Source organism: Elgaria multicarinata, chromosome 2 (assembly GCF_023053635.1).
Source record: "Elgaria multicarinata webbii isolate HBS135686 ecotype San Diego chromosome 2, rElgMul1.1.pri, whole genome shotgun sequence".
Lineage (NCBI taxonomy): Eukaryota > Metazoa > Chordata > Lepidosauria > Squamata > Anguidae > Elgaria > Elgaria multicarinata.
Window position 1 is genome coordinate 50,324,138 of NC_086172.1, and position 136,896 is coordinate 50,461,033.

Genomic DNA, 136,896 nt, shown 5'->3' on the forward strand with positions numbered 1-136,896 from the left:
AATTTGACCATCAAAGGGCTGTTTACCTGGTAAAGCTCACACCCCCAAAGCTAAGGCAAGCATTTACAGCCCTCCGTTTTCAAACCATGCCTACAGTTGTGACTGATGGCAGATATTATCGTACCCCTCTATGTATTTGTGGGGCCCCAGAAATTGAGGATTTGCCTCATTATTTGTTCTTCTGTTCTTTATATTCTGAACCAAGAACTAAATTTCTGGAATCTATCTTGCATCAATTACATTCCAATACCATTTCAGAGAAGATCTTCTATCTCATGTCTGACACTGACAGGTAACCCACAAGGTATCTCTTTTCACCCTGGCAGCAATGAAAATTCAGGCAAGATTTATTACTGAGATCGCAGTTGACTGTTCTGGAGATGCTCTTATCTAACTACATTATTATTATTATTTTATATAATCTATGTTTTTAATTGTATTGAATTTTATCCTTTCATTATGTAAGATTTATATGTGATTATATGTGGTATTTTTATATTGTTGTCCCTTCATACTGTATTTATTTTGAATGTGAATGGCCTAAGACCTAAGCATTAATAAATTACTATTACTACTATTGGCTGAAATCACAAATAGGTGTGCTACTCAGTCTTCCTCACTAAAATCACTACTAGTCTGAGAAATTTTGAGTTACACTGGCAGCTTGGATCTGGCTTTGCCATTCCTGTTGTTTCAGAGCTGCAGAAACCAAAAGAAGATACAGGAGCCCTTCCCTTGCTGCCTGCTTGTTGGAGTATATATTTTAATGCACCCAATTTACTGCTGCTCCTTGCTGGAGCAGATATATTGCAACACTCAAATTTCTACAGATCTGAGGACCATGAAGGACCCCCTATCTATTGACTATGTCCTTCAATTAACAGTGAGATAAGCCAAAGGGCATCTGCTTCCATAGGCATATCTAGCCGTCGGGAAGAGGTGGGACATTTTGGACTTGGATGAAACTACTAAGACATCCCTATGTTGCTAATTTCTCACTGATGGTTTGTTGATTTGAATAATTTTGCTATGCTGAATATTCATGGGTAAACATTCTCATGGTGAACACTTGTGCTTTTGAGAAGACTACAAACTCCACACACCAGCTTGCCATTTTGGTGCATGGATGTGTGAGTGCATGCACTGTTGGCATGCAACCATTGTTTCCCTGGGTTTCTGCTGCCGCTGTTGCTTTGGTGCCATTTTTCTTCATGGAGTGATTCAAATATAAATGTAGTCAATCAAATATAATGTAGTCATCAGAGTTGGCTGCATGATAATGTCAATGACAGTAAATGAAGGCAATTCATAATGAGGGTAACATTTTCTGTATTGGTATGAAAGGGGTGTCAGGGGACAGTTGTCTATTTAAAGGCATGTTCTATTTGAAGGGCTTTCCAGTTCTAGTCCAGTTTAAAGACAAAGAAGCATAAAAAGGGGTCTTGAAGTTGCCCATCAAGCGTTGGCAAGTTGGGTAGGGTGACCATATGAAAAGGAGGACAGGGCTCCTGTATCTTTAACAGTTGTATTGAAAAGGGAATTTCAGAAGATGTCATTTGTATATATGGGGAACCTGGTGAAATTTCCTCTTCATCACAACAGTTAAAGCTGCAGGTGCCCTGCCCTCTTTTAAATCTGGTCACTCTAGTATAGCTCCTGTAGCTTTAACTGTTGTGATGAAGAGGAAATTTCACCAGGTTCCCCTTATATATACAAATGACACCTGTTGAAATTCCCTTTTCTATGCAACTGTTAAAGATACAGGAGCCCTGTCCTCCTTTTCATATGGTCACCCTAAAGTTGGGGTCGTACTCGGTCTTTTGTTGCTGATGCATTTCCTCCTTTTGGGCAATGCGTAAGTGGCCACCCTATGGAGGGGAAGCATGGATGGAGCAGCCACTGCCTGAATGTGTCCGTGCTTCCCCACTTGCAGTCAGAGCCACTGAGAGCAGCTTTGGGCCCCGGTGAAAAAACTTTTTTGCCCCACCCCAGCAAGGGCGGATTGGCTAAAAATCTTTAGCCGTCATGGCCTGTGGGCAGGAAGCTGCCATCCCAAGCAGAAGGGCCCAGGCGTCCCACCCCCAGCACTGTCGGAAGGCCTGCCAATGCCACTCATTCCCCTTGCTTTGGGCAAGCCTGCTTGGCTGCCCACTCCCCAACCCCGGCCCTCGATGAAGCCCGGAGAGCAGGACTGGCAGACCCCCAGGGCCCGGTGAAAGCAGCCAGCTATGTGGCAGCCTCCACCGGGCCACACAGCTGGCTGGCTGGCAAGGAACATCCTCTGTGATGAGAGATGTGCTGCGTGTCCTGTGGCACTTGGGTGGGGCGGGGCAGGGCCCTTGGCCACCTCTTCCCCCCTCATTCCCATTCCTGACCCCCAAGCGCTTCGAGGGCCCCCCAAGCTATACAACATTGCCATGTGCTCTATATTCAACTATTTAACAAGGCAATACTTTTGTCAACTTTCGAGCTGCCCCCCACCGCCCATCACCAACACTGGACCCCACATCTACCCTAGAGGGACCCTGGAGATTTGAGGACTGCTGGAGGGAGAGGGAAATCTGTTCTGCTAACAGTTCCCTCCTTCTAACAGAACAACACCGTTGGATACAACGCCATGTCTACTCAGAAGTAAGACCCACTGAGTCCAATGGGACTTATTCCCAAGTAAGTGTGTGTCAGTAAATGTGGCTTGGTTAAGGATTTTTGTTTGAAAGTTGACATGTTTCCAAGCAGTGGGAACCTAGGTGGGGATGTCTACAGAGACTTCATCCTTTACAGGAGACATGGAGCCAGCCCCCGATCTCAAGATCTGAATAAAAGAGGCCTGGGCATTTGCCCTCCTTAGATGGAAACCAGTGGAAGTCCACAGAGATGGGATAAAGAGCTGCTTCTGTGTCACGAACTCTAGCATCGAAGATGAATTCTCCCGATGAATTGTTCCACCCTCCTCTCCTGCACGTCAGCAACCACAGAGGACATTCTTGGAAGGATGTACAATGCAAAGGCATAAAGGAAGGCGATGGGTGAGAGAACTGAATGGTGACACATACTTTAATCCTGCTAGCCTTGCGCTTCTTCTCCTTTTCAGGGCACACAGATGAAATCTACACAGGGGACATGTTCTAAAAACTCGAGGTAAGGGTGAAGCTTAACTTCAACATCAGCAAAAACAAGCCAGAAAAATTGAACTCTGAGAATATTTCCCCCGCATGAAAATGGGTTCGATCCCCAATGTTTCTAGTAAGGAGAATCTCCAAAGTCAGGACTAGGAAATTGTACTTTTTTAGGGTGACCACATGAAAAGGAGGACAGGGCTCCTGTATCTTTAACTATTGTATTGAAAAGAGAATTTCAGCAGTTGTCATTTTTATATATGGAGAACCTGTTGAAATTTCCTCTTCATCACAACAGTTAAAGCTGCAGGTGCCCTGCCCTCTTTTAAACCTGGTCATTCTAGTATAGCAACCGCAGCTTTAACTGTTGTGATGAAGAGGGAATTTCACAGGTTCCCCATATATACAAATGACACCTGTTGAAATTCCCATTTCTATGCAACTGTTGAAGAAACAGGAGCCCTGTCCTCCTTTTCATATGGTCACCCTAACTCTTTGAGATACTGTAGGGCTACTGCAAGTCAGAATAGAGACAATGGGAAGCATCATATATTAGCAGAATCCTTCACCAACCTTGTGCCCCATGGTGCAGCAGGTGCCTGCTGACTGAAGATATTGGGGCTTGTAGTCCATCTGGAGAGCAGCAGGTTGACGAACACTACTTTATCATATCCGTCTGCAGCAATCCACAAAGCATTTTTGTTTATTTGCTTGATTTTAAACTTCCCCCAAACCCAAATTCTCTGGGTGGTGTGCAATGCATTCAAACATGAAATATAACTAGGTGTGTCAGTGCAGAGCCCTGGCTCTTGGTTGGAACAACGAAAGCCAACAACTAATTCAGCAAACTCCAGCCAACAGGCTGTTTCAAGGTTTTTCTTCATGCATAGTGGTTGCTTCATATCTTCTGCTACCCAAGTAGCTCCTGTATCTTTAACAGTTGTATTGAAAAGGAAATTTCAGCAGGTGTCATTTGTATATATGGGGAACCTGGTGAAATTAAAGCTGCAGGTGCCCTGCCCTCTTTAAAATCTGGTCCCTCTAGTATAGCTCCTGCAGCTTTAACTGTTGTGATGAAGAGGGAATTTCACCAGGTTTTCCATATATACAAATGATACCTGCTGAAATTCCCTTTTCTATGCAACTGTTAAAGATACAGGGGCCCTGTCCTCCTTTTCATATGGTCACCCTACCCAACGTACCTTTAGTATCCTGTATTGGAAGAATGGTGAGGAGTCAGGTGTGCATTTATACAGAGCCACATGCTGTGTTTAGTGGCCTGTGTAGACTAATTTGTTAAAGCAGTTGGCAATTTTTGTGAAATTAGAGCTGGTTCTCATAGCTGTATTCTACTTTCAGAAGTAAAACCATGCACAGTAGCTGTTCTGCACATTGTGTGCCTTCTAGCTGATAAGGATGCTCTTTCTTTTCTATGACAAAACGGTTTTCCTGCCAAGAAGGAAGCCCCCCTTTCTCCTTCTGGACAGAGGTGTGTTTTGTGACAGTTTTCAACTCAGTGAGACAAGCTCTATAAAATCCTGAGCAGATTGGCCTGTTACCTGTTCTTGTCTGAGAGGAGGAAAGTGCACCATCTGCTCAGATAACATAACAAGCTTGGTGATACGGTGCCCGTCACTTCTTGGAAATGATTGAACCAAGAGTTAAGGGTGCATGTGAGCTTTCTACCTTTTTATTATGTATATCCATTTCCCATCAATAAACTATCATTTTTTCACACAAGTAGACTTGAATCATATTGGTTTCTTTGAATCTAGTTAGTATTGGTCCTAGCTGGATTGGGCTCCAGATTTTAGACATATCCCAATTTGGATTTCTGGGTTCAACTCTCAAGTGGAAAGAGGTCAGTCTAGTTTCCTTAGTAAGATTCTGGGTTTACTTCCTTGTATAGGGTTAGCAGCTATTTCCTTGGAAGTGAATATTCAATCAGTTAAATGCTGGGCTTGGATAAGTGCCTTCAAATGGTGACTATGTGTTCATTTTTCTGCAAAATGCAAACAACAAAGCAATGAATAAAACAGCGCAGAATAAAACCAAGATAAAATCAGCATCAAATAATAAAAGCACGACACCACATAAAAGCAAAACACAACTAGCAACAATTAAAGTGCAGTGATTTAAGCAGGAAAAACAGGTCTTAATATGCTTAGAGGAATAAAAAGGTCTTTACCTGGTGCCCCAAAGACCACAACATAGGCATCAGGTGAGCTTCTCTGGGGAAGGCATTCCACAGATGGGATGCCACCACTGAAAAGGCCCTTTCCTACCTCACCTTGTTTGGTCTTCCTGGAGGAAGACCTTAGTGTCAAGGTAGGTAAATACGGCAAGAGAAATATTGTCATGTCTCTCCCCCCCACCATTTAGCTGTATTCACAACTTCCTCATTTTTTAATGTCCTTCATCTTTTCATAATTCTGTCAACTCTAACGAAGTTGTATTAAGTGGTGGTAGCTCCCAAAGTAAAACCATATGGGATTGTGCCAATGTGCCAGTTACATGGATACACTTGAAAGTAGTGGGGAAAGTAAATATAATTCACAATGTCAACCTGTGCTCCATTTCTGTTTCAGTAGTTACAGCTGAAAGGCAAACTGACTAGCAATCAGGTGAGAGAAGTCAGTTACATGCTACCAATCTGGTTACCTGGGAAATAGGAGCCCTTGAAACTGATTGCTTTGATAGTAAGCAGCTCAGTTTATATATGTTCAACAAATGTCAATGAATGCCTTATTTTTTCTGATTTACAAGTGTAGGAGGTTTTAAGTTGTAGAAAGCAAGGTAAATAGGTGTGTGAACTCCAAAATTGCAGTTTGGTTCAGGATGGTTTTAAAACCGCCAGATACCTGAAGAGCAGAGATGTACCCAATCAGAGCTTTGTTCTGTTTTTGGATAACTGCACCATTATAGTCTATGGGAATTAACAAAAATGCTTACATCTCTGTCATTTTTAAAGATAAAGAGATGAAACTTGGCACTATGTTCGCTTTTATGTAGGTTTAGCTTTAGCTAAGTTTGAAGAAGATGCATTTATCCTTTGATTTTTATGATATATATATATATATATTTTAAAAATCTCCCCTTAAACCTTTCCCACCCATACATACACGCACGCTCATGTACACACACACACACACACCATCCTATCCCCATAACTTCCTAAAACAAAGAAAAGACAGAAGTGAAAAGAAAAAAGAGAGAGAAAAATTAGACATCAGTGGCATCTTTTTTGGGGGGTTAAAAAATAAGAAGAGCATTTAAAAACAATCTGATTCGAAAGCAATAGAGGTGATGAGCAGTGCAACCCTAGTATGTATGTCTACTCAGAAGTAAGTCATAGTGACTTCAACAGGTCTTACTCCCAGGTAAGTGTGAACAAAACTGCAGCAGATCTCTATTTTTTTTTATATAAGCTAGAGATGTACAGCTGTGCATCAGCAAAGAAAAAGATAAGAACTGCCTCCATAAATGCACAGGGGTGAATTAACACAATCAGAGAAGTTAGAAGTGTGTGTGTGTGTGTATATGTATGTATGAGGGGGAATGGTTTAAGGGGATTTTTTTTTTAAAAAAATGGATAAACAGATGTGCTTCAAACTTGGCATGGCTAAAGCCCTACATAAGAGCTATCATGGTGCCAACTTTCAACTCTTTATCTTTAAAAATGACAGCAGTTTTTTTAAAAATAATAATTTTAAAAACTCAATTTTTTAAAAAATCTAAAAATCAAAAGATAAACAGATCTGTTTAAAACTTTTCATGGCTAAAGCCCTACTTATGAGCTACCTTCATGCCAAGTTTCATGTCTTTATCTTTAAAAGTGACAGAGCTGTAAGCATTTTTGTTAATTCCCATAGACTATAATGGAGTGGTTATCCGAAAATGGAACAGAGCTCTGAAAAAGCTTCAACGGTGCAGAGAGTCAGAGCTGCTTCAAAAATCAGAACAGAGAAGCACCTCATTGGAGCTCGGCTCCAAATTTTGGAGCGGAACAGAGCCGCTCTGCACAGCCTTATGTGATAGTACTGTAACAGACCTCAGGTTTCTAGATATGAAATTAGATCCAAACAACAGGGTGAGATTAACACAAATTTATAAAAGAAAGGCAAGTGCAGAATTCAAGTAATTAAGAAAGGGGAATCAAAAACCTATATCACTGATGCGAGAATTTTTAAAATGGCGATAAAAAAAATAAATATGAGGTGAAGTATCTGGAGATGTTACATAGTTACACACTTTCATTTATTTTCTCCTCTATTTTTCAGCTTTTATATTCCAACTCCAGATAAATATTCTTGGCCTGATCCAGATACGGTCCATGCACAGAAGCAGCTTCAACATAAGTATCCCTTGCTGGATCAGGAACCCTGGGCATAAATTGGGTGCCTATTCAGTTGTAATATATTTTCAACAGATTACGTTTCATGGGATTTGAACTGAACTATGCATCCGCCCAAGTTCTGGATCCACAAATACTATTTTTATGCACAACTACAGCAAGATTGAGCTGAATAAACTAAAAAACAAAACCCAGATGCCACATTACAGTAATAAACCATATTAAATCACAATTGCTTGGATTCTAGGATAAGTTAAGGAAGTTAATGGAAGGAAAATTTACTGTTTCTTTCCTCACCCCCAGACAGTTGTACCTCCACTTGCCACCCACCCACACAGAAGCCTCTCTAGAGGGTTGGTAGAGTTTGTGGACAATATGAAATGCAGCACAAAGAGCTACTAGGGGGAAGGGGAGAATTGCCCGCATTTTAAAAACTTTGCAGATGCTTCACTTGATGCAAAAAAAACCCTGCAGTTAGCTTACTGAACGCAGCCATGGATTTGGATTATATCTTGCCAGTTTTGAAACAGCTGCCCTGTAGCTAGACTTTCTCTGGGCAAGACTCAAACTGCTTAGATTTTTTTTAATGTTATCATTTGTTTTGGTTTTACTTGGATGCTTTTAATTGTTGATGGATGATAGCTGCTCTAGGAATCCCTTGAGGCTGAAAATCAGGATTGGACTCTATCAATCAAATAACAGACATATCTTCTTGCACTTTGTGGAATTTCCACATGGGGGCTCTAACACTGGTCTTAACACTGTGTTGTAATAAACAGACAGCAAACTTGTCAAAAGTGTATCTTGAGTGCTGTCCTTTTTATCCTTATGTTGAACTGCTGTAATTTTTGTTTTTTATACTTTGCGAATCAGACCCAAGGAGTTCAGGATGTCGCTCACATGGTTCTCTCCTGTCCACTTGAATTCACACAACAGCCCTGTGGTGTACAATAGGCTGAGTGACAGTGACTGGCCCAAGATACCTAGACTGTTACTTGGCCGAGTGGAAATTCAAATATTGGTGAACCTTTTGTTTGTGAAACATTGCTGTGCCAATGCAGTTGCACTCTAGTGCAATTGCTGCTCTGTGAACACACATTAATGAAGACAGTATCACACAGTATCTGCTGTATCTGCTGTGTTTATGATGTGATCAAGTACCATACACCAATGCATAGTGCTGCAATTGCACAATAGGTAGAAGGAATTTGAAAGGTAATGTGTGTTTTATTACTTGTGTTTAGTACAAACACTATATAGTCGCAAGCTATCATATAGTCCTGCAATTGTGGGAAAAGCAGGAAGCCATTGTTGCCGTTTCAGCTTTTTTTCCTTTCCTTTTTTTTTTTAAAGTCTGATAACTGCATATGCAACCTTGCAACTCTACAGGAATGCAGGCTTAAAAAGAAAATGTGCAATTATTTACAGCTGTGCAGCTCTGTAGGTGCAAAGTAAGGGGGGGAAGCCTTTTTAAAAAAAACACAACCTGCCTGCAAATCCCATCAAAAACCCATGCAAGGAAAGAACAGAGGAGAAGGAAGTGGAGAGACATGTTGCAGAAAAGGTTTTACAGCTTTAAAGCAGACTCCAACCAGTAAGTGGTATAATACTGTTAGATTGAAGCACTCCTGATTTGGTAGCCAGAGAAACTGCAATAACATCTACATCATCGGGGGGGGGGGGGGAAACAATATTGTGACTGAAAAAGTATCTGGACAACAGGTTGGGGAATGTATTGTGTGCCACCTGAGTGAGCCATATGGCACATTTCTGGGATAAAATGCTAGTGTATATTGACCCCAGGTCCAACACTCTAACTACTGCCTCAGGGTGGACAACATGTAGCCATCAGCCCTAGCCAACACAGGTAATGGTGAGGATGATGGGAATTGTAGGCAAAAATATCTGTTGGGCCACAAGTGGACCATCCTTGCACAGCATCAGGCTTGCTGGTTTTCACGTGGGCAGAGCTGAATAAGGTACTGTTATATTAAGTAACTCTTACTGTTATAATGGGCTAAGCATTTACATTTACCAGGCGGTAAGCGGTGCTCCAGCTTTTTCTGCCTCAGTGCTACAACTGGACAAGCCAATAGTGGTTTCTTACCAGATCTCAAAGCAGTAAAGCAAAAAGAGATTAAATGACATGTGTCACTGATTTGAAAGAGAACTTAATTTCTAGAATTGCGTGTTCTGCTTTTCCTCTGAGGGCCAATTTTAATGCAATTAAATGGTGGTGGGAGCTCACAGTAACCTTTCTGAGTGATGAACTTGCCTCAGTTGACACACAACACATTGCACAATGCTCTACCTTTGATAATGAATCTGATGCCATGGTTACCTATGGATAGTTGCAACATGGATATTCATTTGGACCAACAGCCTTTGGCTTGAGATTGTTAGAAACTAATTAATAGTGGGAACAGCTATTGAATCCGTCATTTGAGTGCCACCAAAAATGATATTCCCAAGATGATTTTTCCATCCAAGTGAACACTCAGTTGTGGCTGCCCTTCATGAGGGAAAAGCTACTAAATGCTAATGTGATTTATGAAGGTAGCAGGAGGAGGAGAATGGAGAGATTTACCATGGGCATTTAGGGTGGAATCCTTAGGACCAACATAGGCTTTGCTCGCTAAAAAATGGAATGAGGGCTAACCATGAGCTGGATGGCAACAACAGTTGAGGTGTTACCATCCAACACACCACCCTCGTTGTTGTTGATGATGATTTTAACTACTATACTTCATTATTATGTTGGAGAGAGGAGTAAGAAACTTTGGCTTCTTAGTTATGTGGCTACTGTATAAAGGAAATCATTTTGATTCTCAGGGGCTATTTCTTCCATGTACTTGTGGTGCCATCATGTCTAAGAGCAGCTGAAACCTACCTCTTGCTGAGGTCACAAGTGTGGCAATTCAGTATGCCTGTACATCAGTATGTACATAGAACCCCTTCATTCGCTGGATGAATGTGTGGACATTGGGATGTGTGCCCATTTGCACTCAGCAGGGGTTGGGGCTAGCCTGCAGGCCCCCACAGCTCACCCTTATGTGTTCTTTCAATATAGTGGTGGGAAGGTCTCAACTCCCTTTTATATTAAGTGAGCACAGAGAAGTCTTGTCAATGGCTTCTCTTTGGAACTCCCTTCCGCAGTATGCTGAAGCAATTTTTACAACAGGGGATCCAACCTTTTTGGGTCAGTGGATACATTTGGGATTTTGAGAGGATGTCATGGGTACTCTCACAAAATGGCTGCCATGGGGTCTGCCCATTCAAAAAATGGCTGTCATGGTGGATGTAGCTGTTAAAAAAATAGTCACTTTCCAGAAAGCAAACTGGTGAGACTAAAAAAAAAAGTAACTGGCCCATGAACAAGTACATTAACAAGTACTCTTCCTGTTCCCTGTGGGAACTGGGCAATGCAATAAGACTATGTGTTACTTATGGTGACTATAAAACCATGTAAACCTTGCTTATTTACTCACAAAGAATCGCCAACACAGCCTACAAAAACAGCATAAAATTACATTACATGACAATAATAAAAGAACCACAAGCTGGAAAACAGAGCCAGGTAAAACAAATAATCTAGCAGAAAAGATCAAATCAAATCATTATGCATGGCAAAATGAAAAGATATAGCTCATCTAAAAGCCACTAAAGACTAGAATGAGCTAGCTGATGTCCCTTCCACAGCTGGTGTGCCACAATCAAGAAGGCCCTGCCCTGTGTCCCATCCAGCTATACCTCTGGTGTTAATGGGATGAGTGCGAGGCTTCAGATGAAAAGCATAGTGGACAGGCAAGTTCATGTGGGAGGGGTGGCATAGTGGTCAGTTTTGAAGTGCAGGCACTCAGCATGATGTTCCCCATGGCCACGCTCTCAAGGAGACTCCCCCAAATGCAGGCAGCTGTGTTGATCCATATCAACAAACCTGTTCTAGTAGTTTTCATTTCCACTAGGAGCAGGTCTTTTGTATGGCTAATGGTTCTTCATTTCCCATTCAAGACAAACCACCCCAAAATTCTTTGCATTACAGCAAGGATAGCTCACAACAACGATATTGTTGCTTGGAAAATCCATCTCCACCCCACCTCCTTCATGTCCATCCCAATCTATCCCAGTTATGGTGAGCTGAGCTTAGGCAGAAGCCTGAATGGGTGGCAGATCAGGTCATCATCCCAAAATGTTCTGGTACTTCGCCCCTGAAAGCCCAGGCTCCACTACAACACTGTGTGTGTGTGTGGGGGGGGGAGAGATGGTCCTTCAGATATCCTAGTCCCAAGCCATTTAGGGCATAGAAGATGCAAAGGCAGCAGATGGCCTGGGGCTATTCATAAAGAGCACCAGCATGGAGAAGGAATAATTCATGTAATTCCTAGAAATGACTAATGAACTGGGAATGTAGAGGGTTTAGCTAGTAAAGTAAAATAAAAGTTGAGGAGAGGAGTTTTATACTTTAGTTTTATACTTTAAAATTGTACTTTGTGGTTTTAATTCTTGTGAACCGCCCAGAGAGCTTTGGCTATTGGGTGGTATATAAATACAATACAATAAAATGAATCAATCAATAAATGTTCAATGTCATGTTGCCTTGTTCTGATGATATTGTCCATTTTATTTGTGCTGGGTGGTCAAGTTTTTTTAAAACTGAATTTGATAGTATGGAAATTTGTCACTAGATTTTACTAATGGCAAATAGTCAGAATGTGAGATGTTAACCAGTATATATATACCTAATATTGCTGCTTAGTGTAGAGAAACTAGGCCATAGCAAAATCAGTAGATGTCTTCTCCTTCCCCACCCCAGCATTGTGCTGAATTTTGTACAGATATCACAGTTCATTTTGTGGTGGACATGAAGCACGGTGATTAATTTTATCCTGGCATTCTGGGCAGGCATAAATTACACTTAACATTTTAGGTATTTTGATGGGGCTGGGCAGAGGATAGATTGGGATCTACTTGTACATCTTTAGGTGATTTGCAGTAGATGTGCAAGTGGTTCTGACTCCTAGGGGCTTAACAATAGCAAGAACAAAAAAGCTTGTTTATCTAAGGCTGCTGAAACAAAGAAAGTTTACATAGATTTGAATATGTCAATCTCAATATGCAGTGTTTTGTGTACATACATATATACATAGATGAAAATACAGGTTTCTAAGAACTGTACATAAACTTCAAAAGCAGACCAATGTGTTTACATCTTTCTTTCTTTCTTTCTTTCTTTCTTTCTTTCTTTCTTTCTTTCTTTCTTTCTTTCTTTCGTTCCTCAGTATTTTAACACCTAATTTAACTCAAATTTAAACTTTGCTATTTTAATTCCATATTTTAATCTATATCAATCTCTAATGTGTGGTTTTATCCTGGTTGTGCTTTTTATATTGTATTTTGTATTTGTGCTTTTAGACTGTTGTTTGTTTTATTATGCTTTTCATGGTTTTTAATTTTTGTGAACCGCCTAGAGAGCTTCAGCTATTGGGCGGTATAAAAATGCAATCAATCAATCAATCAATCAATCAATCAATCCAGTAAGCTTGTAATGGTACAGATGTTTCCCCCCAACTGTGGTATCAAAAGCAGTCTTCTGCAGCAGTCTGATTATAAACGGCATATAGTGGTCGTAACTTAAAGACATCTGATATATGATGGGAAGAGCAGCCAGCACTATTTTGGGACATGGCTGCAATCATGGCTGCTGAGACAGAGGAGTTCTCATTAGTGGGTTGCTAGGGAGGCTATGTAGCAGATGGAATTACGGGCACTTGGCTAGTAAACAGATATAGGAAAAAACTTGATGTGGAATGTTAGGAAGTAGAGAATTAAATACAATTAATATCAAGTGATAATATATAGTTTAAGTGGAGTCTGTAATAAAACTGTTTTTAGCAACATGATATTTGAAAGTGAGATGGGAACAACTTTTCAGAGATCGTTTGGGACTCCTGTTACAGTGACAAGATACAACATTATAAAACAGCATAAAATAACTTTGCTGTTGATACATTAGTAAAATCTCATGAAATTATCAATGGACTTAGTGCCTTAAACTTTGAATCCAGAACAGATCTATGCAATGCCAATCTACATCTGTGTGTAATTTCTCAAGACTGCATGCAGTACTGAGTCCAATATTAAAAGGAGAGTTCATAAATTTATTTTATTTATTTATTTGTTACATTTATATACCGCCCCATAGCTGAAGCTCTCTGGGCGGTTTACAAAAGTTAAAACAGTAAACGTTAAAAGTATACAAAATTTAAAAAACATAAAAACAACAGTATAAAAACAACAGTATCCATTTAAACACAACAGTTCTGGTGATCCGTTAAAAAACAAACTTAGCGTTGTTAAATGGTGTTAAATACCTGGGAGAAGAGAAAAGTCTTGATCTGGTGCCTGAAAGATAACAGGGTTGGCTGGTCAATGTGGACTCGTGGAGAAATCATGTTAAATACATGTGCCATACATGTAGTGTTACCATATGACCGGATTTACCCGGATTTGTCCGGGTTTCTGATGGCAAATCTGGGAGGGGGAGGGGAAATCCGGATTTTTTCCAAAGAGCAGCTCTAATGGGAATTAACAAAAATGCTTATAACTCCGTCATTTTTAAGGATAAAGACATGAAGCTTGGCACAATGGTAGCTCTTAGGAAGGGCTTTAGTCATACCAAATTTGAAACAGATCTGTTCATCCATTGATTTTTTAAGGATTTTTTTTAAAAATTGAGGTTTTAAAATTATTTTTAAAATTGTCATTTTTAAAGATAAAGAGATGAAACTTTGCACTATGAAAGGATTTAGGTAGAGCTTTAGCCTCACCAAATTTGAAACAGATCCGTTCATCCATTGATTTTTTAGGAATTTTTTTAAAAATGAAGTTTTAAAATTATTATTTTTTAAACTGTCATTTTTAAAGATAAAGAGCTGAAAGTTGGCACCATGATAGCTTTTAGGTAGAGCTTTAGCCATACCAAATTTGAAACAGATCTGGGGCCAGTAGCAAACCCTGTTAACAACAACAGCAGCTTGCAATGAGTGAAGGTACAGTCAGAAAAGATATTTGAGGGAAGGGGAGAATGTAACACACAGAGTTTAGCAAAAGCTTCAAAGTACAGCAAAACCTACAAAAGTAGGAGTGAATGAAGTTAATTTCAGATACATTGAATCTCTCACTTGTTCTTTATTTCAGTGATTTTAACATTAAGATGTTATGTAGAACAGATTTGTCTTAAATGTGTGCTGTAAAATCAGACATGTGACCAAGGCTATGTTCGGGTGGGTACTGGACACGCCCCCTTGGGGGCGACCATGTTGTCATCCTTTTTGGTTTCCAAAATATGGTCACCCTACATACATGTGCCAAACCAATCAATCAATCATGGATATACATATATACATTTGGAATTGCTGAGTGCTCTAATTCTACATTTGCATTTAAGGGATCATAAAAATCAAGATTTGGAGTAGTGAGTGATCTTGGTAGTGATCTTTGCCCACATTACTCAGAAGTAAACAGGTTTACTTCTGAGTAATGTGTAAATGATCCTCAGTTTCTTCTGCTTGCTGGGTTTTACTTCAATGTGCAACATTCCTTATATAAACAGCTCCTTTTCTGTGGCAAGTAAGAGTGCTTCCAACTTACCTGACAGAGAAATTCTAGCAAAGCTTCTTTTCTTTTAAGCCATAAATAACCAAGAAATTAATAAATAACAGCACTGAAAGAGTTGCACTGGCTGCCAGTTTGCTACCGGGCAGGGTTCAAGGTATTGTTAAGGACCTGTAAAGCCCTAAACAAGTTAGGACAAGGTTCCCCAAAAGATTGTCTCCCCTACATAAACCCATTAGACTGCTACGATTTTCAGTGGAGGCCTTGCTGGGTCCTATCTGGTAGCAACATGGCAACGGGCCTTCCCTGGGTCAGTGCCCTCCCTCTGGAATGATTTCCTGACTACAATATGTCAGGCACTGACAATCATGTGCTTTCAACAATTATTGAACATTTATTTGTTTGTTTATTGATCTGATTTATGTATCCACATTTCAACCCACAACAATGGGGTGCTCAAGGTGAATAACTGTAACAAAACCAAGATTAAAATAAACTCAGTTAATACAATCATAAAAACCCAATTAAACAGAAATAAGACCAGCACCCAGCTCAATAAGCCCACTTCAGCCATGGGCCTGCTTAAATAAAACACTTCACCTGCCAGTGGAAGGATAGCAGAGAGGGAGCCAACCTCTAGGCCAGATCTACACCCAGCAGGATATGACACTTTGATAACTGTATATGGAGTGTGTCCTGAGCAGGATCTATACTGCTTTAAAGTGGTTTATAACAGCAGTGACAACTGTTGGGGCCCAGGACACACTCCAGATACAGTTTTCAAACTGTTTCAAAGTGTCATATTCTGCTTGGTGTAGATCTGGCTCTGGGCCCCAACAGTTATCACTACTGTTATAAACCATTTTATAACAGTAGTATAAAAGTAGTAGTGTAGATCCTGCCCTCGTCTTCCTCATCAAGGAGTTCCAGTGTCAGGGAGCAGCCCCTGAGAAGGCCCTCTCTTGTGTCCCCTCTAAACGTGCTTCTGATGGTGGCGGGAACAAGAAAAGGGCTTCCCTCAAAGATATTAAAATCAAGGAGCTGTATTCACTTTTGAGAAAACCCCACTCTTTCACTAGTGTGGGGTGGCAGGGCTAATCCTGATGCAGAAGGCAGCACGGGCTTTCTGGTGGCCATTCAGCTTGCAGCACCCGCCCCCTGCCTGGGCTTCTGATGACCAATCAGGGGTCACCTTCTGCCCGGAAACACCTCTGCCTTGATGTCAGAGTGAGGTCAGATTGCTCCAGCATTAAAAGTTGGTGTAAGTCCCCATGTTTTAAATCTTCAGCTTCATAGGAAAGCCCTACGGTACTGTGTCGTATAACTGACGCAGCATCACCGTGCGGCTTCCAAAGTGTATAGGCAGCCCCCTAGGCAGGCTCCAGGCAGGCTGGAGAAAGCAAGTTTACCCTGGCTTTCTCCAACCATTAACTTGTCTTCATGTTGTTGTGCTTTAATACTGATGTACTGTTTTATAATTTGTTATAAAACTTCTTGGAATTTTAGAAATGGGAATTGGTATATAAATTTTATAAAATTAAATACGTAAGCCAAGGTCTGTATGGACAAGTGGACTTGTCATTGGTTGGTATGTTCTGATGGGCATTTGGCTAGTTCACTAATTTCAATACATCTAACAGCATTTTATTTTGTATTATTTTGTATTGGGATTGAACTTTCTGTGTCAATGCTGGAAGCATGCTTCAATTATATTATTTAAGCCATTGTGTGATGTTCCTAAATGTGTCTTTTCAGTAGCACGAACGCTAGGTCTACATATAACAAGAGAGAGACCGGGTTCCCATGACACAAGAGTGGTTAACAATCTGTACCCAGCGAGGGTAATTAGGTAATTGGGTGGTATGCAACCAGCATGCGTGGGGATGGTTTACAAGTCATTGTGGTTTATTAACGATCCTCCTGTCATGCAAACTGGCTCAGAGAGAGAGAGGCCTGGTTCTCACGTAATGAGAATTTACTATGGGGGAATTTTCCTATGGTTTTTTTTTTGTTGCAGCAGCTGCCATTTTGAATTTTGCAGCCGCAGTGGAGATGCACCATAGCGTGTTGTTATATACAAACTTGTCTAGGGTAGGCTGTTGGGGTGCTTGAAAGCCACCCAGAAACTATGGGGTACTTTAGTGTTGTGGATGGCTGCTTCTTCAACGAGAAGCCCTGTGGATAAATTCTTGTTAGGTGCAAACCAGGTCAGGGAGAGCATGTACACGCAAGTGCTGTACTATTGACTGTTCTACTTTAAGGGGGGGGGGGGAACCATTAGCTGTTTTGGATGTATGTCTCATATAGGATAGAGCACAGATTAAAAAATAATAACGTCATAAGATGATGATGCTAAAAGTTTCACAAAGAGTAATTGGGGCAGGAGTGGGTGGGAATTGTCAACTCTCACCATAACCAGTCATGCCCTAAACATTAAGTACCTGTGATACTCATCTAAGTACACATTTCTGATACAATAGCAATTAATGCATTATCTGTTGGAAGTATTTTCGAGGTATGAAACTATTGTGCTTCTGAGTTCTTGGAAATGTAATCTCCTGGGCAACAAAAGCAAAGATGTGTGAAGTATATGCAAAAATTTGGAGGAAACCACTGCATATTACAGCTTAAAGAGTTTATGTGGCACAGTGCATAATAGTCCTTCTGAAGCTGGAGTAGCATGGTGCAGACACATTTCTAAATTGTTATTTGGCAAGAAGTTTGGATGGGTTTTTATCTTAAAAGAATGACAAAGAATATCTAATGTTCTTTTACTTGTTCTAATCTTTGTATGGAAATGGAGAAACTAAGATCATCCTATGCATGATGGGATTGTAGGACTTGTTCCTGTCTAAACATGCATAGGATTGCACCCTTATTTAGCTTATCTTAATTAAAGTACTGAGCTTATCTTAAATTACTGAGATTTTATTTAATACTTCATTCCCCCTCCCCCGTGTGTTCTTTCTTTCATTCCTCCTAAATTTGTTTAAAATGAGCAGTGGCTTGGTTTTGCATAGCTTTTGTAAAGTTCAACTTAAATATCTGTATTTTGGGACACATCTGAAGAAGAAATAAGGGGGAAATACTTTTCTCCATTAAAGGTCTCTTGTCTCAGGGAGATCTTGTCTCAGTTCATCCCTTGATACGTGTTTGCAAACATGTCATTCCAGATAGAAAAAGCCATACGCTACAGAAAGAATTCTCATATTGCCTCCAAAGCAATGCTTTCTCCTGGTGCTTTTTCTGTTACCTAAAGAAGGTGTGTGTGTGCTCGTGTCTAGCAATATAACCCCTTCTTGCCTGTGCTGCTACCTGGTTCATATGCCCTCCTCTCTGGGCTTTTTCTTTTGAATACAGAATCCCTATTTTCACGTCGTTTGACCCAAAATAGAATTCACCTGCCAGTATTCAAGTGTAGAGAACTCATGGCTTATATGTAATGTATTTGTAAAGTGCATAATGATGCACATTTATACTCATGGACGAGTAAGTTTGTGTGCATATTGTATTTTATTAAAAACACACACAGTACCAACATGTAAAGAAAGCAAACAAGCCAGAAACATCTCCCGCTAGTTTTCTTGCATTTACTCTGAGTCTGTGTATGTATGCATTTGGGTGTGCATGCATACACGGACATGCAGGGTGCAGTCCTAAACACTCTTACTAGAGGGGTATGTGTCCAAGTAAACATGCTTAGGATGGGTCTGGCACAAAAGACAGTATATTTATTTTTGTATGTGGTTTATCTAGAAGCCAAGTTCAGAAAAGAGCTGTGTGTGTGGTGTGTAACAGTAGAGCACCAAACGGTGATCCTGACCTGCTAGTTGTGTCTTAAAGAGCTACCTGAGGGCAGCACTGGGGACCCTTCCCTGCACCTACCGGCTACCTCTCAAGGGAACGGCCACAGCTCTGTGGTAGAGCAAGCGCTTGCCACGTGGTTCAATCCAGGGCTGGTGCCAAACCTCCGGTCTGGAACCCCAGGGCCTGTTCACCAGCCTGATGGCTGAGGTTGATGGGAGTTGTAGTTCAAAACATCTGGAGGGCACTGGGTTGGGGAAGGCTGCTGAGCTCTCTGGCCCCGAGGAGGGGAGAAGGCCGTTCGCCTCCCCCCTTTTTCGCAACCCTGCTGAAGCCCTTTCGCAGGCGGCTCCTTCACCCCAGGCAAACCCTCTGCTGCCCCGTAAACAGTTGTCAGGGCAAGGGGGTGTGTTCGGGCAGGGCGGAGCTGGAGGCGAAGCTGCCTGTCCGCCCGCCTCTTTCTTCCAGCCCGGAGAGTGGCTGCCGCCGAGAGCACCGCGCAGCTGAAGGGACGCTGGGGAGGGGGCGGCCCCTGCCGAGCACGCCCTGCCCCAGCTGCGCGAGTCCGGGCGCCCCTTGGCTTGCTCCCGCCGAGGCTGCCGCGCGCCTTCCACCTGCGAGAGCTTCTCTCATGTGCTGTCATGCGGCGGGCGCTCCGCTCCGGGCTGTGCGCAGTGGCGCTTGTCCTGGCAGCCTGCGCCCCTCTCTGCACAGGTAACAGGGCTGCCAGGAGGCAGGTTGGCCGAAGGGGGAACGGACGGTGGCGGTGAGCGCGAGCCCCCTTTGCTTTGGCGAGCCCCCTTTCCGCGGGCTCTGAGCGGAGTGCTGAGGCGCCTACTTTGGGGCTGGTCTCAGGTCTGCTTGGAAACCGTTTCTTTTTCTCCCTGGAAGCTGTGCCCCCTCTGAGCCTGCAGGCGTGGAGACCTCCAGTTACTTAAGGGTGGTGGACGGAAGGATACTCTGCACATGCTCAGAGGCAATTTCCTCTTCAGCTAACATGCAAGTTTTTTTTTTAAAAAAAAAGATTAAAGCGCAACTTTTTTTCGAGGGTGGGAGAACTCCGTTGCATGTGAATGGTTTTGATGATTAAAATTCATAGAAAAACATGATAAAGAGGGAATGTTCGAGCAGTCTTTATAAACAAAGTCCCAGTTAATGTGTTGGAATGAGAGTCATATAAACTTTGGTATTGAAGAGGTTAGATGAACTTGGCTTAATATAAACACTGTTGGGTGGTGGCTGCAGTTTTGAGGGCAAAGGACGCGTAGGGTTGACGACAGAAACGTGCTTTTCTTTTAAAGGACGTGTTCTTTATTTCAGAACTGAGCAACTCAGTTAAAACTCCCTGCTTTAAACACCTAGGGGCTCAAGTTTGTCTGAAGAGCGAACCACTGGAGCTGGAGACTGTTTGGCATAATTGTAGATGACTTATGGTTACTTAGATTCTGAAGGTGCACGTTTAGGAAGAAAAAAGTCCTACAACCCCCAGCATTCCCCAGGCAGCATGACTGGCTGGGAATGCTGGGAATTGTAGGACTTTTTGTCATCTAAACAAGCATAGGATTTTGCTGTAAGTCTTTGAGAAAAATGTGCTTAGAAGTATGTGTACAGTGTTGTTCATACATTCCAGGGCTTAACTCTGTTAAAACGTGTTTTGGGGCAGAGCTGTGGCTCAAATTAGATCCGGAAAAATCTTCACAGCTTCATGTCATCTTTATTTTATAAAAAGTTTATGGGTGAGACAGGAATTCAATTGGAAAGGAATTTGGGACAGTTCTGTTGCACCATTGTTCGTTGTGCCAATGAGCAAAATGGATATATCTGTATGCACTGAACAAAGGGTTTACAAAAAACTAATAATTAAGGCGGCAATCCTATATCTGCTTATCTGGGATTTTATTCTAAGAAGACACATATGTCTCTTGCATCTTGTGTTGCGTATGGGTGTTAATATTCTATCACTGATTTTTTCCTACTATATTATCTTGCAAAGTTGAATCTATTTTTGCTCTGAACACCTATGCTCAAAGAAAAAAAGTTAGTCTAACAGTGCAATCCTATACATGTATACTCAGAAGTTAGTCCTATTGATTTCAGTAAAGTTAACTCCCAGGTAAGTGGGTATAGGATTGCAGCCTAACTTAGAAACTTCTTTCTGGTAACTTTTAAACTGGCTTGGTCCAATTAAAGAGACTTCCTTTCTCTGTTCTTATATTGGATATCCCAGTGTGGTGACTTAGATTCTGATTTCAAATATATACATTTCCCCTCAAACCTGCAAAAAACCTATTTTTTTGCTTAGGTGTCTTATCATTGTGTCCATTTTTTATTAAAAGCATATTGTTCTCAAAACAGTGGGGGGGGGGGGGGGAAATTGGCTGAACAAAGCTGAGACCATTCAGTTCGCTGTCATAAAGGGAGACCACAGTGACAATTGGTTGTTCAACCCTCTAGTATTAGGTACCAGTTCAGTACACTGCCGTATGTTCTGTACATAGTAAGAAAGTGGCACTTTTGGTAGGCAGTGTGAGTGGATGTGTGAGAGAGCACAGGGAGTGGGGGTGATGGGAAGGGTGTAAGCTGAGAAAGATGGGCTCTTGGGACCTGAGGAGGAAACAAGTTTGGAGGTGTGTGTGTGTATCTGTGTTTTGGGTTTGCAGTTTGCATGGGAGCTTAGGAGCAAGTATAATAGTGAGGAACAGGTTTTCAGGGTTTTTTGGGGGGTTGAGATGAATGCTACAAGGAGTGTTCTGGGGGGTGGGTGATAGGGGACAGGGGAAAGATGTTTGAATAAAGTTGTATTGGAATAGGGCATGGGGAGAGGACAGAGGGTTTGAGTTTGATATAAGTATGCACAGAGGGTGTGAATGCAATTAATGTGTAAGCTTAAATAATAATAAAAAAGTAAATAGGAGAGTGGCCAGGTCCCAACAAAACTTGCCTCTCTGAAGCTATTTGTATATCCAAGGGAAGCTCCCATTGGATTAATGGATCCTTTCCTTGAAATGCAAATCGCAATTTCAGGAAAGGCAATTCCCCAGCTCCATGGTGATGTTCGGAAATAGTTAAACTTTACTTCCCCACAGTTTTGAGGTTCTGCTTGCCTAGTATTTATAAAACAGAAAATGTGTCTATTACTTGTATCCGTACAATTAACATTACATCCAGTTTGGCTCTCAAGCTATTTTGCTGCCCCAAGCAAATGAATTTTGCTGCTTTCCTCCATTTTGTTGTGCAGAGCAAGGTGGTGGTGCCTTCGTCAGGGGTTTTCCCAGCAGCCCCCTTCACTTATCTGGAGTCAAGAACTGGACTAGAGCAAAGAGGAAGGACACTTCTAATGTAGGGAAGTGAATTCCATACATTTATATGAGGGACAGTGGATTGGTGAACAGATTTGCTTCCATGTTTCATATCATAATATCCAAGGGGGAAGGGGGTGCGGCATGTGTACGCCCTAGAAGACTTTTCCAATTTGCCTGGATCCCCCTGGACTTAATCCGCCCCTGCCAGCTGCCTATACTGCCTGACTATGTTGCTCTGCCGGCCTTGTGAGCACCCAGTGATCTATGTACATTCCTTGTTTAATGTTAATAACACAGGTGATATATCTGTGGGGCTGTATATACTTCCTTCTCAAAAATTGTAAGAATTTTAGGTTTGTGGCAAAGTAACACATTCTATGCAGTCTGTGAAATCTGTATTGATTGTGATTCTACATAAAGTGTGCAAATCCTTGTGTATTTTGCATAACTCTGCTGGTTGATGAGGAAGCAGGAGGAGGAGTTGACTGCAGTCCTTCACAAAACTGGTTCTGACTGAAAACTGCTGAATGAGGCCTGCGGTCTGTTTATTTTAGTATTTTATTTTATTTTATTACTAGTCTCCAGGTGATTTTAGCTGGGTGGTAGATGAGGGTTGAAGCAAGGAATTACGCAGGACACTGCCCTACCCTTCCTACATTTTTCTTTAACACATTTCTTTCCATCAGCTGGGATTGCTATGAAATAAGTTTCTGTTCACACTGAAAACTGTGTTTTCAAAGGAGTTGTTTTGTGTGTTGGAGCTCAGGCCCTACATCTGCTGTGAACTCAGACTTTTGGGCAAGTTACTTGTCCTTTGCCATGCCTCCCATAGCAGCCATTTTGTGGTGGTGCCCGGGAGAGTTTCTAAATTACCCAATGTGCCCACAGCTGAAAAAGGTTGCCTACTCAAGTTAGAAAATTGCTTCCTCCCCCCACCTTTTTTTTAAAACTGAAAGCTTATATTTTCAGAATGCCAAATGTTTCCCTTAGCCTGGCCATACTGGCTGGAGATATAGGAATTGTAATCCAGTGTATCCGGAGGGCACCAGGTTGAGGAAGGTTGATCTACTGCAAGATTTTACACTTGTGTAGTGATGATAAGCAGTTGTTCTAACTAGTGTGGTGCATCATGGCCCAAATGTTTCTGTGACCAAAGGTGTTTGCGCAATGTAGATGCTCATATACCATCAGTGATATAAGTCAGTCCATAATACACAATTAACTGCTGCTAATATTATAATGTACACCACCTCTTGGTGCAAGGGGTTTGAGGGGGTTGCACACTCATTAATTTGAGGAGAAGATACTTGTGCATGCGGTTTGGTATGAATGTGTGTGAGGTGCTGGAGCTGCAGGCTAGACTGAGGTGTGTCTAATCAAAGTCCCTAAACTGGTAGAAACAACCCTTTTCTGACATTGCTGAGCTTCATTCTGAGAATAGGGTGACCATATAAAAAGGAGGACAGGGCTCCTGTATCTTTAACAGTTGTATTGAAAAGGAAATTTCAGCAGGTGTCATTTGTATATATGGGGAACCTGGTGCAATTTCCTCTTCATCACAACAGTTAAAGCTGCAGGTGCCCTGCCCTCTTTTAAATCTGGTCACTCTAGTATAGCTCCTGCAGCTTTAACTGTTGTGATGAAGAGGGAATTTCACCAGGTTCCCCATATATACAAATGACACCTGCTGAAATTCCCTTTTCTATGCAACTGTTAAAGATACAGGAGCCCTGTCCTCCTTTTCATATGGTCATCCTACATTCTGCATCTTCAAATTCTAATCTTCTTAAACATGAGCTGCTGTATACAGGCCAGAAAACATGCCTGCTATAAATGTACGTGACAACTTTGTGTCCTACAGATAATTACTGCATAATTCAGCTAGGATGCCTAGCCTTTTTATCCCTTGCATTTTGCTCTCAGAGACAAGGGCTTCACCTCGACTCATTGATAATATTCTCCGTAATAATGTGGCTGTTTTTTTTGTTTTTTGTTTTGTTTTTTTTACAAATTAGAGGTATAGTTCACACTTTTCCTCCATTCTTTCCTCAGTGTATTGTCCGTATAGTGTTGACAGCTGCTCATGGCTGGTGAGTCTTCATTATTGTTTCTCAGAGATGTTAAGAAGCTTAATGCATTTAATTATAATCAATGTATACATACAAGAACTAGGTCAATTAGGTTTTACAGGGAATAATCAGTCAAAAGCTATTAAGTGGATGGGTTCAGTCCAAGTCCATGTATTTCACAGAAAACATGTATCTATTTAACTTTATTGTACATCTTGTTGAGAAAATACATAGTGGCTTGAAAGTTATTGCTTGACATAGGCTGCAATCCTATACACAAATCCAATTCAATGGATTTACTTTTGAGTAGATTTGCATAGTATTGCACTGTAACTCTGGTTCTTGAATCTCTGGTTTGCACATAACGCAAACCCCTGAGTTGTTGAATTCTAGGTTGTTGTGATGTGTGAATGTAGCCAAGCTAACCATGGTTTGTTAACTACAAATAGCCCAGAAAGAGAACCCATGGCTTATTGTTGGGTTGGGAACTTTTAGATGTCTTAAACTAGGGCTTGATGTTAAGTGTGAACTCAGAACCACTGGTTGTTCATGGGTTGTTTTGCCAGGCTACTGAAGCAGTGGGCAAGACTGGTAAACAATCCTTAGCAGCAGAGTTCACAGTTTGACAATTTAAATTGTGCAGTTAAGCCCTTGTGTATGTACTCAAGTTGTATTGATGGAATTTTGGTGCACCTAATTTTGACTGGATTTCACCTGTGATGCCCCTGTATTAATGCTGCATAATGAGAGTGATCGATATGGATTTTAAAAATAGATTGTTCAGCCACTGCCCCCCAAAGGAAAGCATATATCTATTCCAGCTATGAAAAATTCTATGTTTATGCTGTGAATTCCATGTTGATTTAAACATGGAATTGAGGATAGTACAAATCTTCTTATTTATTATATTTAAATAATTACACTTCTAATTCGAGTGTTCATATTAGTATTGTTTCCCTTGCCCCCAGAGTCACGGTGGTGATGCATATTTCAAGCTGTCAATCTTCTCCCCTGCCATATGTACATTCCACGTTTTCCCCCAAAGTGGAGATTCATTGGCCTTATTAATAAAAATGAAGTTCTTTTGTGTAGCCATCTGGTGAGATCGAGTTAATTTCCTAACGTGTAGGAAATTAGGACATCACGTTTGCAGTGGACCAAGTCAGAAACTCAAGGGTGTTTTGGGGTGACTTGATGCCCTCCAGATGTTTTGGTCTACAACTCCCATCAATCTCAGAAAGCATGGCGAATAATCAGGGATTGTCATTGTTGTAGTTCAGAACATGTGTAGGGTGCCCCTTAGTGTCTCCAGTTTCAAAGCTTTCAATTGGCTGAGAGTTCTGCATTTTGCTTTTCACTTTGAATTACCACCACCAATTCTCACGAGGGCCCAAGCAGGCATTACTTTAAATGGGCAGCTATGTCTTTTCATTTTTACGCCAGAGTAGATGCAAGGCCTAGAGTCCAGATCTTAAAAGCCTCCTGACCCCCAACACAAGGGTCCCAATCCAGATCAGGCGCCCTGGACCTTGTCTAGAATTATGTAGCTGCTAGACACACATTTAAAGTAATGTCTCATTTGTCCCTCAGTTGCTTTTCTGCACATAATCAAACTCCATTTGCCATTCTTAGGGATTGCATCTATTTTTTCACAACTTTTATCTGATGGTTTCATCTCTCCTATGCTGCCCACTAGACGAAGCTCTCTGGGCAATTTACTAGATAAAGCTTAAAACTATAAAATGCAGTAACATAGTAAAATATTATATAAAGCTTAAAACACAATAAAACCAAAGTAGTAACCAAGAGAAAAGCTAACAGCAGTGCAAAGATCTAAAATGCACTTATATAGAGGATTAAAAACTCTGGGAAAATAAAAAGGTCTTCACCTGGCAATGTAGGTGCTAGACTAGCTTCTCTGGGAAGTCATTTCACAACTGGGTGCCACCACTGAAAGGTCTTCTCCTTAGTAGTCACCTGCCTCACCTCATTCAGCAGGGGCACTTGGAGAATAAATTAAGTACCACTGGCTCTGTTACAGATCCTTGGGAGCCTCCACTGCTTGGTTCCCTCCATTGAGATAACTGTATGTTTATTCCACACTCTGTTTCCTGTTTTTTAACTAATTACCAATCCATAGTCCATTTTATATCTGCTAGAGTTTGACGATATCATAGTGGACTCATAGTGAGTGTTGATCTTCGTGAGTCCAAAACAGCACCGCTGATACAATTTCTATTTCCTCCATCCCCAGGTTTTAGCATTTTAATTGAGGTAAAATTAATGGTTTGATGTCAAATTCAGATGAGACTCATATTTTTCAACACAGCAACAACTGGGTAAGAAATAGGACACTCCATCCCATTCAGTGGTGGTGTAGTACATTTTGAAGGGTAAGCACTCATCATGACAGTCCCCAGAACTACCCCCTCCAAAAGTTTTTTAAAAATATGCAGGTGGCTGTGTTGATCCTTATGAACAAACCAGTTCTGTCACTTTTCATCTCCACCGGGAGCAAGACTTTTAAAAAGCTAATGGTCTTAGTTGCCCATTTAAGACCCAGCCACCCCAAACATTTTGAATTACAACAGGGAGCACTATATTGTGGCGGAGAAAATCCCTTCCCTTCCCTAAGCTTAGATGGAGAAGGGAGGTCTGAGAGGGTAGCAAATGATGTCACCTAATCAAAAGGTTCTGGCGCTTTGACTTTGTGGACTCTAGCTCCACTACGCCACGGATATCATTTGGTTTCACACTCCCTAATGAATGGAGAGCTGCTATAGTGAGCAATTTAACAGTGGGTCTGCATGGTGGCCATACTGCGTGTACACAGCTTAAAGGAAGGTTAAAAAATATATTGAGGGGGTCTCGTTTTAGAAACAGACACCATTGATTTAGGTGTCTGTAATACAGTAGATCAGCCTTCCCCAACCTGGTCCCCTCCAGATGTTTTGGAGTTCAAGACTCAACGGCTCCCGTGTAGCATAGCCAATGTCCAGGAATACTGGGAGTTGTAGTCCAAACAATCCAGAGGGTACCAGGTTGGGAAAGGCTGCACCTGATAATACAAGGGAAGTAACAGCTCTGAAGTCAAAGCAGACCTTTGATATATTGTACAGTTTGAGAGAGAGTCTTGATTTGGAAAAGTTGTCAAGGAAGAGCTGGCGAAAGGAAAGAGCAATGCCCTATGATGCTGTTTAATATGACCCCTGAGTTGACTTTAGTGAAGGAAGAGAAATAAAAAGTCCAAGGGTTTTAAGAGATGTGCGGCACATGCCAGGATAAACATGGGCAGATTAGCATGTTCTCATGTCCGTTGTTTCCAGAGTAGGGCACTCAACTAGCCATCCATCAGCCTGGCCATGCATCAAAATGTGCTTTGATGTTTGCAGCATACACTGAAGCCTGATGAAGTCCAAAGTCTTGCACATGGTTGAATGACTGCATGCTTGTCATTTCGCTTGCCCTGTCTTTCAGTTGGTAGGATCAACATGCCTGCAAACACCTCTCAATTTTGAGTGATAGATTTTCTTTGGAGCAGCTCAGATACAAACAAGCAAAGCAAAATTACTTTCTCTTTCAAATTTGGATTCAAATATCATGTTGTATCTAAAAAGATCCAGCGACATTTGTGAGAGGGCAGTTTTTAAGTAAACCATAAGATTTGAGAGCCTCACAACCTACTGAATCATCCCCAATTTCTACAGAAGTGTTTGGATCCCATAGAAATCAGATTTTCAAATAAATGTACCACTGGTCTGTTCAAGATTTATACTGTTGTTTTATACTTTGAATGTTTTTAATTTTTGTGAACCGTCCAGAGAGCTCCAGCCGTTGGGCGGTATAGAAATGTAATAAATAAATAAATAAATAAAAATAAATAAATAAGATATGATAAACTAGGAGCATCACAAATTGGTTTAATGACCGGGGGATCAAAGTAATTTGTGTGGTAATGTGTTGCAATATGATTGGCCTTTCAGGTGCTACTTTTAAAAAATTAGGGTTGCTATTCCAGTCTACTATGTTGGAGCAGAATTGAATGGCAAAGAGTATGGGAAGAGGCATGAGTCATTTCTTCATACGGAAAATATTATTTTATAACTAAGCTGGAAAATCAGTGCTTTTCCTAACCAGTAAAACATGGCATAGAAAAATGCAGTAAACAAGCACATGATCGTAGTAGAGTTACTTTGAGATGTCATTTCAAAGTCCATTAAGCTTATCTGCAGACCTCCTAGGCAAAAACCAGTAAATACCTTCTTATTTAAAACCACTTTATTTTTCGGTTTAAGGATTAAATGGCACATGGTTGACTTTTACAAGAAATACTTATTCTCTCCTTTTTGAAGAGAGATACAGCTCATCTTTGTAATAGTGACTCTGGAGTACAACACAGATGGTTATTTGAGTTTAGTTTGCTCAAATTAAGTGGGCAGTGGGGGGCAAGCCACCCCTTAGACAAGTAGCTTGATCCCACTGAAGGGGGGTTGGTTCTGGAAGGAAAGCATTTTTCACATACTCAGAGTGCTTTTCATATTATCATTATCATAAAAACTAGGGGCGGCCAAACTGTGGCTCTTTGACAGCTCAGCTGGAACTCTTCTGCCAACAAAGGTGTCAGTGTATTTTGCAGTTCCCGGTCTCCTTGCTGACGGACTGGGCAGTCCTTGCCCTCTTGGGCTGCAGACATGGCTGAGGGCAAAGGGGAAGCATCTGGGTGCAGGAAAGAGAGGAGGGAGAAGACAGAAGATGCTGATTGCATGGAAAGAAGGCGAAACTAGGTAGCTTCCAAAGATGGCTGAAGAGGTGTTGGTAGTGTAGAGAGGAGAAGGGAGAAGGCTCAGTCCAAAAGGACCAAACACAAGCCACAGGTGGAGGAAAAAGAAAGGAGGCTGCCAAGGCTTGGGGAAAGGTGAGACTGTTTTGGGTGCTCCTGGCCACCTTGTAGGAATGGACTTGAGTCGTTGTTCAGACAATCTGCAGTGTTTTGAATAGGTACTCACTTATGCATTATCAAAAAAGAGGAAATGCATTGCCAAAAAAGGGCACATTGATCACTGTTAATGTGAAATATACCACTATTTTTCTTTTGGAAATCTAACATGGGATGGAGCTTGCCCACCCAGAAATGCATTTAGCTCTGTCTGTGTCCTTCTCCCCCACCCTGCCTTTTTTTTGTTTGTTCTGGTGCTGTCATTGACTCCACTGACAATGTTCTGTGCAGGAGAAAGGCTGTGTATGCCCCCCCTCTCTCTCACACACACATGCACACACACACACACACACACACACACACACACACACACAGAGAGAGACAGACAGACAGACAGACAGACATTGCTATTTATTACATTTCTATACATCCCAATAGTCAAAGCTCTCTGGGAGGTTCACAAAAATTAAAACCACAAGATACAGCATAAAATACAATATAAAATACAACAGCTTAAAATTGGAGTATAAAACTGCAACCAGAGTAAAAAATTTAGGAGCAGCGCAGAGATGTATAATGCAATAGCAGATTTAAAACAGCAGTGCTAAAAACTGAAATGTTAAAAATGCTTGGGGAAATAAAAAGACCTTCACCTGGTGCTGGAAAGAGCTTCTTACAAATCTGCCTCCTCCTCCAGTTCCCAGAGTGGCCTGTTTCACACATAATGACAACCTAGAGTACACGTCGAGTATGGGTTGTCCTTGAATCGTTGGTTGTCATTATGTGCAAACACTGCAATATGGTTTAACCATGAGTTGTTAACCATGAACAACCCAGGAAGAGAAACCATGGTTTGTAGATGATTGTGATGTTTCTGGTTAACAACCCATAGTTAAAGTGAGGGGTTTGCACATAATGGCAACCCATGATTCAACAACAATAGGCACAATTCAATGACAACCCATACTCAACCTGAACTCTGAGTTGTCATTATGTGTGAACTGGATCAGTGCATTTTCCCCCAAAAAAGAAAGATGAATGAGTGTTTGAATTGAACAGCCTGATGGATGCATGGGAGAAAGGATAAGGCTGACTTTGTGTTTGAATTGCTTGTAAGTGTGTCTGTCAACTACATTGCTAAGGTAGCAGGAACCCCAAAGGAGAAAAGAAAAATGCATTTCCCTCCTCCTCCTCCTCCTCCTCCTCCTCCTCCTCCTCCTCCTCCTCCTCCTCCTCCTCCTCCTTCTTCTTCTTCTTCTTCTTCTTCTTCTTCTTCTTCTTCTTCTCATTTATATACCACCCGATAGCCGATGCTCTCTGGGTGGTTTATAAAAGTTAAAAACAGTGAACATTAAAAACTATTGTTTTTATCCTTTAGTTGTATGTGGCTTCTGTCACCTTACACACTAATCCTAAACTTATTACTTGTCTGTAAACTGTATTGGTTGTCTCAGTAATTTATTTACTGTGTTAAATAATTCACTTTTGGGGCTCTGCGATGTGTGCCAGCTGCCATTTTGAATATGCAAGCAACAGGGGGGCACATCATGGCTTGTGCTGTGAGAACCTGAGTGTCATGGGATATTTGAGGGTCAAACAACTCTCGGAACCCTAGAACAAACTATGGTCACTGTCTTGTGCAGGGGTCGGCAAGTTGTGGTCCTCTAGATGTGTTGGTGACTGACCTTTGGGGGAAGAATAGAAAAATGGGAGGTGGGGGAATGGAATGGAGTACTCTGTGAAAGTGAAGTCTAGCTGGCTGGCTGGGAACCTGAATAGGAGCACTCGACACTGGAACATTTTGTTGCAGGTGCCACTTGTTCCACATAAATGCAATGGTTTCATGTTCTACTTCCAACAGGAAAGTCTAAGAAATGTTATTTGTTCATCATGACTAACAACAAAAATGTCTCTGTTTAAATTCTTAAGTAGTAGTTTCAGGGGAATAGTGACACAAATAAACACTTAAATGTAACTTTGGGAAATTATATGCTTTTATAAAGATAGGACAGTGTTTTAAATTTGCTTTGAACATAGAATGAAGTACAATGTTGAAAATAAACATCAATTTATCTGGAAAGAACCCACTTAAACAAGTTGGATCAAATCATATTTTTATTCTCTTTCCCCAAAGGAGTGCTGGATCCATGTACTGATGGAAAGTAAATACAATTTCCACCTAAGATAACTATATGTGTGTGTGTTCTTGTTTGGCATGACGTAAGAGATGTATTCTCACAGTTACTGAGAAATGTTTGTTTATTACTGATGATCAAAACTGATGCAGCGTTGGGTTTATTGGCACTAAGGTTATGAAGTCTCTGGGCAGGTACTGTTCAATACATTAGAGAGGTTGAGGCAGTTATTTTTGAGTATTCACAACATAAAAATCCAGAGTATTTGCCTGCCTACACCACAACATACTGTTAACCTATGTTTACCAGCCACCTTTCCTGTGATATAAAGCTGGTAGAGTCTCCATATAGGGTCAGTTTAATGAGGCTTGAGATTCTTCTTAACCATATTTAGTCCCATTCCCTGGAAGAATAATATAGTACTTGGATGCTATAGGTTAAGGGTATAGAACCTCTTTCAGCCCTACTGCCAAATTCCATTTTGGAGAACCTCTCAAGGGCAACCTTCCAATATTGGATGAGGCCAAAGGAGTGAGGCCATAGTACAAAAAATACCAACATATTTTAGCTTAAAACTTACTGCCAGCCTTGGGAGAGGGATTTCAAACTTTTAGAATGGGGAGCAAACTACACAAAAGCCAGTACGGATGCCATCCTATGGGATTTGCCCTTGATACTCCTAAGCATCCAAACTTGGAAACTTACAAGTATCCAGTGCAGAGTGGGAGCCACGGCACAGGTGATCCTTGCCTTCACCACACCTCCCCCTCTGCATTTCAGCTAGATGGGTTTTTTTCACCCATCTAGCTGAAGCATCATGGAGGAGGAAAAAAGGAGGCTGGACAGGCCTCTGGATATGACATAAGCCAGCCCCTTCAGTCCCCTCCCTGCCCCTGGGAACAACCCCTTTAGCTTGCCAGCTGTGAGGGGGAGGGGAATTTGGTTTCCTGGGTCTGTGGTTGGAATGCTGACTCTGACCTCGGGTCCAGGAATCCAATGTAGCCTATGGTCCCCCAGACTCTGAGCTTCTCTAAATGAGCGATTTATAGCACGCTTGTGATTGGCCACTCACAGAAGTTTGCTGGTTCATTCACAACATAAGTTGCATCCACCCCCACCCTCCATGCTATACCCTGGAAATTGCAGATTTAAAATCCCCAGGTTATTTGGAAATATCCAGGAAATCACAGCATCTCCCAGCATGTAATCTCAGCATTGTGCTATAATTATGCCATCAGATGGCACTTGTCTCAGTAAAGTCAATCGAGCACATGGAGCAGGAAGTATTCACCATGTGGCCACCCATGTAATATCGCCAATCACATCCAAGAAAGAAAGAGGATGTTGATAGCAATGGTGAGGCAGTGTGGGTTTTTTTAAAAAAAAAAGTTAGAGAAGCTGTCTGTCTAGGGGCCATAGGATTGCTCCCTAAATCACCAAATGCTAGGTGGTTAGATAAAAATTCAGATAAAAATATTTCTTAAGTGTTTGGGATTATGATTAAAGCTCTAAATGTCTCCAAAATTGCTTAATTCTCTTTTTAGGTCTAACATGTGTGTGCCAACTGTGTGAAAAAACGAACTACACTTGTGAAACGGAAGGGGCTTGTTGGACTTCTGTCATGCTAACAAATGGTAAAGAAGAAACAATAAAGGCATGCGTTTCCCTATCGCAACTGAAGGCACAAATTTTCTGCCATGGTTCTAAGAACGTAACCAAGACAGAATGCTGCTATACAGATTTTTGCAACAACATCACCATTCACTTGCCCACAGGTGAGCAATTCCAGTTCTTTTGGCTCACTTCGGGAGCTTGTGTTCTTTAAATTTTATTTTTTACAAATTGATCAGTAAGTCGCATCTCATTTCAGGGCAAATCTGGTGAACTTTAGCTATACCCCTGAGAGAATTAATACAGCAGAAAATAGGAAGCTGCCTTATACCAAGTTAGACCATCAATCTTTCTAACTCAGGCCTAATCTACACCAAGCAGGATATTGCAATATCGAAGTGGTATGAAAGTGGTATATGAAAGGCAGGAGCCGCATCAAGCAAGATACAGCAGTATGAAAGGGGTATAGTGTATGTGTCAATGGGCCCCAACAGTTGCCAGTGCACTTCAATACCGCAATAAAGCAGTAGTGTGGCTCCTGCCTTTTATATACCACTTTCATACCACTTTCATAGTGGAATATCCTGCTTGGTGTAGATTAGGCCTCAGTATCATTTACACATTTACAGGGTTTCAGCATAGCACAGGGGTGGGCAACTTGCAGCCTTCCTGATATTTTGGTTTACAACTCCCATCAGCCCTCACTATTGGCAATGTTGGCTAGGGCTGCTGGGAATTGTAGGCCAAAACATCTGGAGAGCCACAAGTTGCTCACCTGTGGTGAAGTGGCAATGGATCTTGAGCTGTGTGAAACAGAAAGTCCCTTGTTTATATCTCACTTTGGATGTGAATTCTTTAGCCGCATTAAGCAAAAGCCACTGATCTTGGCCTCAGCCCTACATTTGTAATGTTGAGATGGTAATAGTAGTCAACTTAACAGGGTAATTGTAAGGATTAATAAGAGAAAAGATATGAGGCACTTTGAATCAAAGCCCTTTGTTGAGCCCCTTTTTAGGCCTACGGGCTTTCTTGATGGCAGAGGTGGTGAGCAGCAGAAATGCTGCAATCAGCGTCAGACAGCTGGCTCTAGAAGCTGCCATTTTAATTTCCCATAATGCCCCGTGCTATCTTTGAATCTTCTTTGAGATGAGAATTTCCTTTTTGTCTCTTATTACATGGAACAGGGAAGGTTAAATGTGATCTGAGAATAGGGTTTATTTCTTACTCTCCTAATTCATGGCCTGACTGTTCAGCTTGTTCACAGCAAGGAATTGGATAGGAGTTTAGAATTTTCAGGAAAAGCCAATTTCTGATTAGTGCTACCTACCTACACAACCCACATAATAACTTGCCTGCGTGCAGGCTGGAGTTAAATAGCCCTTCACTATTTCAAAGGAAATGCAGGAATATTTTAATCATGAGCTCAAGTAGTACCGCAGAAGGCAGAAGTGGTCCTACCTGGATTTGGAGATAACTAGTGATATATTTGTGTGCAATTTTGCCATTTGTACCAGGTTTCAGACAAAGAAGAATGTATAGAACAGCTATAAATGATATTTGTACAGAATTTTATATTTTTATTGATGAAGCAGACAAGAAGAAATGTTTATTGTGTAAATTATGTGAGGAGACTAATCGTTTCAACTGTTGTGATAGCCTTAATGATAATTTTAGCAGCAGCAACAACAACAAAAATCAAACTCTTTGCCTTGCACATTTGGGAGTGTGGTGTGTTCTGCGTGATGTTGTGTTTGTGTGTGAGAGTATATACTTAAGAAGATCACTAAATCTACCTAGAGGGAGGATGTCTTTCACAGTTTGACTCTCTCAGTCAGTCATGTTCCAGGCTGTGTTGAAGTTGGAATAAAGATTGCTGTTCTGGTATGACTTTGGTGCATCTGCCTGATTCCTGATTCAGGACAGACTTTCTGGGAGCTGAATTATATGAGCATGTATCCCCCCTCCCCCATCTTCCTGAACCAACACAAAAATCAGCATATTATAATATTCCCAGCATCCCTTCTTTGGTGTCAAGCCTAGTTGACTATCAATCTTCATGACATGAATTTGTGCGTAATTCAGATTGCAGTCTTGTGAGGAGGTGTATCTAAAAGAAGGAAGAATGAGAAGCTCTTTGTTGAAATGTATGTGCAGCTTGAGGTATTAAGCATCAAAACTGGTATCTGCCAGGCCAGGTGTAACCCTCAGTGAAAGAGTTTCATTCAGGAATTCTACTGGAAATTCATAGTGAAGCATCCATAATCAATCTTATTTGAGCTGAGAATTTTATTTTTCTGTCTTATTCCGAGTAACATGGAATAAGGGTGTATTCTATGCTATTCTTCTGGTTACTGTCCTCTGAAATGGGATATAGCTGAAATTCTGTTTGTGTTTCTGGACTTCTCAGCTGCTTAAAAGCTGTAGAAGTTATTTGGATCAGCCTTCAGCTTGTTTTCTACATTATCATAAGAGGAACCAGGAAACTCCAGGATGTTTTTATGGTTACTATTTTTGAAGTGTCAATACTAGGGAATATTTACATCCGGAGAAATTAAGTAACCAGGTTCAAGTATTATTAAGGTGAAAGTTATTATTATAAACTATGTGTCTCTATTGCAGTAGGACTACAAACTTTGTCCCCTGTTTCACACTGCGTAACTACTGTATATGAAGACCTCAAGGGCAAGGCAATATGCAAAGCAAATGTATGCATGGGAGTAAATCCCATTGTGCTAAATGGGTTTACTCTGATGGAAGTGTGCATTGGATTGCAGCCAGAGTCTAGTAAAAGAAATGAGAGTGTTGCCTTGGGCAGAGGGATTTTATTTGAAAAAGGGCACTTTATTTTTTAAATGTAATTAGCTTCCAGAGTTTGTTAGCTAAAGGCAGTTTTGAATCAAGATTGTACAGAATCAAGTTTGATAACTCATCCCCTTATCTTTTTTGTGTTGTTAAAAATCTGTGGTTGTTTTATTTTCATACTGTGTTTATTTTGCTGTTAATGTTTAATAATTGCAGATTTCTTGTTTCAGTTTTAACTGTGGCTTAATGACGAGAAGGAAATAGTTGATTTTTATTCTGTTTTGGAAGTATGAGAAAAACTGTGGGTTGCCTAGAATTCTGTCAGGCGTCTCAGATTATTTTATTTATTTATTCAATTTTTAGTTGCGTTACAGCTGAAGCTCCCAGGGCAACATACGTAATAAAAGCAAATACAATAAAACTGGATAAAACACAATAAAAGTTTTTTAAAAAAAGTTTCAAAAGCAGCAGCAATTGTTTAAAATAATTTTAAAAGAAGAGATAAATATCCAAGCCGCCAAGCATGGGAAAGACTATTTTAAAATGCAGCATTAAACATATTATAAAAAATATCATATTTTAATTATATTAAACATAATATTAAAAATAAATCTTTTGTTAGATTAGAGTGAATAAAGATATACCAAGCCAGAGAAACCAGAGGCCTATTCAAATTATATGTTACAAATTAGATTTGTTCTTAAAGATTTGTTCTGGTTGTGTATCTCCTATTAGACAATTGTATCCTAAAGCAGATACTCACTGTAATGAAGGAGGGGCTGGATTGTATGCTTGACCTCCATGCATTGGCCTGAACACGCATTGGACTTGCTTGAGCAGTACACATGGGAATACAAATCATACAATTCCTGCCTATGTGTATAGGCTACTATTCACAAATTGATTGTTTATTTATATACCTTATTTATATTTATTTGATTTTTATCCCACCCTTCCACACAAAGATCCCAGTGTTGTGTTCCAAGCTCTCTCGCCACCTTGCAAGACAATAAACAGATCTGCCAATTAATCCACAAAGCTTTGTTCAGCAAATAAACATCTCCTTGCACCTGAAGAGAGTTTAAATACCAGGAACTTTCCTCTAGGCTAAAACTTGGCTAAGTGAGGTAATTGTTCTTTCAACAAAAGGGAAGGTCTTTTCCCTGAGTCCCTTTAACTTCAGGGAGGCTTCCTCTGAAGAAGCCTTTGACGAGAAGCTAGCCGAGCTGATCACCTCTTGCCTACTTTTAGCTCTGCCCATTTGAACCTGCAGCAGACTCTGGGATCAGCCAACTCTGAAGTCCCTTCCCTCCTAAAGATTACTAAGTTCCCACAGACTCTGAGTTGTTAACGTTTTCAATGATAAGGTCTGGTGAAGATTCATCCCTGGTGGGTGAAGAGCCTGGGAGAATCGCTTCCCACGCTTCCTGTGTTGGCTGGTATGTTTCTAGTCTTGTTTCTTAAGCTTCAGAATCTGATTCTGATTGATAGCCTGAAACTCCTTCCCTCACATTAAGGGGAACAGGCTCGATCATGACACTGTGTTGCCCATCAACATAGGGGAGGTTTTCAAAACCAAGAATAAAATGTGACATAAATACAATAGATTGAATGTGTGGAGTTTGGAATCTGGTGGGAACCTTATTCCCTCTCCTTGCAGGGAGAAGAAAGTCTGTGCAAGACTGGTTTGTTCCACATCTTCTAATTCAGGTAGAACTGACTGGACTGCAGTGTGGCATCAATATCGTGGTTTATATGCAGGAGTGTGGGTAACCCTTGAGGGCTGAGGTGAAGTGCTGTCATGGATGCCTTCAAGAGTAGAAAAGTAAAATTGGATGGTCTGTCATACAGCCTGATGTTTCAAATTCCCACCAGTAGGGGGAGTCTATGAACATAGACAATTAAAACGTGAGACACTTTGGTGAAGGATAAAGTACCTCCGCCATGATATTATGAAGTATGAAATAGAGGACATCTGCCCTTAAAATTAAAAGAAGGACCTTCTAAATATTCTATCAACAGAAGAAAGGTTAAATGGAATGCCCAGCACTGAACTTTGATCAGAATTGATACAGTTTTGTGCAACAGGCACTATGTATTTTCAGATAAATAGTTTTATCAAGACCATATAGTGTTCCTTAAAGGGACTGCTTCAGGCTTTTCCATTGCAGAGGTTTTACCTCGTCAAATGTAGGATAGTGGGGGTATTGTTATTGATACTTAGCATTCCTTATGATGCCTCTTAAAACATAGAGAGGCCCTTGCCCTTAGAGTACTTTTTGCATGTTAAAGGTGCCTGACTCAATTCTTGGTATTTCCTATTTGAAAAAAAGAAAAAGAAAAAGGCAGCAGTCTAAGAAAGAAGATCTCTGCTTAAAATGCTGTTGCCAGTCAAAAAGTGTTGGACTAGATGGGCAATGGTTTTATAAGACTGAGATAGAGAATCTCAGCAGGAATATCTGACAGAGAGGGATGAGTTCAGGCCGACCTATTACCATCCTCTATCCAAAGGTGCATGCCCTAGCATGTTACCATATTATGTTACATTTTTCTTTCATGGTGTTTGGTATCGAGTGATATAACGGCTGGATTATACTGTTGAGGTCTATACAATCATTTAAGAAAGCTGCAAGTGCTTTGGAGATTCTATGAATGAAGGCTATTTTTGTGTGAAGGTTTTTATTTTACATCTCTGTCTGGTGTTCTGATTTGGAAGCAACGAATCCAGAAGAAAGTTGTCAGATGGTAACATGGTTTAGGCTGCACATATCTCAGCACTGAACACAAAGGTCACCATTATTTGGTTTTTGCAATTCTGGGCCAGTTTTGCGGTGGAAATTGCATCCCATATGTGTGCTAAGAGAACACCCTCCCCAAAGGTGTAAACAGGATTTCCCCAATCTGATTAGCATAACGGGATGATTATATGTGTAACAAACTGTTTGCCTTCTATCTGGTTTAGCGCTAATCTGTTTTGAATTAGTCTGATCTTAAAGAAGAGTGGCCAGCCCTGAGTTGCAGTTTCCATCAGAGGGAGTGAAGAGTTGCAAGCTAGAATGCAGTACCATGGAAAATAAATAAAGCAAAATAGCACCTTTTACTTGCCACTGCATCACCGGTGAATTTCAGTGGCAAACTGTCACTTTGGCCTTTTAAATGGAGGCTATTTTTTTCTGCTCTTGCTGCTGTGTCACCAGATTTTGGCAGAGTGGTAACAGCAGGGGAGTCTGTGGGTTGGGGTGTGTAATGCAGCTCCCTGACCCCTGGAAGTTGCCCACCCCTGTTCTAGGGCTTCCTCAGGTATAGGTCAATACATCCTACAGCCCGCACAAAACCACCGTATTATGTTGACGCAGGGCTAAGCACTATTGGTCTTCTTCAATTGCCACAGGACTATATTGGTGCAAGTTGTGGATTTGGATGGGGGATGTATTGTTACAGCATCCTATTGCAGTTCAAATGCAGGTGTACAAAATTATGCATGGTATGGAGAAAGTGGGTAGGGAGACATTTTTCTTCCTCTCTCAAACACTAGAACCTGGGGTCATCCCATGAAGCTGATTAGTGGCAGATCCAGGACAAATAAAAGGAAGGACTTCTTCACACAGCACATAGTTAAATTATGGAACTCACAACCACAAGATGTAGTGATGGCCACCAGTTTGGATGGCTTTAAAAGGGGGTTGGATCAATTCCTGGGGGCAAAGGCTATCAATGGCTACTAGCCCTGGTGGCTGTGTGCTATCTCCAGTATTTGCGGCAGTAAGCCTGTGTGCACCAGTTGCTGGGGAACATGGGTGGGAGGGTGCTGTTGCACTATGTGCTGCTTGTTCATCCCTGGCCGATGGCTGGTTGGCCACTGTGTGAACAGAGTGCTGGACTGGATGGACCCTTGGTCCGATCCAGCATGGCTCTTCTTATGTTCTTATGCAGCTCATTGGCACTTCCGAAGAAGTCAGAATGTAAAATTGAGATGTAGTGTGCTTGTGTTTTAAAAATCAGATCATAATTACATAAGTGGATATTTGTGATACTACAGGGAAATAGCTTAGCTCCCAGCCTGCAGAGTCCAAGGATGGGAACTTAAGCACCTGGTTCTTTTAATCGCTTTCCACAGTAAGGAAAGGAAGGAAAAAGGCGTTTGCTTAGCTCTCTTCCTTTTCTATCTCAAGCAAGATGAGAGCAAAGTATGCACCGTCCATCCATAGACTGGGATAGGGAGGATAGAACTGTTTAGAACAGGAAACCTGTTTTTTAAAAAATAAAAATAACTTTTTGTTTTTGAAGATAATGTTTGACAATGTGATTATCATTACATACATTAAAAGTCAATATACAACATATTATACATTGCAATGAGGAGAGTTTACTTTTGGTGCTCTGTCTCATTGTGGAACAACAACTGAAATTCAAATATAACTAAGGATGATCAGAAGAGACACAAGAATAAAAAGGCAACTCAATATTAAAAGCCTGATTAAAAACAATGAGCAGGGTTAAAGCATATAATTAAGGAAAAGGGGGGTAGGCTCCCTGATTGATTGATTGATTGAGTAATTGATTGATTGAAGAACTTCAGCTTACAAATGAGTTGGTGAATTTTTACATGTTTGTGCAAGGAATCTTTCCTAATATATGCATTTTTGTGCACATTTCTCTCTAAGATAGGAATTATTGTATATATTTTTGATGGGAAAAACTACATCTGAAGTGCAGATATTGAAGTATTTATGATATTTTGGTTCATATGTTGGTTCAGGAAATGCAAATTAGATAAATTTGCATTGAAATGTAAATCACTAACCTCAGGTTCGCTTAAATTTCTGAGCTACAAATAGAGAACTAAAGGAATGCAAATGAATATATCCAAGAACAGGCCTTGATACTAGGGGTGTGCGTGGACCCCCCGCTCCGCCCCATGGGCCGATCCGCTCCGCCCATACTCCGCTCCTCTTCGCCGCGGAGGTCCAGCTCTGAATCGGAGCTCCGCAGTGGAGGGGAGTGGCACCAGGTAAGGCCAGGAGAGGAGGGTGGGAGGTTTACCGGGCCCTGCCGCCATTGCCGCCTGTGCAGTGATGGCGGCAGAGCCCGGTGAGGGACCAAGGGAGAGGGGGGCCTTACCTGCCTCCGTCCGCGGTCCGTCAGCGTCTTCAATTGAGCTTGCAGCCCAGACTTCCTGGTTGAACCGCGGGCTCAATTGAAGACGCCGAAGGACCGCGGACGGAGGCAGGTAAGAGAGAGGAGGGCGGGGGGGTGTTACCGGGCCCTGCCGCTGTCGCCGCATGGGCGGCAGTGACAGCGGCAGGGCCCGGTAAACCCCACTTACCTTTCCGGCGGAGCTCCGGATCGAGGCGAAGGATCCGCCTTCACCTCAATCCTCTTCGCCACGCTCCGCCGGCCCCCCAATCCTCTTCGCCTCCGCCTTAAGGGCAGGCGAAGCCCCCCGCTCCGCTTCTAATTCACCGGTCCGATTAGAAGCGGAGCACATCCCTACTTGATACTTTGTTATGAACTTTACCTGCCATGAAATGCCTTTCCCTTTCCTCCTCAACCCTTAAATGCAAACAGTAACATGATACACGACATGGTAAGTATGTTTTATAATGTATGTTTTTATCTGTACTCCGTCCTGAGATCTTAATGATATAGGGCGAGATACAAACGTTTTTTAAAAATAAATAAATAAATAAATAAATAAAATATTCCTATGATAACCATGTGCCTAGAATAGCTCTAAACTTTTACTCCTCTCCCCTGGATGCAGACTATTACTGTAATGGGACCTTGAAGCTAGGTGGGAGACAGCACCTGGGATGGTCATAAATCACTTTCCATTCGGATGATGTAACCATCTATTAGGATAGTAATCTATATTGAATTCAGTAATCTATATTGTTGGTTTTCAATTATTGAGTTGAAACTACAAGTGGGCACAGTCTGATTTAAGGTGGGTTTTACCTTAAGTGCTTTCTTTGTTTTGCAAAAGACTGGGAGGAGAGAAGGAGAAAGCAAGAATATGAGGATACTTCTTTGGTAGAAATGGATACTGATTCTATAGTAGTTTAACTGTCTTGATTCCCAAAAAGGAATCTGGGGAATTGTAGTTCAGTGCAAATATAAAGAATTCTGATGTATCTCTACATATACTCTTGTACATAATTGCCATTCCCAGAGTTCCTTAGGGGGAAAGATTTACCTATTAAATTGGTATGTCTGCAGTGTAGATATGCTTTGAGAGAGAAAGAAGGACATATATGGTCAACAATTAAAACAGGGGCCTATTGTTTCAGGTTAGGGTTTAAAGTGAGTCCTGACTCTGAAAACGTTGAAGAATGTGAATCCAATGTGAATCCTCACAAGGGAAGATCCACTGTGAGGATCTTCAAATGGCTTAATTCAGACGTCACTCCAAACCATGGTTTAGAATCTACCTTCCAAATGATAACAGGCAAACCATGGTTTAGAGCTGCATGTCTGCTTTCATTTTCCATTTACACAGCACCCAACTCCACAAGTTCATTCCCATCTCCATGGTGCAGCAATTCTTGGGGCAGAGCAGTGTCTCTAACAATGGTTTGAATTCAGGCCTAGCAGCTACAGTTAACATAACTTGTGGTTTGTTTTCAAACCATAGTTTGATATCCAGGTTTTGCAGCTGCTTTATTGCAATCTAGCATAGGTTCAGGCATAACATTTAAGCATGGTTTTGCATTATGCCTGAATACAGCCATTATCTGGGAAGGAGAATGCTGGGATTCAAAATCCTTTGGATGCTTGAGCACCTGGTTAATTATAACGATTTGCTAAGGAGCAACTTCAGAAGCACTCCACATCAGTGTAGTTTGCTGGATCAACTATTTGGAAGCAGTGGGAATTATGTATACGTGAGACTAAAGGTGACTTTATCTAAAGTTAAGCAAAGTGTCCCCTTCTGATAAACTTGTAATTGAGATATGCTGTGGCCTTTGTTCAAGCACAGCTAAGCTAACCCCTCTGGGAATGCTCTCATGACTAACATGAGTGAGCAGATTGCCTGTTTATCCTGAGTATTAGAAGCTAGCTTATGTTGAACTGGACGAATGTTCCATCTTGTCCAGTTTTATTTACCTGGTCTGGCAGCATCTCTAGATCTATTTCTTGACTTCCTGAGAGCCTAACTACATGTTACTTTCAATTTGTCACTTGCAAGCTACTCTACAGTAAAAATAAAAAAAGGCATAGCTGCTAGATACACATTTAAAGTAATGTTTGCAATCCGAAGCACACTTACCAGGGAGTAAGCCCCATTGAATAAAGTGAGACATAATTACGAGTAAATATGCCTAGGTTCACCCTTGGGGCCAATGCTTCAAGACCAAGGCTTACTTTAACACATGCATGGTAAAAGCACTATTATGTACTAATATATTTTTCTGCAAGTAATTACAATTGGATTGCTGCACATTGCTTTTAATTTACCTTTTCAGAGGGTTGTTTTCAACTGCTTAGCAACCAAAAAACATCATCTTCCATTGCTTAAAAGTGGTCTTCATTACCAGAGCACGGTCAGTGCTTCAAAAGGTACTTTAAACCCATCAGGCAATTGTCAGGTTATTCAGTTGATTGCAATTTAATTTATGAACAACTTCTGTTTTGGAACCATGACTAAGTCTGTAGGGTTTTTAAAAATTGGAGCTACAAAACCGCCTTTCTTTACTGTTGTCCATTAGTGGCTTCAGTTAGTCAACAGGAGATTCATTTTATGTTTCCGAAGAGAGAAACATGGCAATGGCGCAATGCTAATTCTTGTTTTGGCCAGACTTGGATCACGCCATAATTTTATTTTGAATGCGTTATAAACTTCTTTCTTTTCTTTTCCTTTTCTTTCTTCTTTTTTTGTATTTCCAGCATAGTTTATGAGTTTATCCTCGTCACACTTTTTGGTGCCTCTGATGACTTGTTTCTGGGTGTCATAGTGTGGCATTAAAAATAGATGTTAGTTTTTAATAGACAGAACATTCTGTTTTCCAGGATTTCCTTGTTCTCTCCCCTCCTCTTTAGACAGAAGCATTCATCTCTTGATAAAACTCTCAGAAGAATGTCTGAAATCTGGAGCATGCTTACTTGGAAGAAAGTTCAGTTAAAACCAATGGCCCATGCTTCGAAATAAAGGTGCTGGACTGAAAAAACAAACAAACCAAAGACCAGTTTTCTAGCACAGGAAATGTTTAATCCCACTGATGGAACATTTGAGGATACTGCCATTACAGTTATGGGTTTAGAAAAGCCCCTCTGGATCAGACCAAAGGGCCATCTTGTCTAGCAGCTTATTTTTAAATATGTTCAACAGTATATAAATCTATTAAATACTAAACAAACAAATAAATAAAATACGCAGGTTCCCCTGGGGAAAGGAATGATGATGAAACTAGCATAAATCTCTAGTGTGAATATGCCCTTTGTTGTTTGTTTAGCAACGTGAATTAAAACTGGAATGAAGCTGCTTGTTGGCTGGAGAACATACTAACCTTTCACACAAAGTACAACACATCTAGGATGCCAGGAAGGATTATCCTGCACACTGACATGTACCTTTATGTCATAGGTCATATTGACAGATGGGTCTTGCAAGCTACTTATCTGAATGGCATCATTTCTCGCCCCACAAGGTTGAGCTAAATAGCTAAGAGACCGTGTGTTTAGCTACTCCAATAAAGCATCCTCAGTAAGGCTAAAGCACAGTGGGAGTGGGGAAAGGTCCAGTTTAGGCCACTGATCTGAAAAATTTAGGGGGAAATAGTAGCTAGCAGTCTCCTTAGTAAACTGTTAGCAATTGGCAGGTGGGAACTTTCATCTGAAACTCCAACACTTCTGAAATTAGGTTGGCTGTGTGAAGTTAGGTTGGCTGTGTGGTCGAAAGGAAATAACTGGGACACGTATGATACAATCTCACATTATTTGGATTTATTTTGAAGTCATGCACACAGTGCTTACTTGTGTAAGTGTTCCATGGGCAAATCATCATTTTTCAATGCATGTAACTGTGTCTGCTGGCTCATTTGTGTGTAGCGGAGCCATGCCAGTGTGATGTGCGAATGGGCCAACACACATGGTATTAGTGCATTTTTAACGTGACAGGTGTCTCTTTCATGCATTGCTCATGCAAAGGCAGAAAGGCAGGACAGCTGCCCTGCTGGCTATGGCCCCACCCGATCAACCACAGTTTGTGTGTGGACATCTGCAAAGGTTCTTTTAGATGTTTCTTTTCACTATGTGGATGTCAGGTTGTTACTTTGCAGGAGAAGGGCCCTAGAGTGTCCATTGGGTATTTTTTCTTCATGCTGCACACAAATCAGCCCTCCATGATATGCTCATCAGTTGTGTCATTCCATCTAGTGAGGGATTTATTTACAGAAGTGGAATGCTTTGCTGCACATGACAAAGTAATAACTAAATTTAGGGCAGTAGGTGTTACTTTATGACTGTGTATTCTACAGCTGAAGTTGACCTCTGTCCTCTTAGTCTGTCTTTATTTATTCTGATTTTGTTACAAGGTGACATTTACAAGTAGGAACAAAAGCTTTTTCTAGCCATTTCTAGTCTCTGGCTCTCCTATACTGCTGCTTTTTTGTGCCATTTCTACTAGGCACCATTTCTTCTTACGGAATTCACCATTTCTTCACCATTTCTTCTCACACCTACTTTTTTCTTGGTTTGCCTCCGCGATTTCCACCTCCGTTTCATTAGTGGGCCAAGCTAATGGTCCCTTTCATGTGTGTTTGTGGTATCACCACTATACCGGTGAAATCTCCTTTCACTTGTTTGCTCTCCCACTCCACCCTGCCCCTTCTCCTTCCCCTACAGTTAATTGGTTCTTGTCGTTGATGGACATTGTGATGGATGGGCGCCTTCCCCCCCTCGCTCTGGCTTTGTTGTCTATTGTTTTACCAATTTAACATTTAATCATTTCTGTGGGTAATGAGAGTGGGGGTGGAGCAGCAAAAGTCTGTTTAACTGAGTCAGCACAAGCCTGTTGGTTGGACACGCCCTCCTCTTTTATCAGCAAGCACACGCCCCCAACAAAGGACAGCAATATAAAGGGGCGGAAGGGCGCTTTAATCCTGCATGAAAGAAATAAACCGGACTTTCCCCGCTCTAGGAAAACACAGAAAATGGAGGGGTAGAGGTGGGGTGACTGCAGGACAGACACGACGTCATGTGAGTACTGTGTTGCAAAATGGCAAACCAGGCATGACGAGAGTGCGATAAAACGCTGGTGTGATGGAGCCCTTACGGTGGCAGTGTGGGAGCTGCTGTGCTGTGCTGTGGCACAGCTCTTCATTCTCATGCTGCGGCTGACATAATGTGGCAGTCCCCAGGCTGCATCGGAGAAGCTCGTGGTCTTCCTCATGCCAGGATCACCTTTATGAGATTGGGGATAATTCTGGTGTGGGGAAAAGTTGAAGCAAGGACTCCTGGGATGGGTCCAGGTCAGGAAGGAGGCACCTGTGCATTAATTGAATGTGGCTTTAAGAGAATTCCACTGGAAAAATCCTGTACGTGCATGTGGAAATGACACTGAAACGTTCACTCATGTATTGTTGTTTTGCTTCTTTATTAGAGATTTGCAGAAAAAGTTAATTACTCCACTATTGCTATCTCTTTCATGCCACTTATCTGATTTGTAAGTATTCTTATTTCTTTTGGACCAAGATAAACAGGTGACCAAAAAAAATTGCAAAATTAAAATAAGGTCCACTATGGTGCAACTGAGTCCTTTTTAAAAATTGTTTGTAATTCTATTTTCTTAGTAGTGCTTTGTATTTGTTGTATTCTGTGGTTGGTGCAAGTCATTTTTTTATAACGTTTAGTTTGTTTGACAATTTTATTTATTCTGTTCTGTTGTGTTTATGAATGATGTATTAATTGCAGTGGCTTGTGGCCGACGCAAATAAAATGTCTATTTAATTTTTGTGTGTTAAAGAACGTAGTTTAAATAAATATTGCTTCACCTACCCTTCAATCTAGCTGCTGCCCCTGCAGTCACACACCAAGAGATCCTGTTACAGAAAACTCTCGTTCATCTGTATAATATCTGTATAATGTTCATCCTGTATAATATTGCCAGGATTCGATCATTTTTGTCTGTCTCTTCTGCCAAGACTCTTGTTCATGCATTGGTTATTTCTCGGTTGGACTACTGCAACCTTCTTCTCACTGGCATTCCTTCTTCTCACATCAGTCCGTTGGTTTCTGTTCACCACTCTGCTGCTAAGATCATCTTCTTGGCTCGCCGCTCTGACCATGTAACTCCACTTCTGAAATCTCTTCATTGGCTTCCAATTCACTTCAGAATCCAATATAAACTTCTCCTGTTGACCTTCAAAGCTTTTCACGGTCTAGCTCCTTCCTATCTCTCCTCTCTTATCTCACACTATTGCCCCGCTCGTGCTCTTCGCTCCTCTGATGCCATGTTTCTCGCCTGCCCAAGGGTCTCTACTTCCCTTGCTCGGCTTCGTCCATTTTCTTCTGCTGCCCCTTATGCCTGCAACGCTCTTCCAGAACATTTGAGAACTACAAGTTCAACCGCAGCTTTTAAAGCTCAGCTAAAAACGTTTCTTTTTCCTAAAGCTTTTAAAACTTGATTTTGTTCTGACTTTATACTGTTAGTTTTACCCTACCCAGTCCCTGTTTACCCTACCCTGTGCCTGTTTGCATTCTCTTCCCCTCCTTATTGTTTTAGTATGATTTTATTAGAATGTAAGCCTATGCAGCAGGGTCTTGCTATTTACTGTTTTACTCTGTACAGCACCATGTACATTGATGGTGCTATATAAATAAATAAATAATAATAATAATCTGGTAACCAAACTCATCCCACACTTGCTGGTATACCACTTCCTCTCACCAGAGGTCCCCTCTCAGCACAATTAACGCTGTAGTTCCTTTCTCTATCACCAGAGGTCCCCTGTGAACCACCCAATCTCCTGGCACACCCACCCACCCGCATACAAGCAGGGCACTGCTTCCTCTTATTTACTTATTTACTAAGTTCTTTTCAATACCTTAATATATTATCAATAGATATAAAGGGTTATTGCTCTCGGTGAAGTAACTGAGAAGCAATAAATGAGAAAAGTGACAATCTTCCTTCCTTCTTACCATATTGACTGATGATGTAGAGTGGGGAGCTTTTGAGTTACACAGAGCTCTTCATCAAATAGAGAGCTAACTTCACAACTTTGTACAGTGAGATAATAAGTGGCATCCAGTGAGCTCCTGTAATTTCCATCATTGTTACCGTCCCCACTGCAGCCCCTCATGCAGCTTTGGAATATGCTCTGGGTGATTAAGAGACTCTCTGGAACAGATTTTGGAGGAGGAGAAGAGCCACAGGAGGAACTAGAATTCCATTGCACAAACAGAATTCCTCTTGCATACTGTTGGATTTCACCCAATCTGAATCCATTTAGTCATTTTCATAAAAATGTACGTTTAAGGACTTTTCTGAGAAGATAGTACAGCATACCATTTAGCATACTGACCTTATTTTGTCTGCTTTTAAGGTCAAGATACTTCAAGCAAATCGAAGCTGGGACCTGTGGAGTTGACAGGGATGATAACTGTACCCGTATGTGTCTTGTCTATAGCTCTAATGCTGCTTGTATACACATGTCAAGGCCGCCACTGCAAATTCAGGAAGAAAAGAAGGGCAAATATTGAAGAACCTCTGTCGGAATGCAACCTCGTGAACCCAGGGAAAAGTCTCAGAGATCTAATTTTTGATATGACAACATCAGGTTCGGGGTCTGGTATGTGTGTATGCACTGCAGAATAAATGGGAGTTTCCGTAGGTGTATAAAACTTTTCTCAAGATCTACTTAGCAGACTATTATTGCAATGCTGTAGTAGTACATGCAGTAACAGTCAGACAGGCACACCTCCCTGATATGTGCTATAGAATTTGCATTTCTATCATAGCGAGCTTCTCTTTAGGCAGTTCTACTCTAGCTATTCCTCAAGCATATCCATGATATACTAAGAATTTTTGTATTTCAAGTCAATGGTTTAGAAATTTTCATCTGCCTTCAGCATATTCTTCAGCATATCTCCACTGAGGAGCTACATTTTCCAGGAAAGAGCACTATCTTTGGCATGCCAAGTAATATCTGACTATAGGCCAAATATGTAAGGGGTTTCATGACTGTAAAGCTATAGTAACTGAAGCCTCTGCAATATTTCCAGACTATTCTTTGTATGTCTGTGAAAGACAAATGTTTCGGTTTCTAAGGTCAGGCTGACAATTAATGGTTCTTTCCTGAGCCAGAAACTTTAAAACTGTTTTGAAATAGTATAGATTTAGATGAATCCTCTTGCTTAACACCATGCTTTATGTGAAGTGAAGACAGGGCCAAAATTTCATTTCTTCTAAGCGGAGGGTCTGGAAGTCCTGGCCTTAGACGGGACCAATTCGTCAATTGTTGTTCCTAAAAGAAGCCAACTTAATGTTGGTCGTGCTTCTCTCGATTGACACCCCTGATTATCAGCTTCGACATTCTCTGGGGCCATTTTATTATTCAGGAAAGCTCTCTGGAAACCTATGACACTATAACGTTCTCATCCCAGATCTAGAGCCATCAAGGATTAAAATGACTATAACAAACTTATCCTCCTATATTAGTCTGTTAATCTCTGGAGGGCCCCATAAAATTTGCTCTTGCTATGAGTTGTGACCCATAGACCGCTAGCTGGCTATGTTGTCATGGGCTATAAAAAGAAGAAAGAAGGTTGAAACAGGTGTACTATTGTGAAGAGTTGTTCAGGGGTGTGCAAGCATATGTGAGTGGCAGGTTTCCTCCAGTGAATATGCTTCAAGAGCCATAATATCAAGTTTGGAAACAAAAGTTACTTTTCTATTGTGGATGGGTGGATTACTAACTTTTCAGTTAGTAATATGCATAGGATACATGGAAGAAAACATCCTAGCTTTCTCTCTAAAATATCTATTTTATAATTATGCACGAATTATAGACTGCCCTAGCCTTTTCACATCAGCTTACCTAATGAGCTAGCTGTTTTTCATTCCTTACAACTGATTGTAGTTATGAGATTGTGAGTAATACATGGATAAGGGATCTTGTAGCTCCTGTTCAGGGTTCCAGCCAGCCATGTTGTCTTCCAGGATACCCCTTCCCCAAGTTCTCTTATTTCCCCAACTGAACATCAACAGTCTGTTGCTACTGAGCATGCTTGCTCCTCATTGAGTTGTTGTTTTGGGAAGGGGGGAGACTTTTCACCCCCTTAGGTTTTTTTTAAAAAAAGTTTTTCTTTTCTTATTTCTGCAAACCTTGATCTCAAAGCATGCTGTACACCTTCTGTGCATATTGATACCTCTGTCTTGTTTCTTAGTGGCCTTGCTTTGGTTCCTGACCACTTGCCACCTGAGTTTGCTGTTAGAGGGATCAATAAATGGCATGCAATTGAAGAATAGTCCAATTCTATCACAAACAATGGATATTTTGCCATTGATTTTAATATGATGTGGATTTCACGAATCAGAGATCATTGCATGTGTTGTGGAACATGTTTTTTTTAATTCTGTGAATGCTGTATTTTAAAACACCTGCATTTCTCTTGTTAGGTTTACCTCTCCTTGTCCAAAGAACAATTGCAAGGACTATTGTTCTCCAGGAAATAGTAGGAAAAGGTCGATTCGGCGAAGTCTGGCGTGGAAAATGGTGCGGGGAAGACGTAGCTGTGAAAATCTTTTCCTCGAGAGATGAAAGGTCTTGGTTTCGTGAAGCAGAAATCTATCAGACAATTATGCTGAGGCATGAAAATATCTTGGGTTTTATTGCTGCTGATAACAAGGGTATGGTACTTCCACACAGTTTCACAATGTTTGTCGTGTTCTAGATTCACCTGGTTGCTTATGATGAGAGAGAAGAGAGAAGAGGGTACGTTTCACTTTGTGATACTGCTGTGAAACACCAGGACTCCTGTACGAACATGCCCAACAGCTGAGATCAATTGTTATGAACCACCCAGAGAGCTTTGGCTATTGGGTGGCATGGAAATGTCATAAAATAAATAAATAAAAAAAAAACAGTGCAGGCCATTTCGAGTGCTCGCACCAATGGAGGTTGGGTAGTTGCCAGAAAGAAGGCTTTCCCTGGAGTTCTGCCCATTCTGGATCCCGGAGATCCATCCATTTGTTATTATTCTCTAGGTACCAGGCAGAGTAAATCCCAGGGGTGGGGAACTTCTGGCCCATAAGGGTTTCCTATCCAGCCAGCCTGAGGGAGCTTGGACTCCCTTTGCAGGACCCTCCCCCTCCCCACAACCTCTATCCTATACACTGGGGTTTTCCCAGGTTCTTAACACAGTGTTTTCAGTATTATTTTTACTGATGCTCTATGGTGTGTCCCTTTATTTGTGTGACTGTATATAGAGTGTGTGTGTATGTGCTTGGTTTTTAATGGTTCTTTTATGATGCTTCTTGATATGTTGTACACTGCCTTGGCTACCAACCATGGTGAAAAGCAGCATATACTTAGAACAAATAAACCAACAAACATGGGAATCAAGACTTGAAGCCTACATTGTTTTGGTTTGTGTAGGATTATAGCTTTATGTTCTACTCTGGACGTTTTAAGAGCCACTTATTTAGAAAAGAAGTGTGGAGGCATTCCAGATTTTCATGAGGAACTTCAAGTATGTTTTACTGTGTGAGAAAATAGGGAGTGAAAAAGAGATTCAGCAAGGTCCAAAGACCTATTGTTGGTTACATTCAAAGTTAAATTGTACAAAAACCAAAACAAAACACCACCCTTATATTTTAAGAACATTTGTTACTTAGAGTTTTCTAAATGTATCTTTATAGGAATGGTATGTTTTATAACAGTGGTGGCCACAATGCAAAACATTGTTAAGTGCACTTAAGTCCATTGATTTCAGTGGACTCAAGAACTTTGGTGTGCTGCTGAGGAAAATATATGAAACAGCCAGTTGGATCACCTATTTATTTTTTCCTTTCAGAAAAAGAAAATAGCATCCATTATCTGGAAAACTTGAGGAGACTTAACACACACCTTGTAACAATGGCATGTCAATAGATTTGTAATGATAATCGTCTAAGCCAGTTTACCTCAAACTGATGCTCGCCACATGATTTGGACTTCAATTCCCATCAGCCTCATCCCGCATGGCCAATGGAATGCTAGGAGTTGTAATCCAAAACATCTGGAGGGCACAAGGTTAAGGAAGGCTGCTCTAATCAGATAATCCTAAATGTGATAGTTGAAGTCCTATCAAAGGCCAAAGCAAATAGACGAAGGGTCAGAAATTGAAACTTCCCACCCTTCTAATTCAGCCTTCCCCAACCTAGTGCCCTCCAGATGAGTTGTACGGCAACTCCCATAGTTCCTAGCCAGCTGGGCACCAGGTTGGAGAAGGCAGTTCTAACGTGTTGATTTTCACTAGCGATTCCCAGGCTATGCAGCTTGCTAAAGAAGATGTACAGCACAAACTGGATAGTCACTTGGCTATAAGTGCTACTGTGTTCAGTGGGACTTACTCCCTAGTAAGTGTGTTGAGGATTGCAGCCTTAGCATGTGAAACTCCATTCTGGCATGATTTACACATCTGCATTAAAATTCTATATTGCCAGAGATACTTTTGAGAAATGTTGATAAATTTCCCAATTACTGAACCTTTGCCTTTATTGTTTTCAGTAGCTATGCAGCGTTAAATACAAACATGTTTCTCCACAGATAATGGAACTTGGACCCAGCTGTGGCTTGTATCGGACTACTATGAGCAAGGGTCTTTGTTTGACTACTTAAACAGCAACACTGTGACAGCGGACAGGATGATAAAGCTGACCTTTTCAATAGCAAGCGGCCTAGCACATCTTCACATGGAGATTGTCGGCACCCAAGGTATATAGACCTTTTAATGCAGATGTCTGTGCATTAAACTCCCTTCAGACGGGAGCAAGGGAATGACTTGAATGGATGTTAGAGTGATATCTTTAGTGTGTAAAGCAGAGGTGGGCAACCTGTGTTTCGAAAACGGCAAGTGGCCCTTGTCCGAATTTCATGTGCCCCTCAGCCTAAATTCAAAAGCACTTTGCGTGTGATCAGTTCATACCTCTGGCTAGAGAGATCTGTTCTTTCTCTGGCAGTCTGCTGTGTGGGGACGAAGAGAGAGAGGAGAGAGAGTGGCAGAAAGAGAGAAGGAGTGACCCACCCACTTTTGCCTCCAGCCCTGCCCACTGCTGGCTCTGGTCCCGCTGCTGTCAAACAGTTTACCCACTAGGAAATATGGCCCTCGGCAGAAAAAGGTTGCCCAGCCCTGGTTTATCACTTACAAAATATTTAATTAATTACACTTGCTTCTGAGCTCAGCTGAGATCAAGTGCCCTTCGACTCCTTCTCCTCTGCCAGAACTGTCCTGTATATAGTAGCTATAACATCTGCCAGCATCACAGGGAGAGGTGATGGAGCAGTGCACAATTAAAAAACATAAAATATGAATGGGGAATGGGGAGCAGTATATAAATATTGTAAATAAAATACATAAATAAATAAAATATAACAAGTATAAATGTAAACCTTAAAAAGTTAAAAAGCCAATATAAAAGCAGCTACATTAAAAATCAGGGAAAGCCTGTGTAAAAAGATTTGTCGTCAGGAGGCGTTTAAAAGATGTTAAATTTCCTGCCTCCTGAACCACACAAGGGAGGGTCCTCCAGTGGGTGGGTGCTGCCACAGAGCTTTAAAACAAGCTGAATCTGCCCGTTTTCAGCCTCCATCTTGTGCGGTGGTCAGAAAACTGCCAATGGCTTTGCTGCCACCAATTTTCAGCAGTGGTGCATCCCCGGGTGGGTCCAGGGGGTGGAAATTGGCCTTAGATCCCCTGAAGTTTCCCATTCGTTTTGTAACATTCATTTAAAACAACAACTCTACTGGGGGATTAAAGCATTCTCTCTCTCTCTCTCTCTCTCTCTCTCTCTCTCTCTCTCTCTCTCTCTCTCTGTATAAATCTTAGTATTTGTTTCATAAAGAACCTTAATATGTATGAAATGAACTACAAATTCAGCAGTTACATGTTTACAATAATTTGCAGCTCTATGGAAAAAAGGGAGTGGCATATGCTCAAAATAGAAGATGCTTTATTAATTGAAAATGAATAATTAAACTGTAGAGGATAGTGGGGGAGTAATTTTGGTTGTAAAACAAAGCTGAGAAAGCACTGTGGGCAGAAGGTGTTCTTGAAGTTTGTGGTTCACATTCTCTCTCTCTCTCTCTCACTCACTCATACACACACACACACACACACACACACACACACACACACACACAGTGTAACTGTTATAATACTACAACAGAAGGCTTTTAAAATTTGCAATATATTTGTGCTTCACAGGCAAACCAGCTATTTCACATAGAGACCTGAAATCTAAAAATATTTTAGTCAAAAGGAATGAAACTTGTGCCATTGCTGACCTAGGACTGGCGGTGAAGCATGACTCTCTATTAAACACAATTGACATACCTCAAAATCCTAGAGTGGGAACCAAGAGGTAAGGCAGCGAATTCGTAATTGTATCAAAGTAATATTTCCTTTAAAATTGTGTCACTGATAGTGTTGAGATAAACTAAGGCTGCGCTTGTAGAAAAACTTCCCACTTGTGAAATGTTTCCACTAGTTTCAGTAATCATCCAGGGGGGCTGTGAAACAGTGAAACTGTTTGTCCTCTCTGACTTGGCTTTATAACTTTGCCATATAGCCAAATCTGAGCATCTACATGACATGCAGCAACATATGACTAGATCAAAAAAATATGAAGAACCAAAATACCAACGGCCTTCAGAAAATACTTTTGTGTTACTCAAAACTCATTGCTTTGTCTGGGCAGCCTGCATATCTGAATTTCTAAGGGTCAAATGACACATTGCATTACATGCGTAGCTTGCTGTTGCATGTAAGTATTCTTTCTTTTTAACATACCAGACATGGTGGCATGGGACAATCAGGATTGGTACTTGTGCTCAGCCTGTACTCACTGATTACATAAAACAACCAACTACAATTCAACTTCTACAGGACTTTTGGGAAGACATATGACTTTTTTCCCAAACAAGTTCGGTGATTCATAAATATCATATTTATAGTCCTGGTTGTTTCCAGACAAACCGTGCTACCAATCAAAAGGAGTCCTTCCCTCCTTTGGAAGAAGCAGTGGGGGAAACACAAGGGGGTTACAAATGGAAGATGTCTGGTTGTCTCCCCTCCGCCCCTGCCCCATCCAACCAGTTTTGTGAAAACAGACAGGGTGAATACAAGCCTTGTTAGTAAGCACCCCATTTTCATTACTATTTCTTAATTGTAATCCTCTTTAGGTATGTAAGCACACAATTTCCCTTCTTTGGTAAATCTGTGAGTTTCAGTATCTTCGTATTTCGTAGGTACATGGCTCCAGAAATACTTGATGACACAATGAGCATGAATATCTTCGAGTCCTTTAAGCGTGCAGACATCTATTCTCTTGGGCTGGTGTACTGGGAGATATCCCGAAGATGTGCAGTTGGAGGTATAATTTATGTCTTTTTATCAATGAAACGCCAATCAATCACTGTACTTTGAATTCATTCGTCACATAGCATAAGAATTGAGATGGAAAATGTACTACGTTTATATATGTAAAATTGTGTAAGCCATGTAATGGAGCTGGAGATTATTCTAGCCCCTTTATGCAGCAACCCCCTCATTCCATGACCCAGATCAAATCCTTTCATAGTGTTCCTGAGTGGCTAGGCTATGAGGAGAGAGAAAACCCTCTTCCAGGGTTCTTGATCAGAAACTTCAATCACACAATTCCAATCCAAACGAGAAGAAAAATATATTTATAATCAAAAGAGCTTTTACAAAGACAAAAAGGAAAACAGAGGTCACATGAAACAAAAAAACAACCCTAAGCCTTTAAACTGTCTAATATGCACAGACTCCAAACTTTTCCCCAAAGAAACGTATTCCCAAACAGCACTCACTGGGAATGCCTCATGTACCTCCACCTTCTGTCGGGAGGGGAGCAATAACACATCCATATACCAGCAGACCCACTTTTCCTCTCCAGAAAGGAGTTGTTCAAAGAAGCTTACAAAATACAAAAGCAGATGTATAAATAATCTCCCCCTAGGTTTGCTAGGAATCAGGTGAATAATCCCAGGCTCCCTACTATATATACATATTTTTAAAACCTGTCTTTCATAACATTTGAAGTAGGCCTAATAAATGTACTTTTGTACCACATTCCTCTTCTAGGAATTGTTGAAGAATACCAGTTACCTTATTATGACGTTGTGCCTTCTGATCCTTCAATAGAAGATATGAGAAGGGTAGTCTGTGAACAAAAACTTAGACCAAATATCCCAAATCAGTGGCAAAGCTGTGAGGTAACTTCTTTTACTATATACCTCTAAAGTGTACTTTTTCAATTGGGCCAAAATATACAATGCTACTCGGAAAGTCCCCCCCCCACCATTATTGGTTGCATATACATGTCTAATGGAGTAAAATTACAATGTGAGGGAAAGATTATCCCTAGATACTCCCCTCCCCCCAAAAAATTCCTGGGTTTAATCCTAGAAGTTATTACTAACAAGGTACATCAGAACAAGCATAGCGAATACCTTGTCCTCTAGCATCCCCCCCCCCCAAACACCTGGGTATATGGACAAAAGCATGCTCTCAATAAAAGTTATATAAGAACATAAGACCTGTGCTGGATCAGACCAAAGCCCTATTGAGGTCATCATTCTGTTCACACAGTGGGCAACCAGGTGCTTATGGGCAGCTCACGGGCAGGATATGAATGCCTTAGCACCCTCTCACTTGTGTTCCCAGCAACTGGCATATACAAGTATACAGCCTTTGATACAGGAGGTAATATATAGGTATCATAACTGGTAGCCATTCATAGCTTTATCCTCCACGAATTTGTCTAATCCCCTTTAAAGCCATCACTAAATTCGTGGTAGTAAATTCCATGGTTTAACTACTGGGAGTAACTATTGGAATTATGTCAGCCCATGTCACACCATAGAAATGGAAAGACTAGTAATTATCAGTAGCATTTGTGACTATGCTCCCTACAGAATTTACCACCACCAATAGTATAATACCAAAGCTAATTTTGAGTAGTGCCCTTCCCTTACCAGCAGTGGAAGGGCTTGGTCGTAGAAATACTGACCATGTAACACAGTGTTTATTTGTGTGTGCGTGTTCATGGGCATAATTCTATGCATATTTAGACAGAAAAAAGTTCTACAACTCAAAAGCACTCAAATATTACAATATTCATATTGCATGTTACTTTCTCCAGAAAGCCACGGACAACCTTAATCTTCCCAGGAGGGAATTGGATAAGAAAGGGAGTCTTTAGATCATCAGTTTATCTGTTTGTAAAATTTCCATACCTATTTTCTGCTCAAATATGCATGGAGGCTTGGTGTAGTTGCAGGAGTGGAAAGTGCTTCCGTTTGCGCAAAAGAAGGATCCCCAGTTTCCACTGGTTCCCTTTCCTGCTGGTACCTGCCGTGCTGTTCTAGAAGACTCCTTAGGAGCATATATGCTCTTCTAGAAGACTCCTTAGGGGCATATATCTGGGACATGCCACAGAGGGGAGGAAGGAAAGCCCCATCCCATGAGCAGAATGGAAGTAGGCATTCAAGCTGAAGTACATTAGCAGAATGATTAAAAAGAAAGGGATGCTGAAGATTTCAGCAGTTTGAAATCTTCTTTTGACTACTAGCAGTTATTGAAACATGACTATGGCCATGGAGTGCGTTTTTTTCTTACTTTGCTTTGCTCTTTGTTAAGGCGCTCAGAATAATGGGCCGAATAATGCGCGAATGCTGGTACGCCAACGGGGCAGCTCGACTGACAGCGCTTCGCATTAAGAAGACCATTTCTCAACTCTGCATACAAGAAGATTCCAAAGCTTAAGTCTGCCCACCCTGCAGAGAAGGAGACGGAAGGAAATCATTTGCATGTTGTTTTTGCATTGTTTTTGATTTTGCTCTACCTCACTGGATGCTAAGTACAGTATTTTAAGAGCCCAAACTCCAGGATACTAGAAACTCGTTTCCTTGGTGGTTAAAATTTATTAGGGTTAAATTTGGGCTCATGGCTAATGTTCAGTCGGCCTTGGCTGGTAAATGAAAAGAGATTTAATAAATTATGGCGTGGGGACGGGTGGGAACATGAGACGTGATCCACTAACGTGCTCCCTGGGACTGACATGATTGCCATGCCAGCACAAGCCACCAAACCCCACCAAATCCCAGGGCACAACTGAGAATGGAATCTCACATGGGAAGGCCAAGGTACGCTTGTGGCTTGTGCTGCTGGCATGCAAATAACTGAAGAAACTATAGTATTTGTTCTTCAAAAGGGTTGTATCCTAGGTGAAGCCTGAATGTACTAACTATCCTACACTAAGATATGTTGCCTCCCTTGACCCGCACTCTTTGTCCCTCATAAGATGAACAGCTTTTCAGCTCTCCTCAAGAATCGAGGTCTTTGCCATGAGACCTTGCAAGGCATTAGGCCTGGAGCATTCTCACTTGTTCCCTTGGTGGATGACACACCAGAGGCTTATATCTTGCAAGATCTCCACAGGATTTGATCATGAATGCCCTCCCATGTTGATGCTGAGCGTATCACATTCCTCCTGCCCACCTCATCTTTAACCCCCCCCCCCACCGATTCCTGCCAGGGAGGCACTCCTGCTAGCTGAAATCAGAATGTAGTGTGTGTACCTATTCTAAACTATACATTAACAGAATGTTATGATTAAAGGAAACATGTGCAAAAGGAAGCACACATCCCTGCCGTTTCCAGTTCCAAGGATCAGACAGCAGATGATGTGAAAGGCTTCTGCCTAAGACCCCAGAAGGGGTTTTCTGCCAATCAGAATAGACTCTACTAGGCTAGATGGGCTCATAATCTGACCTGGTGTATAAAGGCGCAATCCTATGTATGTTTAGGCAGAAAGTCCTACAACGCCCAATGTGCCTGCCTAAAGATGCATGGGATTGTGACCTAAGGCAGCTTTCTCTGTGCCTAAGCAAGTGTGCCATTACCCTCGAAACAAAAGAGCAACTCAGACCAAATGAATTAAGGCATTGAAGTATTTTTCATAGAACTTTGTAAAATTATTGGTGCAATGTGTATATAATTCATTTTTATTTAATCGTCTATTAACCAACCAGGAAACATTCAGCGGAACATATATATTGTGAAATGAAAGTTCTTGTTTTATTCTGTGTTGCCTTAAAGGTGACCATTTATTTAAAGCTTCAAGAGTGACTTTATAGTTAAATGTTGGAGAACTGCATTTGTTACATATCTTTTTGTTTTCAGACTTCTGATCTCTGAATGAAATATTTCAAAATCTTAGCTAAGAACTGCTGCTGTCGGGATGAATGAGGTTGATTGAAGTTAGAATGAGGCTATAACGTAATGCATGTATAATAAATGCTTCCTTGACCGAGGAAAAGCCAAACTGTAGATATAATCAGAATGTCTATAAAGAAGTGCTATTTGACTCAGAGTTGCATTGATCCATAATGAAAGGGGCGAAAGGAAACAATATCAAATAATAATGGTAATGATTTAGACAATGCAAATTTGGATAATGGGGTGTGTAAATATTTTAATGATTATTTTTCAGGAATTCAGACCTGGGATGAATTTTGAATTTGGTAAGAGGATGGTGGGAGTTTTTTGTCTTTTTTGTTTTTTAAAAGGAAGAGGTGCTGACTTTAGAATAATTGCTTCTTTTTTATCGGTTGACTCAGTGGCAGCTGCATTTTACTCATTCAGTGGTGAAGATATAAATTTGGTGTAATTTCAACAGGTCATGAGAGCTATGCTGCTTTGAGGATCATTTAGGGATGTCAGTTTCACTTTCTTCTGCAGTTGAATTTTTAAAATCTCAAGCTCTTTTTGTCCCAAATATGGAAACCTTTGTAAATTTTGGTAAATTCTTATCAAATCCAAAATGAAATTCTCATCCATCTGTAGGGACATTGTGATCCATCTAAGAGCTAGTTCACATATGTGTATACTGTGGTTAACGACTCTCACCGTCTTTTTAATTTGATGAGTTGAGATCTTGATAATATGAAAGCTCTGTGGTGATTAATCTCTGTGTGGTGAATTCGTCGATGCAAGTTGTCATTTGATACTGTGGTCTATAAGAGATAAAACACTGCATGTGTGACCTGGTCCTTAAATTGCCTCTTGCATTTGCTATGTGTCATTTGCCATGTGCTTATTTTAAAAAAATTAGGGACCTTTTTTATTGCTGCAGCTAGTGTTGCTGTGTGAAAATGGAATACTTTGTATGTGAAGAATGTTGCTTCTATTCCATGATCGTTGGGAATTGCTGGTATAGTTTGAAATCTTGTTTTATTGAAGTCTCCTGCCTATTACCTGGACCGTGCTGTGTAATTTTCATGTGAATAATGAGTTGCCTTGCAGAAAGCATCCTTAACTGGGTGCTACCACAAGCTATGTATTTGTGTTCTGAAATATTTTGGTGTGGCTAAGCCCATGCTGTGATGTCCTTATTTGTATGAAACTTTTTGAAAGGGGCATACACGGTCCATTCTAACAGGCACCACAAACGCATGGCCCTACCAGGAAAGAAGTATTAAAAGGTACAAAATAGTTCTACGGAATATGATGAAAGTGCAATAAATTGAACCTGAAGAATAATCTGTATGTATTAGTTAGAAGCATAAGTCCGTGTCAAAAGAAGTATATCTCTTTAGAGCTCAATAGAAGCTTAATGGTGGGGCAGAGCTCCATTTCAGAGAGGGGCAATGTAGTATTTCAGTCTGCAAGTCTCCATAAAAGCTGTTCATTTTATAGAAATAGGAATATTTTTTATCTTCAGACATAGGCTAGCTTCAAACGTAGTTATGGAACTGAATGATGAAGTTGCACTTCATACTGTACATGGTTTAACCTAGTCTATACTGTAACAAGTAAAATATTTATTTTTTTAACAGTTGCTTTAATATTGCTGCTGCCTCTGGTTGTAAATAATGTGTCTGAATGTTGCATTTTTGTATACCGACTCCCCTTCCCCACAAAGTGTATTTTTGTAAAATGGCAACTTTTACTATATTTTTCTTTGCCATTTGTTTCTGTGAAGCATAACCTCTTTTAAATAATAAAACCACGACGTCTAGGAAATGGATTCCGTTTTGCTCCAGTGTCTTCCGAAAGCCAATTGTTAAAGCAGGGTGTTGAATCTTTTTCAGCCGGAGGGCTGAATTAAATTTGGGAGAACCTCTCAGGGGCTGCATTACAGGGATGGGTGGGGCCAGTGGAAGAGAGGCGGAGCCAGAATCCCAACATACTTTTAGCCAAAGCACCAGCATATTTTAGCCAGAGCTTGCACGTTAGCACTTACTGCCAGTAACTGAGCCTGAGGAGAAGCATTTCAATCTTTCAGAATGGGGGAAACACCCTCTGCAACTTGGGAAACCAACAAACGGTCAGGGGGAATGGAGTAGGGGCAGTGGAAGTCCCAAACAGCTGGGTAGGATCTACACGAATCGTTTAAAACGGTATTGAGAACTGTTGGGGCCCAGGATACATTCCATATACTGTTTCCAAACTGTTTTCAAAGTGTTATATCCTGCTTGGTGTAGACCTGGCCCAGATTGGGTCCCCAGGTATGCTGGATTTGGCCCAGGGGCTTGAGGTTGAACACCCCTATGTTAAAGCATATCATTGATGTAAGATGAGAAGATATCCCATTCAAGAACTTACTTTTAACTAAAAGCAAAACTCAGACATGCATGCACACACATCAAAGCCACAATGCTAGCTTAATTTTCTTCTTCCTGGTCTCTGTGCATCACACATAAGGGGTCTGTGTCTGCGTGGAGCCTCAATTCGGGAAACTTCTATCGCTGAGGAGTTTTGGTGGGAATCCTTCCTCCACTGTCCCAGTGAGCATGTCCCTGGCGGATTCTCGTTTATTCCCTCAGTTCTCCTCTGCATGTTGGTTGAAGTGCCACATTTCCCTATCCACAGAGGGGTAGCCATGTTAGCCTGTTGCAGCAAAAACAACAAAGAATCTGGTAGCGTCTTAAAATTGACAAATTCTCCAGTCTGCAGTGCACTCATAATTAGACAAGGGCTACTTTGAAATATTCAAATTAGGCTTGTAGTTGCTATCCATGAGACAAATGCTTTAAGCTGATGATTTGAGAGAAAAGATTGACATAGTTTTCCTTGATCAAGAACTTAAAAGTGTATGTTTCATCTCTTACCCTTCATTATAAAGTTGTTGTTAACAACATTTCTATACTGCCCAATAGCCAAAGCTCTCGGGGTGGTTTATCAGCAATTAAAACCTAGAGTACAATATAAAACATAATGTAATTTGTTTTGTAAATGGTTTCTATAACACTCAATCTAAAATCCCAGGGCCAGTTAAGACCTTATCATATGCTCTCAGATGCTTGGAAGAAGAGGAAAGTTTTGTCATGAATAGGCCTGTTCCCGTTAGGCTGGGGGAAGGAGTTTAAGGTGATCAATCGGAATCAGATTCTAAAGCAGAAGAGACAGTGTCAGAAATGTACCAGCCTACATGGGGAGTGGGGGAGGAGGCTCTTACAGATGTTTCACCAGCTGAAAATGAACCTTTGCCAGACCTTATCACTGAAAATGTGGGAAGAGATGTTTATTGCCTGAATAAAGGTTTGTAGATTACATGGCAGACCTCTTTATTGTCTCCCAATAAGGCGGGAGTGTGATGTTCAGCTGCCTTATATACATTAAATGTAAATATTTGCAAAGTTATTGTTTATAATATATATAAAGTTCCAGGAAGTAAGTAGGCTTCAGTGTACTTACAATTGATACTTACACTTACAGGATTGGGTAAGTAGAAAATAGAAGAAGGGGAGGTGTGAATGCCTGAATGCTGATTGGATGGTGGTGGGGTAGTGTTTGGATTGGCTGGCTGTGTGAGAGTGGGAGGAGCTGGAGAAATCTCTTTCTCTGTATATACAGTGGTGGCCAAAATTGTGGACACTTTTTCAAATTTTCATGTTTTGCAACTTTGCATGCTTATAGAAAATGTTCTGTTTCACGAAATTCAAATGTTTATATCAATTGGAAGACCTGATTCATGTAATACAACAATCCTGCTTCTTTTCCTGGGTGTCCAATCAACTCTTTTCTTTGGTGCCATTGCTCTATTTATGATGTACGTATGTACACTTTTAATTTGAGAAATACTTCAAATATTCACACAATCTCCAATTGCGCTTCAGTTACAGAACGAACAGCAAAACTGACTTTCCTCAACTTGAAACATGATGTATCACAGCTACTGCCATGTGATTGGTCCCCAGAACAAGGACTGTGATTGGCCAATAGCGTTTGCAATTCCAATCCGCTTCTTCACTCAATCACACCTGTATTTGTTTTTAGACTAAAGTAAGCATAACCTTTTTCGTACTGCAGATATTTGCATTCTGTTTTTTGTATTGAATTCAGCATTAAATTCTCTTTCAATTGATTTATAAACATTTGAATTTCATGAAACAGGACATTTTCTATAAGCATGCATATTTGCAAAGTTGCAAAACAAGCAAATTTCAAAGAGTTCTACAGTTCTGGCCACCACTGTAGTCTGTGCTAAGAGGAAGAAAGTAGAAAGGTAGATTCTGATAGTTATATATGAGTCTGTAGTAGGAGAAGTGGATGATTATATGAGGAGAAGTGGATGATTCTGTAGTAGTAGAGAGGATGATTATATGAGGACAGTGAGAGGCAGATATTGGATAGGAAGGATTGGTGTGGGATATTGTTGAGAATAGATAATAGCATCCTATAGTGGAAACTTTTAAGAAAAGCTTACAGAAACCAATACACTTTGAAGCCTTTCATTGAAACTGAGAAAGCCATTACGCTTATGTACACACACTTATTTTAATAAATTCCAATTAATTTCAAACAACTCGTATGGTCTGTGGAGGAGTGCCTGAGGAGGGTACAGTGAGGGCTGGGTTCTGGGCTGGGGGCCTAAAAGAGTAAAGGCAAGACAGGAGCAGCAGCAGTAGGCCTAAGCCCTCACACATGTCATCAGCACAGGGGGGATTGAAGTAGGTCCTGAGTGCTAGTGGCATGGATAATCTTGTCAGGTAGCCTGTGGGTGGCACAGGTGAAGGCAAGACCTCACGACAAGTTTTAACCTAATGCTGAAAGGATGCCAATCTTGGTGCCAGGTGTCAGTGTGGAAAGCATTCCACAATCAGCAGGCTACCGCAGTGAAGGCCCTCTCCCTTGTTGCCACTCTCTGAACCTCCTGTGGAAGAGGCACTGGAAGGAGGGCCTCAGATGACGATTCATAGAATCATAGAATAGCAGAGTTGGAAGGGGCCTACAAGGCCATCGAGTCCAACCCCCTGCTCAATGCAGGAATCCACCCTAAAGCATCCCTGACAGATGCTTGTCCAGCTGCCTCTTGAAGGCCTCTAGTGTGGGAGAGCCCACAACCTCCCTAGGTAACTGATTCCTTTGTCATACTGCTCTAACAGTCAGGAAGTTTTTCCTGATGTCCAGCTGGAATCTGGCTTCCTTTAACTTGAGCCCATTATTCCGTGTCCTGCACTGTAGTGTATGGATAGGTTAGTACCTATTGGTTGTGCGTGGCTGGGTCCTGGTGGAAGAGCCAAAAGGACACTGCTGGGCATAAGACAGCCTTCTCCAATTTGGTGCCCTACAGACAAGTTAGACTACAGCTCCCATCAGCCCGTAATCAGTATAGCCAATGGCTGGGGATGTTTGTTGTTGTAGTCCAACACGTCTGCAAGACACTAGGAAGACTGACATGGGAGGAGGCCCTTTGCAGTGCCACCTACCCTGCTGTCAGCTGGTGGAAACCTTTGCCTTGGCTGAGCTGCATGTTGAAGCCACCTTATTTAATGGGAGTTAAAAGAGGAATTACACATATTTCATGGGAGGCAATAGTTCATAAGGGGGAGGAGGCTCAGAAAAATAATAATGGGGAGAGGCAGTTCCCTCACTGGTCTCTTAAGTGCTCTGGCCAGCACAGTCTGGCTCTTTCCCGTCTCTCTTCCTCCTCTTCTTCCCATAGCTACCCCCTCTCAAGGGTGGCAGGAGGAAGAGGTTTGCTGCAGGCTCTGGTGGTCCTCTGTAAGCTATACTGCATTATGAATGTGAAGAAGAAAGGTCTGTAAGGAATAGCCAGCACTGAACTAAAACACTCATAATACTGCCAATGTTTAAAATATATGTCTTTTTTGGGGTCACAAATTTGAATTGGAATTTGGGGGGGGGGGCAGGAAATCCTATAAAGGAGTCAGATACAAAGAGTTTTGTAACCCAGTGAATAAAAACAAAAGCAAACCAGGCCTTCATATAAAAAGGGAAATATTCTTTTTTAGCCTTTCTGGTGACTTGGAGATGCTTCCAAATGAGTTTTTTTTGTGTGTGTGTGTGTGTGTAACTGCGCTGCCTCATCCACAGAATTTTACAGGTGGGCCAGACAACATATTCTTTCATTTGTAACTCTTCTGTGTTTTTCTACTGCCTTTTCTGGTTGTTTTTTTCTTAATATAAAAACTCTTCAAGGGGGGAATGACGGAATCAATTACTTTTGATTGGTAGCTCTAGGAGCTGTCTGTTTGCAATCACCGCTGTATGAATCCCATTTGCAAGTAGTTTGGGTTGTTTGTGTATTGTGAGTTTTCTGAGTTAATATCAGTTCTACATTAATATAATGGGATTTGTCTATGCGAGTTAGAAATTATTTTCCTGTATATACTAGGCATAACATTCATGTTTTTTTGTTTTTACTGAGGCCAATCTGGATCATTAGAGACTAATAATTACAAAGTAAAGTTAACTTTCACAATTTCAGTTGTCTGTTTGAGCCTATATTTTAATTCTCCCCAATAACATCTCTGTGTACTATAGCTGTTTAAACAGCACATCCATCTATTAATTTACACACATACTAAAATGCTCCAATGTAGGATAAATTGTTTAGTCTGAGAAGAACTAAAGGCGGCATCGTAGTAGTGTGAAAAGTTCTGTCTTCTAGTGTCTCTCAAGCAAATGCAATAAACCAGCTAGGCACATTCTTTTTCTTTTAATTGAGGACAGTGTGCCATCTGCTGGACATAGCAAGATTTCTGTGTATGTGTATTCTAATGAAGGCTGGTTTAATTCTGAATAACACATGATGATCTGGTTCTATGAGCCAGTTCACACACAACAGCAGCAAATTGGAGATTAAAACGAACAGTATGGGTTATTCATGGGTTAATCAACCCAAACTTAATGTACTATTAGTTGTTAGGATAACTTTGGGTTGTTTAACCCAAGAATAACCCATCGTGTCTAGGCTCGTTCAGTACGCAACAACTTCTGATCAGGCCAATTAGAGATTGCATATTCAAAACAGCAGTGGCACACACAGAGCAAGTGATCCAGCAAATTGTGGGCTAATTATGTGCGAACAGGGCCATATGTGCTAAACAACCTATAGCGGCTTTTATAGTTCAGTGATGTCATGCTTGCAGATCATCATCATCATCATCATCATCATCATCATCTTATCAGAGCTATAGTAAGAGCAAAAACAAGAATTTTAAATTTGTTACAGGCCGTTTATCAATTTGGAGGGAAGGAGGGGTTATTTATTTATTTAAAAGACATTTGCTCTGCTTTTCCTTGAGAGTGCAAGGAAGCTACGAGTTATGAATTTGGGTGCAATGTACACTGTGTGTGTGTGTGCATGCGCATGCATTTTCATAGAATCATAGAATCATAGAATAGCAGAGTTGGAAGGGGCCTACAAGGCCATCGAGTCCAACCCCCTGCTCAATGCAGGAATCCACCCTAAAGCATTCCTGACAGATGGTTGTCCAGCTGCCTCTTGAATGCCTCTAGAGTGGGAGAGCCCACAACCTCCCTAGGTAACTGATTCAGAAATTATCTTAATTGGGTGGAAAAAACAGGTTAAAGTTTTGTAAAAATATGATTCAATTTGAATAATGCTTCTGGGTCTTCTGGAATGGGAGAAATAGGTCTCATCTATCCCAAGCAGGATATTCCACTATGAAAGCGGTATATAAAAGGCAGGAGCCACACTAATGCTTTATAGTGGTATTGAAGTGCGCTGACAACTGTTGGGGCCCACTGACATGTGCTATATACTGCTTTCATACTGCTATATCTTGCTTGGTGTGGTTCCTGCCTTTTATATACTGCTTTCATAGTGGAATATCCTGCTTGGTGTAGATGAGCCCTAGTCTGGCACAACTACAACGACAAAAGTAAAAGAGAATCTCCAAACAGAAGTGGCAAGTGAGCCGATGACCCAGGAAGTTTACATTGGGCTTTCTAAAGGAAGAGGAGGCAACTAAAGAATCAATAAGAAGAGGAATCAGGTCTGGAAGAAGTCCATGCTCCTTGACAAACAAAACAATTTCCTTGGAGACTTGTGAATTGCAAACTTTTCTATAGCCTCAAGTGTTGCTAATACTTTACCAGACTGGAAGAACATATATGGGAACAAGATTTGAGATGATGATGATAATGATGATTTAGGGTGCAATCCTATCGGAATTCCCATCCGCCTCTGAACTCAGAGGCTGACAGGAATCCTATGCAGACTGGGAGCAGAACGAAGGTGATCAGCACCTCCATGCTCCTCTCATCTAGCATATTAAACATATTCCAATATTAAAACATTTAAACAGTTAAAATGACAACTTTAAAAAGTCCTTGACACAGGCAGAGGTCCAGTTCATTCACCAAAGGCCTGCCGGAACAGAAAAGTCTTTGCCTGCCTCCTAAAGCACATCAGGGAGGGATCCAGTCCAGCTTCCCTGGGAAGGGAGTTCTAGAGTACTTGAGCAGCCACCGAGAAGGCCCTCTCCTGCGCTCCCACCAGGCGTGCCTGTGAGGTTGGTGGGACTGAGAGAAGGGCTTCCCCTGAAGATCTTAAAACATGGGCAGGCTTGTAAGGGATCATACGATCTTTCAGATAACCTGGACCCGAACCATATTCAAGGTTTTAAATCTTAGAATGTTTTTAATTTTTGTGAACTGCCCAGAGAGCTCCTGCTATTGGGCGGTATAGAAATGTAATAAATAAACAAATAAATAAATAAATAAATAAGGTGGGTTGGGGTGGCAAACATAAGGTTCAGAGGGAATGCATTTTATTTTTAACGTTTACAGTTATTTCCCCCCTACATTGCTCAGCTGGTGTGTGTGTGATTAGGGTATGTGGGCTTTGTAGCAAGGCTGTCTTGTTTCCTGCAAGTGAGTGACTGGAGTGAGTGAACAGGATAAGCAAAATAGGGGAGGTTTGCGTGTGGCTGCTCTAACAGGCAAAGAGGAGGTGGTTTTGTCTTTTTTTGAGCTGAGTTTGTGGTTTGTTTGAAGGCTTCTCTCTTTGAATTGGGTGTTTGTTGTCTGTCTCTCTGCCGCCAGCCTCAGTCTCAGGCCCTGTGATGTTCAACACTTGTGTAAATGACCTGAATGAGCATGTAGAGGTGATGCTTATAAAATCTGCAGATGGCACAAAGTTGGAAGGATAGCCAACATTACAGAAAAGAGAATCAAGTTCCTTAATGATGTTGGGAGGATGGACCAACGGGCTGAAATGAACAAGATAAAATTCAACAGAGATAAACGTACAGTTGTGCATTTAGGTACAAAAAGTTGAAGGCACAGTTATAGGATGGGGGTAACCTGGCTTGGCAGCAGCACACATGAAAAGGGGTGCAATCTTAGGCTGCATTAATAGAAACATGGTGTCGGGGTCATGGGAAGTTCTGCTTTATTCTGCACTGGCCAGGCTGCATTTGAATGGAACACTGTGCCCAGTTCTGAGCATTATATTTGAAGAAAAATATTGAAGAACTAGAGGGTTTCTAGACCCCTCCTTGTCCTGTCCATTTTTCTCTGGGCACAATGTCCTATAAGGAATGGTTGAAAGAGCTAGGAATATTTCGCTAGGAGAAAATAAGATAAGGTGAGACATGATAGTGGTCTTCAAAAATCTGAAGGGCTGTCATGCAGTAGATGGAGCACAGTTCTTCTCTGTTGCTCCATTTAGAAGTTGCAGGGAAATTGATTTCAGCTAAACGTTAGTAGAAATTTCCTAGCAGTGATGGCTATTCGCTAGTGGAATAGCTGCCTTGAGTGGCGGTGGGTTGTCCTTGGCTGGAGGTATTAAAGCAGAGGATGGGGAGCCATCTAACAAGGACACCGTAGTGGATCCTCCATTGCAGAGCCATTGGAGCAGGGAGTTGGACTAGATCAGCCTTCTCCAACCTAGAGCTCTCTAGATATTTTGAACTACAAATCCCATCAGCCCCAACCAGCATAAGCAATGGTCAGGAATCCTGGAGTTGAAGTCCAAATCGTTTGGAGGTTGGGGAGCCTGGATTAGATGACCTCAGGAACCCCTTTTACTTCTATGATGATTGGCAATCCATTCCATTCCACTGGTCCATTCTGACTATATTTCTTCATGGCCGTCAACTTCCTACCAGCTTATCCTGCAGTGAACTCCCATCGCTGAGTCACCAAGTCCTTGACTCAATAGAGTCATTTTGGTTCATGACGGTACGTCATGTCTGTTGAAAATTATTGCGGCTTCTCTGCAGGCTTCAGTATGAGGAGAGGAGCTCATTGAGTAATAGCCGTACACATTGGGTAACAAGTTTTGTTTTCAAAAGCTGACCTACCACGATGCACAAAACTGATTAAATATGTTGATTTTAATGTAAAGCAATTTATTTATTTATTTATTTAATTACGTTTATATACCGCCCCACAGCCGAAGCTCTCTGGGCAGTTCACAAAAGCTAAAAACAGTAAACATTAAAAATATACAAAATTTAGAAATCATCAGAGACATAAAAACAATAGTATAAAAACAGCAGCATCCATTTAAAACAACAATTCTGGGGTCCATTAAAAAACAAACTTAGCGTTCAATGCCTTTAAATGCCTGGGAGAAGAGGAAAGTCTTGATCTGGCGCCTGAAAGATAACAAAGTTGGTGCCAGGCAAGCCTCATTGGGGAGATCATTCCACAGTTGGGGGGCAACCACTGAAAAGGCCCTCTCCCTTGTTGCCATCCTCCAAGCTTCCCCCGGAGTAGGCACTTGGAGGAGGACCTTAGATGTTGAGCGCAGTGTACAGGTAGGTTCATGTATGGGTAGGCCATGTAGCAATAAAGTGGTAGATGACCTAGCCTACGGTGACCATGTGGAAGGAGGACAGGGCTCCTGTGTCTTTGTATCTGGTCAAGAGGGCAGGGCTCCTGCAGCTTTAACTGTTGTGATGAAGAGGGAATTTCACCAGATGCTGCATGCCTACAAATAACACCTGCTGAAATACAGTCTTCAATACAACTGTTAAAGATACAGGAGCCCTGTCCTCCTTTTCATATGGCTTCCATGCCAGGGTCCCAGTCCATATCAGTCCCTCGGCACTGGCAATTTGTAAAAAAAAGGAGGAAAAAAAGAGCATCCCTCTGCATTCAAAGCCAGAAGGATGCAACAAAAGGAATGTGTCGTCTGGCCCTGAGGGGAGATTTTAACCTGGGCCCAGCTTAAAATCCCTACATGGCTCTTCCTCAGGTGGTGGTGAGGATAACAAGCGGCATAGTCCCACTCTGTGCCTCTTACAGCTGAGATAAAGTAAAGAAGACATTAGGACAGGCCTGGATGGTGTTAACCCAACAACTGCTACTTTCCATCTTCTAGCTGTAATGGTAAACTGCTGTGTGAAGAACAGTCCCTAAGAGTGTGACCTTGAGGTTCAGGTCAAGACATTTGGCTTAATGTCTGTTAATGTTATAAAGCAGCCTGTATTTCATTTTCTATACTGTTTTGGTAAGTGGACACTTATGTCAAAGTACCTGGGTTATTCTCATGACACTTGAAGCACCGAGTTTTTAATAGTGAAGAGTGTGTTTCCTTTGTTGGCGTGAGTTTGTTTTCCTCATGAAGGGCACTGGTGTTGCAATTCTAGCTGAGAGGAAAGGCTTTGAGTCGAGGCTGTCAAGTGAGCTCATGGTTTGGCAGAGATAAGGCCCTGCGCCCTTCCAGATCCAAGGCCTGATTTTGAACATGCACCAGAATGTGGTGGTATAATGAATTGCACCACTACGTAATTTTAGACTCTGCACTTCATGGTCTTTTGTAGGGTGGCCATATGGAAAGGAGGACAGGGCTCCTGTATCTTTAACAGTTGTATAGAAAAGGGAATTTCAGCAGGTGTCATTTGAATGTATGCAGCACCTGGAGAAATTCCCTTTTCATCATAACAGTTAAAGCTGCAGGAGCCCTGTCCTCTTTTGTACCTGGTCAAGAGTGCAGGGCTCCTGCAGCTTTAACTGTTGTGATGAAGAGGGAATTTTTCCAGGTGCCACATGCATACAAATGACACCTGCTGAAATTCCCTTTTCTATACAACTGTTAAAGATACAGGAGCCCTGTCCTCCTTTCCATATAGTCAACGTACTGGTATATCTATGCTGGTCCAGGTATTGATGCTAGGCCTGCCTGCCATGTCACCATCACCTGTTGCTCTTGGGGAGAGGGCCCCCTCTAAGCTGAAAGTGCTAGACTTCAGCTCTCAGGTCTAGCCCTAGCTGTGCAACTGCAGAGTGCAGGTGTGCTCCTCCATGCCAAAAACTTCTGCAAGTAGAAAACTAACACACCAGGCAGAAAGTTTCTAGACTAGCCCTCTCCCTGTTGAGCTAGTTTTCTACACAAAGGGGTGAGAACAGGGCTGGAATCAAGGGATTTTTATCGAGCTGTGTTGGACAGCTCGATGAAAATGTCAACCCAGTGTGCGCCCACTGTAAAGAAAGCAAACTGTGTTAGCTACTATTAGAAAAGGAATTAAAAGTCTGTGGTGTAACTATACTTAGAATACTGTGTACAGTTCTGCTCACCGCACATTTTAAAAAAAGGTATTATAGAGCTGGAAAAAAATGCAGAAAGGGACAACTAAAATGATCAAGGGACTGGAGCATCTCCCTATGAGGGAAGGTTACAACAGCTGGGATTGTTTAGCTTGGAAAAAAGAAGTCCAGGGGGAGACCTGCTAGAGGTGTACAAAATTATGTATGATGTGGAGCATGTGAATAGGGAGACATTTTTCTCCCCTTCACATAATACTAGAACTCGGGGTCATCCCATGAAACTGATTGGTGGGAGATTCGGGATAGATAAAAGGAAGTACTTCTTCACATAGCATGTAGTTAAACTATGGAATTCACTACCACAAGATGTAGTGATGGCCACCAATTTGGATGGCTTTAAAAGGGGGTTGGATAAATTCCTGGAGGAGAAGGCTATCAATGGCTATGTGATACCTCCAGTACCAGAGGCAAAAAGCTTATATATGTTAGCAGAACTTGGGCTACAGATCACTGAACCTGGAGCTATAGGGTAAATGTGTATCTGAACAAGGCAGGAGGGAATTGCTGGGCTGCTTGTTTTTCCCTTTCCTGTCTCCTCTTTCTACTTCCTTCTTCTTGTTGTTCCCTGCCTCATGAGTTGCTGACCACATGGCTGAACTGAGCCATCCTACCCTAGGATGAAAAGTTACATATTCCTAAAGTAAAGTTTCTTTCAAACCACCAATGGAGTATTTCTTTTGTCGACATGCGTGGCTACTCGCAGGGAACTGATTCAGATGACAATAATATACATTGGGGAACATGGGTAGGAGGGTGCTGTTGCACTGTGTCCTGCTTGTGGTTCCTTGGTTGACAGCTGGTTGGCCACTGAGTGGCCAACCAGCCACACAGAGTGCTGACTAGATGGACTCTTGATCCAGCAGGGCTCTTCTTATATTCTCATGGTGGGACAAATGCTGAGGACTCACACCCCAGCAAAAGCTCCCTGGACTTGATCCTTCTCTTCACCATTGCAACATGCTTCTTCACCTGTGTCTTGCTCTGGTTCAGGCTATGGTAGTAGAGAGAAGGCGGAGCAGTAGGCTCTTTGCTGTCAAGCAAGCAAGTGGTAGCAATTAAGTGAAAGAGGAGAAGGAGCAATAGTAGGTGGTGACAACAGCGATGAGAACGTAGGCTTACAGAGAGAAAGTGGCCAATGAGGACATCTTGTCCAAGTGCACTCAAAAACCTGGAGCTAGGACTGTGTGTGTGTGTGTGTGTATGTGTATGTGTATGTGTGTGACCATGTTCAGAAGACACCTTAAACCATGGTTTTAACCGTGGTGAACAAAGCATAAAGCCTTATTCACTGTGGTTAAAGCCATGGTTTAAGGTTTCTTCTGAACACGACCTGGCTTTCTGGCTTAACCACCATGGTTAAAGCCATGGTTTAAGGCGTCTTCTGAATGGGCCCTCTGTGTGTGTGTGTGTGTGTGTGTGAAAGTGAAAGAAGGGCATTTTTAAAAAGTGACTCTCACCTCCTGCAGCCGGTCTCTCTGTTCTACACCAGCATTCTCACATCGTTCAACTGCATGTGTAGATCCAGCCCAAGTCCAGGGTAGGCACTATACCACACCAGAGGAACACTTGTTTTTTTATGGCAACATCTACTGAATGGTCAAAACTCCTCTCTGGCATTTGCTGCTGCATGGTTGGCGCAGAGTTTTAAGAAGTTACAGCAAGACACTGAAGGTTATTTTTAGGGCATCTATAGTCTTTTTTGATAATGATGGTGGTTAGTAATGAGCATGGCTATCAGGGTCACTTCATCTATGACATTTTTCCTGCATAAGTGTATCTCTATATAAGAGAAATCATCCACATCATTGCATAGCAAGTGAGCAACTAAGTAAGATTAGGAATCAGATATAAGGGCTTATATGATATCACAGGATGAGGTGGCATGCTAGGAAAATTCAAGAGAATGCTCTTCAGTGACTCATATAGGTAACCAAATCTGAGTCACAGCACAGTTCAAGAGCCAACTTTTGAGATGGAAAACTAGATAACGCTTCCTGACTGATGCACACTTTAAGATGAATGTAACTTAAGCCCCCTTTTTTCTGTTTAAACTCACCAAATCCTGTAGAAACCCCACAAAGATTTCCTGGATTTATATAATGTAGGATAGTTGACTTTTAATCAATTGCTTAAGTATTTAAAACTGTGGCTTCATTATTTTAATTGCTTGATTATTTTAAATTTAAATGAATTTGCATTTTGGGTGGAGATTTTCTTGAAATGCATCAGGAATCTAGTGGCTTATGCAGCTGCCGTTTTTGTGTGTTTGGCTTTTTCTACGGCTGGTTTTGTTTGTTTGTTTTGTTCCTGTCTTCTCTGTATTAGAGCATCGCTCCCTATAGTAGTGAACTCAGCTGCTGAGTGCTGACCGGATTGCAGTCAAACAGGACCAATGAGGAACAAAGAGGGAGGTATCGGAATGTGTGAGGAACCCCTGGGGTTGCAGATGGACACAAGCTATTTTGGAAAAAAGAAAAATAAGGGAGAATTTGCAAGCCAACAAAAATAGGGACTGAGTGTGCACACTGGCCTAAGAAAGCAGAGAGCATCTGTTACAAGGTGGAGTAGAGTGGGGGCTCTTCCACACGTCGTACTGAGGCTGCTTCTATGCGACCCCAGTGCGACGTGAAAGCGATCGTGTAACTAGCCTGTAAAAGAGACGAGGAAGAGGCGTCCTTGCTGCCGCCGCCACCCACAGACCTCCTCGCTGGCTGGGACGGAGAGCTCGGGGGAAGAAGGCGGAGTGGAGAGCTTCTTCCACTCTCCACCCCGCCTTCTTCAGCCGACCTCTCCTCGCCGGCCGGCAAGGAGGTCTGTGGGTGGCGGTGGCGGCGGCAAGGACGCCTCTTCCTCGGCTCTTCCAAAGGCAAGTTACACGATCGCTTTCACGTCGCACTGGGGTCGCATAGAAGCAGCCTCAGTACGACTTGTGGAAGAGCCCTGGGGTGAGGAGAAAGAAGGGAATGGGATATTGTGCAAGAGGATGGGCTTTTCTATATGAGACCTTTATTGTGTGCTTCTGATTGCTGGCTCACGATAGTTTGCAGGTCCTTTACACAATGTCGTCATCCCCCAGGGCCATTCCCGTGTTTTGTGACTGTTATAACTCCCCCCTCCCTAACTAGGACAGTGTGGTATTTTTTTTTCCTGAATGGCCTCTATAACGCCATACAAATCTTGTGTAATTGCACAATTCTGCTATACCACAGCACCACCTTGTGGTTTTATAATGGAATATGTAGAAAGGCAGAGAAAGAAAAAACCTGGAAAAAATGTGTAAAGGAGCCGATCCTGCAAAGAACCTGGAAGCAGAAGCTGCAGTAAAGATGCAGGTTAAAAGATTCATGAAGAAAAGCTAAAACAGTGACCTTGCACACTGGACTGGAGCACTCCATATTGCAACATACATTACAGATTCCACTTGTCTGACCTACAAGGATAGATGAAAAGGCATGGGAGATATCTTTTGTATATTATGGAAGGAGTCAGTACTGCAATACTTCCCTCTTTCTCGGTGTGTGTTCTGTTTTGTCCCTACAGTTTTGGAAACAACTTTGCTAGCAGATCTACCATTGGATGCAGTGGACCTCCCTTTCCACCTGTGTAGATTGATGTCTGCCCACAGACGTCCTGCAAGGATGTCCGCAGAAAGATTTGCCATTGTCGCTGCCTTGTCAACTCTGCCTCACTAGCTCTGGGGCCAAAAACAGGGTGTATGTTGGGGGCAGCCAAGGATTTACAGGATCCTAGACCCCCTCATTCCCCCAACATCCCCCCAAATGCCCCAACAACAACAATAGTCTTTTATGTTGTGTAAGTAAAAAAACCCTTGATGTCAAAGGGTGGAAATAAAAAACAAACAGAAAACAGTTGTGTGTGTGTGGGGGGGAAACACACCTTCTCTCCACCTCACGCCCAGGCCACAACAAACCCATCAGGGCACAGGAAGTAGTGGTTCTCAACCACCAATTCTCCTTCCCTCACCCCATTTTTTTAAAAATATATATATTACAGAGATTAATGTAGAACAGGTCAATGGCTATTTGTCATGTCATGTAAATGGATCTTCTGTGTTCAAATGCAATCTTCTTTTATGGGCCTTTATGGCATTTCCTGAATGGTCTGAGAACTACTCCAATAATAGTGGGGCAACTAGGGCCTTAGCTAGATGGGGCAAAATCCCTGGGCGATCCCCAGGATCGTCCCTGTGCATCCACGTGATGCACAGGGGATCCCAGGATCAGGGAGGGATGATCCCTCCCTTGCCCCGGGATCTCCCCCTACACTTTGAGCCCGGTTTTTCCGTGGTCCCAGGCTGAACCCGAGACTCCAGAATGTGTGGCCGGATGCCACAGTGTGTTCTGGTTCCTCGCAAGGAGCTGGAACCTGTGCATGGGGCGCAGAGCTCCTCAGGAGCACTGCACCCATTGGGGTGGGGTGGGGGGAGCGGGGGAATTTTTTTTAAAAAAAGCACTTACATTTTGCGCATGAGTGCTCATTCACATCTTCCCCTTTAAGAAAAAAACACAAAATGGCGGGCGTGACGTCTCTCTGAGGTCATCACACGCAGTGTGTGAACAGAGGGAGGGATTTCGCAATAAAAATATTGCGAGATCTTCACCCCTCCGTCCCGCTAGACCAGGTAGGACTAGCTAAGGCCTAGGTAAGTTTAGAAATTGAACTTCATAGTCTTCTGGGGGCCTCCTTTAGATGGCCTTGTGTATTAATTACTTCATTTGTGACACAATCAAATTGCATTTTACTTTGCCCCTAATCACCATTCTATTCTATGCTTCTGTATTCCTGATATGTAAGATCAATGATAACCCTGCGAACCCTGATTTAAAAATAAATACATATTCTGAGCATGTGCAGTTTGCATTTTAAATTTGCTTGGACCATAGCACCACCATGGCTACAGGAATAAAATGGAATTTGCTTCTACTGTTCTCATTACCAGCCTCTTTCTGAATAGTAACTTGGAGTGGGTGGCAGTGGTCTCTGGAACCTTGAATCTTTGGTCTAGGCTCACCACTGGCCAGTTATACTACGGATCTAGGCCATTTGGGAGTAGTCCACTATGCAGCTCCTTCTCACCCCAGTTACATGTAAGGCTTAGCTAAGTATCATCATCATCCATCATCATCATCATCATGATGTCTTGTTAATATAGACTTATTACCTACAGATTTTTTTATTTTCTAAGCAGGGTTCTCTGCTGGTGATGGATCTTAAACATAGTTTTCTCCTGCTTCCTCAAAAGGTTTTTTTTTTTTAAGCCCATTACAATATTAAAGGACAGAAATACACACTGAATGTTTTCAGCAACACAACCGCCAAACAATACAAAGCACACAAAAAGGGAAGAGAGCTTGAGTCATTAGAGCTAGTATGTTCGTCATCTCACTTGAGCAAGTGAAGAGATGATGCTATCCCTGAGGGGAAGTGTCTACTTTGTGTTCAGCAGAAAAACAAGCAATGGCACGAGATAGTTCACATTTATCCTACAAAAAAATGCTGTGTTTCTCTTCCAACTTTGATTACACAAAGCTAAAAATAGGGGGTGAGAGAGAGAGAGGAGAGAGAGAGAGAGAGAGAGAGAGAGAGAGAGGTTCAAATTGCCTTCATCAATGACAGCAGTTGCAAGAAAACACCCAATTAATTCCTATTTTTTAAAAAACTGAATTTGTTTTTCTCTTGTCTTTGAGTAAGTTAAGAGTGAATCCTTAGATATGGTGGGACTGCTTTGCGGTGGAGGTCAAACCTGCAATCCAGTCCATTTTATATGGACTGGGATTTCCACCACTTCGCTCGCAACTGCTCAGATCCGCTGCAAATGGGCCGGTAGCTTTCAGCCAGTTCCATCCATCCATCCATCCATCCATCCATCCATCCATCCATCCATCCATCCATCTTTGCTTTGTGAATGCTGGCAGTGGGACTGATTGCTACAAAGATTGATTTGCCAGGCCACTAGACATGTCTTTAGCCGGAGCTATAAATAACATAGCAGGATGAAAGGAAATTAAAAGAGAATGCAATCAAGGCAGGAGGAAAGGGAAGGGAACAAAAGAGAGAGAAATAGATGGAGAGTCGGGTGGGGTGAGGGGATTTGAATATCCTGGCAGGTTAGGCTTGTGGTGAAGGGCAAGAAAAAGCTAATGTGAGTGATGCTGCAGAGCAGAAAAAAAGCTCTCTTATGAGGCTAGATTTTCCCAGCGTATCTGTAACGACCCAAGATTAGGGGCTTTGCTGCTCTTTCATTCTTTTATAATACCAAACCACTGGTGTACGCATTTATTTCTTTGAGCCCACTCTAGCCTCTAGCCAGCTAGATCTGTTTGACCAGAGAAGGCAGAGAACAGATAATAAGTATGGACACCGTGGTCATCAATGGCTCTACCATATAACTTTCAGTTCTGGTGGTGGGGTGGTTAGGGATAGGAATCTGTAGTTTCCACCAGTGTGGTCACTAACAAGTTGTACATTTCACATACACCCTCCCATGCATGGATCAGTTTTAAAGCCTTAAAGATGTTTAAAATTGTTGTATTCCTCCTCTAACAATGGACCACATATATACATATTCTCTCTCTCTCTTTCTGTGTAAATGTATGTACACACACACACACAAAATTTAACACACACACATATTGTGTGCGCGCGTAAATATATGTATGCACATACACACCAAATCAATTTAACACAGACACACATGAACATGCACACCCACCCACCGACCCGCTTTCAAGAACGTTTTCTATCTTTATTTTAAGTGACATTGACCAGACCAGAATCTGCTTATGATTGGATCCAGTCATTTTGACCACTTCCGTTGATGATTGGATCCTGTTAGAAACAGGGAGATATGGCAAACATAGACCCCACTTGCAGCCAGGACCTTCTCAATTGTTTGTCTCTGTAAAATTATCAAGTTGTTGATGCTAGATCAGGGTTAATGGCATGGTAGAACTGCTATAAGAAGGATGAAGTTTTTATTGAGAATAAATGTTATATTAGTAATAACTATTTAAAAGCATGAACTGAAATGAGTTGGAAAGCCCCAAGTATCTATGCAAATGTTAAATCATAGACCCCAAAGAATTGGTTAAAGAATATGCGTGTGTACTACTGCAGAAGAGCTTTCTGAAAGGTACCTGACCACACTCACGCTTTGGGCCAGACACATTTGCAGTTTACAGGAAACAAGATAGCAAATGAAGCATGTCTTTTTTCTTTTCTTTTTTTACAAAGGCAGGTAGAGGAAACCAAAGAGCAGTGGGGAACAGGAAATGAAACGTACTGCCTGTTGGTTAAAGTTGATCTAGAAGAGCTAAGAAATTAGACTGAGTCGAAACTATGTTCGAAAGATTGTGCCAACCCCAATTTCTCAACATTTCATGGACTCTTCCCAAAATTATTATTTATTAATGCAATAAAATCCTGTAGCTTTTATGGCATCGTAGTTGAGGGAAATCCAGATGCCTTTCCACAGGGGTCTGTTCATATTTCTCAGGTCTGTGGCAGAAATACTTTGCCATTGGGAAAATGTGATCCTCCCCATTATCTACTGCAATTACTGTTGCCATGTGGAATATTATTGCATAGATGTTCAAGGGAGGGAGGGTTTAAACTCTAGAACAAAAGAAAATTAACTTTTAGGTTTGTAATGTTTGCCTTGTATTTGAGGGTAGTGTTATGAACCACTGAAATTTGTATTTCTGAACCAAGAAATGCAAAATTCAGCAACATCATTAAATAGAAAGGTGGGTGATGACCCATAAGGTCATTTGTATCTACATGTTTGTATTATGGGATATGCTACTGGATGTCCTCACAAATCCCAAGAGAAAGATGGGACTTATGGGTACTCCCTACATATTTTGTCTTGCCAGTTTAGCTCTCTGTGGTCTCTTGGAATCCAGGAAGTTGATGTAAGAGCCAGTATATTGTAGTGGTTAGAATGTTGGACTGGGACTTGGGAGATCTGAGTTCTAGTCCCCACTTGGCCATGAAACTCACTGTGTAAGTCTGGGCCAGGAATTGACTTTCAGCCTAGCTTACCTCTCAGGGTTGTTGTAGGATAAAATGGAGAGGAGGACAAATAAGAGAAATTTGAAGTGCATTTATATAAAGACATTCATGGGTTGGTGGATATAAAAAACAAGCTAATCCCCCACCGCACGCCTGAGTAAACATGCATGTCATGAAGACTGGTGGCTCATCAAGGATAATTGTATACATATTCATGTTATGGTCGCTGTCACTGAGCATTGGTTCATCTAGTCCAGTATTGCGTAATACAGGGCTAGACAGTCCAATGATTCTTACATCATATAAAGCAGTGTGATATGTTCATTCAACAACAACAGTTTATTGCAGTCAGTAGACCATTCCAACAAAAATTACATACAAAAGGACTGAGCATACAATTAGCTATTAAAAAGACAAGTAATCATACAGGATCTAATAGAAATGGCCAAGTTCAAAAACTTGGTTACTTGCTCAGTGATTGATTTGTCTGAGTTCCGAAGTAAAAGGGACATTAAGAATTCAGTTGGGTGACCAGGAAAAGATTGTAAAACGGGGTTCAGAAGATCATTCCTAGCCCCTTGGTAAAATCTACACAGCAGTAACACGTGTGATACAGTTTCCATCTTAGTATTGTTATGGGGACAGCATCTATTGAGCAGTGGGATTTTGTTGTATCTGCCATCTAAAAGTTTAGAGGGAAGGACGTTAAGTCTGACTAGTGAGAATGCTCTTCTGTATTTGGGAATTGTTAACCAGCGCAGGTAAGGCATCCCATCTTTGCAAAAGGAGACTGGTAGTCCTAGGGACTGGGGGGAGCATGGACCCCGAGCAGCACTCTGAAGGACTTGCATGTCCATATCAAGCAGCCTCTGTTTCACTAGTGACTCTGTCACAATGGGCCTTACCAATTTAAAAACAAAGCAAAATGAAAACAGGTGTCCCTCAAATTATAAACTAGGGGCTTCTTTAGATTTAGGGGAAATTGTGTTGCCTTACCAGGGCTTTGCTTCCTGCTTCTCTTCCACAATTGTAATAGGCTGCAATACATAGGCGGAAAGGGGTGACCATGCAGTCTATAACGGAAAACTTCCTCTCCTCTCAGTGCTCATAGCCCTGAATGGGACACCTCCCTCTAATGGGTGCTTTTTAGCACAACTTCCCCTGCACACTTTAGAAAATCCTGAGATATTTCAGCAGAATCGGGATATCCAGGCTTTTTTAAAAAATGAAATTACTGGGGGAGGTGCGGAAAATGTGCAGGAGGTTGATGTCATTGTCGAAAGGACCACGAATGTCCATGAATGGCCAGTCACAAGCATACCTTATTTCACTCAGGTGAAGAAGCCTTAGTTCACACAGGACTTCTGCTTCCCATGAGCACGTTCCTTCATTATATGTTCCTGCAATTGTGCCAAATATGGTGTGTGGAGGATACGTGAAGCAACAATGAAAGCTACATGGTCTTGCAAATTGCTGCTAATTGTAATAGTTAATTGCCTGGTTTACACAATACACACATTCATGCATATATGTGCATAAGAATGGCTGGGAATGTTCTAGGTAGGAGTGAACTCCGACATGCTCGATTCCAAATCAGTATGGCAGTTACGAACTTTCTCAATGAAAGTTCACAGGGCAAATGGTTGCTATCTGAGATGTCTCTCCCTTTTTCTATTGTTAGCATATGTGCAGGATTATGCCATGTGCATGCATCTCATTGTATTGCTCAGTGGAAATTGTAACTTCCAGCACAAGCCTTGAAGGACAGCTACTTGAAAATATATCCTCACCAACAAAAATGAACACATGAGGGAACAGTAATATGGATGTGAGACAACAAGCTTTATCACACCAGGATTTTACTGTGCAATCACTGTGAATTGTGTGCAAAGGACTCTGAAGTTTTCCAGTTTATAATCTGCTTTGACTGTGAAGTACTCCCATGCATCCTGCTTTTCTTGTGCCATAAAGCCAAAAGACCCGGTCTATTTTGCTACTAGTTTTGGAACAAATCATTTGTTGTTTTCTGAGCGGCCACTGGGGGTGCAGGAGCAGGATTTGATATGTTTAAAGAAGAATTAAACAAATGCTTACATCTGCGTAAGTTTTAAAGATAAAGACATCAAAATTGGCACAGTAATAGATATTAAGGAGAGCTTTAAGCATACCAAATTTGAATCAGATTGGGTCATCCGTTGATTTTTTAAATATTTTTTTACTTTCCCCCCCTTAATTCCATTTCCTAGTACGCAAAGAATCTTAGGAGTGCTGCCGCCTGGGGTGTGATTTGCTAGCAGCAACAACAACAATGACAGCTTAGCGCTGTAGGGGATAATTCAAGGGAAACAGGTACGTGGGATGAAGCTAAACAGCTCACATAAAACATTCACAAGAAACAACAGAGAGAATTGGGGCTCATCTTGACAGCGGCATATTGGCACCGTGAGCCCCCAAAACCCTGCATTTGCCCTCCTTCGCATTATCCCCACACGAAGGAGCCAGTGTGGTGGTGTGCATGTGAGGAGAAGCATCCGTGCACGGGGCACCCGCACCTCCTCGTCTCCCAGGTTTTTTTCCTTCCTCTTTTCTTTGGAGGAGGCGCGTCAGTGCCTCCTCGTGTCCCAGGCTTTTGTTTTTTTAACCTATTTGGTCAGGTCACATAATTCATAGCAATGAGCAAGCATTTCAGTGAAAGCAATAGATTAATATTTTTAAAACATGTACGTCTTGGGATGTTTTAATAATGTGTACTATGTTTTTAATCAATTTTATGTATCTATACTTATTGTTGTTCCCCACTTCGATCCAAACGGAGAGGCGGGTAAGAATTATTATTATTATTATTATTATTATTATTATTATTATTATTATTATTACCTACAAAGCAAGTGGGTAAATAGTATGAATACTTTCAGAGCAATTACCAAGCATTTCAGGGAGAGGGAGGGAGGGAGAGAGGGAGAATTCAAAAACTTTTGCACATATGTCTCATCGTGCTCTGTTGAACATGGGCCACACATATGCAGAACTGTGTTTTCAACTCTGAGCTGGTGAATTGGTCATTCTTATCCTTGGTTTAAGCATAAGAGTATCTTAAAGAGTATGGCTAAGAAGACTTGCAGTATGCTTTAAAAGTGCCCAACCATAAAACTCTGAAAACAATAGGTGATATCCACCACATTCTCATTCTCAGCCCATGCCAAGTCAGAGTGAAACTGGAGCCTCTCTAAAACAAATTATACTTCTCTAAGAAAGCTCTTCTTTTGCTTGAAGATTCACCACTTTACATTTAAGCACTGGTTTTTTTAAAAAAAATGTATTCATACTTCAAAATGTTTAAAAAATGGAAAATGGAAGGAAGCAGCAGCAGCTAAACAAGCCCTCTAAAAGCAACAAACTCATCAAATCCAGGGACATGTTAAGCCAGATGTTGTTTTAGTCACAAACTACCAAGGGGCATAAAGACTGCATGATCAGAGTCACTTCTGCTTGCCTCAAAGGAGTGGGAGCAGGGGGAGGAATAAGCAGATTGCTTTAATTGCAAGGCCCAACTCTTGTAGGCTTAAAAAGAAACATTGAGTAACATTGAGTGATGTGAGAGAAGAGATTTATGTAACCTGCATCGAAACCACAAGTCACATGGCCTCCCCCCTCCTTTTCCTCTCTGTGTGTATAATTTTGCACACAGTGTAGGTTATGTTTTTACTTCGCTTCCTCACTTGTGCAAGGCTCTTTAAGCAATGCCAGCTTGTGAATGACTTCTAGACGAATGCAAGATGTCCTTAAAGAGGCTCATTCAACAGAATGGTAATGCCAACTGTGTGGGCTACTGTGTAAGCTCAGCTTACACCCCCTGCTTGGACCCAGTCAGTAGCCCACCACTGGACAACAAAAGGACCCAGGCACCCATAAATTCATTGGGGACATTGTCTAGGGACTACAAACAGGTACGTTTTCACTCTAGAACTTTGCAGAACTTTTCTTGTGAATCCATGCTTCACATTTTGGTTGTGGCCATTTGGGCTCATATTTCATTTATTTTCAAGGTTTGGCTGACAATTGATGTGGTGGGTTTGCTGGGCAAGATAATAAGTCGAATTCTTATTATCTGTCTGCTGATTTTAGGAGTTCCATCTTAGTTCTTGAGATGGAAGAACACAGCGGGCTTTCTCCGCTGTGGCACCCCGGTTGTGGAACGAGCTCCCCAGAGAGGTCCGCCTGGCGCCTACACTGTACTGCTTTCGTCGCCAGATGAAGACCTTTTTATTTACTCAGTATTTTAACACTTAATTTTAACTTAAATTTAATTTTACTGTTTTAATTCTGTATTTTAATCTTATAATCAACTTTGCTGAGTGGTTTTATCCTGGTTGCGCTTTTTATACGGTATTTCGAAATTGTGTTTTTAACCTGTTGGATGTTTTTTGTGGTTTTAATTTTTGTGAACCGCCCAGAGAGCTTCGGCTATTGGGCGGTATAAAAATGTAATAAATAAATAAATAAATAAATGTTAACTGCTGCCCAATTCACGGGAATGTAGCAGGTGAAAGTTTTCACACCATTTATCTCCATGTCTGGGAAAACTGCACCTGTATATTTTTTCTGTGTCAAGGCTTCTGCTAAGGACACCTTTTAAGGGCACAGCCTCGCACAGGGACAACTCTACCATAAAACAGAGGAAAGCAGTTGCTCAGACAGTTGAATTTGGGTGCCATGAGAGGGCAGGAAAATTGTTACTTTTAAATTTATTTGATGATGATGTTGATGATGATGTTGTTGTTGCTGCTGCTGCTGATATGCCAAAGGAGAGGCACTTGTGGGATTTTCTGCCTCAGGTGACCAAACAACTTGCCCACCCTTAGATACTCTGCACATTCTTGTGAGGATTGCCATTTGCTACTCTACCACAAGCAGCAAAATGTTTTGGGCTGGACTTGTAAACAAGAGCAGGATCAGTAAAGAGAATGTACAACCATAGTTCTTCCTAACAGTCAGCAGGAAAGTGGCCAGGCCAGGCCTGTACTGGGTGTTTGCTTGCTCTCTGGTTAGATTTTTTTAAAAGCAGCCACAGCCATGGGCTCTGTGCCCATGATCGATTCACAGATCGAGCAATCTCTGACAATTTGCGCTGCTACTGCTTGCTAATTGGCTAGTTGTGCCATGCTTGGGATTGCTCTCCATTTACAAATGCGCTAAGAAGGATCCCAGAGTGCAGGACACGGAATAACGGGCTCAAGTTACAGGAAGCCAGATTCCGGCTGGACATCAGGAAAAACTTCCTGACTGTTAGAGCAGTACGACAATGGAACCAGTTACCTAGGGAGGTTGGGGGCTCTCGCACACTAGAGGCATTCAAGAGGCATCTGGACAACCATCTGTTGGGGATGCTTTAAGGTGGATTCCTGCATTGAGCAGGGTTGGACTCGATGGCCTTATAGGCCCCTTCCAACTTGACTATTCTATGATTTTATGATTCTATGATTATATTTTTAATTCTTAATTTTCACTTTAGGAGGGTTGAGATTTCCCCCCTCAAGGATCATTCATGTAACTTCAGGCTATGGTGATGATTGAGTTTTGGATGCCTTTTTGCAATGATAGTAAAAAGCAGTTTCATATTAATCAGTCATGTGGGGCAGTGGGGGGGGGAGAAGAGGGGAGGATAAAAATGGTTGTAGCCATCTCCTCTCCATTTTGTCATTTTTCAGAACTGTTTATGGACATTTTATTTCCATTGTGATTCATATAAATCAACCTTCTTCCCTTTTTTTTACTGCTTTATTTTTGGCAATAAATGCTTCTATAAAATATATCTGATAACTATCTAATATGGGGAACAATGAGATGGCTCCCCTTGGTGGAAATGGGAAGCGTCTGCTGGGAGAGAAGCTTTTCTACGTGAAGTATTTATTCACATGTTTTATGGGTTCTTTAGCCGACACCATGGTCCTCCAGTTTTGCTTCTATTTTTAAGCACACTTTCCCAGGATTTTTTTGTGTAGAATTTGGATCTCAATTCTGCGATGAAATCAAAAGTTGATGCAGTGATTAATAGCCTTTTATAGAAAAGCTCAATTAGAGGAGATGGGAAACAAAGGCCACAGCTAGACCTAAGGTTTATCCTGGGATCATCCAGGGTTCGCCCCTGCCTGAGCACTGGATCCCCTGTGTGTCACCTAGATGAACAGGTTTGACCCCTGGATGATCCAAGGATAAACCTTAGGTCTAGCTATGGCCAAAGGATCAGTAATGGGTGGTAAGACAGAGATTGTTCTGTAGCTCTGGAAAGTAGGTTTGGTTTGGCTGGGTGAAGAGCGAGGATTGGACTGGGTACTAGCAGGGGTTCTACAGTGTTTGATTACTGGAGGTAAGAGTAGGGCTTCTACATCTTCTTTTGCTTTCTTGGGCATGTAGACATAAGGTTTTAAAAACTGGGTGGATATTGACAACCATGGGCATTCACCAATTGGTGACTTATTAGGTTGTGCATACAAGCATGTGGTAAACTTCTTGTCTGCTACCCATGACAGCAGATATCATGGAGCACTTATTTAAAAAAGATTGTGTCCAGTCATGCTTAGATTTGACCCACTGAAGTCAACAGGACTTAGGTTAGTCAGGGGTAAATTCTCCTTAGATAGCAGGATTCATAGCAGCAGTGCTAAGTAGATTATAGAATTTCCAAGTTCATACATTCAGCTCCCCACTAAAACTTCTACAAATTGCTGGAAAGTGATGTTCTCCACTCCATCCGTTTTCACAGTTAATTGATATTCTTGAACATGGTACCATGAGTATTTTGTCTGGGGAGTAGGAGAAGGCTACAGTATGACATAGTGGCAAAGATATATTCATATAGAACTCACACACAGGAAGCCTATGTTATGGCATTGTTCTCCAGCAACATATAATTTTTTAGAGGATGAGAAAGTCATAACTACATATAATTATTCATCATGCGTATAGGTATTAGAAATGTATTAAGTATTAGTGACCATTAAAACATATTAGAACAAGATTCTGTAGCAGGCTGAAAGAAGTGCTTCCCTCACAGAACATGAAATTAACTTGTAGAACTCACTGTCATAGGATGTGTGATGGGCACAAGTTTAGATATATTTGAAGGGAACTTCAGACAAATTAACGGAGAATTAGTTCATCAAAAGCTATTAGCTACGCTAGTAGAATGAAATATCCACGTTTATAAGAAGTATACTTCTGACTACCAAAAGTGCCAGATAATCGCATCCTGCATAGATTTGTGTGTCAGGGGTTACTAGGCAGTCATAATAGCTACTCAAGGCAGTACCAGTTGCTGGGGAACAACAGCGGGAGAGGGCTATTGCCCTCATGGCCTGCTTGCGGGCTTTCCAGATGTACTTGGTTGGACTGGAAAACAGAATGCTCTATGAGGCAGACCCTTGTTCTGATCCAGCAGGGCTCTTTGAATGTTTTTATGTTCCTAAACTGAGGGCATTCAAGAGGGGAGGGCTATCTTCTCCATTGTGTCCTGCCTTTGAGCTTCCAGAGGCATCTGGGTAGCTCATGGCCCTGTTAAAAGGATGGTGGACCATAAGGCCCTTATATGATCCAGTAAAGAAATCCGGTTGCTCTTATCAGCATCTCTATTGCTCCATATGTAAAGCTTTCATCTAGCACATTCATGAATTTTGTATTATAGAAAAAGTTAGATTTCTAATGTAACCCACTGTCTTTCTGTTTCTAGCTTGCTTTAAGTAGAACAAGTTCCTTGGGTGACTCTTCTGGACCACAAAGGTAATAAAGACATAATTTCCTCTCTTTTAGTACAAGCTTATTATACAAACAATAATGTAATAATTGTATATGGAGGCACACCACACCTATTGAATGATGAAGATCACAGTCTTGAATGATGAAGACCATCTGCAGTGGAATCTATGGGCAGGAGAGTACTGGAAGTCATTCATAAGGGCAACCCACCCCTGAACCCAGTAGCTAATGCAATACATGCCATATTGAAATGGGATGGAGTTAGAGAAATAATGTTGGGAATGGAGCTTGGGTTTAGGGGAAAATCCTCTTGAAATGTAGGGTGTGGCAGATCATCTCCATAGTGGAGATCTGAACAATTCCCTGTCCTACCTATTGGTAGACACATTGAATTTGGTTTACACGTCACAGCAGGAATTCCTGGACTGTTTAACCCAGGAATTGCAGGAATGAGCTGAGCACACAAGTTGTGTGTTCACTGTTTCTACTTTTAATTAACAACCCAGGAATGCCCTCTTTGTGAGTTATTTCATGATTTGCAAATCCAGAACTCTGGGTTGTTTATAAAACCCAGAATTAAGCCAACAATTGCCTATGGTTTCGAGGTTCACTCATCATGGAACAACTGAGGAACAGGGTGTTTCTGGGTTAAACAATGCAAGATTGCCACTGTGACATGCAAATCTGGGCTAGATTTACACTACTGTTCTATAGTGGTATTGAAGTGTACTGGTAACTGTTGAGCTACAATCCACATGCCACTTTCATAGTGTTATTTCCTGCTTTTTATTCCACATTCGTAATGATTTGGCCCAGATCAATGGGTTGAATCCAATGAGGTCATTCTGCTGCTTCTATCAACTAACTTGTAGAAGGGCGATTTCCCCTGCCCTGCACCCCCCACCCACCCATGCACCAAAATATCTGTTCCGGAGGGCTATGGAACTCATCTGAGAAGATTTGGTCTGTAAACAGTCCAAGTCCAAGTGTCTTTGGCAAGGAGCAGTGGGAGGGTGAAATCTCTGACTGAAGAATTCTCAGTGCACTTGTTAAGTATTACTGACATGTGTGATGAATAGCACATTCATCCTATATAAAGTTTTAAAGACATTCTACCTCTTGAATGGATTGTTAATAACTTTCTTGTACTTTAATGCAGAAAGTCACTTAAGATCCTGAAAGAAGATAATGAAACATTTGGATTTGAAATTCAGGTGAGGCTTTAATTTTGTGTACAGAGGGAGTCCGTGGCTGTGGTCCCATCTACCCATGAGGCATATGAAACAGCAAAAAGCAGTTTCTTGTGAGGAAGAAAATTGAAAAAAACCCGGAACAGGCGAGGAATGTTAAATCTCATTTCCCAGTCCTGCAATCCTGATCTAATTCACATCTCTCTCTCTCTCTCTCTCTCTCTCTCTCTCTCTCTCTCTCTCTCTCTCTCTCTCTCATACAAACACACATGGATTTTCTCTATGCCACTAATGCACAGCCTGCATTTCACAACTACTTTGCCATGCATTTCTGTAGAGTCTTGGGGAATAAGAGCCAGAGCCCATCTTCCTGCAGGAGGCCAGGCAATTAGTGCTGTTTTTCAGCACTGATTGCTGATAGAAGAGTGAAAGGGGCTTTTGAGGCATGAAACTGGGGGGCATGGCTAGTCGGGGCAATATCCTGGTGATCATCCTGGGATCATCCCTGTGCATCTACATGACGCACAGGGCATCCCGTGAGCAGGGAGGGATGATACCTCCATTGGCTTGGGATATCGCCCTACCAATACATTCTGATTTTTCTGCTGTCTCGGGATGATCCCGACACTGCAGAACGTGTGGACTGCCATCCCATTTTTGTCCCGACTCCTTGTGAGTAACCTACAGGACCCGGGATCCGGGGCGGGGAGAGCAGGAGGGTTTTTTTAAAAAAGAAAAACCTCACATTTTGCGCAGGAGTGCTCCTGCGCTCTTTTCCGATTGAAAAAACAAAACAAAACAAAATGGCGGCTGCGACTTCCTCTTCCTCCTGGGACGTGTAGAGGAGGGGGACGATCTTGTGATCATGAAATAGCGAGATCCTACCCCTCCAACCCCCTCTTCTAGTCATGCCCTGGGGCGCTCTATCTGCCCTGCCTTTCTCCTCCCTCTTTCAGCCCGTCTAACAGCTGGGGAAACACACCGGAGCCACAGATGAATTATTACTACTTCTGTGGAGCAATAGGAGCAGCCTCCTCCTAATTATTCTTGAGTAGTTTGTGGTAATCTTGCAAATATAACGAAGGAGAAGGAGAGCACTTGTTGCTGAGTGGGGAGCGTGCTTGTTCCTGTTATTTTCCTGTTAGCTTTTTTAAAAATATTATTCTAGAAAAAGGAACTGTTTGGGTTAGCACTGGGTGGCATGCCCACTGCTACAGGCAGAGATTAGGGTGGCCACTTACATTTTGCCAAAAAAGAGGAAATGCATCACACACACACACACACACACACACACTAGAGGACATGGATTTGCATAAAATTTGCACATGCTAATTTAGACGTATAGATGGAAATTTAGAAATAATTAGTATAATTTAAATAGAAATACAATACATCTCCCCCTCGTGGAGAAGGCTGACCTGTGTTCCTGCCTGCTCAATCTGAGCAGCTGGCAGAGGCATGCTGGAAATTGTAGGTCTTTTCTCTGTCTAACATGCATAGGATTGCATCTTAAGCCCCAAGATGTAAAAACTGTGCTGAAGCACAATTTTATTCTTCAAAGTAGCCACATAATGTATTCTCTGAGACATTTTTAAAAGAGATTTCTGTAGGCCATACTAGGCTACTTTGGAGAATAAATCCCTAGATTTATTTATTTATTTATTTATTACATTTATATACCGCCCCATAGCTGAAGCTCTCTGGGCGCTTTACAAAATAAATAAATAAATCTTGAAGCTTGGATGTTCTCCAGCTTTCTCAAACCTCGTGGAACTGTTCATTGGCAACTTTAAGGGTCCTGCTTTCCCTTCTTGTAATTCTTTTTGCTAAATAAATAGAGGACACCCTTAAACAAGGATTGTCCTCCAACAACTCTTCAAATAGAGGACTGTCCACTCTTCAGTAGGACACATAGCCACCGTAGTTGAGAGCTGCGTATTGGGGCCTCAGGCTGCAAGTCTGCTATTAACAACACGGTGTTTCTGACATTATTTACAGGTTCTTCCATTTCAGCGTCAAAGTAATAACTTCTTGGAAACTTATGCTTATGTCTGCAAAGTAAAAGAAGGAAGCCCTGCCTTTCTTTCCGGACTCCAAAGCGGTAACTAGTCTTTCCCCATTCTAGCCTGTCCCCCTGTTTCACTTTACTGCCTTTTGAGGATACAGAGACCGCGCTGAACGTTCAACATCTAATTACTTCCATTTTGCCATCGTCACAGGTTATATTCTGACCAGTATCAATGGAACGAGCACAGAGAGGCTCTGCCGCAAGGAAATGGTGGACTTGATGAAATCATCAGGGAATCTTTTAAGGTAATCAAGAAGCCTTATGGGCCTGTGTATTGAGGCTCTGAGAGCTCAAAGAAGAGAAAAGGGTTGGTTTGATTGTTTTTTTCTGTAGTGGTGGTGGTTCGTTATTGCTGCTGCTGTTGCACTGATTTTTCACATGCTGAAGAAGAAATGAAGTTATTTTGTCTAGAGTGAAATGCTACTGCAAATAAGAGTGAACACACTGGTGTATAGAGGTTGAGAAAAGGCCACAGGAGCACACAGTCACCAATGATGGATCAATGAGATACATTGAAATGTAGAAGGATATAGAACAGGGGTGAGCAGCCCATGAGCCACCTATGACCCAGTATGGGTGCCCTGCTCCACCCCAATTTGCCCCGGGCTGCTGTTGCAGCCACCACACAGGGTGCACGAGAGGTGTCATCCTCACGCGCCTTGTTACCTAGCGGAATTGGGCTCCCACCAGCCTGTCTGTTGGGTGGGCTGCAGGAGCCCAATTCTGCCGGAAAACGGGGCACACGAGGTGAGCCATCTGCAGCTCAGGGGTCATCTACACCAAGCAGGATATTCCACTATGAAAGCGGTATGAAAGTGGTATATAAAAGGCAGGAGCCACACTACTGCTTTATAGCAGTATTGAAGTGCACCACATGATCTACACTACTGCTTTATAGTGGTACTGAAGTGCACTGACAACTGTTGGGGCCCATGACACATCTACACTAAGCAGGATATAACACTATGAAAGCGGTATGAAAGCAGTATATAGTATGTGTCATGGGCCCCAACAGTTGTCAATGCACTTTAATACCACTATAAAGCAGTAGTGTGGCTCCTGCCTTTTATATACCACTTTCATCCCACTTTCAGAGTGGAATATCCTGCTTGGTGTAGATGAGCCCAGAATCTATTTTTAGAACCTTGGAGAGTACTCAGTTTGCCCTGAAAAATGACATGCAGGTTGACAATTGATTAGATTACTATTGCTCCTTGGCTCACATGGAACGTATCAATGGGCCTCAACCCAGAAGGGCACAGCCTTTCTCGTATTTGTCCTTTTTCCAAACAGTTCAGAAATAGCTCTTTGCGACATCCACTCTAGGGCATTTATTCACAAATGGATTTGGTATTGCTTCACATTATTAACCATTACCTTGTATTTTCTTGGGTTAGAGAGGAATCACTGCTGAAGCAAAGTAGCAGTTTTATCCTTCATCCATCTCAGCTGTCAGCTGTTCCTTTAGTTCAGCCTCCTGCAACCCGTGGCCTCCACATGTTTACAACTACATTTCCCAGCATTCCAGGCTGAGACTGATGGGAGTTGAAATCCAAAATATCTGCAGGGCACCAGATTGAGGAAAGCAGCTTTAGCTTGTTATCTCACTGACAACCCTGCCACTGTGCCTATCTGTCTCAAACATCTGTAAATTTCTGTTCATTTCCACAATAAAGCGAGATGTTTACTATATAACAGGGCAAGCGGCTGAGGGGGGCCATCTCCTTCCTTCTCTTCTTGTGAGCTTTCTGTGGGCACAAGCGTTGGGAGTCAGGGCACTGGACTAGATGTAGCTTTGACCTGATCCTGCATAGCTACCTCTTACATTATTATATTGAGTTCATATTAGCATTATTACATTTTATGCAAAGCAATATAAACATATCACCATCGTCGTTGCGTTAATTAATATGTTTGCTATTTACAGCTAACAAAAAGAAAAACAAATGAGCAAAAGACACAACAGTGCTTTTTTTCAACAGGCAAAGCACATAATATAAAGTTCCTATTGTGAATTTCTTACTTGTTTTTTCATTACTTGATTGGGATTCTTAATTGTTGTTTTTCTGGTTACAGGTTAGTTATTGTGAATGAAGCCTTGATTGTGAAAAGAACGGAACTGGAAACCAAGCTGCGGTTTTTGAAGGTACTATTTCTACATGTACTAAAATGCCGCGTTGTATTTAATCGCTTGCCTGGTCACCGCAGGCAACCAGGTATTCCATGGAGGTGAATGAATGTGTTTAATATAATATGAATATAAAATAAATAAGTATTAATATTAAATGTAGCATTTAATAAAATCAAATGCCAGCAACAAAATAACATAAATCACAGAGGTAATAGCATGAAAAAAAGACAAGTAAAAATAATTAGCTATTTGGCTGTGTTTTGCCTAAAAGTAACTGGCTAACATGCATCAGGGATTATTTATGCTGCTGAGTGCTGTGACAAGATTCCTTAGATCAGAGGTAGTCAACCTGATGCCTCCAGATGTTTTGGGCTCTCATCAACACCAGCCAGCATGGCCAGTGATCAGGGATAACGGGAGTTGTAGTCTAACTTGCCTTCCCCTGCACTAGACAAATCTAGCTCTGATGGATGTTGCACCAGTACTGGCATCATTAGGGTAGGGCAGATGGGCCTAGCCTGGATAAGGATGCAAAATAGACCTCAAAATATGTATCAGATTTTCAGTTTCTAAAAGAATGTTAAATTATTCAGTCTTTTCTTTTGGAATATTCCCCCTCTCTCGTGCAAGCACTGAGTCATTACTGACTCTTGGAGGGATGCCAGCTTTTGCTGACGTTTTCTTGGCAGGCCTTATAGCGGGGTGGTTTGCCGTTGCCTTCCCCGACTGTTATTACCTTTCCCCCAGCTAGCTGGGTACTCATTTTACCGACCTCGGGAGGATGGAAGGCTGAGGCGACCCGAGCCGGCTGCCTGAAACCAGCTTCATTTGGAATAATTTTTCAAGGAGGTAAATGAAAAGCCAAGCTGGAAGGGACTTAGTGAAGGCAGCAGGCCAAGCAAAAAGGCATCCTTTGGCTTTCCTTTGGCATTTTTTTTAAATCATTGGTGGTGGTTTTATGTTTACTTCACTGTTAGAGGTAAAAGAGATGGAAAATGGTAGCACCAGGAGTTCAGATCTGGTGCTATGTAGGGTCATATCACCAAAAGTCATGTCCAGCCCTTTTGTGGGGTCTGACTGAGACCTTCCTTAGATTTTGCCCGCATAATTTTAAGCTCACAATTATTAGAAATTTAGTTTTGGTCAAGTTAAAAGCCAAATTCTGTATCCTGTTCTAAATTCTATAAATTTGCAGGGTGGTCCCATGGAATCTACACAGGCTAGTTGAAGCAATATGGTCCGATCCAGCCCTACATGCGTAAACAGCACACCAGCCCTTCCCTCACCATCCTCATCCATCCATTCAGGGATGGTCAGTCTGAATGGAGCCTAAGCCAAAAACCCTGCACAGTCAGTTCCCAAATAAAAATCTAGCAATTGACTGCACAATTTTGGCTTATACATGTTAAGATTTTATATCCATAAGACACATTCTGATGGGCTGTCCATATGCGGATGGTGGAGAGGGGCCGAGCATACCCGCTACCCGTCTTGGGCTGCATCTGATCTTTCAAGCATAGTCAAAACTGGCAAAAGCCCAGAGTTTCAGGTGCATCAGATTGGAACAGAATTACGGTATGGCAGCCTTCCTCAACCTGGTGCCCTCCAAATGTTTTGGACTTCAGTTCCCATCAGCCTTTGCCCACATCGCCAATGATCAGAAATGCTGAGAGTTTTTATCCAAATCAACTGGAGGACAGCAGTTGGAAAAGGCTGCTGTACAACCATATCCTAGCATAGATAAAGAGATGTAGTCCTTTAAAAAATATTGGGCATTAGGTTGGAGACTACAGATCATTATTCCTAATTTGGATATAGGCTTCTAGTGTGAACTTATTTCACCACCTTGGAGTATTATTTCCTTTTACTCAGTGTCTGACTTGTTTCTATAGATGAAGACTGAGTGGAATTCTGGCAGGGAGAGGGTTAACAGTCCCCCCAGCACAATGGAGCCTTCATCTTGGTTAGAACCATTGGTTGCTGCTGAAACGCCCCATAAATCATCACCACAACAATGCTGCCAATATCCAACACAGAATATGAGGGAAAGGTCCTTTCCACCCCCTGCTGTGCTGTTGTTCGCTCTGCTGTGTTCTTCTCCCCTGGTGTAAACTCTTCAGAGGAGCAGAAGCCAAGGCAGAAGGGTGGTAAGGCCACGTGCCTGGCTAAACCACTTACATAACGTGGAACCACCACCTGAGCTTGACCTCCAAATGACTCTGATGCCTGGAATGGCTGCAAGTGCTTTGATTAAAGCAGCTAAGCAGGCAAGGGACCCCTGCCATCCAGCCTAGAAAGAGCGAGGATTGAGCTGAACTGGAGAGCCGGACTTTTCAGTGCTGTGATTAATGAGAACACAGTGGTTGATTATTAGGAAGCTTGGCAACGGGCAAGAATGCTGCGTGGATTGCAGTCCTGTCCGTTATCCAAGCTTGGATAAACTGCCTGATGCTCTCTCTCTCTCTCTCTCTCTCTCTCTCTCTCTCTCTCTCTCTCTCTCTCTCTCTCTCTGAAGGAAAGTTTTAGAAAGTGCTGAAATTGAATTTAAAAGTATCATGTGTTGGCTGGAATCTGGGATATATAGTCTGATATCCATGTGACCGGTTCCACAGGGAAGGCCACCTACTTTATTTTTTTAATTGTACCATTTCATACAGAGGAATGTAGCTGGGTGATAGAGCACATGCTTTGATTCAGAAAGTCCCACATTCGATCCCTGACATCTACAGGTAGAGCTGGGGAAAAAACCTGCCTGAAACCCCGGAGAGTCATTGCTGCCAGTCAGTGTCAACAACACTGGGTTAGTTGGACCAATGGTCTGACTCAATATAAGGCAGCTTCCTATGTTCCTATTTGAAAGCATGCACGTTCTCCAGGAACACTTATTGCAGCTGACCAAGGGTATGACATCTCCTGGGCCGGATCTACACTACTGCTTTAAAGTGCTTTATAACAGTTATAAAGTGCTTTATAACAGTTATAAAGCACTTTAAAGCAGTAGTGTAGATCCGGCCCTAAACTTAACAGCTTCATTAATATAAAGTTATTTATTTATTTATTTATTACATTTTTATACCACCCAATAGCCGAAGCTCTCTGGGTGGTTCACAAAAATTTATGAAAAGTTATGATGGCATTGCTTGCCAGTCATTTCTGAGGGAGAAGGTCTTTTAGATTCCAATGCCTTACTTGTGTATTTTTTCAACTCAAGTTCATAGAATTTTGAATTACAGTGAGCACTGTTTGCCTTTTACAGAAAACTCTGCAGGAAAAGTTGGTAGAAGTTCAGTCTCTGTGCTTACGAGAACACCACCTTGCTAATGGTAAGTTTGCCTGTTCTCTTATAGGAAGTAAGAAAATATTGCTGCCCCAGTTTCCTGTACAGAAATGATGCGAACTCATTCAATACGTGTGAAGTTGCATCATGCCAATTTTGGTTTGTCTTTCTTACCCCTGCAAAGCTTTGGAGGTAGCTTTATAGAAGAATATTGACCAGCTTTTTGTCCGTTATTAAAGCATTTGCATGATTTTTATATATACAATTGTCTTTGGTATGGGTTGGGCACTTTTAGGAAGTAATATTTTATACACTTAAAATGAAAGTTTTCACTCTGCTGTTCAAATTCATTCCTTATTTTTGTTATTTGTTTTACTGATTTTTAAAATGTTATTGTATACTTTATTGTTGCTTTAAAAAAAAACATAATTGTAAACCGCTTTGGGATTAAGATTTATGAAAGATGGTATACAAATGCCTTAAATAAATGCACCAATCCATTTTCTGCCCACTTGTATCAACTTTTCTGGTTGATCTGGAAAATGAATATTTCAGTCACATCAGGAGCTGTAGAGTAAGCAGGACTTGAACAAGTAGCAGAACAATGCTTCTGATTTATGTGCACTTTGCTTAGGGTTTTTTCTCCCTCCCTCATCAAATATGCAGATAGTTAGTTAAGCTCAACTCTAATTTGAACCTGAGAGGGGAAGGGAAACTTTGTGAGTAGAGAGGAGACGTGCATTGATGACCGTAACATGCAAACAGAAAGAGTTGTGGTGAGACACGTTAGGTTGCAGGATAGTGACGGGCCCAATGTAACCTAGGGAATTTTAAATTTGCCTTTTAATAATGCACTGCTTTTAATAATGTATTAGTTTTAAATGTTTTAATTAGTTATATGATATTTGTTTTTGTGTTGTACCCCACCTCGATCCAGAGGGAGAGGCGGGTAACAAATAATGTATTATTATTATTATGATGATGATGATGGGTAGGGAATTTGAGGCCTAATTCTCAGCAATTTAAGTCTGACACTCTACCCATCATGCACATCAGCTCAGTATTATTGTTCCCCTTACTACAGCTAGGGAGCTGAGGCTGAAAGAGAGAGTGACTTGAACCAAAGTCACCTAGGGAAGTCATGGTAGAGGCAAAATTTGAGCCAGGGATTTCTCTCCTCTTTAGCCACTGTGCTATAGCAGCTGTCCCATTTATATGATGTGTGCCCAGCAGAACACAGAAGTGAAACAGTCCCTTCCACCCAGCTTACAATGTCCTCTAGTACTCAAATGATATTTCAGGAAGGTCAAGGGCGGTACCTTATTCCCGCTTGTGCAAACTGAGGTTTCTGAGGATGTAATGCTTGTATCCTTCTACCACTTTTCTAGGGGAAGTGGATTCACCACTAGATTCTGTGGGATTAGATTCTTCTAACTTATTTGGAGATGGTGTCGGGCCAGGGTCAGCCATTGCAAATAAACCCCGATTTTCTAGTGAAAGCAGCTGCTTAAGCCGTTTAAGCTCAATGACTGTGGACAGCGAGGACAGCTTCTACCAAGCCTGTGTTTTTGAGGATCTTGCTAATGGGGCCTTTAGTCGGCAGTCAAGCACAGAGGATGACTGCTTCCTCCCAAGAGACACTGCCATTGTGAAGACTTCACTGAGAAGGCACAGAAGCATCAGCGTGACTAGCAGCGGATCTAGATCCCCCTCGTGGGATCAAGGCAACACCTCAAACATTTTTGGGACGCTCCCACGGAAAAGCAGAAAGAGTAGCATTCGAAAGCGGCTGTTGAATTTCATCCCTGGCCTTCACCGAGCCGTGGAAGAGGAAGAAAGTCGTGTCTGACAACTGGAACACGATCAGAACTACAGTCTCTGTTGAAAATTTGGGCTGCGACTTGCGGCTTTGATACCATGTAGTGCCTGCACGTCAGATTGTCAATCAATGAAATCAGCAGAGGTGAAACAGTTCAGACTGAAAGACTCATTTCTTTTCCTGAAATAGCCTCAAGACTACAGCAATGACTACATATATGAATTTTTGAATTATTATTTTTGGGGGGAGAAGGGTGGTCAGTATTCACTAATAACGTTGACACAACATGGGCCTGACATGATTAGTATACAGTATGTGCTAGGGACTAATATCTCATGAATTTACTTATTCCCCAAGTCTTCAGCTGCTAATAAGAAAATTAGGTAATATACTTATTTTCTAGATAAGCAAAACAAAGGCCCAGTTCACACACTTGGTATTACCAGAATATTTCCTCCATGCAGATAATAAAGGGTCATATTTGCCCATCATTGGTATTGTATCCCTTTATGGTCACATGGAAGAAGAATGGCCAGCCCTACCATTAGGCAGAGGGAGGCAGCCACATTAGGCAGCAGGTGTCCAGAGTGTCTTACAGAAAATACAGCACTGTAAGTGGAAGTGCTTTACTAGAAAGGTGTTGTTGTTGTTGTTGTTTGTAAATATATTTGAAATGGTGTTACACCTGTACCCGCTTTTAAGAATAGAAAATGAATATTTGAATTGCAAAAAGGAATCTCAAGGGTCGTCAACAAATTGCAAATATTGGGGGACACTCATCAAAATTTAAAAACAATAACACAAAAAATTAAAGCTCAAACATGCCAAAAATAAGATATTAAATTTAAATATCCAAATTGAAAAACCTGAATTTTTAAGATTTGCATTTCTACATCTATGGTTTGAAGATGCTTATGTAGGCCCATCTCTGAAGCTACATGGGTCTGTGCTGGGGAAAGGAAATCTCCTGGGAACTCTGGGCTCCCTAGGGAAGGGAGGTTAAACCTCTTTCAGCCTGAGAACCGAATTCAATTTCAGAGAGTCTCTCAGGGACCTCCTTCTAGTAGTGGGAGGCCAAAGTTCTGACTGCCAGTAACCAGGTCTTAGGAGAGGCATTTCAACCTTTTAGAATGAGGGGGAAATGCCCAAAGGCATGGAAATCATCACATGTTCAGGGGAAGGGGTGGGGCCAAAGGAAGGGGTGTGGTCACCTGGGGAACCCAAGAGGACCAGATTGGGACCCCAGGTGGCCAGAATTCAGCCCTTGAGCCTTGGGTTTGACCCCTTGCTCTAGAGGAAGAATAGAGTACAAATGTAGCAAGCACATCAATCTTATTTGCTTTAGAATATTTATTATTTTTCCTTTGAGACAGACCATATCATAGTTTGCAAGAGATGGCACGAGGCCAAGAATCTTTGTTTCAATGCAGTTATTTTTCCATCTGGAAATCAAGGCAATAAAACTCACCATGCTACTGCCACTTTTCATATTACTTATAGCTGACTGTACGCAGCAATTCCATCTTTCTTATCAACCCATCAAGATATATGAATGGAGTTTAGTACACAATTTGAATGGGAATATATGGTTTTAATTTCAAATGCACTGATCAGGAAATAAATTCCATTTAATTTAGGGGGACATGCTTTCCAAATGAAATAAATAAATGGGCTTTATCACTGTGATTGTGTACTGTAGTCGATAAGAAGGAATGAGAGGAGGGACTCCTGCAATGGAGGAGATAGCTCCTGGAACCCCAGCATGTTGTATTGTTACCTTGATAGGAGCTGAGATTTTGGCCAGATCTACACCAAGGAGGATATGACAATTTGAAAATGGTTTGAAAACTCTATATGGAGCATGTGTGCTGGGCCCCAATAGTTGTCACCACTCATTTAAAAGGAGGAGGGTAGATCCTGCCCCAGTCTCCCTTCCCTGTTGCCTCAAAGTCCTCTACCCTTCCTTCTCTCCCACACTCCTCAGGCAGAATGAACCGGAAGCAAGGCCAGTCCTACCATTAGGCAGAGTGAGGCAGCCTCCTCAGGCAGCAGATGCTGCAGGGGCCGGGAATGGTGGCAAGGTACCGGATGACTGAGCTGTGTGTCACATAGCCTGCCTGCACCCCACAGCCTGAGTTTGGTTGCTTCCCTCAGGTACAGTGTCCTGTTGGTAGTACTGAAGTAACATTTAACTTCCAACCCAGAAGACTTGTGTACACAGAATGAGGAGGAGGGGATCATTTTGTCCTTTGCCTTGGGCAGCAAAATGTCTTTTTGCTGATAGCCCTAATGGAGACCTGATGGGAAAGTGATTTGATTCTTTCCTTATGACCCATTCCTTATGTGTTCAAGTAGTGCCTACTAGGAGCCATCTTCCATGGCATGGCCTGAAGTCATGTAATGCAACAACCTTGTAAAATCTAAGCTGGTCTGGATCTGCTCTTGATGGAAGATTGTGTGGGAACGTATCTGGCACCTTTGGGAGCCCAATGAGAGACTGCTTTAAATTCGTAACTAGTAAATGTCTTTTTAATTTTTACTCTACAGTAGGTGCAGGTGACCAGGTACAAAAGAGGGCAGGGCTCTTGCAGCTTTAACTGTTGTGATGAACAGGGTAATTCACCAGGTGCTGCACGCATACAAATAACACCGGCTGAAATTCCCTTTTCCATACAACTGCTAAAGATACAGGAGCCCTCTCCTTCTTTCCATAAGGTTGCCACAGACTCCCATCAGGCCCAGCCAGCATGGCCAATGGTGAGGAATTGTAGCTGTTGTCCAAAACATCTGGCAGGCAGCAAAATGGGGAAAGCAGTTCAAGGCTTTGGTGAGAAGATATATTACTCAGTTTCTTTACAGCTGCAGGTTGAATATAGCATGGGAGAGAGGAAGTGGTTTCCTGTCATACCACTATGCAAACATCAGCCATTGCCACAGTAACAGGGGCCTTATGATAATGAGTAATGCTGACGCAGGGACTGTCAACTGTCAGTTGCTGTGACTGGGTAAAGGTCCTATGGGCAGAAAAGAGCTCTGCATGGTTCCACTACTTCCATCTCAGCAAGAACTTAAGCAAGGGAGTTACTTTATTCTGGCACTATGAGCTCGATCCCTCTTCCCCCTTTCACTGGTTAGCGTGTGCAGTGAATTTTCACTAAGAAACTAAAAGACAAATAAAATATAAAAACAAAATCTTCCCAAGGGTCAGTAACATGTACCCGGGGGCTGTCTATATGCCCTATTTGCTCCATGGTGGCTGCACAGCAGTGCTGCGTCAGTTGTATGATGCAGCTGCCAATTCTCAGCCACCACGGGGCTTTTCCCTGAAGCTGTGGATTTAAGAAGTCAGGGACTTACTATGACTTTTTGCTTTGCTGCAAGGTCACCACCATCTTCCATTGTCTGTCGGTGGTGACTTCGCTTCGGCTTCAGTTCGGGGGCATTCTAAGGACAAATCACGACCACAGATAGGTCACCGGAAGAGTAGGAAGACTTGGCAGGGGGTGGTTCTGATGAGCCAAATGGCCACTGGAAAGCCCGTGTTCCCTTCTGCCATGGGGATTAACTGTCCCCACCCAAAGCTGTAGGCTTTTAAGAGAATACGGTGCCGAAGCGGTGCCGTGAAGACAACCCTCAAAGACATTGGCCTGGTTTGCATGACCACCACAGCCCACCATGACTTATTAGATAAGCTGTGATGCTGGGGGTTTGGATCAGTAACCTGTTCTCAGCTCAAAAAACGTGAACAAGATTATGTATTTTAGGGAAAATGTGTACAAAAACACATTTTATGGGGAGACATGTGCAATTTAACTTCAAATTTTCATGCCTTTTTTTTAAATTGCAGAAAATGGGATGGATTGCACACATGGAAAACTGATATGGACCAGAAATAGGCAAATCTGCCCACTCCTACCCTGAAATAGATGTTTCACAAGCAGGGGTACAGAACAGGCCTGGGGTTCCAATCTGGCCTGCTGGGTTTCCCCAGAGGGCCCTGCCTTCTTGTCTTGGCCCTGCCCCCTTTCACTCAACCATCTATGCCAGTTTCCCAGGTTTTGTGGAGTTTCCCCCTCTTTATAAAAGTCTAAATGTCTCCCCTAAGCCTCAGTTCCTGACAGTAAGAGCTTGAAGCTAAAATATACTGGTATTTTTGATCCTGCCCATTTTGTCTTTGACTCCACCCATCATGTAAATAGGGCCCCAAAGAGCCTTTCCAAAATGGACTGAAGGAGGTTCAATCAATACCCCTGTTTTACAGCAAACTAAAGATAGGTTTGGCAACAACAGCACACCCATTCTGGCTCATATTGTGGCATCGTGTGTACATCAAGTTATTCTGTGCTTTCTGATGTGGTTGATGAGAGAAACAGGAAGTGGGTGTCAGAGTTACATGGGAGGATGCTAAAAGTGTTTGCTTGAAATCAGGCAAGGTTTAACCACAATAGGGAGGGTGTCTTTGTACAAGCTGGAGGTGGGTGGCCGTGGTTTTAGAGTTTTGTATCTGAGATGATGTACGTCTTTGTCCCTATGAATACCGACTGATCCCATTAATTTGTCTGGTAAATCAAGGGATTTTCAATTTTTTATAGTGCTTCAAAACTATGCAGAATTTTTGTTTGGCCCAAGTCACAACAATGAGACCCCTCCCTCCTTGAAAAGTGAGTGTATATTATGGTAAATTAATAATGCATCTATCACACCACTCTCAGCTCTCTTAAAAACTATTGTCTGCTTCCACCTGTGCTCTGACCTCAGCTTGGAAATTGACCACTGCTGTTGTAATCTGAACTGCAGCCAGAGTCTGTTACTGCCAGAACAGGACAGCCTGAGTCCTTCAAATGCTCCGCCCTGTATCCCATCAGCCCTTGTGCTAAGAGAGCCGGCAGTTGTGTGATTTAGGCTTTTTAGGCTGCTCCATACTGCTAGCTTTATGATTTCATGCCCTTAACCACAGGCGCGTGTCAGATGACACCTTAAGCCAAAGTTAGTGCCGCTAACTTTGCTGCAAAACAGGGTTAGTGAAGCTGGCCACAATGTGGTTAGTGGAGGTACCTGGTTAAGGAAAATGCACGTCAGATGACACCGTTAACCCTGATGCTTAACCAAAAACCCTTAACCAGCTTAGTTAACGGTATTGTTTGAACAGGGCCATTGAAAATTATATTACTAGTGGGCCAGAGATAAGGGCCTTGAAACCAACCTTGAAATCATGTGTGGCTAATAGAGCATTAATTTAAAGGATCACGAGAGTGCCCCTTTAGTTAAGCATGGACAGTAAAAAAAAAAAAAAAACTATCGTTATAAAGGGGTAATTGGGGGGTGGTCATTCTAATATTCATAAAATCAAAAATATTTTGACAAACTTCCTGAAATTTACACGTGCCAGAAAGAAATGTTGGTTTTACATACTCTGAAAATTTCAAGAGGATTAGTGAAAGGTTGAGGGAAGGAGGGCAGTTAAAATAGAAAAGAAAAGAAATCTCAATCAAAATGGTGCTGAAGATTTCCATTGGCGATTTTTTAATTCACATTTCCTGACGCTATTACAGCTTACCTAATTACAATTTTGATGATTTCTATTTCCTTTGATCTTCTACTTGATGGCTTTTCTTTTTTAAAAATTCCCTTCGGTTGTGTTTTAATTAATATTTCTTTGTCATATTATAACGTATAGGGTGGCCATCTTGATTCATAATGCAAGCATGCTCAGTAGTGTCTCCCTGCCCCTCCCTCCTGCCTCAGCTAGATTGCAAGGGAAATTGCTGCCTCCTAAAGCATATAAATGTCCTCTCAGAAGCAGGTTCCATTGAGCGTAATGGTCTTACTCCCTGGTAAATGTGTAGGGGATTGTAGCCTCTTTAAAATTGCCTGGAACCTTGGAAGCGGGAGAGTGAGAGATGTTACTGAGAATTTCCTCTCCTTTCCAGTGCAATAATCCTACAAATAACAACTTGCTTACTGTGTGTGTGTGTGTGTGTGTGTGTGTGTGTGTGTGTGTGTGTGTGTTCTTTTATTCTTCATTTGATCATTGCTGCTGCTTGATTTTCAATTCAATCCAAGACATGTCTACTCAGAAGTAAATTCTATTGCATGCAATGAGTCTCACTTCCATGCACTAATTTGAAGGGGTGTGTGGAATTTGTTGTAGTTGTCTCTGGAAGTGCTGTGTATTTAGGGACCATGGTTTTTTGTGCCTGAAGGGTTTAAGCTTCCTCCACTACCACCCCATTTCTTTCTTTCTTTCTTTTTCTTTTTTACAAATCCCATATATTTGATTTGTAAAGAATTTTTATTCCTTGAGTCCCTATCTGACTTCATAGTGTGATGAAGCCACTTATGTAGCCTTAGAGCTGATCAGAAGGGAGTGGGGAGGGGCACAGGAGAAGAGCCCCATTGCACTGGGAGGGGGGTGGGAAGGAGGAATGTTTTGAGGAAAGTTCCCCCGTCCTTTGGCCACCCTGCTCTGGCAATCCAGTCTGACTGGGAATCACAATATGGGTATATGCTGCTCAGGCTCTTATTAGCTATGATGGGTTTAATGCTGATAACTGGGGAGAAGGATGTAGTGTAGGGAGGGTGTATCTCACACAAAGTTGGGGAAATGGGGGATCGTCAAATAGGGAACAGCAAATTAATAGTGTATTAAACTTCCTTTCACGCAACAGGACATAAATTCATAGAGACATCAGAATGATTTATAGTCCATTCCTAAATCTATCTGCTTGCCTTTCCCATGGCTTTCAGTGGTTGCACTAAGAAATGACATGCATTTCATTGGGGGAATGGCAGAATGAAAAGCAAAGGTAGTTGCACAATTCCACTATGCCACAGCACCACCTACAGGTTATGTAGCAGAAGATACAGAAAAGCGGAGAAGGGAGGGGAAACACAGAAAAAATATGTGTAGAGGATCCAACCTTAATCCAACAACATATTTGGAAACAGAAGCCATGGTAAAGTGACAGGTTAAAATCCTCATCTAGAAAAAACATAGATATCAAAGATCATTTGGAGGCATTCTAAAAAAATCACATGGAAACTTCATTTAGGTACCTTGTCAGGTGAAAGGATTCTGTGAATGGAATAAATTGATTCATTAAGAAATCCTGAAATGTGTTGTTTTAGGATATTGCTACTGGTTGGTCTTCACATTCATTGGTTTTGGAGAAAATGTTTTGGTTGCAATTCACAGGGCTAGGAGCAAGCTGGCTGTCCTTTCTCCGCAAAGCACTTTCTGTACCTTCACCAAGAGGTTTGCTTTCACTGATTTTAGGTTTTAATGGCTTTCTTGATGTTCTACAAACCAGGGGATTTCTTTATCCCCTGCTTAACCTCTGGATAAAGAGGGCAACGTTAGTTTATTAACAAAGAGGTGCTGTTCTAACACATGTCATGAATTTGCTCGCATACTGTGTAATCCTTTTTCGTTTTTCTTAGATCTAATATAATTTATCTTATTAATCAGTGATGAGAATTGTGCCAATATTTGTTGATCAAAGGCTCCCAGCTGTAATTCTGTGGACATACAGATTAGTCTTCACCTTTGGAATATGGAGATGGATGCTTTGTAGATCCACAACAGATTTTCACCGTTTCAGTGTAGAATGTCATTTAGGCAGTCACAGTTGCTCAGCCGTACCTTAACAGCAGAAGTATGATTTTCTGCCAACAGGTGGTGCTAATAATATCAAAATTTTGCCGGACCTCTCTAGAAAAACTGCAGCATGGAAGTGGACTGGAATCCTTTCTGTCCGTCTGATATTAACAAATATGCTGACGGTAGAATGCACGCACGCTGTCTATGGGTATCCTTCCTCATGTTTCAGATAGGTAAGATGGTTTTGGTTTTCTTCTGCAAAATAAAGGAAGTGCAAAAACAGTACAAAAAAGCACTGCTCCAATGCAGTTCTTTCAAAGATAATAAGAAGTATTTAGTTATTAAAATAAAGATTTCATTGCATCACATTCTTTTTTTGTCTCAAGACTTCATTTTACTGCTTATTTCCCAATGCACTTCAGCAGGGAGGATACATTTGGCCCATTTATCTTCAGTAAGGATGTGTCTTCAGCTGTTTGTGGGCTTGTGATATATATTCTTCTTTCATGGAACTCAGGGTTGTACACAGGAAGTTCCCAGGCCGCTCCCCAGACCTGCTTAACTTCAGCAAATTCGTTACATCTTGTAGCTTTGGATCATAACTTCCCCCGCCCCTTCATCTCCCCAAAATTTCTGCCTTTGAGCGACTGCAGTCATTCATGCAAGCTTGCACTTGATGCTTATACTCATCAAGGATTCGTAAGTCACATGGCATGCCAAATGCCAGGCTGGGCCTCTTTGTTCATCTTCCTTTCCTAGTGTCCGTTTGAGATGCTTTCACTACTAGTATAATTGGAGACTGTATAATTACTTTCTTGTATTGTGGCCAAACAGGGACCGTGGACTGCCAAGGCAGCGCTTGCAATGACTGTGTATACTCTGTGCTTTAAAAGAAAGAAAGAAAACAAAGAAAAATAAAACCAAGATATTGACATCAAGGAGCCCATATTCTGTAAGAAGGAAAGTTACATTATGCAACACAAATAAATAATGTTTACTCTTTTGCATAATTTATCTTTAATTTGTTCAAGTAGCAGAACTGAAACAAGCCGTAACACAATGGCTAATCTGCATAGTGAACCAGTATCCACGAAATTACTGGCAGTTTAATCTAGTTTCTATGTGATACCTGCATCATGATAAGCATCCCTGCATCCCTCCTTCGTAAGGTACCATAAGGCTAGATGAGATAATAATAGTAAAGTTTTTTTATTAGGGCTGTGCACAGCCTCCCTGATTTGACTTGGAGGCTGATTCGGAGGTTTCAGATTGGCACTGATTCGACTTGGGGCACCTCAGCTCCGGAGCTGAAGCAAAGGCGTTTGCTGCAGTTTCCACATAACAGTCTTGTAACCAAATGTACTCCTTTAGACACACATACAAACTTACACACATTCTTAGATATGCATTTGTTAAGCAACCTCTTAACTTTCATAATAAGGCATCTGGCAGAAAGGAACCTGTATGAAAGGACTCATACAGACATAACCTGGCTTCTTCAATAATCAGGGAAATCATTAAGCACAATAAAGATAAAATGTACGATCATTAATTGGGGGAAATTAACTTGGTAAAGCATTTACAAATCAAAACAAGTAAAACATACAAAGCACCAAAACACAGAGAAAGTGAATAGGGAAATTAGCTTCATTTTCTTGGTAGCTGAGAGTTCTGATGCATAAACTAGGCTTTGGACACTTTTGTAACATCCAGGCTGATCTGGGCAGGGCTTCTGAGTCCAAGGAGGTTTGGAATAAGCGCTCTTAACATTTTTGAGAAAGAAAAGTGAAAGTTTTGAAGTGAGTGTAAGAGTGGGAGAAGAGAAAGGATTCAGGGAAGTTTATCCGAAGAGGGAGTGGTGCGATTAGTCTGATCCTGATACGCAGGGCCGGTGCCAGACTATTTTGCGCCCTAGGCATGGTGAGCTACTTTCACACACACCCCCCCAAAAATGCCAACTTTGATTTTTAAGAACATTTGTTTCCTGGAAAAAATAAGAAGCACAAAACTTGAAACTGCTAAATTTATTTTAAAGTGCAAGAAATACGTCATGCCAATTATAGCAAACAAATTGGAAAGGAATGTCTATGGATCTAAAATGCATTATTTAATAGGAATATCACCTCCAAATCATCCCCCCCAACTCACACATGCATGCACACATACACTCAGCATCACTCACTCCAAACACACACACACACACACATGAACACATGCATTCACTCAAAGACCCCATGCACCCCATTCACCCATACATTCTCTCTCTCAATTCCAGGCGCATTCCTGAAGTCCGAACGTGGAACTGCCCCACCCCCACCCCAGCGTCCCTGGCTTCGTTTCAGCTGGGCAGGCGCGGGGCGCCATCTCGCCCGCCCAAGCCCAGCTGAATCCTCGAGCCGGGCCAGCTCACAGCCAACATGTGTGAGTGCTGCGCTATGCCCGGTGCCCCTCTTAGCTTGGCGCTCTAGGCAGCCACCTGAGTGGCCTTATGGTAGCACCGGCCCTGCTGATGCGGGTCACAGTAACAAGAGGGTCCGGGGAAGGGTGTTTCCTTGGCTGAAATACACACTTTAATTTCCAAAGGTTTGTGTGCAATTTCTTCTGTCTCTTCTTCCAAATCTTTATTATTAACTTCAACTTACACTGTGCATCAAGGCATTTTTTTTCAAGTGGCATGAAGAAGGGACGTGACAGTTGCCCAAACCAGGGGAACAAAAGGGTCTCACACCTGACATGACAAAAACACAAAGAGACTGCAGAAGGATTCCCAGGTGGCCTCAACTTTCTTTACATGAACAATTTATTGCACACTCATGATTGGCCACTCATGGAAGTTTGTGAGTCCTTTACATGATGTCGCCAACCTCCAGGATGTCTCCTACGCTTCCCCCAATAAAATTGCTTAAAATAAATAACAGAGAAAATGTACTATTTAAAATTATTGCATGATATTGTGGTCCACTAGATGGCGCTTTACATTTAATTTTATGGAGCATTGCCAAGAGGGGAAGTTTTCATTTACAAGTCACATGGTCACTTTTGGTCGTCATCTAAAGGAGATGTAGTCAATATGGAAAGACCCCTAGAAAAAGAAAAAAAATGATAAAGGTACAGGTTTATCCTTAATATAGGGATGCTCAATAACTGTTTCAGGCTAAAAATAATAAAATCGGGACTACTTATTGTCAGAACAATCTGTCCAAAAGAGATGATTTGGGATGAGCAGCCATGTTGAGAAATTGTGAGTCTTACCCCCAAGCATTGAACTGATTACTTCTTGGAAGATCACTTTGGGGCTGGCATCACATTTTGCCTGTCGTAGGGCTAGTGAATATTTGCAGTTTTGATTAGATTGGTAATGTTATATCTGACCTTGTGTACGTGACCTGCAGGGTTATTAGGCAAGATCACTTTACTATCACTTTCCCCATTCTTGTCGTGCTTAGATAAGGTTGTTTTAAAGTGACTATCTCCAAGGTTGACAGCTTTCTTGGGAGCCTACAGTGACTGTCCTACTGCCGAGCAGTCTGGTAATAAAGGATGGAGCAATTGAAAAATTTAGGACTGGACCAGCTATCCCCAGAATAAATAGTTCCTGGAGGACTCAGTCTACTAAAGCTGGGCAAAAGAGTGGGGATTAAAAATAGGGGGCTTTCTGTTCAATTCACATTTGATCCCAGAGAATTAAGCCAACTGAGGCACTTTGAGGAAACTTGTTAAACCTTCACAATTTGCTTTTCCCTTAGTAATATTAACTAGGCTTGATATTGTTCTCAGCAATAGATGTAAAATATGTGTATGTGTGTGTGTATTTCCAGACCAATACTGTAGTAGAGAAGTGCTGTGGCTCAGTGGCAGAGCACCTGCCTTGCATGTGGAAGGTTCTTTGTTCAGTTCCTGGCATCACCAGATAGGGCTGCTGCTAGTCAATGTAGACAATTCTTGGCTAGATGGACTCCTGGTATGACTCAGTACAAGGCAGCTTCCTATGTTCTCATATATCTGGCCTACATCTTCAGTTGCTTGCAGGAGTCATCTGTGCAAAGATGCAATGAGGTGTTCTTTCAAGTTTACGTGTCCTACGCTCCACCCTTCACTAGTGAAAGGGGTCTGCCGAGAGTCAAAATACAAAACCTTGTTTGACTCGAAGAAGGATGTGAAACTCACAGGGCAAGGAAAGAACACCATTTCCCAAGCACAGACAGAGATACAGAGCAGACGAACGTGAGTATGAAGCAATGAACTATCCAGGCGACTAGTTATTCATGTACTTCAAATGCTTTAGGCCCACTTTTCCCACATGAGTGATTCTCGTTATACTATCTGGATAACATATACCTCATTGAGACAAATCAGAGAAGAATTAAACATTTAAAACATAAAAATGCGAGCAGCCTGCCACAGAATCCACCAAAGGCAAGTTGAATTTTGTTTTTAGAAAAAGTTTAACAAAACCTGGAAACAACGCAAAGGCATGGATCTGCTGAGCTCAGCTGCCAAGGCCTTCTGAAGAGTCGTAGCTAAGGCAGCAAAGGGCCTACTTCTGCCTGTCACCATTTTCATTGGATTCAAGACAGCCCTCTGGTTTTCATCTGATTTAAGCCAGCTCTCTGATTCAAGCCTGCCCTGTGATACCGGGAGCAGAACCTGATTTCCCTACTGCATCTGCCACATGGGCTGATAAAAGGGAGAAGCAGTCCTTTGGATATGCAGATCTCGGGCTATGGAGTCACGGCTGCTTTTCTCAACAAAGTTCTGGCTCATTCTACAGCTTCGCAACACATTTGACTTGCATGAACAGCAATAGTGATAATTAGTCCCCTCCTTTCAACTCATTTTTTCATGACAGTGATGGCAACGATTGATTTAAACATGACCGCTCCGTGATTATCAGGAGCTGTCTGGGCTTTGCTACCATTTCCCGACGTTGGATCTGAGCCTGGCAGGAGGCTTGCAAAAAGAAAACCAAGAAAAATAAAAGCAGGAAGATGTAAGCGCTCTGCCTCTCAGGAGAAACAATGCCATTTGAAACAGTAAACGATTGTCCCATGTGGCTTCAGACGCAGTGCCATTAAAGGCAATAAGAGGCAGTGAAAGCTCATCTATAGAAAGAAAGGGTTCCTGTTGTGGTCAGACTAGGAGTTCACCTTTTCTTTTTCTTAAAGCAATGAAGTTGCTGAATGCTATGCAATGCACAGGTCTTTAGCTCCACAGCGTTGATTCTCTGGATCAGGGGCATTGGATTTCTTTCCACTCGAGGGCCAAATCCCATTTCAGAGAAGCTCTTAGGAGGTGCATTCCAATAGTGGGTTGGGCCTAAGGCAAAGGGGGCGGGCCCAAGGTACCAGAAATAAATCTCCTGCGAAGTCTTAACAGAGGCATTCAACCTCCTAAAATGGGGGTGAGGGGGTGGGGGAAATTGCATGAGAGCTGGGAAGCCACAAAACAACCTGGGGAAAGGGGATAGGGCCTGGTGCAGGGATATGTTCATCTAGGGAACCCCAGAGGGCCTCACTGGGATGGGTTTTGCCTCTATGCCTGAGTTTCTGCATCCCTTCTCTAGATACAGTCATGCACCACAGTGCACAAGCTGCTCCGTTCTGTGGTTGTGGTTACACATATGTAACCGAGGACCTCAGAATGTTGGCTGAATAAAGTGGGAGGGGCAAAAAATGGAGTGAGGGATGAGCAAAACTTGTGTTGAAAAAAGGTAGCGGAGGAGGAGGAGGAGGAAGAGGGGGGGCTGGAACGAGAGGAGGAGAAAGAAGGAGTTGAAGGAGAAGAGGGAAGAAAAGAAGGAGAAATCAACAACTTGAGAGAAGGACAAGGCGACAGGCTGCAGTTTACTGAAGTGTGTACTTCCACAAGAGAGACAAGCGACCAAGGACTAGAGACTAGGGATACACATCTGTTGCTGGTCCAGTAAACCGGACACTAACGTCTGCAAGAGAACTGTGGGTTAAAGAAAGGAGTTGATTCATAGTTGTGTTAATTGTTTTGTTCATGTTAGTATTTCTTAAACCTTCTTTATCAAAGAAAATTCTGTTAAATATTTTGTTGGTCTCTGGAGTGATTGCAATCTGCCTCTCCTCATCCTGGTAATAGAAACCTGAAACATTACACATATCCATGAATATTGCAAGCTGGATGAGAATCCACACTTCCATCCATCGCGTGTTGTGTGAATGGGTGCTGCTACAGTAGCTGCACGTCTAAATGCACATTGTATTCAAGCTTGAGTGCATGGCTGCAATGTAGCCATGTAATCTCCACACGGATGTGGATGTTGCTTCCAGATCGTTGTTTTCCTGGCACTGAAGTGGTGGCAGGATGTGAGCAGGCACATCGTGGACCTGTTTGAGCATTCGACTCATGAGAAGTAGAAGCTGAGCTGCTGCTGATTTATCTGAAATGTGTTTTGTTTTTCACTCCTGTTGTTGTTGTTGTTGTTGTTGTCGTCATCGTCATTGCTATTTAAATCTAGCTTTTCATTTTGAAAGTTCAGCCTCCTCCTGAGAAGGGCTAAACATTTTCAACCGTGTAACTATAAAACTTTGTGAGGCTGGAAGGAACTTGTAGGGTCTGTCCCCCAGCTCCCTGTGTTAAAGCAGGTTCTTCTAAATTTAGCACCTCATTAGATTAGCCTATTTTACCCACAAGCAGGGATCAAGGAAAAGTTGCACCATTCCAGAGCTGTCTTGAGTTAAAAGAGCATGTTCAATAGAATACAGTCAGCTGGCTCAAGCAAAGAAAGCTGGGAGGAGAAGATGAAAAAATGTACCATGCTGAATTAGAACCAGGATAATCCCTTCTTGTTCTTAATTTTGGGCTCACCTTCTACTAGTCTTAGAGCCCTATCCCAAGATGACCCTATCTGATAGCCGTTTGTGGCCCTCATAGATCTGGTAGGGGAAAAATCACTTCTAGTCTCAGGCTGTAATCCAGTGTGTACTTACTTGTGAGTAAGTCTGGTTGAATTCAGTGAAACACATGGGCCGGATCTACACTACTGCTTTAAAGCGCTTTATAACAGTTTTATAGCGCTTTAAAGCAGTTAAAGAGCTTTATAACTGTTATAAAGTGCTTTAAAGCAGTAGTGTAGATCCTGCCATGGTTAAGAATGGATTTGGGAGCATGTATGTACAGTATTCTTGAGGATTAAATACAGCTTCAGCTACCATTCAGACCATTCGATTACTATGGAGGTGCTTGGCAAAAATGCATAAAACAAAATATTGTTTGGCATTTCCATGACTTAGAGATGGCTTCCTTTCCTCAGTTCAACGACCCTAAAACACTGTTAAAAAGGGGGGGGCGGCGAGGAGCCAACATCCCCCTTTCTTTTCAGCTGTGGGGAGGAGGAAGAAGAGGGAAACACCAGGAAACACAGGGGGGGGAGATGCAGGAACGGGGTGCTAGGGGCGGGTGCATGCTGTGAAGTTCCAAAGAAAAAGAAATAAAAAAGTGGAGCAAGGCTCAGGAGACTCACAAAGCTTCAAATACGTTTTAAAAAGAATGGGGTAGGTGCAGGCACCGGTCCTGATCTGCCATGCACATTTGCACCTCCTCTCCCATAAAACAAGCTAGCTCCTTTGCATCGTGCAGACAACACAAAGGAGTGCAAATGTGGGGCGTTGAGGGATCACGGGGACAATGCGCCTCCATCAAGACATGGCCCAGATATCAATGCCTGGGCTGGTATGGACATATCAGGGCCCAGAAGGGCTGACACTGGTTGCCACAGCATCCTTTTTTTCTTATTTTATTTTTTAAAATCTCACAGTTAACGGGAGGTTGGGAAGGCATGTAGGTGGTTATAGTTTTTTTTTTTTACTTTATGTTTACTTTTACTATTTTTACTTTAAAAATATTGTTACTTTCTATAACAAAATGGTGCTTATCTCATTTGAAAGTCTTTAGCATCAGGGCAATGCAAGCAAAAACATTTCCCCCCCCGTGGTCATGATGATGACTTGGTGAATTAAGCGAATATAAATCATGAAATTCTGCACATGATCAGAAACTCTCTGTGGGAGTTGCCAAACTTGTTTTTGGGCTGTCTAATAAGACCATTAAGTCTGGGGCCTAAAATTACTTTAGCTGCACTGATGGTGCAGTTACCTACAACCAGCCATCAGCACTCCTGATGAACAAAATGGTTGGAGTGGTTTAACAGCTTCTAGACCCAGAATTGGGTACCATAGGCTTGGGCTCATCACTGGAAATTGTTTGGACTGCTCCCATCAGGCATGCTGCAGATGGCTGCCTGGCAGCCATCTGCATCCTGGATATTGTTGGGGAGAGAAAGGTCTCAGGGCAGCATCCCGCAACCATGTAGTGCAGCAGACTTGTGGCTCAAGCTCTCAGATGTTATTTACTGCCACACGGATCTGGAACAGCAACACAGGGAAAGGCTTTTTATGCATCTGTGGCAACCTTGGCCCAGAAATCGTTGTAAGTTAATCAGCTCCAACAAACGTGAGCCAAAGGATTGATCAGAAGCATTGGAAAATGTTGAATTTGGGTCAGTGTTTTGTGGATGGAGATGAGCAAGCAGAAAACTCTTGTAATGATCCATTTAGGAGGGTGGACTGATGCAGCTGAAGACCCACACCTGGCTGTGAAAGTCAGTTGCCATTTGTCACATTATGGTGCTGAGGCACTAGGAAAAAATAGATGAGCCAAAATATCTCCTTTTAAACCATCATTAAAGGCACAGGAGCTGGGCAGCACAGAGCATCTCACCCCTTGCCTTTTAGATTCTGGTTTCTCATTCATTGTTTTCAAACATTTTTACCTTCTTTAAACCTTTGTGGGCAAGGGGAAGTTAAAAATGGAAATAAATAATGTGGGGGATGATGGAGACAGTTATGCAGAAGAGCTGAAAGAACATGACACAACCGCATGTAACTTTACTTCCACCTCCCTCAATGCCCACTTTGATTCTCTCACAAATTTCAAATGACCTCTTTGCCTGATCAAGAGCGGGCCAAGGTTTAACCAGAATATTTAACCTGTTTGGGAATGTTAAGCTGTTTACACACAGCTAATATGACTCAAGGTGGTCACTCGGTATGGATTAAAGATTGAGAACAATCGCTACTCCTGTTACAAGGCCAGGCATACAAAGAGCCATTATGAATCACGGACAACAATCTTTGTTTATTACTGCTGGGCTGACATGCTGAAAGCCCCGCGCGCTGCATGCCAGCACAAAAAGCTTTGTTGCTTGTAGATTGTTTGTTTATGTAAATTGAAATGGTGCATTTTATTATGCAACAGAAAGACTCTAAATGACAAGGAAGGTGCTGATTGGATAGCTTCCTGGAAAGGGAGCACGAACAAATCTGAGACAAATCCTGACATTGTTATTCTATTCGGTGTTTTTGCTACGAGAACTTCAGGAGAAGGGAAGTTCGTTGACTCTTCAAGGATTTTTTTAAATAAATAAATAAATAAAACAAGCAGTTGTGGACGATCAATTGGTTTGATTTCTGCAGTGATTGTAGGATACTAGATCATCACTTGAAACGTATCCACAAGGAACCATTTGGATACTACAGGAATCATGACAGAAGATATCCAAGTTCCAACCAGCATGTCTGAATATAATCGGAATGTGCCCTCTGAAAAACCACAGCTCCAAGTCATTGATATTATCGATCAAATAGCAAATTCTGTTGAGCTATTTCCTTATGAAACTGCAGAGCCGAGTTCTGGTTCTCTACTTACACAAGAAAACCAGGAAGGAACCAATAACTTAGTAGAGAACACAGCATATGAAGTTTCAGTTGGGATGAAGGATCATGGAGGTAAAGTGCCATGCTTTAATATTTCCCCCCTCCAATTGTCTGGAGAATAAAATCATGAAATGCTGTAAAAAAAATCTATGTTTAACAGTTTCTCTCTTAAAATTTCCTTTCTGTTTTTATTTGTGTCAGTAAATATTATAAAGTCATTGTGTATGAATGAATAATATTGAGCGAAGGTTACTGACAATCGAAAAATCTGTTCAGCTATCAAAATTAATATCAATGAAAAAGCAAATGTGATTCTTGTTTTAACCTTGTTCTTGCCAAAATGAAGTGCTTTTAATTTTCATAAATTGTCTTGTCAAAATCAATGTGAAATGGCTTAATGTTTGCTGGATTTTGTCCAAGGCTCGGAAGTTATATTAGTTTTAATTGAATGTGCTTCTAAGTGGTTAATGTGACTAAAACAACATACTGCACTGGAAGTCAGTTCACTGATTGCTGTGGAACACATTTCTATTGTAAGGTGAAAGATTTTCAAGGTGAAAATTTCACTGAAAAGATAACTGCTGGTAAAGAAGTTTAAGCTACACTATAAGGCTGAAGGGATTAGTCATTGCTTTTGTAATCGCTCGTCGCTTTTTAGGAGATGTCACTTTTTTTTACTGTCTTGTATCTTCTAAAGGAAAGCCAGAGGGAAACAAGGAAGAAAAAGCTGACATCTCTTCCCAGAAAACAAGATATTGGGAAGAAGAATCTGGAGAAGGTGAGAAGTATTCTTGGATTTTGTATGTGGGGAGGGGGGAATCATGGCTTTTGCCAAGTATAGGCATGGTCTAAGCAAAGTTGAGACTGATTTTAATAGGCTAGTTAAAGAGATCCTTACACTGAAATCAACTGAAGTTACAGTCTTAATATTACGAGTTTGACTTTAGCTAGATTTTTGCCCTTTAGGAAGAGAACAATTATTTGGGAATATAACTAAAATTGGGGCCTATTTCCCAAGTGAAGTTAAGCAAATTTACATGAATAATTCAGGCCCCCATGATTGATCTCAGTGATACTTGAGGATACATGATTGCAGGGATGAGTGTGTGTGTGTGTGTGTGTGTGTGTGTATCTGTTTACATGTCCTAGGGTTGTGTATAGGGTTGTTTTGCTTCATATACATTCAGTTAACTAATATTATTCACTTGTTTGCTTCAGTTTACCCTTATTTCTAAAAATCATAACCTCACCTGCTCCATTAAGGGTGTGTGTGTGTGTGTGTGTGTGTGTGTGTGTGTGTGTAAGGGGAAGTAACCCAACAGCTATGGTAGAGTAATAACTTTATAAGACCAAAGCCAAATTTCACAAAAGCTGTGAGCAAGCCTCTGAGTTCTATAGAACTCTTCTTCAAGCTGGATATCCAAACATCAAGCACCTTGCCCCCTCAGACAGTGGGTCCTTCCAAAATGGTTGTAAATAGACAACATGTGTATTTAAACGCCATTTTCAGGAGTTTAAACAAGGCTAAAATAATTTAAGAAGAGAATTAGCCTAAGGCTGCGTTCAGACAATACAATAGTCAATGGTGACTTAATAGTCAACTCCATGGTGGTTGATTATCAAGAGGATACACCCAGCATGACATGATTATAACAATAAATCATGGTGCGAATTAAGGCCAGTGTCGAGTTGACACATCCCCTGCCTTCTCTCTCCTCCCCCCTCAGTCCTCCCACTGATATCCCATCAGCCATTGTGAGTTCTGCTGGCTGGACTAGAGCAGCAGCAGCCCCTTTGGTTGCTCTTGCCAGTGGAGTCTGTAGTCGCCAAAAATAACCAACAATGAAATTGCATTGGTTATTTCAGCCGAATAACCAACTGTGGTGTGAAAAAGTAGTGACAGATGACATTATAACCAAATGCTGACTATTTAACTCACTGTTGACTATTTAACCCACTGTTGGTTATTGTGTCATCTGAACCCAGTCTAAGTCTGGTCATAATAGATGCAATAGATACACCCCCCCAAAAAAAGTTAATTAGCGTTAATCGATGCACGTTTCCTTTGAGGTATGTTCCAGTTGCATTTAGGATTGCAAACTACAGACAGTGGGATGGGTGGGCAACTATGGGATATTCATTGGATTCAGGATATGTTGGGGAAATCTACACCTTTATCAATGGCTAGCTTTGTTGTCAGCCCTTTGGAGAACCCCACAAATGAAAAATGAATTTCCCCACATTCACACTGTGGCACAGTAACACATAATAAAACCTATTAAATAATATTTCACACACAAACTCTGAGGCACAGGCACTTTATCTTTAAATTGCAGGCAGCTTTTTACTACCTATCCAATTTAACCTAATTAATACTTAAGACACCACAGGCAAAAGTTGAATGGTGCATTTTGTTGTAACATTAAAACACCAATTAAGCCAGAGGGTAGCTGGAGAGGACAAGTGTGTGACACCCATCTCAATGATGTGGCCTCCCTTGGTTGGGTACAAGACAAGAAGAATAAGTGCAATACAGCCTGTAGGGATACAAGCATACAAAGCACACATGCTGACGGCTTGGGTGATTAATAACCCAGGTAGTGACTGGATGCTATCATTGCACAAGCCCCCTCTCCTCTACCCCAAATAACTACTGCACAGAATGATAGGGCTGGTGGGTATTTGGCTCACCTCTTCAAGGGAGCAATGGATGTGAAGCAGGTCAGCATCTCTGAAGCAGCAGCCTGCAAAATGGTAGAGATGCAGTGCTCATGGGCAACACTACATTTGCTGGAGAAAAAGTATGGAAGGATAACAGGGACAGCTGCTCTTTCTCTCTCTCTCTCTCTCTCTCTCTCTCTCTCTCTGTGTATGGGTACTAATTGGGCCTTGGTAATCTATTAAGTCAGACTCCCCCAAACTGATACCCTACAGAGATGTTGGACTACAGTGTGGTGTAGTGGCTAAAGTGTTGGACTGGGAGTCAGGAGATCCGGGTTCTGGTCCCCACTCAGCCATGGAAACCCACTGGATGACTTTGGGCCAATCACTGACTCCCATCCCAACCTACCTCACAGGGTTGTTGTTGTGAGGATAAAATGGAGAGGAGGAGAAGGATTATATACACTGCCTTGGGTTCCATGAAGGAAAAAGGTGGGATATAAATGTTGTTGTTGTTGTCGTTGTTGTTGTTGTTATTATTATTATTATTATTATTATTATTATTATTATTATTATTATTATTATTACTATTCCCAGCATCCACAGCTACCAGGATGGGGAAGGCTGTACTAAATTTAGTTAGTTTATTTGTTAGGCCTTTCCTCCAAGGAGCCCAAGGTGGTGTACATGATCCTCCTCCTGTCCATTTTATACTCACAACAAGCCTGTGAGGTAGGTTAGGGTGAGTATCAGTTACTGCCCCAAGGTCACCCAATGAACTTCATGGCTGAGTAGGGGCTAGAACCCATATCTCCTGTTGAACCCAGTCTGGCACTCTAGCCACTACACCACACTGGCTTCTAAATGATCTAATGCTTGTAAAACTGTTCCAAAATAACAGTTCAGTTTTAACGCTGGAGCATGCCCTTTGAAGGTTTGCTCACTCCAAAATCTCATGCTTAGCCACAAAGTCTCTACCTTGCATTGTTCAATGTTCTCCTCCAGTGCATAATGTTTATGGCTGGTTTAGATAGTCAACGTCTTGTTCATGAAAACGGCCTGACAGCCCATGAGCACATACTCAACTGAGCAAACATAATAACTCTCGTCCAACAAGGGATTGCCTCGTCTACTGAGGATTTTGTTTGGAAGTAGGCTACTGCACATAGACATCTTTGATGGATTGAACACCATGGGACCTGACATGTGGTGTGTATGTAGTTGCCTTTGCAAAAATGTGACATCCATCTTCTGGAGTGTTGTATATAGATCCCTACCCTAGATTGGCTTTATATGCACAGTTCACAGGCAACTTGGTGACCTCATGATGTTTTGGACTACAACTTCCAGAATTCTTGACCATTTGCCACACTGCCTGGGGCTTATGGGAGTTGTACAAAATATCTGGGGACACCAGATTGCCTACTCCTGGGCTGCCTGTGACATCAGCTTGGACAGTGTGGATAATTGGGGGGGAGGCGGTAGGAAGGACTGAGTCAGGCAAGTTAGTTGTAGAGTGTGTTTGGTGGGTTGATGCCTGCAGATCTGTCTGAAGGAACTAGCTGATTATGGTGCCAACCTGGCACAATTATGAATAACAATAATTAAACTTGACTGTTAATCTGGATTCATTTATAAGCTTCTAGAAAATCCTATACAGACTAATTAATTATTTGAGAAATAACACAATAGTGTTGTAGTTACTGGTCTTGAACTTGCTATGAACATTATTATTTTTTATTTATTTATTTATTACATTTTTATACCGCCCAATAGCCGAAGCTCTCTGGGCGGTTCTTCAACTTAAGGGTGCCAGAGGACTTCATTTTCAAGTCTTCTGAGCATAGGTACTAAACTCTCAAGAACACTTATAATATAGAGGGAAGTAAATGTTTGGATAGCCCATGCATATGTATATAAGGTATATTTGCCATTTACCTTTCTCTTACTTTGGATTTCCTAATAGTGGTTTGTCGTCCTTAAGCAAGGATGATAACACCACTATGCTGATCCTTATAGACCAATGTCTTATTTGAGGGGAGAAAAGTAAACACACGCTAATCCACACTGAGTGGTTGAATGTGTGTTGTTGTTGAATCATGTTTGTTGTTGTTGTTGTTGTACCATGGATTACTGTTTTCTGAATGTGCTTACAGTGGCTTGTTAACCATACAGCATGACATATTTTTCTGGAACAGGCCACCTTAAGAACCTATGGTTTGTTGTAGGTTTGTTCAGGGTGGTTAATAGTCCACCTTGTGGATGTTCAGACAACATGTTAACCAACAACCCATGGTTCAACAACAACCCACACTCAACCACCGAGTGTGGGTTAGCATGTTGTGTGAACAGTCCCAATGATAGTAGTTGGAAACTCCAAATGGAATTAAGAAAACATTTAACCAGCACCAGGACCTTTGTTTTACCTTGTTAATGAGCACAATGTTAAGGATCACAGTTTTGGCAAAACTGCCAGAACTCGTGTTGTTCATGCAATGTGTGCTCACATCTAACTCCAGTCCTGGAACTGGTACTTTAGTAGTACTTGCTTCCATTCCCAACGTGACATATGGGGGCAGAAAGAGGTCTTGGCCCTGGAGATGACTGCCTCTTTGGATGGTACCATCTTTGGATGGTAACAGGTGGGGAATAGATGGATGACTTGCTAGTAGCGTTTGACCAAGACCTGATAGAGCTCATAGATACAGGTGACATTTTTGCTTGTTAAAATTTTGTATATTTATTTATTTATTTATTTATTTATTTAATTACATTTATATACCGTCCCACAGCCGAAGCTCTCTGGGCGGTTTACAACATTTATAGATCTGAAATAAAACTATTTAGTGGTTGAAAAGTACTTAAAAAACAAATCATGAATTATGAAATTACTGGCTAAAAGCAATTCTATACTAGATAATAAATTCCATTCTGATCTACTTGGAAGTCAGTCCCGTGGAATTCCCAGGTAACTGGGTTTAAGATTGCAGCCTTAAAAACTGCATACTTGGAATGTCATTCAGGGGTCTTTACAAAGGTCCTGACACCTCTTTAGTCTATGTTCTACAGCAGGGGTGTTGAACCTCTTTTAGCCTAAAGGCCGGATTCCATATGGGAGAAGTTCTTCAGGGGCGCATTCCAACAGTGGGTGAGGCTGAAGGAAAAAGGGGTAGGGCCAAAGCCAAAGGGGTGGGGCCCAAATCCCCAAAATATCAGCCTATTTTAGCATAAAGCTCTTACTGCCAGTAACTGAGCTTTAGGAGAGGTATTTCAAGCTTTTGGAAGGGGCATAAGAAGCCAGGAAACCACCAAACAATGGGTGACCAGGGAAAGGAGATGAAGTCACGGGGAAGAGGGTGGGGCCATCTTGGGAATCCCAGAGGGCCGGACAGGAACCCCAGGAGAGCATATTTGGCCCGAGGTTCTGCACCTCTGTTGCACATGGAAAATATCTGCAAGTCATGTGCCTTGTTTGTGTGTAGCTCTGTGTCGTATGATTAACAATATCCTAATTAGCTTCTGTCCTGATCCACATAGCTCTTCCTCCTGTAGAGAAGAATCTGGTTAGTATTGCTAAGCAAAACATGTTTGTGGATCTCCACAGATTTTCCCAGTTCATGCTGCTCACCTTAATGTCCCATTAAGATTCCCTAATATGTGTGCATAGGTTTGCAACCGTAGTCCCATGATTGAAAGCACTATAGGTGCTACTATTGAATTTAAGAGATGTCTGACCAGTTCAAACAAGAAATGTATGGATGGTGGTCCTAAGCCACCAGAGCTCTGCCCTTTCCAAAGTAGGGTATGACTCTTCCTACCCAAAGAGGGTTTTTCTTCTTCTTCTTGTGCAGGAGGTTACCAACCTGGGGTGCTGTCTTCATGGTGTCAGGTTGGTGCCGCCTCCCTCTGAAACTCCATACTTTCCCTCTCCCAGGGTGGTGCTGGATAATCCCAACATCAAGGAGGGAGCGTGGGGTTTCTGGGCGGCCACCGTGTCCCAGATCCACCCTCTTCCTAGTGGAAGGCAACCACTCAGATTGGCCCCAGAGTGATTTCAGATGGTGGAAGTGTCATACTGATATGATTCTGATTGAAAAAGTCAGGGAAAATCCATGACTCCCCCCCCCCTTGATTTTTAAATCTGCAGCTTCATGGGAAAGCCCTGCAGTGGCTGTGAAGCTGCACAACACAGATCCACAGCCACCACAGGGCTTTCCCCATGTATCGACAGCTCCCTGGTGGCCTTCATGTATTTTGGACTACAACTCCCATAAGCCCCAGCTAGCATAGCCAATAGTCAGGAATTATGGGAGCTGTAGTACAAAACTTCTGGAGGGAATCAGGTTACCTACCACTGTCCTAGTGTCTATATTAGGGAGAGATTTTGATGCCTCCTCTTCTCCCTGATTAGTGCAGAAAGCTTACAGAAATGTGACCTCGTAGTTCAGGCTGAATGGAAGGTTTTGGCTTTCACCATGCCTGCTAAATGTGTGATTTCACAACCTTCACATTGCATTAATGCCAGTTATTTGCATTTTGCCTAACAAGACATGGCAAATCATTCCATATATTTAGAGCGGCTTTAACTCTATGTCAAAAGCCATCATTATCCAGTGCCAACAGAGGGACACCAAGGGATGCTGTTTCATCAGTTTTTCAGAACTTACAGATGTGCATTGAACTTTTATCGAATGACTTTGGGCAAAATATTCCAGCTCCCGCAGAAGCTGCCATGGGAAGCCTAGCAAAAAACAATCTTACATCTCAATCCACAATTCCTTGTGGTAATCACATCCCAATGATAGTGTTTGTTCGTTCAGTCTAAGCCATCCTTCCACAACCTGGTGCCCTTCAGATGATTTGGACTACAACTCCCAGCATTCCTGATCACTGGTTAGTCTGACTGGGGCTAATTGGCCAGTCTGGCTGACCAAGAGGCTGTCTTGACATCATGGCTCCTGGGTGGCTCCGAATCTGCACTGCATCACCCTAGGGCAAAGAGTCAATGATGTGCGGCTGAAAATTCGGGGACTTACTCAACTTTTCCAGCCAGAGCGAGGGCAGCCTGGCTCTTCCGCTGGTCTGTCCTCATTTGAAGCCACTCCAGGGGCATTCCTGGGCAGAAGGCAACCTCCTATTGGTTGCCAGAAGCTGGGGGAGGGGCAGGGGGCAGGCGTGGTGAGCCTAATGGCCGCCGGAAAGCCCGCGCTGCCTCCCATCATTAGGACAGGTTGCCGCCTGACCTAATGATGAACGTTGCGTGAAGACAGCCCCAGGTTGAGGAAGGCTGATCTAGATAACATAATGGACACTGACTTTCTCCAGTTCCTGAGCCATTGTTCTGTCTAGCAAGCCACACTGTGTCTCCAAGATGAGACGGTTGATATCTGGCACAGAGGTCATAGGTGGAATTAATGCATTCAGGAGGGTGGAGTTACCAAGAACTATATATTCTACCTCATACTTTTTTTGTTTGTTTGATTATCAGGTATTTGCTGAACAAACCAGCATCAAAATTGGCTTTTTCCTCTGCCTGGACAAAACATGGCAGCTAGCCTCCTCCTGACTAGCCAAAACTTTACTAGGCTCCACCAACTGATCAGATCTATTTTTTTAAAAAAAATCCCTGGCAGGAAGCCCTATTGGGAGGGTAATTCTAAGAAAATTAATTTCACCCCAGCTAATGTGAGGATGGCACCTAAGCTCCGAGGGACCTGGGAATTCTGAGTGAAGTGGGAGTGGCAGATGACATCACCATCGCTAACAATAAAAAAAGAGCCAGTGTTTTGTTTCTGCGAGCTGTGACACCACTACACCCATTCTAGTGTAATGTAGAGTAAGTCCATTGAACTCATGAGTAAGCATATATAGGGCCCATTCAAACAACACACTAAGCCGTGATTAGGTCACTAAACCTTTTGCAGCAAATAGTTAGTGAGCGTGTTTAAACCATGGTTATGGAATGGTTCACACGACACGCTATGTCATGGCTCACATGACATGCTAAGCCATAATGTTTAGCTCAAAATGCTTAACCGCTGTGGCTTAGCGTGTCATCTGAACAGGGTCATTGGCTGGTACTATCAGTCTTTGAGGCATTACACTTTCCCTAGCTCTGCTATACTGTGACCACTGTTATTTGTTATAGGGCTCTGTGGGGAAAGTCATCCCGTAAGCACCCAAGAACATGAAGCAGCTAAGCAGGAAGAATGGGATGTACGGCAACCTCAGGATGAAAAGGCCTACAGCACTAATGAGGCAGAGGAGGATCAGAAAGAAGCACAGTTGAGTGAACCCAAGGAGCACATAAAAGAAGAAACACAATTAGAAGCAAACGAGTACCCAACAGAGGAAGATTCAGATGGCACAGAAGAAGGAATGCGAAAGGAAAATAATGAGGATTCTCATAAACCAAGGCAGGAGGGTGACAGCAACAGCAAGGATTTCTTTCCTACCAATCCCAGCTGTAACTCCCAGACTGAGAAGCCCGATGAGCAGGCAGGCTCAATGAAAAAAAATGATATCTCCAGGCATAGTTATTCTCGATACAATACAATATCTTACCGGAAGATCCGGAAAGGAAACACAAAACAGAGAATTGATGAATTTGAGTCCATGATGCATTCATAAACTGAGGCAGAGAATTTGATCAACGTGCTGCAATTCCTTCCCTTCCCTCCACCACATCCGCCCCCAAGGCCAGACATTTCTCCACCTGTAATATCAAGTTATTAAAATGTCTTTTGCGGCTTTGATTCGACCTAACTTAGTAATGACTAAAGGTGTAGCCTTAGGCACACTCGGGAGTAAGCTTCGGTGACCTCACTGAAATTTACTTCCAAGTAAATATGCACAGGACCAGGCTGCATGGCTGCACATTTATCTGGGAGTAAGTCTAGATGCATATAATGACACCTACTTCTGAGTACCCATATATAAGTCTGGGGTGTAAGGTTCACTGAAAAGAACAGAATGAGTTAGTCATGACTAATGTCAGCCCTATTGCTAAGTGGGACTTAGTCGCAACTCAGTTTAGCTGGATCGGGCCCAAACTCGTGTCATTTGACTATATGCCTAAAAAATGTAACCACTTGTATTTTGTTCTGAAATAACAAATTTAGGATCTAAATCAACAGTCTGATAAATTTAACATAGCTTTATTGTAAAGATATTTTAAAGAAAGATTTATGTAAACGAAAGATGTATGTTTCTGTCCAGTTTCAGTACTGCTATTGAGGAAATAGACTGTTTTGGACTAACTGGTAATATTGTAAAAGCATACAAAATAATCAAGACGGTTGTCCATTCTGGTGATTTCCTGACAAATAGATTAGCTTTGAGCCTAGTTACAATAATAAAATGTTAATGATGTAATTACCATGTTCTCTGTTCGAACGGGTTTTGTTACTATGGAATCTGTCACATTGACATCCCACTGCTACTTTTAGAATGGCCATTGGAAAAAGAGGAGCGCATAAATGCATGTGGTAATTTTATCTTGAAAGTAGCCTGTCATTGGTCTGCACCATTAATGGTTATGTAGGAGAGGGATTTTCATCAGATGTAGCTTTTATGATGAGCTACACCTGCTGAAATTGCCTGGTCTACACAGCTATTAAAGGCTCAGGAGCCCTATCCTCTTTGACCTCTGCTTAGGAGTAGGGCACACTCCTATGAACACTTACGTGAGAGTAAATCCCCCTGGATTCAACTATCTTCTGAGTAAATTAGGGTGACCATATGAAAAGGCGGACAGGGCTCCTGTATCTTTAACAGTTGCATAGAAAAGGGAATTTCAGCAGGTGTTATTTGTATGTATGGAGAACCTGGTGAAATTCCCTCTTCTTCACAACAGTTAAAGTGCAGGAGCTATACTAGAGTGACCAGATTTAAAAGAGGGCAGGGCACCTGCAGCTTTAACTGTTGTGATGAAGAGGAAATTTCACTAGGTTTTCCATATATACAAATGACACCTGCTGAAATTCCCTTTTCAATACAACTGTTAAAGATACAGGAGCCCTGTCCTCCTTTTCATATGGTTACCCTAGAGTAAATGTTATTTTGGATTGAGATTCATCTAATTTTATTAATAGTAAATGCTGTTAGGTCTCAATCTAGAGTGGCCAGATGAAACAGAGGACAGGTGTCCTAAACCTTTAATAGCTGTGTAGTTGAGGGAATTTCAGCAGGTGTAGCTTGTCATGCAAGTTACACCTGCAGGGAAAAAAAAAGGCTTCTACACAACTATTACAGGTGCATTATGCACCATTAATTAAATTAGTCTGAAACATGCTACCAGAAAAAAAAATGTAATCCAGATGGGTTCATCTCATAAATAATCATATGTCCACTATTCTTGCAAAACTCTGTAATTTACTAGCAAATGCTGTTTTATCACATTTAAATCAGCATCTGATACCATCAGCACTGCAACTGATATCCATGTTGACATACTGTATAACATTTGTACATCTGCTGTTAACATATATGTATGTCAACGGTTCCCATTCCGTAGTTGGTACATTGAGAATATTTTGAAAATGCAGGACTGCATATTATCAAGTCTTAAAGATTTGGGGCTCCATCCTTCACTTGCACAATTGGAGTTCCCTTTCCTCTCCTCTCCCTGAAACCCCTTGGGCCCCCTCCAATTCTAAATCAGAGGGTCAAGGATGAGGGAGGGTGGTCAGGTGCAAAAGAGCCCAGGGCTCCTGAAATTTTGACAGCAGTGTAGACAAGAGAATTTCAGCATGCAAGCTAACCCTGCTGAAAATACCTCTTCTACACAACTATTAAAGGTGCAGGAGCCCTGTCCTCTTTTGCATCTGGCCACCTTAAGCAGGAATCTCTATCACCAGCAGTGTCCATTTTGCTGGTCGATGTACTCAATTGGATGCAACAGTATTTAAAAGAAAAAAGGGTATAAACTGAATTTTCCACTACCCAAACGAGAATAGGTGCTTTTCCTTTCTCCCACTCCTATAGTTTAGTCAACAGAATGAACTGAAACTGAAAAGTCTTTTAAATAGGGTGACCATATGGAAAGGAGGACAGGGCTCCTGTATCTTTAACAGTTGTATAGAAAAGGGAATTTCAGCAGGAGTCATTTGTATGCATGCAGTACCTGGTGAAATTCCCTCTTCACCACAACAGTTAAAGCTGCAGGAGTCCTGCCTAGTGTGACCAGATACAAAAGAGGGCAGGGTTCCTGCAGCTTTAACTATTGTGATGAAGAGGGAACTTCCCCAGGTACTGCATGCATACTGAAATTCCCTTTTCTATACAACTGTTAAATATACAGGAGCCCTGTCCTCCTTTAAATCCCATCGAAGATTATTTCCAGCAGGTAAAACATAGAGCAATTGTGTTAACGAATTGGATTATACTATTTATTGAATCAGTTGCATTAGGGACTGAGGATACAATGGAAAAGAGAACAATTTCCAGGATGTAAAAAAATAAAGTTTCAGAGGATCATCAAACAGGGAGGAAATTGCGTTTCCCTATCCGTTGCTTTGTCTCCTACCTCTGTCCCACAATAGTGATGAACAGCTTCCTCTTTCTTCACATGGGGAAGAAAGAGGAAGCACGCAACGATCATGTGGCCCATTCAGTGAGCGTTTTATCATGTAGCTTCTCCTGCACACAGCAGGAAATGATGACAATTTTAGTTACAGCCAAAACACTGCCCAGAGAGCTTCGGCTATTGGGCAGTATAGAAATGAAATAAATAAATAAAAATAAATAAATAAATACCCTAGATTTTCTGGGTCTTTTTTTGTGATGGAAAAAAGAGCAGAAGGAGCTAGAGGTGGACAGTGTCGTCAAAAGGACCCACGAACATCCATGAGTGGCCAGTAATGAGCATGTTATAAAACTTTTGTCAGATGACGCTCTTATTCCTCAAAGTATTTATTAATTTTATTTATTGCATTTATATACCGCCCCATAGCTGAAGATCTCTGGGCAGTTTACAAAAGTTTAAAACAGTAAACATTAAAAACAAATATACAAAGTTTAAAAGTAGCCCAAAGAAGGAATTTTTATCTTATTTTCTTACATTCTGGAACTTGTTCTCTCTTTTCCATTTGATTAGGGTGACCATATGAAAAGGAGGACAGGGCTCCTATAACTTTAACAGTTGCATAGAAAAGGGAATTTCAGCAGGTGTCATTTGTATATATGGCGAACCTGGAGAAACTTCCTCTCCATCACCACAGTTAAAGCTACAGGAGCTATACTAGAGTGACCAGATTTAAAAGAGGGCAAAGCACCTGCAGCTTTAACTATTGTGATGAAGAGGGAATTTCACCAGGTCCTCCATATATACAAATGACACCTGCTGAAATTTCCTTTTCAATACAACTGTTAAAGATACAGGAGCCCCGTCCTCTTTTCATATGGTCACCGTACATTTGATTATATTGGATTTTCTCCAGTATTGCCTGACTCTGAGGACTAGGGATAACCATCTAAGCAAGAATAAGTAGGGGAAACATTTTGGATTCGTAAGTAGAGTTATAAATGTTAGTTTCCATGTCCATTTTCTGAACGTCTTTAGCAGGTTCTCTTTTAAGACACACAACCATTCTAACATGGCAGTAGTCAGAGAAAATCATCACTTTTGGATGAGGTGAACTGGTGGTAGCAATGAAAGCGACCCATGAGAAGTTGTCTGGGGGGAACTCCAAGCAAGGAATAGAGCTCTAGAACAGCAACCATTTACATGCCATTTGGAAGAGTTGTACAGTTGAACTAATGTTCCTTTGTTGAATGCCTACTCCCTGTTCGTCATTTATAAAGTTTTGAAGAGAAAAAGATTATTAGTTTGACTATTTTTTATTAATAAACCCGCTGAATTTTTTGGGCAACCAAGTACCTCTTAGCTATGCCTTTGTATTTGCAAATGTCTACCACATATTCTATGGAGTTCTATATGCTGTCTTTCTTTAATTAGCAAAAAGCAACCTGTGGAAACTGCAATTGGAAATGGACGAAGAATGGGTTCAGCGGCAGAGTTTAATATTTTCCCTGCCAGTATGCCACTCCTTGCTGGACAAACGGTAGCGGGCTGTGCAGTGGGGCTTACTTCACCACATCAGCCATTGACTGGGCAGGAATCCATTGCTGTAGGCCATGAAACTTTCAGGTGTCATGTAAACTGATTAAACATACTGTGGTCATTATTATAAACCTTACGTGTGCCAGGTTTCTTCTGTGCTTGACAAACTCCACAGAAAATAGATGTAGTAAAAGTGTACTAAAACAAAGAGTGAAATTAGTGTTAGGGTTGGAACTGGAAGCTGGATTTATAGAGGCCCATGACAAGCATTACTCAGAAGAGGCCTATGTTATTATACTACTACTAAAGGGTTCTTTCACAATGAGGTTCACATTTTTGGCAAGATCAAATATTGTTTTGGTTTTTTTTTTTGTTCATCATAGAAGGCAATTCTTTATTGTTTAAATAAAAAAAGACAGTTCTGTATTGTACAAACTAAACACTAACCTCATTGTACCGATGCAAGTTGTTTATTTGCCCTCTGGTTTGGATAAGCACAGAGGATATCTCTTCCCAAGTTATAGTATTGTGGTTATTATTACTGTTGTGCTGTATGTAACAATATGAAAGAACTGCTAGATTCAGCCTGAGTGGGTTGTGTTGCCTGGGAAGAACCGGTGTGTGTGTGTGGCTACAATGATGCTTTGCTCACTGATCCCCCCCCAACCCTGCAGCATCACTGCTGCAAGGTGACATTGATAGACTTACACGGCAGGAGGGAGCACAGGCTAATTGGCCAGGAAAAATGGCAGCGCTGTTGACCAACGTTGGGAAATGGGGAGGAAATGGAGGGATCAGAAAACTGCAAAACAACAACAACAACAACTTTTTTGGGGGGGGCAACTCTGTGCAACTTTGAAAGCCTATAGCAGCGCAGACGCACTGCTACAGTTCATTTAATTTCTTCACCACTTCCCTTACTTTCTTCATTACTGCCCTTAAGTTTCCCCAGAGTTCCACATTGCCATGGCGGCCATTGCTCTAGGCTTGTCAAGCCTGCCCCCTACCCTGCATTCCCACGCCTACCCTGCACTGGGATACGCCCCTGGTACTCCCACTTTCTAACCCTGAACTGAAACCACAGGCGAAGAAACAGTGGTGACATCAGAGCAATGGTAAAAGCGGTGGTAAATCAACACTTAGAAAAAGTGGCAATTTCGTGTGGGAAAGCCCGATGTAGCTACGAGTTGGCGTCTGCATCATACAAACGACAGGGCACAAATGGGCAGCCACAACAGGGTATTTCAAGCATATAGACAAGCCCCAGGGAGTAGTTAAGGGTAACACCCACTGGCTTTGACATAGCATGATTATACATCCTTAAAAGCTGGTTAGACACTTCAAATGGAATACTGGGGTTCACTAGGTGGATAGGGATAAGGCTGCAGCTGGTACCACAGTCTAACTGAAATGATCATGCTTTTCCCCCCAGGCACATGGTTGCATACAATTGTTTATATTGTCCTGTTGGCGTTTCCTGTGGCATGTTTACTACTTGATCTGTTAGACACAGAATGTCATCACATTCACTGTCACTCTAGCTTTGGGCTTTTTGTTTTGTTTTGATAGACACATGGATGCATCGAAGTTAAGTTTGTCACAGTTGTCACATTTCTTCCCATAAACTGGGCAAATCTCTTTTTGTCTTGCATGTTTCACCACACAATACTTGCATTGCTCTTTGGTGTTCACTGTTGTCCTTTATATCTCATTTCTTCCTCTCTTTCTATTGTGCAATATGGACAGGTTCTACTGTCTGTCCTTCCAAGGCTCTAATCCTATATTTGTACAACTCAGCTGTCTTGCAAATCTCCAAATCTCTTTTCTCTGAGGTCAAGACTGCTTCCCTCAGCAATCTCTCTCATACTGGGATCACCCATATTCCACACAGTATCCAGTTCCTTATTAAGGAATCTTTAATATCTACAAAATTGCAACTGGCTGCTTACATCTTTAAATTGATGCAATATTCCTCAATGCTTTCCCTATTACTTGGTTCTGTATGAAAAAGCAGTATCTTTCCACTGTTTCATTCTTTCAGGGGTTGCAGCGGGCATCAAAACAATCTATTACTGCAGCCAACGTAGACTGTGCTCCGGGAATGTTTGCACACAGTGTCTCACTTATTTCTTTTCCCCTTTCTCCATTCAAATATAGAAACACTTTCATTTTCACAGGCTCCTCATCTCCCACTGCAGTGCCCACATAGAGATTAAATCCCTCTTTCCAGGTTTTCTATGCTTGGGCAAAGTTCTGAGCTTGCAGGTTTAATGTTGTTGGTCGCTCCAGGCCCTCCCTTTTCTCCTTCTCCTTCTCTTTCTTCTTCTATACATGGCCTTGTCTTCACAGTGCCAAGTTGGCTCTGCCTTCCTCCAAAATCTTATTCCCCTGCAGTGGCGTCAGATTGGCCCCGAAGCGATGTCTGACAGCGGAAGAGCCTGTTGGGGTAAGTTCCTGACTTTTTCAATGCACAGCTTTGTGGGAAAGCCCCACGGTGGCTGCAAAGCTGTGGCTGCATTATATAACGGACGCAGCGCAGATTCACAGCCACTGCAGGGCTTTCCCCACATACAGACAACACCCAGGACTCAGTCACCGTTGCCATCATGTTCCAAAGTTGGTGGATGGCACCCACATAACTAAACAGACTCTTCCTTCCAAACTTAGAGCGTCTCTACATTAAGGGGAATTGCATTGTTTTCCAGAGGCTGTTGTGCTTCCTGGTTCTTGGCGTGATTGATATGAGCTGATTACATGGGAGGAGAGGGGTGACAAGCTGGAAAATCCTGCTGTTTCCCAGGACTCCTTTAAAGGTGTGAGTCAAGGGAGCACCTCCCACCCTCCCTGGTATGTGTGCAAGGGAGGGGAGGGGAAGTCTTGCTTTCCTAGGTTAACTTGTGCTGTACTCTTCCTTACAACCCCCAGGAAAGCCAGGACTTACTTCTGAGTTGATGTAAGATTGTGCTTCAAGTCTGCAACCCTAGGCATACCTACTTGGGAGTAAGCCCCATTGAACACAATAGGACTTATTTCTGAATAGACATAAGATTGCATTGCAAGTCTGTAACCCTCAGCACTTACTTGGGAGTAAGCTGCATTGAACTTAAATGGTTGCTCTTGGTGGAGTGGGGGATCAGATCTGCCACCCTTTGTTGTAGGGAGGCATAGTTCACCCTTCTCAACCCCAACCGTGGCTCACCTCTTTCATCCGCTACCTTCGCTCTTGTTCCCGGGCAGCTGAACGCCTTTGGCGTAGGACCAGGGACTGGGCGGACTTTGTCCATTACAAATTTGTACTCTCCTCTTTCTCTTCTGCTATTTCATTGGCCAAACAGCAGTATTACTCAACATTGACCCAGTCAAATGCTAGGCATCCTCAGCAGCTCTTTGCGTCCTTCAATTCTCTTCTGAAGCCTAATCCACCATCTCCCTGCCTCTCTGTCTGCTAATAACTTTGCCTCTTTTTTCAATGCTAAAATCCAAACTATTCGCTCTGATCTGGCCAGCTCTGCTCCTCTTCCAGTTCCTGTTCCTCATCTGTCAGTTCCTCCTGCAAATTTCTCTGCATTTCCTTCGGTCTCAGCTGATGAACTGTCTATAATACTGCGCTCTTCGAAGCCTTCCACTTGTTCTCGTGATCTGATTCCTTCTCGCGTCTTTATTAATCTTATCCCTGCTATCCTCCCTTCCTTGCTTCATATTATTAATTTTTCTCTGTCCTCTGGTTCATTTCCTTCTGCTTTTAAACATGCTACAGTCTCTCCTATTCTCAAGAAACCTACTCTTGATATGCTATCTTTGTCTAACTACCAACCTGTCTCTTTGTTGCCTTTTGTTTCAAAGATCCTGGAGCGTGTGGTCTACTCTCGTTGTCTTGATTTTCTTTCTAGTAACTCTGCTCTGGATCCTTTTCAATCTGGATTCCGTCCTTTGCATTCCACTGAAACAGCCCTTACTAAGATTACCAATGATCTTCTTATGGCTAAGTCTAAAGGCCTTTATTCCGTTCTTATTCTCCTTGATCTAACTGCAGCCTTTGACACGGTTGATCATGATCTTCTTTTAGATTCCCTTCATGACCTCGGATTTTGTGGCTCTGTCTATAACTGGTTTGCCTCCTATCTAGCGGGTCGCTCTTTCAGCGTGTTGGCTAATGGCAGCTCGTCTTCTTCTTTTCCCCTTTCAGTAGGGGTTCCGCAAGGCTCGGTGCTTGGCCAGTTGTTGTTTTCTTTATATATGTTGCCCTTGGGTAATCTTATTCAATCTCATGGCCTCCAATATCATCTGTATGCCGATGATACACAATTATATCTTTCATCTCCGGATCTTTCTCCTGATGTCACGATCGTATCTCGGCATGTCTTTCAGATATCTCAGCTTGGTTGCTTCATCGTCGTTTGAAACTTAATATGGCAAAGACCGAATTGCTTGTTTTTCCTCCTAAACCTTCTCCTCATCTCCCATTCTCTCTTACTGTCAATAATGTTACGCTTACTCCAGTCAAGGAAGCTCGTAGTCTTGGCTTTATATTTGATTCCTCGCTCTCCTTTATTCCTCATATTGAGGCAGTAGCTAAATCCTGTCGTTTTTTCCTGCATAATATTGCCAGGATTTGATCATTCTTGTCTGTCTCTTCTGCCAAGACTTTTGTTCATGCATTGGTTATTTCTTGGTTGGACTACTGCAACCTTCTTCTCACTGGCCTTCCTTCTTCTCACATCAGTCCATTGGTTTCTGTTCACCACTCTGCTGCTAAGATCATCTTCTTGGCTCACCGCTCTGACCATGTTACTCCACTGCTGAAATCTCTTCATTGGCTTCCTATTCACTTCAGAATCCAATATAAACTTCTCCTGTTGACCTACAAAGCTTTTCACTGTCTAGCTCCTTCCTATCTCTCCTCTCTCATCTCACACTATTGCCCCGCTCGTGCTCTTTGCTCCTCTGATGCCATGTTTCTCACCTGCCCAAGGGTCTCTACTTCCCTTGCTTGGCTTTGTCCATTTTCTTCTGCTACCCCTTACGCCTGGAACGCTCTTCCAGAACATTTGAGAACTACAAGTTCAATCGCAGCTTTTAAAGCTCAGCTAAAACCTTTTCTTTTTCCTAAAGCTTTTAAAACTTGATTTTGTTCTGACTTTATACTGCTAGTTTTACCCTACCCTGTGCCTGTTTGGTGCATTCTCTTCCCCTCCTTATTGTTTTATTATGATTTTATTAGAATGTAAGCCTATGTGGCAGGGTCTTGCTATTTACTGTTTTACACATTGATGGTGCTATATAAATAAATAATAATAATAATAATAATAATAATAATAATAATAATAATAAATTTTACCCTGTTCTCCCTCAATTGCAGACACAGAGAAAGTCCCTCCTCGGCAAGTTCATAGCACAACCCCAGCTTACACACTGCCGATTTCACACCATTAGGGTTTATTCCAGCCTTTCGCTTATCTATTTTAAAGTGGAATAAGCAGGGGAAGACATCCTGGCTGACGCTGATGTTGTCAAAACAATGCACAAACTTCGATGAGTCGCCAGTCACAAGCATGCTTTATTTTACTCATGTGAAGCCCTTACAAGTTTTATTCAAAAGCCTTTCCACTGAGCTTTTTGAAGCTGTAGCCACTCTCTCCTCAGGCCAGAAGTACTGGAACTTGCCCTTAATTACTTCCCAGTTCCTCCCAGGAAACAAAGCCCACTTAGGCTCAGTCCAGCAGACCACGTGGCCCATTCAGTGGGTGTGTTTTTTCATGCTGCTTATCCTGCACACAGCAGGAAATAGTGGCACATTTTGCTTCCCAGACAAAAATTGGATTTACCTGGGTCTATTTTGTGATGGAAAGAAGACCAGAAGGAGTTGGAGATGCATGGGAGGCAGACGTCGTCGTCAAAAGGCCTGCGAAAAACCGTGAGTGGCCAGTAACGAGAGTGTGATAAAACTATCATCTGATGACTCTCTAAATCTGACTGGCTATATGGCATCATCATGAAGCCTTTCAGAATATGGGTAATTCTACTGACCCTCACTGTGATTGGCTTCTTGAAGTCATCATGTAGCCACATCTGACTGCATGTAATATAATTACATTGCTCATGGGATCATGAAACCACACTCCCCACAGTGGTTCCAAAATGCTTCATATGCAATAACTGGTATGAAAGAAAGAAAAAATCCCAGTGACAGAATACTTCAAGTTGTCTGATATAACTAAGTACTAGCAGTACAATTTTTTTTTACAACCCCCCTGATTTTTTTTTAAATAAAAAGTTCATTTCTATGATGTGTAATAATCTTTTTTGTTTGTTTTAAATAAACAAAATTTAATATGATTTTAGAATAGAGAATTACCGACAGATAAAAGGTACAATGTGAACACCGAGGAAGAAATGTGTCTATAAAAAGGCACATACACAAATCACATTATATAAAAGATATTTGCTCACTTATATAAATATGTACATCCTTGTTCAAAAATTAAAATTAACAGTCATACATGTCTACCCAGAAATAAGCCTCAATAAGACATATTCCCAGGTAAGTGTACATGGGATTAAACCCTAAGGCACCACTCTCTCAATTCATATATAGACGTGGATTAATCTCTGAGCTGTTTACATTGGGTTGGATCTAGATTCTATCATGCTTAGAGTAAACCTATTGGAATTATTGAGATTTAATTTTGTTATGACTAATTTAAGTTCCACTGATTTCAGTGGGTCTGATTGGAACATGACAAAGTCTGGATCCAACCCATTGCATAGTACATATTTAAAATTCACAGCAGATCAGGCCATTCAAAAAGCCATTGCATAAGTTTTTTTTAATTTTTATGTGCTACTAATTCAGATTAAAAACAAAAACAAACCATGGGTATTAAAATCAAATGAATAATTTTAACTCCAGGAATGAAACATACACAGGACTCTTCATTAAACTACATCCGCATGGATTTGTATTACAAACTGGACGGTAGATAAGGTAATAATGACAAAGCTTCAGATTTTGGTCATCACAAAACAGCACCTGCTTTGTGCTGTTCCAGTCACCTAGAGTAACATTCCAGTTTCTTTAATGGGCTAGGTAGTGATTTCCTTGTAGATCATGTGAGCACAACTACAGTGCTATATCATTTATTTATTTTATTTTTACTTTATTTATTACATTTTTATATCGCCCAATAGCCGAAGCTCTCTGGGCGGTTCACATCATCTTAGTTAAGTAGTAACATTTAATGTAACAGAATGCTTATTTGTGCATTAGTGTTGCATTTTGTTTACCTAAAATATACATTTTAAAGCAATTTGGTACATCTATTGAGAAGAGAACTATATTATGAAAAATGGTGTGCATTGGAGATGATCCTTCCTTCTCCCATCTGCAACCCAGTAGTCAGTGACTACTGGGTGCCTGAATTTTTGCACCCTATTGCTTAGACTTCCATGTATTACTTCCAAATATGGCCACAATTTTCTGTGCTACTGGATTTTATTTATTTATTAAAGTTTTTTTGGGAGAAGTCTTCAGATAATTCTTATGCACCTTTCATTGTCAGGAGAGTTAAACCTACACATGCCAACAAAACAGACAGTAACTTATGACTGCTTCTAAAAGAGTTGCTGAAGCCAGGATATAAGATTCACTGTAAATGATGGACACACTTTATTTGAAGTCATTTTCATTTGCATCTTTGAACTAGAAAAAAAAATCAGATTGCAATTTCCAATCAGACATTTTGCCTGGGAATAGTAAGGT

The 136,896-nt window shown here is 41.8% G+C and overlaps 3 protein-coding genes across 5 annotated transcripts; all 3 read left to right on the forward strand.

Moving 5' to 3' along the window:
- Positions 1–19,520: 19,520 nt before the first annotated feature.
- On the forward strand, positions 19,521–60,985 carry ACVR1C (activin A receptor type 1C). Of its 3 annotated transcripts, XM_063116527.1 has the most exons (9): positions 19,521–19,602; positions 32,875–33,105; positions 48,289–48,534; positions 50,364–50,594; positions 52,495–52,662; positions 54,152–54,308; positions 55,195–55,319; positions 56,051–56,181; positions 57,608–60,985. In XM_063116527.1, the coding sequence occupies exons 1-9, from the start codon at positions 19,530–19,532 to the stop codon at positions 57,731–57,733; spliced, it is 1,488 nt and encodes a 495-aa protein (XP_062972597.1). In that variant the 5' UTR covers positions 19,521–19,529; the 3' UTR covers positions 57,734–60,985. The 3 variants fall into 3 exon arrangements, with proteins under 3 accessions (XP_062972597.1, XP_062972598.1, XP_062972599.1); XM_063116528.1 differs by lacking the exon at positions 56,051–56,181; XM_063116529.1 differs by lacking the exon at positions 32,875–33,105.
- Positions 60,986–83,491: 22,506 nt separating this feature from the next.
- Positions 83,492–99,204, forward strand: CYTIP (cytohesin 1 interacting protein). Its single transcript, XM_063118622.1, has 8 exons — positions 83,492–83,784; positions 87,564–87,613; positions 88,749–88,803; positions 90,778–90,880; positions 90,999–91,092; positions 92,924–92,993; positions 96,235–96,301; positions 97,644–99,204. The coding sequence occupies exons 1-8, from the start codon at positions 83,614–83,616 to the stop codon at positions 98,102–98,104; spliced, it is 1,071 nt and encodes a 356-aa protein (XP_062974692.1). The 5' UTR covers positions 83,492–83,613; the 3' UTR covers positions 98,105–99,204.
- A 15,925-nt stretch (positions 99,205–115,129) lies between these two features.
- On the forward strand, positions 115,130–124,749 carry ERMN (ermin). Its single transcript, XM_063118623.1, has 3 exons — positions 115,130–115,486; positions 116,112–116,192; positions 124,224–124,749. Exons 1-3 carry the CDS (start codon positions 115,243–115,245, stop codon positions 124,703–124,705), a joined length of 807 nt encoding a protein of 268 aa, XP_062974693.1. The 5' UTR covers positions 115,130–115,242; the 3' UTR covers positions 124,706–124,749.
- Positions 124,750–136,896: the final 12,147 nt, after the last annotated feature.

Bases quoted from the DNA above. Each gene is read 5' to 3' on its own strand.
- CYTIP (XM_063118622.1), top strand. From the start codon at position 83,614: ATGTCCTTAAAGAGGCTCATTCAACAGAATGGTAATGCCAACTGTGTG. The intron at 91,093-92,923 runs GTAATCAAGAAG...TTCTGGTTACAG, and splicing joins TCATCAGGGAATCTTTTAAG to GTTAGTTATTGTGAATGAAG. The intron at 96,302-97,643 runs GTAAGTTTGCCT...CCACTTTTCTAG, and splicing joins AGAACACCACCTTGCTAATG to GGGAAGTGGATTCACCACTA.
- ERMN (XM_063118623.1), top strand. From the start codon at position 115,243: ATGACAGAAGATATCCAAGTTCCAACCAGCATGTCTGAATATAATCGG. The intron at 115,487-116,111 runs GTAAAGTGCCAT...TATCTTCTAAAG, and splicing joins TGGGATGAAGGATCATGGAG to GAAAGCCAGAGGGAAACAAG. The intron at 116,193-124,223 runs GTGAGAAGTATT...TATTTGTTATAG, and splicing joins GGAAGAAGAATCTGGAGAAG to GGCTCTGTGGGGAAAGTCAT.
- ACVR1C (XM_063116527.1), top strand. From the start codon at position 19,530: ATGCGGCGGGCGCTCCGCTCCGGGCTGTGCGCAGTGGCGCTTGTCCTG. The intron at 33,106-48,288 runs GTGAGCAATTCC...TCTGCTTTTAAG, and splicing joins CACCATTCACTTGCCCACAG to GTCAAGATACTTCAAGCAAA. The intron at 56,182-57,607 runs GTAACTTCTTTT...CTCTTTGTTAAG, and splicing joins ATCAGTGGCAAAGCTGTGAG to GCGCTCAGAATAATGGGCCG.